The sequence below is a fragment of the Phyllostomus hastatus genome, unplaced genomic scaffold (assembly GCF_019186645.2).
Source record: "Phyllostomus hastatus isolate PE091 unplaced genomic scaffold, TTU_PhHast_1.1 phas_contig_58, whole genome shotgun sequence".
NCBI lineage: Eukaryota > Metazoa > Chordata > Mammalia > Chiroptera > Phyllostomidae > Phyllostomus > Phyllostomus hastatus.
The window spans coordinates 50,357,865-50,502,043 of NW_025333916.1; positions in this window are offsets into that span (position 1 = coordinate 50,357,865).

Consider the following 144,179-nt stretch of genomic DNA (forward strand, 5'->3'; position numbering starts at 1 on the left):
TTGTCTTCAGAAAATCCCATCAGTTGATATTACATTGATTGTTCGTTCAGTTCACTTGTCGGAAGATCAGCTGCAAATCCAAGCAAGTGGGCTCGGCTTCCACTCAGCCACCATCGTCTTGTCTCGCATATATTTCAGTTTTAAACAAGAACTGCACAGTGCAAACTCTGTATAAACTGACTTCCTTTTCAGTGGCTGTACTTCATAAATCAAGAACATTACAGTTTAGAAGAAAGCTCTGCCTTTACATTCATGTCTTTTATGTATTTCTGAGCCATTTTAAATGGTTAGAAAGCTGTCTCAACCAATTCATAGCTAGTATGTTACCCTTGTTGCATAGTTTTGAGTTGAGAAGATATTCTTCTTGAACTTGGTCAGGAAACTAAGAGAGAAATATGGTACCAAGCAAACCTCCACTCAGAAAAGGTAGACCAAAGAACTTTTTGCCCCACCCCACCTTGGTTTCCATTTCTGTCATAGATTGTTCACATAAAATCATTACGCAAATAAAAATTATTTACACTAATTTAAAACTTTGAATTGTCAGAATGTCTTTTACAGCTTTCCAAGCTGGGAAGCATTAGATATTTTATTGCCTTCAAATTTTAATATAGCAACATATGTGGTTAGGTAAAGAAAAAACATTTTATTTAAAGGATGTCACATTCATATGGACATCCCTTTTGATTACATTTTATCCAAAATGTGATGCAAATGGATTTTCTTATTAAAATATTTAATGGTATGTATAAATAATACATATTTTCCAGCTACTACAACAAAATAACAATTGAGGGTAAGTAAAGAAAATTATGGCTATCTTGTCATTTTTTAAATAAAACATTATATAGAAGGTTTAACAACTCAGACAGTAATCCTGTAGGTAAGCAAAATATAATTAATTAATTAAAGATAAATTTTATTTTTTTATTTTTTTCCATATAGTACACTATGTTTCTTTAGGAGCTAACAACTCATACAGTACTCCTGTAGGTAAGCAAAATATAATTGATTAATTGAATTAAAGATAAATTTCATTTTTAAATTATGATTTTCAATATACTAAATTATATTTCTTTAAGAGATAACAATTATTTAAGTGAGTTTAGTGTACATGTTTACATATAATAAGTTAACTCACAACTTTGTTGCTCATATTCAGTTTTATGTAATAAATAGAATAATTCCTGTCTATTAATTTTTAACATAATTCTCCTCATAACAATCTGAGATAGGCATAGTGATTATTTATTTGTCTAGTGAAATAACAGTATTGCAGATAACTCCATATTGTCAAAATATATAGGCTATAACACTGGATACAAGATGTATAACATGCATAAATCTACCTGAAAAAAATTATGTTAAAATAGTCAGTATTAACTTTAAATTCTTTAGGAGAATGGAAACATAGCATCGAATTTGATTTATCAATTATGCACAGTTTAGTATTACCTAGCCCTCTGTACTACCATTCTTTCTGTAAATGGCTATTTATGACTCAGCTGAGATATATCCACTTTCAAATAGGTTCCCAATGGAAAGAGATACAATTTTAGGAGCTTACTTAGCACATTTATGAGCAAATACCTATTATATTATTAAAATTATAGTGTGACATTCATGTTTATTATATTTTTGGCTTATCTTCTTATTTTTCTTCCCTACACAACATATTTTTTCAAAGGTCATTGTGCATTATTAAACTGGTTGGATTCTTGTTAAAAATAAACACTTCTAATTTCCATACACAGATTTTGTGATGTAGTAGGTTTGGTTAGCAGCCAAAGAATCTTCATTTTTAACAAGCATGCCAGGTAATTATTATGGATGGAACTCCTGGACGACATTGTTAGAAATACTATTTATCTTAACTACTCAGCACCACCCTTTCTCGCATTTAACTTAATTTTGACCTGTTATCTACCTCTCTCCTTCTACCTCTTTGTTTTTTTCTCTCTCTCTTTCCTTCTTCCTCATCCTCTCTCATCAACTAAATTTAGGAGGTTTGGGACAAAAAAAAGTAGAATGTTTAAATGATTTTACATATAAAATAAGTGTTGAAAACCCTTACCCTTCAAGCTTACCATCAATATGTAGCCAGAGGAAAACTTGAAAAAAAAGCCCCTATTGTGATGCCTTACAATGGCAGCAGGAGCTCAATAAATTACTTTTTAAGCACTGCAATAATAATTTTAGTCTCCCTAACCTTTTTGCTATAGTTCTCATTTAAAACTTATTATTCCAACTCTTTCATTTTACTGACCTGGGTCAATATTTTGAAAAATTACATTTTTGGTAATTTTATTTCCTATTTGTAAAGTAATGTTTTATTTGGCATAAAACCATTACTGTTGTCCATCAAATAGATGATGACATTAGTTTTGTGTATAATTAAGATGGAAGCAAATATCACCAATTAAATTATAATTCAATGTGTTTTAATTACTGCATATGATTTTCAGATACATGCAAATTAAAAAGACTACCCTGATAATCATGAACATATGATAATTCTGAAAATAAAATTGTGGCTGTTTATTAAGACAGTTATATTCTGTAACTTGCAAGCACAGCCAGTAAACATTTCATGACCAAATTCATGGATACTCAGAGCATGTGCAATTCTCTTGGAATTTTTCTCCCAAACTTTCTAAGATGTGCTTATATTCACTGAAACTCCTCTTGGCTTCCTATTCTATAGTCAATCTCCAGTAAATTATAGCTTGTTTTAGCAACTTGACAGCAGTAAATGAAGATCATTTCATTCCAAATACTTACGACTGCAAATGACAGAGCATTTGAAAGAGACTGGGCTATGCATCCATCATCATTTAGTTCCAGTTTTTTTCTTTCCCACTTAACTAGGTGTGCAACTGAATATCTGTAAAGCTCTATTGTTTTAACAGTAATTCATGCAAAATTATTTGCATCGTGTGGCTTTAAAATTGCTTTAAATATTTCATGCTGTCTTTTTCAACCAGTATATATGTGCACAAGATACATAATTTTAGAACAATATTTTTCAATACAGGTTGAATCAGAATCACCAGCTAAGCAATTTCAACCAATACATACTCATTTCAATGTCTTTTTTAAGTATATTTATGTGAGTAGTCCAGAACAGAAGGATGGGGATGTTTACTTTCAGACATTTTTTAATCCTCTATATATATGCAGTCCTAGAAGCCAGAGAATCATCATCATCCATGCTTTTTTCCCTTTCTTTAACTTGATACATATTTATGAGTTGAATTTCATGTGTTGAGCACTGTGACATTCAATGGAAATAGGACAGTGAGAGGGAAGGAAATGGACCCTAACACCATGGGAGTTTCACAAGAAGGGCGCAGTGGACATCCTGACAGAGAAGTGCGGGACTCCATAGAAAACCTTACCTGGGAACCTGCAAGTAACCACTCATGAGCACAGGTTGTGGACAATTTGGAAGGGATTATTCATGTTTTTGGAACACTGCTGACCAGTTGATCACATGTTACTTGAAATAAACCATAATGGGAATATTTAAAGCATGGAAATCAACAAACATTAACAGAAAAATATTTTTCTTGTATTTTTCTATTTCATCCCCTGAGAGTTAGGATAATGGGGGGAGAGGTGAAGGGTTTTCAGGAACAAGTATAAAGGACACATGGGCAAAACCAAGGGGGGATGGGATCAGGGGAGGAAGGTGGAGATGGCTGGGGTGGGGGGAGAGGTGAGGGGAAAAGGCAGACAACTGTACTTGAACAACAATAAAATTTAAAAAATGGAAAAAAACAGATTTTTTTGGTAACTACATAACATAATCTTCCTACAATAAACAGTTATTTGAGTAAAAAATATTTTTCCATTACACCACTCTGAAATATAAAATAAGGACAGTCTACATCCTTGGAAGTTGGAGGAAGTATCATTCATCTCTTGCATGAAGTGTTGCTCAGACTGAGGGGTAGAAGTTAAACGAAATAGATCTTGATAGAGAAGATGGACTTTCTTTGTAGATGAAACAGCATAAACTAATAAACCAAAAACTCCCACAAACATATATAGACAAGGGTATGATACTTTAAATGTAATGAAAAAAAAAAGTCTATTGTGGCTTAAGTTAGAAAATAAAGAGGACAATGGCAAAGATTTAAGAATTGAACGTGAAATAAACATGGAAAACTTTCCATGTGGAAATGAACAGGAAAATTCTCCTGGGAAATTTTCCAATAATATAAATATAACATACATTTTTTTTACTCAAAGGGAATAGGAATGTAATGCAATACAAATGAATCATATCTGCCTTTAAAACATTAATTGAGCTAGGGTTTGGAGAATGAGTTGAAGAGAAAATAAGAGTTCTCTGGAAATTGGGTAGTTGGAAATTTTTTTCTGTATTCAGAGAAAGATGTTTTTGGCTTTGGCTTGGCTGGCAGTGGCAATAGAATTGAAGTGAATTGGTTATAAAAGAGATCCATTTTGTGAAAAATTGACAGGATTTTGTCGTTTTGATTTGTGAAATAATGGCAATAAGTGGAAAAAGTTATAACCTGCAGCTTCCTTGTTTGGTCTACTCACTCTTTTAGTGAGTTCCATTTATTAGGACAGGAGACACAGGGGCAGCAGTGGAGACTAAGGGAGATTTAGCAGTACACGTCTGATATGTTGAGTTCCAAGTCCCTGTTGAAAAGGAAGTTAGAAATGAGGGTCTGCAGGGTGAAAGAAAAGTATAGTTTGATGGCATCCATTGGGAGTGATGGAAGAGAATATAATACAAGAACATAAAACGCACTTTAAGAAACTTGTATCATCGCTCTATTTCTGTGTAATAGACAACCCTAGAACTAAGTTGCTTTGAAACATTAACAACAACTTTTTGTTCTTTCAACCGTGTCAGCAATTTGGAATAAATTCAGCCTGGTTGGTTCTTTGGCTACTTTCAACTGAGCTTATACAACGCTTAGTCTGGGTCTGACTGCTTTAAAAGAACCTTACTCTTTTTACTGGCAAGTGCTGCTCGCTGATTCTCAGTTTACAACTTTTCATCAAATTTTCATCACATTGGGGATTGGCCCCAAATACGATAAAAGAGAAGACACACCTCAGTGATCATCATGTCTCAAGCATCTACTTGCACGATGTTTGCGAATATCTCACCAGCCGAAGAACGTCTCGTGGACAGTCACAGACAATGTGGGAAAACTGTGCCTGATTGTGAACACAAGATGCCGTGAGGGCTATTTCTCTGGCCGTAGCTCCAAACCTCAAAGACCAACTAGAAAATAAACTAACAAATAAATGGAGAAAGGACACTTAGCATACCGGTGAGAAAAAAATAACAAAAAGAGCATTGCAGATGATACAGGAAAATGGTAAGAATGACAGAGTATCATTGGTAACATGAGAAAAGGTGACACTTTTCATTTGCCTAGCATGTCTTGAATCTTTATTATTTCCTTCATTTATCAGTTTCATATCAGTTAGGATTGCAGTCAACAGAGTGTATTAGAAAGAAACACTTACAGTGGCCGAGTCTCAGGCATACAGACTTTTCAGACATGAAATGAGGTCCAGATGTAGGTGGGTCAGGAGGTCCCGGTGGTGTGGCTCAGCAAGCACTGACACTCTGAGGACTCCCGCTTGTCTCCTCACTTTTGTTGCAGAATGGCTGCTACTCTCCAGGCATGTGGAAGGAAGAAAGGTAAAAGTGAAGGGAAAGCATTCTTTTAATGAGGCTCTTGGGAGAACTGCTTCCAACACTTCCCATTGACAGGGTTAGACCTAATTCCACACAGATGGGAGCACTAGAGTATAACCAGCTGGGCACGAAGTCCCTGTGAGCAGAGTTAGGTTTCTCACACAGTAAGGGATTTTTTTAATATCAGGTGGAGATAAAAAACTAACATTTATTGAGAGTTTAATTCCTACCCAGCACTGTTTTAAGTAGTCATATATATTATCTTAATTAAATGCCACAACAACCCTTTACATTAAGTACTGATATTTTTATTAAATTTAAAGACACCAAATTGATCAGAGAAAATTAACTTACTCAAATTCACATAATTAATAGGCTCTTGAATTTTCTGACACAAAAGGACAAGTTTTATGTTGCTACATTGTGTAATACCACCCACAAATGTGATTAAAATATATGACAAAGACAGCCTTCTGTCTAGTATTATTGTAACCTAACATAGGATTTATAAACAAGCAATTTTTCCAGTAAAGAATTAATTTATGGTATAAAAGATTCAATTATCACTTTAAAATATTACTTCTTCATGTAGTTTTCACTTCAATCATATTTACTATATAATATAGTCTATACATCAATATTTATATATCTATTAATCTCAATATGAATGGATTTGGTGATTATATTAATTATAAGGAAAAGTTTGCTTCCATAGTATCCCAATCATATCTATTATTATGCCAACCAAATGATTTGGAATTAGATTTAATATCTAATGGGGTCTAAAATCATCTAATGGGGTCTAAAATCATATTGTATAAGAAAATCTTCAAAATTGTAGGGTATTTTTGAACATAATGGCTTTTAAAACCCTTAGACTTATTAAAATCTCAAATAAATTGATTTTATACAAAATAATGTGAAGGTTTAAGGTTTGAAGCAATAGGAGCTATTGAACTCATGACTACTATCTGACAATAGCTAAAAGTGTATTGAAACATATTTATATCACATCTACAAATGAGAAGTAATACTACCTTTTTATTGTCTTCCTTTCAAAAGATCTCAGGATCTTTGTAACAAAGATCCTGAGAAAGTCTTTCATGATAGAAAGTGTACATATAATGAAAGAGTCAACTCAGGCAAGTATTCTACATTTATTCAAACTACAAAATTGCTGGTATATAGAGAACTGGTGCTGAATCTACTTTATTTAAATGGAATATTGCAGCATATTCACAATAGAAGCCCATACATTTTCCTCTGCATGATAATGTAAGGCTTATGTTGTTCAGAAGGAAATTTCTCAGAACATTAAAGAAAGTAGAAATTCTTATTATTCAAGAAGTTGGGTAGAAGAAATGTGATGACTCCGAATTCAATAAAAGGCAAGTTTTATTCCAAACAGTGGATTCATTTTTATTAGGTATTCTACACTTTTATAGTAATTACCAGTACAGTTTGTGCAGGAAACCTGAACTATGGGCTAATATAAGTTTCATTATTTTCTATAGAAGAGAAGGTAAGGCAAGTCTATCTTTAAGACTGATACTCTGTTTTTATTTTAATTTAATTTTCTCATAATATCCAGTATATAGTCTTGAGTTGAATGATTCAGGAAAATGTAAAGTTTAATGAGTTTGCCACATTAACTTCATTTGTGTGGCCTTTAAAAGTTCTTATCTTTTGAAAATCTTTTTAAATGTTATTTTATGCTGTTTCTAACTTCTCAGTTAAGTATTTTGTATATAAATGTTTGCTACCTCTAGCTGGCTTTCTTTAAAAGTTCTATTCCACTGATAGCCTTCTCTCAAGTATTATTGTAACCTAACCACCTAACCTCTTGTATTATTGTATTATTAATAACCTATTATTGTGACCTAACCTATTGTAACCTCCATTGAGTAAACTGTATTCCTTTGAGTCAACTTGTCAAGCACCTACTATGCACCAAGCACTGTTCTTGACTGAAAAGATAAAACGACATTTGGTATCACTGCTGCTGATTAGCTTGTTGTTTAATTAATTAATCTTTCCAATATAGATATCAATGGTTATATCACTGTTTTATTCCATAGCCATATTTGTCTCTGTTTGTAACACAGGTAAGTTAAACCAAAATAATGGAAATGTATTTCCCACTTCAAAGCTATGTGACTGACATAGCCACAGATGAGCACGAGAAAGGGAGATGTGCTGAGGGATTAGGGTAGCAAATGGCTGGATCATAACATGATTCATAGGATAGATCCTATGCTGTAAGTTCAGTGTGATGGATTAGAGAGTGTAAAGAAAGGCAATAATGTGCTTTAAATTATTATGCATCTTAATCATTTAAAAGGAAGGGATGGAAAATTAGAGCATATTATAAACACTCCAGATGGGAAATATAGAGGAGAAGCAATATAAAAATATAGTATTTCAGAAATAGTGGGAAACACGGGTCCTCAGACTAAGAAAGTATAGTTGGTTTGGGGCAAGATTAATAAATATAAACATATTAGCCTGTCAATTATGTCATGATAGTACAAATATAACTGAAAAATATATAATTAGAATGGGAGATTTAAAAACCTCTCTCACAATAATAAATCAACCAGAAAAAATATTTGATAAGGATTTAGACAAATAGAACAATACAATTAATAATTATTGAAGATGCATACGGTAACCACTACATACAATGTGCAGAAATATGGATGCTTTTCAATTGCATGAGAAACATACTTCAACATGAGCTAAGCTACAAAGAAAATCTCAACAATCTTTAAAATGGCAAGAGTGTTATAGTGTAATACAAAAGTCATTGATATATCTTAATCCTTCCATTGTATAATATCTAAGAATTAAGAAAATAGGACTAAAGTATTATGTGCATTTCATGAGTAACTGAAGAAGTACAGGATACTTAGATTTATTTCAGGAATGTTTAATCTTAGTGAGTCTATATATGTATTGAATCAAATTGATCACTAAAGGAAAAATCATATTGATAAATGCCAAGATATAATTTTTAATATTCATAGTTCAATTGTTCTCTTATAATGTTATTCAATTAAACCACAGAAAGTTAATATTTTAATAAATGATGTAATTTAAACATTTTATAGGAAGAATAAATAACATTTTATTACATACTCCTCAAATAAAAAATTGAAAATATAAGAAACATTCCATTACTTTAATGATAATTAAATAATATATAAATAATTTGTATTACATGATTGAAAACATCTAAATGGAACATTAGCATTATGCAAAGAAGTGAGAAATAGACAATTTATATGATGATTGGGAGTTCACAGATACTGGCTTTTAAAGCAATATTAATTTTGTACATAGAGAGCTTGGAAAGTATATGTATCCTATGATGCATAAACTATTAAAGGTTTATATATAAGATATGTTTGGATAAATCATGTTATTGACAAAAGTTGTTTATAAATAATGTGTAATTGTTGTTGCATAGTAGATTTGTTGGTGATATTTATTACTTTTGTTTGCTTTTTAATGCTTCATATACTTTTCAATGCACATGTATAGCTCAAACGAAGGTATGTAAGTAAAAGTATTTCTAAGTTGTTTTAAAACCTGTTATTTATAAACAGATTAACTCCTGTTTCTCCAGAGACTTGTCTCACATATAAGTTGTAATAGAGTCACTACTTGACAGATAGTATGAACCAAAGTTTTATACAAGTCACAAGTCATGTAAGAAATAACATGCATAAAAGAAATGTGGTAACCATCTTAAAGTCCATTAGCAACAAAAAATTATTGTTTCAGTTTTGGAAACTAGAAGTCTGATATTCAAGTATCAACAAGGTTGCTTTTCTCTGAGGGTGGTTTGGAAGAATCTGTTCCATGCCTTTCCCCTGGCTTTGGATGGTTTGCTGGCGACCTGTGGCATTTCTGGGCATGGTGGATGCACCTCTCTGAGTTTTGCATTCATGTTGCCATAACATTACACCTGGGTGCAAGCCTTCTGTTCTTCACACAGTCTTCTTTTTATAAGGACAACACTTAAAAGGAAATATGGGCCCATTGTACTCTACTATGACCTTCCTGGACTAATTATATAACAATCCATCTTGAAATAAGGTCACACTCTAAGGTACTGGAGATTAGGACTGAGACATAGGAATTTGGGGTGGCACAATTCAACCCATAACAGACCCTAAGTTTTCACTGAAAAGGAAATATACTGTAGTTTACATTCTATGCATTGTGGTTACTTTATTGATTCCAGATACACTTTTTAAAGTTTTTTTTTAATTTTCTTCTAGTTTTATGTGTTTTTATTGAAAATGTGCCATTTTGTTATCAGAAAAACATACATCTAAAATTAAATTGAAATAAATAAACATATTGAAATATATCATACTTCAAATCTTTTCCAAGAAGTGTTCTGTGAGTAGGGCCGTTTAACCTTATTTTTACTTTCTGGAATAAAACTCTTGGCAATGATGTTATGATACACTCTGTCAAGCCAGGGTTTTAGCTTACTTTTTTTTTTTTTCAACACTTGAAGGAATATCTGTGAAAAAAATTCTGAACCAGTATACCAGAGTGAAAGCAACATTAATCACTGAGATTAGGAAAAGGTTAAGTGACTGATATGATGATAATAATATAAAGCGTGAAGGGAAAGACAGAGACATTTGAGGAGCAAAACACAAAAGAAAAAACTGACTCTTAACATTGTTGAAGCCTCATTAGAAATTTCTGCTCTTTTAGTGTGCAAAGACTCAGAAGTGCTATAAATTGGCTTCTATTAGGGTTTAGATGGTTGAAAGAAAAGGGAGGTTTTATTTCTATATTTGGATGTGTTAGGAAGGATTAAAGGCACAAATTTGACCTCATTCTTGTCTCTTTCCCCATTTCTCCTTAAAGAAAAAATCTAAGAAAAATTACCAAATGGTGGATATGAGTAGTTATTCTTTCCATGAATTTCCCTTCTTCCTAGAAACCCCCATGCTTCACACACTCTAATTCAAAGCTTTTCAGGCAAAACTGAGTTAGATGATACAGTTTAGGGATATAGTTCTAAATGAATAATTTAAACCTCAGATGCCTGAATTTCTTCGCTCAGGCACAGAAATCATACCTGACTTGACTTATTCAGTTTGAAACACCAAAGAGCAAGCTAGCCCTGATGGATATCTATAATCAAAATAGGAAAACAGTAAATAATGATCAGTCAGCTTTAGATGTTCACCTTCTTCACCACAGATTAATATTTGAAGATGTTATTAATTTTATTGTAAAAATTAGTAGGTGTCAAATTTTTACATTAGAGTACTTGATACCATGTTCAATAAACAACTCTTTGTTCATCTCTTGAAGATATTTTATTCACTCTGTTTGCTTTCATATGTACATTTGCAGTGCACCAGAAAGTTTTACGTATGTTGGGAGGAAAGAATTACTCAAAGCAAAATTCACTAGTGACTTTTAAATGGGGAGGGAATTCTCTTGTTTATAAGATATCCATAAGACTATCAGGGTGAATTTTACTATAACAACAACATAGAAACTATACAGTAGCAAAAACAAACTAATAAACCTAATACAAATAAAAAATAAAACTTTACCTGAGAAACAAAAAATAGCAAAAGAAATATGTCACAAACATGGAACTGGCACTCACAGAAACAAAATATTTTAGGATGCATCTCCCACTGTCCAGTTAGGAAACATACTAAACCTGGGGACCATGAGAAAGGTGTTTTGTCTGTCCTGGATGGTGTGGCTCAGTAGACTGAGCGCTGGCCTGTGAACCAAAGGGTCATTGTTTCCATCCCCAGTCAGGCCATATGCCTGGGTTGTAGGCCAGGTCCTCAATGGAGGGTGTATGAGAGGCAACCACACATTGATGTTTCTCTCCCTGTCTTTCTACCTCCTTTCCCCTCTGTCTAAAATAAAATCTTAAAAGAAAGAAATGTGCTTTATCCCCTTTCTGATTTTATGCTCGTCTAATGTGTTACAAAGGTGGTTTTAAGTTTTTTTCAGCAAAATTATAATAGTAGAAAAATCAAATGAATACATTGATACTGAACTAACACAATTAAAGCAAGACTGATGAAAGAGAATTAGCAAGCATATGGGTTCTCACGGGGGTCTGCAATCTAAATAGCAGGAACCAGACCAAGTACCTGGTAGGAACACTTTCCTTACTATGCCATGGGTTTAACGCACCACCATTTGATCACTCACTTTGTGAACCATTAATGATTGGAAATCAGAGATGAAGGCTTTTTTATCTAACCAAGACATTTTAGATATCTACGGTGAGAGTCGGTGGTAAGAGGCAGGCATCAGGGACTACCATTCTCTTATACTATGTAAAATAGGTAGTTGCAACAAAAGGGTATTTAGTTAATCATTTTTAAAAATAGAAAAGAGAGCCACTGTTGTGAATGGGTAATAAAAATAAATATTCTGCTACACCAAGGAAAGCTTTGATAAGTAACCCAACTTCTCAAATATTTCATTCCATGAGAATTATCAGGTAGTTGTGTTTTTTTAAAGATTTAATTTATTTATTTTCAGAGAGGGAAGGGAAGGAGAAAGAGAGAGAGAGAAACATCAATGTGCGGTTGCTGGGGGCCATGGCCTGCAACCCAGGCATGTGCCCTGACTGGGAATCGAACCTGTGATGCTTTGGTTCGCAGTCCACGCTCAATCCACTGAGCTACGCCAGCCAGGGCCACAGGTAGGTTTTTTATAAAGTCATTTGCATTCCAGTAACTGAAAATAGAAATGTGCCTTTTTTACTAATAAGCAGACTTCTAGTTTAGTCAACATTCACATCTGAAAATAATCAGTGCAGCTCAATAGTTAACATTTCTCTGGCTAATAAAAAAATCCAGTTTCTCTACTTAGATGGTTAATTTGACTGCTAGATTGTTATGAAAAAACTTATTCAAAGTGAAATTCACGGATGTGGGCTACAGAAAGGTGTGAGGATATATATTTAGTCTTAGGTCTTTATACACTTAATAAGGTACAGAAAATTGGTCTGAAAAATGAACTTATATTGAGTTAATTATTATTGTTTTCTGTCTGGGTGTATTCCTCAAGAAACAGTTTTCTTCCACTCTAAAAATGCAAACCCAAAAAACAAAATACAATGGAAAACTACATGTTTAAAAGAAAAAATAATAACATTGAAAACATAGATAAACTCAGGCAATAGACTGAAGTTTAAATGTTCTCTTAGCTAATAGTTTTATCACATCATTAGCCTTCTTATTACATATAAAATCTGTATTCAGTACTCTGTGCAAATCCATCACCCTTGGGGACAGCACTCTGATCTTCCTGACACTCCTTAAATGGGCTCTACTCTCTAAGGTGCACTGACTAATGTGGATGTTCTGAACCTGTGTTACTGTATGCTGGTCGTTTTCATAGAGGTCAGGCTTCAGATCATCAGCATTCTGCTTTTCAAATTTACTGCACGTAGACAGACTATGTCTTTCCCCTCTCTAGGGATATTGTATTCATGGAACTTTGAACTTGTAGCCTGAACTTAGAATCCACACAATCAAAGTGGATGTCAATTGCCTTGCCTACCCTAAGAGAAAGAATATTCACCACGAGAATTACAGCACTCTCATGAATGGCATCTATCATGGCAGAGCCTGCAGCCTTGAAAACTGGGTTTTTATTAAATTAATTGTATGATATTGGTTCACAGGGTCATATAGGCTTCAGGTGTACATTTCTTTGGTACAGAATCTGTGTGTTGCATTGTGTTCCCACTACCCAAAATCAAATCTTATTCCATCACCATATAATTGATGCTCTTTACCTTTTACTATGGCTCCACCCGCCTTCCCTCTAGTAACCACCATGCCTGAGCAGGCTAATGTAGCAGGTGGTACATGAACAAATGAGCAAGCAATTTGTAAGTGGGGAATCTGTGATTGTAGAATATTCTATGAGTTAAAGATTCAGGGGAAATAGCATTTCAGAAAAAGACAGATTATAAAGAGTGGTTACGGGAAATAGTGCTACTCATGAGGCAATAAAGTTCACTCAATCTGAATAGGAAAAAAAATTGGGAGATCATAACAGGGTGGGTGAAACAGAGGAAGATTAATATAAGAGAAAGGAAGAGGATTTATATTCTTAGCAAATAATCAAGGACAACAGGCATATAGCAAATATGTATTTCCCTATCCTAAATATTGCCAATAAAATTTGTGTTAGTTTTCCTCCCTCTGTGAAAACAAAAAAAAAACCATATAATTTCACTCATACATGGGATATAGAACTGAAATTCCTAGATACAGACAATAGCATGGTGGTTACCAGAGGGAACAAGATGGAAGGGTAATAAAGGGTAAAGGGGGTCAATTATACTCTTTACATACATAGTATACATTGTTGCAAACACTCAAAGATGCTCTTTTTATTAGTGTTGTTTAAAACCACTCATCTCCAAAGGTGCAAATGACCTTTTATTCCCCCCTGCAAAATGCTCCTTGTAAAAACACATCTTCTAGTCCTTTGCCCTAAAATCCTCTGAAAATTTTTTAATATTATACCTTTGTTTGAAATTAAATACCTACCCTAATTGTTTTAAAACCTGATTTATAATGGAGCCTTCCAAGGTTTAAGCATTAGCTCCTAAGAATTGTTCCGTGTTAAAGGCATGCCATGCCCCAGGCACTTTTACACTGTGACCTTTTATTTTCATTAAATGCACTAGGTATAGTCTCTGCATTAGTCCTAGCCTTCAGTGACACTAAAATCAAGAAATGAACATACTTTAAAACATAATCATTTTACTTCAGATTGTCATGGCACGTTCCTCCCATGTCCTTCCTTGTGCCTGGTTTCACCCAGCCTGACTGACACTGTAAACGATAGAGTCCAGATAGGGATACTGAGATCTCACGATACCATGTGAACCCACATAAATGCAGCATTTATCTCCCTTTTAACAAGGCATGTCAAAGTAAGGAGACCTAATTTCACAGATTAGAAGAAGAGACATTCACAGTCACTGATAAGTGATGAGGGAATGCTCATGTGAAATTAGTGTGAGGAGGGTGAACATTTTTCCAATTACCAAGCTATGAACTCTAGGGAAAATATGATAAACAGGAGAATGAATAGCCCTTGCTTCACTCTTTTCTAGACAGATGAGTATTATTAATATGCCATGGTCGCTGATGTGCCACACAAAAATGAAGCAAAGAATGACCTAAAGTTCACAGAACACAGTGAGTTATTTCCCAAACAAAAAAGGAATCTGGACTTTAAAATAGTATGTATGATAGCGACACCTCCAGTAGTCCTGATGCAATTTTCTTATTTCATTTCTATTTAATTAGAGAAATTTGTTAAGTTTTGTGTACTGCAATTAGAAGGAAAATATACTAAAATAAATAAGTTGTTATAAAATAAGAACAACATGAGAAAATTGGGGGAGAAATAACCCTAGACTATGTAAGTAAAAATAGATAAAGTTACCATTTTAAAAAGAAGCTTTAGACAGATATATTATTTTAAATGTTCACAAACACATGCAATTAAAATAAACCCATTTAATATTATTGAAATGGAAAATCTGTGTTCTATGAAATATACTGGTAAAGGAAGGAAAAAAACTAGATATAAAGACAAAATATCTGTAATCATATACCTGTCAAAGGGACTTTTGCAGGAATCTAGACTCTCAAAACTCAACACTTGAAAAAAGAAGCATAATAAAATAAAATGGCCAAAAGAATAGACACTTAGACAAAATGATAGGATCTACAAATTGGTACATGAAAGAGAAAAAATCTTTTCAACATAGTTATCTTTTAGGGAAACACAACTTAAAAACACAAAATATCTATAATGCCATACATCTCTTAAATGGAAACAAAACAAAACAACAAAACTTACAATATCAAGTGCTGAGGAGTATACAGAATAACTGGAACTCTGATACATTATATGTGGGAATGAAAAATGGCACAGTAACTCTGGAAGATAATACAGTGGCTTCCACTAAACTCTGGAAGATAATTTAGTGTATGATCCAAAAAAATTCTGCTCTTAGGAATATAAAGAATTCAGAATTATGTCCATACCAAAACCTATACACAAATATTTATAGCAGCTATATTCATAGCAACACTGAACTGGAAACAACCCAAATGCCCCACAGAGGTGATGGGATAAACAAATTGTGATGCATGCAGAAATAGAATACCGGTCTCCAATATAAAGGGGGAAACTTCATGAATGCAGGAACTTGGATGAATATCAAAAGAACTATTTTGAGTGAAAAAAAATGCAGCATCAAAAGTTTTATGCTTATGTTTGTTTTTAGGTGGCATTTTTGAAAAGAAAACACTTTGGTTTGGGGAAGAATTCAGGAGTCAGCAGGTCCTGGTGATAGAGGTAAGCAGCGGTGACTGCAAAGACATGGCACGTGGGCGCTGCTTTTGGACTGAGGGGGCTGCGGTGAGTACGCGGTTATATACATGTGTTCAAGTTTGCATGCTTGTACAGAAAACAGTCAGTCTTGTTGTAGGTTCCTAAAAAAACGAGAAAAGATATAAAATGCACTTATGTATGATTTATGCATTTTAATTTAGCACAGGTGTGTCAATATTTTGATTTAGTGACAAGACTTTCCTTTGAAAATGGATATGATGTTCAGAGTTCTGTGTTTTCTGTTTGTGAAAACATACTCATAATAATTCATGTACTATTTCTAATCCTTTTTCTGTAAAGTCAAATAATATATTTCAGACTCTTGTGAATAAATCTGAGGATAAAAATACACCCCCAAAATGGTAGAGCAAGTAATTAGAAGAATGAAGGGGAAATTACTACATTATTGCAAGTTCCCATAGCCACAAAATCTTGACTTCCTATTAAATGAAAGTTGGCATTGAAACTCAAGAAAAAAATTGTATTTTTATTTCTATAGCATTTGTGGGAATTTAAGTGCCTACAACGTTCTGGGATGGATTTCATATTATGTAATAATTATTTTTCTAATGAGACTGAAGAGAGCTAGGAAATTAGTAGTGTTTTATCAAGTATCCAGATGTTTTGTCCATTTATCTCCTTTAAATCACAATTTTATGAATTTCTATTACCTTGAATTTTCACATGTGGAAATTAAAGATCATATAGTTTAGATGTGTTCCCCAAGATCAGATAGATGATAAAAAAAGAGATGGAATAGAAACTAGGTACTGTGCTCTTTATTGCATTAATGAGTAGTACTTACATTTCAATTGCATCTAAGTTGGCAAAACAGAAAATGATAAAAAGAAGTGATGGCTTTCTAGTCTATATGCTTGAGAAGTGCAAATCTTCTTCCTCTGCGACATCAGTGAGGCAAATTGTGACATGATTACAAATTCCATTGCTTTTTTTTTCTCCTGAGACCTTTGATTGGGTCAATGACCATATAACCAAAAACTTCATATCTCAGTTATGAGTATCCATGGAATTTTGGTCTTGCCAGTAGGATGTGAGCAATAGGAATTTCTACTTCATTATTATATAAAATGGTGTTGCTAATTCTCCTTTTCTACTTTTTTGCCCTTCCTGTGTTGTAGCACAACACGTTTATAGCAATGTATAACATAGCTTCCACCACACCCACTGGGACCACACCCCAAGGTATGATGGAGGAAACTTGGACTCTGAATGATGTGTGGAGCTGAACTGCACAGTCCAGCCTGTCAGCTGAGTGTTAGATGAAGAATGGGAAGAGTGAGTAAGAAAAATGAAACAGCAAACCCTTCTGTAATTTATGTGGCTGTATTTTTGTTAACTTTGTTACAACAGTTTGTCTATACTCTACTGGATATAGCTTGTAATCTTATTATTTGAATAGAGGTGTCATGTAAAGTTTTTATAAGACAGATGAAAATAATAAATGCAGTTAGGTGTAGTGCAAGAAGTAGCTGTGTCTTCTTGTATAGTTTTGGATGATCCTGTTAAAAATACTGTGACTGATTTTATTATAAAAACAGTTTTCTCAAAATTGATGTTTTATTTAAAGGAAATATAATGGTATATCAATCATTAATAGGTCTTTAACATCTTACATGATTATTATGATCTGACATCTGACTAGACGTTAAAGCAATTCGCTATATATAGCTTACTATTATTCATTGAATTTCAGTTTATCATATTGCAGCTAATACTTTAGAAGTCTAGAGTAATACTTTAGATTATGTTGATATTGAATGAAAATACAACAATCTGCCATAGAAATAGCCTTTATTTAAAATTTAAAAAAGAGAAACATCTTTTTAAAAAATGTTAAAAAGCAAACTAAATATTCTTATGTATAGTCACAAGTACCTATACCTTGAACTGTAGTCAGAAGTAAATTATATGAATAAAATAATAAATCCTCTAGGCCCACAGAATAAAATAAAGATTAAGAAGAAAATTAGAAAGAAAAGGAAATTAGAAATCTTTTATTAGAAGAAAATTAGACTATTTGATTGGAAGTTGTTTACATTTCAAGAACAAGTGTGTTATGTTCCAGAAGTATGATTCTGTGGAGGCTTTAAAACACAAATCCTTTCACATTTTTCCACGGGATTAGTTCCCCAAGCTGTAACTACAAACTCCTCTTATCTGTAAGTCACCTGAAAAACAATGTAAGTCACATATTCTCATCTGCCCTATAATTTTAGATTCCCCAGTTGTTCTGCCTCATTACAAAGAATTGGCCTTTAACAATCTGTCTCTCCTCCACAAATACCACAGCCATGCTACATGATTAATCTAGGTTCCCACTTCTTTACCTCGTCAACTTGCCTATGACGCACTCCAGCCACCAAAACTATGGCAGCATCAGAGGTTTATCTGCCTTTCCCCAGACCATTTAACCACTGGGGATGGGTGGACAAGAGACCTCCAAGCACATCTAAATCATCTGAAATGCTTCACACACACTTACCTGGTTATTTTCACAATGCGTATACTTGTCCCTTAGGAAAACTTGCTTCCTCTGACTATCAACTATTATTTCAGCCATTATTCTTAACTCCCTTGTTTTTCCTTTTTCTTATTCTACTTTCATTCTAGGAGTATTAATTTCTACTCTGAAAAAAAGAAACCCTACATTTTGGTCACTTTATACTCATTATCAATTTTATTTAGCCTTTACTGATGCTATGCTAACCATGTTTGCCAAGGTTATGCTTTTTCTTATTCTCCACAGGGGGGTTTGGTTTCACATAAATATTTAACTTCCCTTTTGTAACTACTATATTTGTCCTTTGCATTTCCAGATGAATGTGCTTCCAATTTCAACCACCGTGATTACAAAAATGTTTGCACGCACTTTTCTTCTTCATTAATCAGAGTTGAAGCAAGAAAGCACAAACTGTTCCAAACTGTTTTTCAACTCAAAGGGAATATATCTATATCTATATCTATATCTATATCTATATCTATATCTATATCTATATCTGTATCATCATCTATATCTATATATCTATCTATATCATCTATATCTATATCTGTATATCTATATATCTGTATCTATATGTATATTAAAGTACTGATAGTATCCAGCAAATAAGAATATCAAATCAGGTATTGGCAAATTTATGGAACAGCTAGTAGAATGAAACACCGAAAAACGTTTCTTACTTTCAGAAAATGAAGAAGCTCCTACCAATGATCTCAGTCACTAATAGCACTAACATGGATAATTTTCAAGAAAATTCCCAGAATTGGGGCAAAATTTCATTTCTCTTTCTCATGATATTCCTAACCTGCTGGGAGACCATTATAGCTTTCAATTTTAATTTCTACGTACTATGCAAGTGCCTCTTGATGGTGGAATCTAACCTGGCATTATATTTTAAAGAATTATGAGAAAAAATGTTCTCAGCTCTCCAGTCCATATGAGACCAGGGAGAGCTGTGAAAGTTTATAGTGCTAAAGCTTAATTGACAATGAAAAATACGGCTCCGATCCCTCTGCTTTTCCCATAAGTGTAGTGGGAGAGATGCCTTTCTCAGGCCTAGCAGTGTATCTCCATATGTTCACTGAATTCCATTCATTTCTGTGCTTCCTACAGACATTTTTCTATTAATTATTCCTCCTATTAAGAATGTCTTCAAAATATTTCTCTTTGCTGGATACGATCAGCACTTTAATTCAGTTTTTCCTGTTTCAAGAAAAAAAAACATAAATAAAATTTCACAGAGCACATACTCTGAAATTTTGCAACTCACTTTAGTTTTCCTTCTGTAAAAGCAAATATGTTAATTTAAATAATGTTTTCTTGATATGTTTCTAAAAGTAATGTCTGTTCTTTATACTTATAATTTTTTTTTACCATTTCTGAATGCCTTTGATATTTAATGCAAAACATTTTGGATATTTAAACATATATGCAATAATTAACTAATTGCATAAACATAGTTTTAAATTATGGCCTGAGAAGGTATTATTGATTTAAAGTTATTTACCAACAAAAGCCAAGCTAATCAAGCAAATTTTATTTATAAGGTGTTGAGGAAAATTATTTCACTTACAACAAAGACTAGGAAAAGTATCTCCATGTTTGTTTATGGAAGGAATTTATCCTATTGTCTTTTAATCCAAACAGTGGTGGACAGTAATATGTGAGGAAGTCGGTCAGATTTTGTGGAAGCACAGAAATCTCTCCTATGTCACAGTTTTATGCAGAATTAGATTATAATATGGGGACTTCTCTCTCCTTCAGTGCATCTCCCCAGTGTAAAAGTTTTTTCAGTTTGGTCATGGCATCTAAGATTAAGCATGTACCTCATTTGTTGATAAACCAGTTTCCGCTCAACATTAAGTCTTTCTAAGCTAACAGAGCTGAATTCAAGTATATTCCAAACTGTAAGTCTGTGAAAACAAAAAAAAGTTTAGTTTCTTAGAAGCCTTAATGAAACATGCTGAGGAGGTCTTGGAACAATTCTAAAGTTTATTTGTTTCTGTGCTCTCTAAATAGCTAGTAATACAAAGTGTTATGTAATTTTATATAAATAAAATTGTTTGTAGACTTACCCTTATTCACATATTGATAATGTCTATGCCAATATCTTACTGTGTTAGAAAAGACTGAATATAAAATAATAAGAAAATAAAAGATAAAAGTTGTTACCACTGGCTGTTGGTAATAAGAAATTACATAAAAATTATTATAACAATAATAAGATATTGATATAAGAGTTACTCATTCAACAAAAATTCATTTACTAAGTAATAGCTAAAGACCTGAGAAAATAAAAGTTTATTAAGGAAAAAAATCTGTATCTTGTGTAAGAGAGACATTTATAGTATATTAGTTAGGGCTCCTCAGAGAAAAAGAACCAACAGAATATATTTAAGGAATCGATTCATCTGATTATGGAGGCTGACAAACCCCAGGATCTGCAGGGTGAGTCAGCAAGCCAGAGACCCAGGAGAGATGACAGTACAGTTCCAGTCTGAGTCTGTAGGTCTGAGAACCAGGGGACCTCGTGGTGTAGTTCCAGTCCAGAGGCCTGCAAGCTTGAGACCAGGAAGAGCCCATACTTCAGTTCAAGTCCAATGTCAGGATAAATCTTTCTTACTTGAGAGAGGGTCCATCAACCTCATTATTCTATTCAGGCCTTCAGTTGACTGGGTGAGGTTCATCCATGTTAGGGAAGGAAACTGCTTTACTCAGTTCACTGATTCAAATGTTAATCTCAGCAGAAACACTCTCACAGGCATACCCAGAACAGTATTCCACCAAACATCGGGGCATTTCTTGGCCCAAGTCAAGTTGACAAATAAATTTAACTATCCCAGACAATTAGAGTCCTAAATTGGTAATTACAGTTGTTCTTCAGTTAGTTAAATTATTGTTTTTAACTTCAATTCTACATATAAAAAATTAAAGTACAATTTATTAACCAACATTAAACATGACAACATCAATACTAGAGACCATATAGGTATCTCTTTGCCTTTTTTAAAGCTTTTATTCCTAACTTACCCTTTTTTCTCATGAGGCACAGGTAACATCCTCTATATCTATACATTAAGATTAAAGTCTATAATGGAATCTTTGCTTAACAAAACCCAACAATGCAGGATCTACTGCAACAGAATTGCCCAGTTCTTGTCTATGCAATTTAATCATTTCTACATTCAAGTTCAAATTATATATTAGCTTAAATTCTCAACTTGTTACTTGAGTGTAATAAAACAAGTTAGATTATGATAATAATATCCAATTTATTCTAAAGATATGGGAAATATTTGGTAAACAACTATTAAAAAATTATGAGTGGAATATTGGCAGAAGGAACAGGTGAAGTACAGTTAAAATTCTGGAGTGAAAAAGAAATGTAACATACACTGTATGACTACTATACCTCTATTTTTTTCTTCTTCTTTATAGTACCAACATGGCAAATCTTTATTTACTTGAATGGGCTTTAATGCATGTGTATTTGAAAGTTTTAATAGATGTGATTTTTTCCTTAGAATGGAGTATAAAAATATTCATATTAACCACATATTATCCTTTTGAAGGCTTTTCTCATTTTTAAAAGAGAGACTCAAAATGCATTCTGATCTATATTAAATTGTTTATTTTGTAACGACAAGCCTTATGACATTATGTCTTACAATATTATGTGTACTGATCTCCTGAGGCCTCTTGCTTTAATAAATTATCATCCAACTGGGAGGTGATTTTTCTTCTTGACATTAAAAAATTCCACTCCAAAGTAAAGTGCTGTCATGATGTGAACTTTAATTTAAATTAACTAAAGTTGAAAAGTCAGAGATTTCTAAAAGCAAAACAGAATTCTAACAACTTTAGTCATGTGAGTATTCTATAAAATTTAGTTATTTTCATTTTTGTTAAAGTTTGTGTGACAAGAAGTTAATATAAATATTGTTGGTATTATTTTATATACAAGATATTCATATTGCTAGCTCAAATGGAAATGAAAGCTCTTCTAAGCCATTTTAAACATTTAAATAACATATATTAGCCCAAGTGAGAAATCTGACAGTGACATTTTCAAGTAATGGTGTGATTCATTAACAGCAATAACCTAAATGAAATGAAAAACAGTTAAAAGACACCAGAGTGATTGAAAGAATGTTTCTATAATCTTGAGGTGCTTTGCTGACTGAATCAAGCCTCAGGTGGACAGACGCCTGTGCCCAGAAAGCCCTGCTCAATGTCCGCTAAGTGACTAGTTTAAAAAACGTGAATATTTCTGTCTTAGGTGCTTTCTTGCTAAGGTGTTTACTACTTAGCATGTGAATATATGGTTAAACTGTTGCATGTTGTTTATTTTAAATTATAGCCACTATTGCTATATGTTTTTATTTATTCAGAAACCAACATATTTTATTGCAGTATACTTTGTTAATCTTAAACTATCCTCATTTTTTTTCTTGTCCTACATTGCCAGTCACTTCTCAGTGTAACATTACATCTACAGAAATGGGCTTTGGGCAAATTGAATGAACTGTCATCTTCTGAATTCGTTTGTTTTCTTATATTTAATATTTAGTCATTAATTAATTTTTATAATTTGTAAGCTTTTGAAGACATACGCAGCCTTTTCTTTTTGTTTAAATCTTATTGAATTAACTCTTCAACAAAGGGAGTGCATCATTCAAACAGGAATTCAAACAGGAATGAGGCACTCCCTTAGAGTCTAGTATTTGGAATGTTTAGTTAGCAATGAATCAACTGTCATCTTCTATTAGTCTTTCAGTTGTAACTTCTGATGTACACACACACACACACACAGATATATATGAAAGTTTAATCTCACTCAACATGCAATAAATTTGAGACAACAGAAGATTCCATATTATACTTGTAAGCCCCATAATATTTAGTTGGACATTTAAAAAATTATGTTGAACAATGGGAAAACTATCTCTAGAAAATATTTCAGGAATATTTTCCAAATCACTCGCTTTTAGTATTGCAGAAAGGATTTCTCCTAGTCACTCAAAAAACAAAATTTAAGTAATTATAGTTAATGAGTGGCAAACATTGTTATGATTTGATTCTGTCACAAGAAAGATTTAAAAGTTGTGAATTTGACCCTATTTGGAAATAAAATATTTAATAATGGCTCAGTTAAGGTGGGGTTCTTAGGGTAGACTCTAACCCAATATGACTGCTGACCTTGTAAAAGGGTAACACCATCTACAAACCAGAGGGAGGCTGTTAGAAGCTAGGAGAGAGTCACGCATGTCTAGCATGTCCCCAGAAGGAAGTGGTTCTGCTGACACCTTGATGTGGGATTTCTCATTGTTTGAGCCAACCAGGGTGTGTCGCTTTGTTATAGCAACCTTAGCAAACTAATAGTTACTTAGCAAGTATTCAATAAACCTCACTTAAATCTATAGGTTTCAAAATACTATTTTATAAATTCAAAGTGGAAAACTTATTTATGTATTTGTGCTTTAAATTATACCAATGTGATCAAACTGAAAATGCTATCATGGGTGTTTACAGCAATTTAGAATATGGCTAAAATGTAACAATATATGTGTACTTTTGACACTGCTTATTTATCTTCTAAGTGCATGCTGCATTGATCCTGAGATGGTTCATACAATTACAGTTCAACTCTTCCCATCAAGATGAGTTGGGAAAATAAAAACAAAACAAAAAGCAGAGGTGAACTTAAAATTTAAGTGAATTAACACAGTTGTCATTGACCTACATAACTGTCTGTATTATGTGAGATTAACCCTAGATAATAAACAACAAAAAAGCTAATGATTATGACAAAGGACACAATGCAAAGATCCATTTGTTGTCTTTAATCCCTCTATCACATTGATTAACTCATTTTTGACCTAGTGTTCTTTAAGAGATAAGATACAATTATTCTGAAACTTTCCTTCCTGTGCTGTGTGTTTCCCTGCTTTTGCTATTATATGCTGGCTTTTCTTTGATGCTAGGAGCTTCAGAGCATTTTATGCATCTAGGCATAAGAGGTATAAAAGCTGTTAATCACACTAATTCCTCTAACTGTTCCTAATCTATATCTAAGTCTTTCATCTGTTCTTATTCTGACACAGCTGCTGCTCCACAAGAAAAAAGAAAATAAGACTCTTGAATTCTACTTCAACTGAACTGAACTTGGAGCTTAAATATCATAATCACTGCCTTTTCCTTTCAATGGCAATAATCTGACCACAGTGGGTACTAACACGCCTGTGGTGAGGGGTGGATGGTAGATTCTCACTGCACAGTAGCTCTCTACAGGCAAATACAGATTTCAGGGAAATTACATGAAAAACTAAACAAATCTCTATGATGCATAGGTGAAGTGTCCCCAAAAGAAATGTAGTTGGTAGTTAAGAGTAAAGTGTCCATGTTCGGGGGCTTTAGATGTATGCGGCAAATTAAAATAATAAATCACATTGTTTATAGAGGTGTTAACAGTCATGTGGAAGAGTAGGCTAAAAAGTTCTTTCTCTGAGACATAATAGAAAAACATGCCAGACACTCCTGATAAGATGAAGTATGACAATTTTTAAATGTACTTAAATGATTTAAAATGTATGCACATTCTTTAATTGATTTAGCATATTAACATTATTTTGTAGCTAGAGTATAGTGGCTATAAATAAGTAAAATGATTACAGAAAAAATCTTCTGTCTTTAAATATTTTCACACAAAATATATAAATATTCTAGAATGGTTTTGATCAAGAGATTTTTACATTGAAACTCCAATTCTCAATCTGAAGATTTTAATTAATTTTAAGAAAGATAGATGTTAATAATTTAACACTTAATTTGTATATTACATTTATTTGTTTAAAAATTATTTTCCCCTATAGGTTATTTTAAATGTGAGTCTTTAGATTAACAAACCCTTGTGAAATTTTATGCACCTATTTAAGATTATGAAAAAAGTAGTTATGCTTCAGAAAAATACACTACGATGATGATACTCATGACTATATTGAAAATGTTAATAAAAGAGATATTTGTTAAATACTTAATTAAAACTCTAATTTCTGTATCAATATATCTGTGTATCTGTAGATACATATTACTATATAAATATCTCTTTCTGTATTACTATATAAATATATCCATATATGGGTAATATATAACTCATTTTATAGAATCTCCCTAAGATTAAAATTTAATAAGAAAAAGGATTAATGTAGATAAAATAATTTACAGTTAATAGTCCAGTAATTTTAAGTAGTAAAGTCTTTGTTTTGAAAAGCATCCCTATTTAAATTTAAGCCCTAGATTTTATTAGCATTTCAAATGCATTTTTTTCACTTTCCTTTTTACTAATTTTATTTAACCTTACAACAACTATAGCTTACTTTGGCTCGAATGCATAATAATATTTTTTTGTATCAAGATTATTGGGAAAGAGGAGGCAAGAGAAAATCTTCGTGGTAACCTGTGAAATGAAACTAACTTCACTGCGTCCCCAGGGCTTCAAGTCTCACAATATCCCCAGGGGATCATAGGAGAGCCTCCTTCGAAATGAGTAAGTGGGCTTAGATAAGTAACTGGCCTGAGATGACATGACTTGTACATGACAGACCGGAGATTCAGATGCACAGTATATTCACTCCAGAGATTACATTACAAAACTCTGTGATTGATGTCCTTTAAAAGTATTTCTATTATAAAGAAAAACTTGATTAATCAGAACTAAATTAGTCTAAAACCATCACTAAACTAGATTTGTTTTAAGCACACAATAGACCTAACAGGAAATTACAATAAAAGGGTTGATTTTAAAAGTCTGTATGACTGAAGAGAATATCAACAAAAGGAAAAGGGAGCTAACCATATGGAAAAACACATTTACCAAATGGTACTTCGGACAAGGGTTTGATCTCCAAAATGTGGAAAGAACTCACACAACTCCAAAACAGGAAGATAAGCAATTCAGTTAAAAAATGGGCAAAGGACCTGAACAGACATTTGTTTCTCCAAGGAGGACATACAGAGGGTCCATAGACACATGAAAGGATGCTCAACATCATAAGCCATCAGAGATACAAATTAAAACCACAATGAGATACCACTTCGCGACAGTCAGAATGGCCATTATAACCAAGTCAACAAACAAGTGCTGGTGAAGTTGTGGAGAAAAGGGAATCCTAGTGCACTGTTGGTGGGAATGCAGACTGGTATAGCCACCACTGGAAAACAGTATGGAATTTCTTAAAAAAAAAAAAATAGGGAACTGCCTTTTGATTGTGCAATCCCACTGCTGGGATTATACTCTAAGAATCCTGAATCACCAATTCAAAAAGAGCATATGCACCCCAGTGTTCACAGCAGCATTATTTACAATGGCCAAGTATGGAAACAGCCTCAGTGTTCATCAGTAAATGAGTGGATCAAAACCTATGGTACATTTACACAATAGAATACTACAGAGCAGAAAGAAAGAAGGAGCTCCTACATTTCCCAAAAGCATGGATGGAACTGGAGAGCACTATGCTAAGTGCAATAAGCCAGAAGGTGAAAGAAAAGTACCGTATGATCTCACCTATAAGAGGAACCTAATCAATAAAACAAACAACTGAGCAAAATAGAACCAGAGATTTGGAAATAAAAAAACAAACTGATAGTAACCAGAAGGGAGGGGGGTGGGGGATAATGGGGGAAGAAGAGGAAGAGACAAACCAAGAAGTACAAATGGAAGACTCATGGACATGGAAAATGGGGGTGATTGACTGTGGGAGTGGAAGGGAATGGGGTAGGGGTGAACAATGGGGAAAAAACAGGACAACTGTAACTGAATAACAATAAATTAAAAAATAAAAACAAAAGTATGTACAAAACACCTCTTTCTTTGGAGCAATGCATTTTTATTTTTAGCATGCTTTCTATGTCTCTGAACTATAGCTATGACACCAAGAATTACATGTCAATAAATTTAATTAAAAACCTAGTGACTTTATAACTATGTTAGGAAACTCATAAGGTTAGAGTTAACTCTTGCATTTTGAAATCCCAAATAAATATATAAGAATAAGGGAGGATTCAGAAGAAAAATATATTATGTAGCAAAAGAGGAGGACATAAAAAGGTTATAGAGAAATAAGTCTAACTAAGCCTCATGAAAAGAAGAGAAAGAGCCTGAATGAGAATGAGAAACTACAGAAATTGAGAAAAATTTAGTTGGATACAGAAAGAAATGTGCAATGCTTAATGTTTTTTAAAGACTACAATGTTAGGAAGGAAGGAATGCAAGACAGAGACAACTGTACTTGAACAATTATAAAAACAAAAAAAAAAACACACATACTTTACTCAAGGTTGGAGCAAAAACACCCTACAAAGGAAAAATTACAAGTGTGGAAGGAGTTAATGAAAGTTTATACCACAAAGAATGAGGTTAAAATGTGGAATGAATATACATATTTTTTAAATTGTCTTGAGTCCTTGGGCTTAAGAGACTTGTGGTAACTGACAACACATTGCTTCTTCCAACAACTATAGTCACGGTCATGTGGGCAATAGAGCATGGCCTGTGCTTCTCTATTCCCTCAGCTAATCTGGTCAGCAACAGCTGCGGAGAAACCCAGCATCTTCTGTGGAATACCCAGAGCCTTCTCTCCTAGTTCTAAATGCAAGCTACTCTGAGATCAATGCCGCCAGGTTTCCTATTGCTTGAATTTCTCTCCTTGTTTTTAACATTTTCTGAACTGTTAAAATCAATCCAAATGTACAGAAGACTCATTTTGAATTTAATTTAATGAAACAAAGGAAAAATAATCAAGATTCCTTATACTATGTTTAAGTGATTTCATTATATCCTCTTCTCTGTTTGCCACCCTTTTTTATTTTTCTACTAAAATTTAATATTTTTTAAGATTTTATTTATTTATTTTTAGAGAGAGAATGGAGGGAGAAAGATAGAGAGAGAGAAACAGTAATGTGCGGTTGCTGGGGATCATGGCCTGCAACCCAGGCATGTGCCCTGACTGGGAATTGAACCTGCGACACTTTGGTTCGCAGCCCGCGCTCAATCCACTGAGCTATGCCAGCCAGGGCTAAAATTTAATATTTTTGATAAAATACTTTATAGATCACAAAAATATTTATTTAAAATGCCAAGGTTGCAGTGTTTCCACCAAATAACTATTACATAGAATTATTATATATTTTCATTTTTAACAACAGCAAATCATCTTAAACTGATTTGTATGTAGTTTCCTTGGATATTTAATGTTATATATCTTAAATGTGTACAGAAATATGTTTGGACTTAATGATGTATCAGATCAATAGATATTTTTCTCTGAAGGAAAAAATATAGCTATCATTAAATATTTTAAAATTGTACTGGAGGTCTGGCTGGTGTGGCTCAGTGGATTGAGCACCAGCCTGCAAACCAAAGGGTTGCTGGTTCAGTTCCCAGTCAGGGCACATGCCTGGGTTATGGGCCAGGTCCCCAGTAGGGGGTGCATGAGAGGCAACCACGCATTTTTGTTTCTCTCCCTCTTTCTACTCCTCTGCCCCTCTTCTGTCTCAAAAAATAAATAAAATATGAAAAAAAAATATTGGACCTGGATGGTGTGGCTCAGTGGATTGAGCACCAGACTGTGAAGCAAAGGGTAATAGATTCAATTCCCAGTCAGGGAGCATGCCTGGGTTGCAGGCCAGGTATCCACTGAGGGGTGTGTGAGAGGCAACCACACAATGATGTTTCTCTCATTGTCTTTCTCCCTGCCTTTCCCTCTCCCTAAAAATAAACAAATAAAGTATTTAAAAATATATATTGCAAAAAATCAGTTTATGCCTTGAGTATCATGGGGTACAAATCACCTGGATAAAAATGATAAATATACATATATATTCATTATACATAAGATTTTTGTAACTATTAGACTTTTAAAAATAATTGTATTAACATTGTCATCTAGAAAAGAGTTTCCAGGCCCTGGAGCTGACAATAGGGAAAGCTGATCAGTCACATGGCAATGGTCAGGGGGAAATTCACATATTGGCTAGTGAGCTGAAGTATATGATCCCCACTACTAATTTTAAGTCCTTTGATGTCAGGTTGATACCTAGATAAGCTTTATGAAAATACAGCATCATACATAGTGGTAGATAAACATAATGGTTTAATATATATTTTATTGCAAATTCCTAATGTTAAATGTAAGTAAAAATGACTTGAAAAGATTTAGTGTATGGTTTTATTTTGAAAGTTACCCTTAACAACGTCTGAATGCTCCATGATCCACTTTCAATAGAAAAAAAAAAGTCTGGAATCGATATAGTGGACAATCCATATGAAAATGCATAATGGTCACTCCATTATCCCATCATTTCACATTATTAAAGGAATGAAAATAGACCTGTATGCAATTGAGAAAAAAATAATAGGGGCTGTAAATACTTGATTAGAAACAGGCCTCAATTATTGTACTTACCTTATAATCTTAAACATATTTATCTGTCACTTTAATTCTTTAAACAAATATAGTTGGCTGTAATGACTAATATTAGTAGGGAACTTACAAGTTTTAATGGACTTAAATGCAAAACAAATTAGTTAGGTGTTAACCTTTTAAAATATAATTAAAACATAATTAACAAGTAATTAATATGATGAGCTTCCAAAACATGAAATTAATTTTACTATCAAAATGTAGTGGCAATGACAAACATTCTTCCTGAAGAAGAGCAGGTACAACTGTGTAGTGTCTGTGACTGTGCCACATGAGAATGAATTATTTCAGGTACATTGGAATTATTCATCTGGAAATTCTTATTAAATAAAATTGTTTCCTATGTAAGATATATTGGATTTGTAAGGATAGACATTTGAATTCATAATTTTATAGTTTTCTGCTCAAAGGAAAAAGAAAGAGTTATTTTAAGTGCAGAGCATAGGGAGGTATATTCCAAAAGCCGTGGTGTGGTGGTGTGACAACCAACCATCTCTGGAAGCGTCTTGTCTGGAACCAAGTGGTTACGTAATTCTGGCGCATGTTATAGTTGAAAGTCAGTCATCTAATACAGTTTTACCTGAGTGATTGTTGTCCTACCACTTGTTCAATGGTGGGTTGAGTAGAACATAAGTTCTGTGTGCATGCATGATTAGACTTCCAGGTATGAATAAGGTGGTAAGTCCTTTTAAATAGGAAAATTTCAAAGAATGTTACATTGAATAGTTTAAAGAGTCTAGAAAAAATCAAAGATAAAATAGTTTACAAAGGCCATGTAAATTGTTCCCTGATAATATCTCAGAAATAATTTACTTATAAAAGAAACCATTTACTCTTTAGACAATTAACCTAACTGAATAGGCAGCTCCTAGTCGGCTGCTACATTTCTTCCTCAAAGATGACCTCCTGGGCTAGTTCTGTTTCCTAAGTTGATCCATCTTACTCATAAAGTGAACTTTGAAGTTATGCTTCTTAGGAAAAAATAACACTTGAGTGATATATATTTTTGTGCATTTTAAAAAATAAAAAAAAATGACAAAGTACAGGCTTTAGCGTTTTGGATGTATAGTCCTGGGCTGAGTAGTATGAGGGAGTTGACTTGTGGAGGGAAGATTCTGATTGCCTTTGACCTTAAGAGTTGTGATTTCCACAGATATTATTGCTACACACTGGAAACATGACCTTATTTATAAATGTGTTATTTTATTGTGTATTACTCATTTTACATTTAGGAGTAATGCAAAATTATCCCTGGCAAATATTTAGTGCTCAGAACAAAAGCTTATAATTTCTTATTTCTGACTTGCACACTAAATAAAGAAAATTAAAGAACTCCAAGTAAATTTACAGAGAATTGTTGTTTAATTTCATCATTTTATTTCCCATGTTGTGTTTCTGCTCACCTTGTAAAATTGATGTGTATTATTTCCAGTTTTGTGAGTTTTAGCATTATGTTCATTTTTCTTATATTTTAATTTCATGCTAAGTTTTCTTTTTTGTTTTTTCTCCTGAGCCCTCTTTCAATTTTACATAATCAGAGTGAAGAAAATTACTAGCTACAACAGAATCTTTGGGAGGCTTAATTTCATTTTTAAAAGTCAACCCCTCTAAAATTACTTTTTGGCATTTTTTTTCAATTATAAAGACAGCAAAAATATAAACAAAAACCCTCTATAAGAGTTTTTACTGACTTAACAGAATGATGGTAGAGATGGAGAAAAGTAAATCTGAATATAAAGTAAATATATCTTTTCAATAGACATTTAATGAAGTTGTTTAGTGTAAGTTAGTCATCGGGTCAACAAGATGACCAGAAAATTTACAAGGACAACTTCATACATGTTTGAACCTCAGTAAGTGGGATGCAATAGAAGTCAATTGTATACTGACTTCATCCAGTTTAGTTTACCATTCTTTAAAAAATAACATTTTCAAATGTTTAGAATAATGTAATATTAGTTTATAATTAATCACTACTCATTTAGCTAAAATCATTTGCTATCTCCATGCTAATCTGTGTCGCTGAGAGAGGTCATCATTCCAAATGGAAAATCAATGCTATTTCCTTTCTTCAGTGCAGTGACAGAGAGAAAGACATGCTGAATGCAAGCTTTAAGCTATTAAACGTTTACTGTTGTCATTTATTATTCCAGTGAATTGGAGTGCCAGCAGTTCAGCTTAGTCTGCATTGTTCCCAGGTTTCCTACACCAGGGTTTTGCTTAAAGGTGACCTGCAGTGGCAGGCATGGCCCTGGTGCCACAGAGTATTGTCAAATTTAGCTAACTCACCACATTAAAATATCGTAAAAATGCTAGATTAGGGCTACCATTTATACAATATCAAAGCTCAATTGCTTTAATATAATTTATTACCTACATTTTTATCACTGGAAACAATCATATTGAAACAACTTTTATTTGTGTGCAACTTCTAAAACTCATTATCACTTATATTAAATGGATACTCCAACTAACTGAATATCTTAAAGTCCCTCGGGCTTATTTCCAGAATGTGTTCACAGTCTACGTTCTTCCCCTGGGTTATAGAATTGTATCTACAGTATAGGTTCTATACTCAATAAATCACCATTCTTACACATTCAGAGAAAACATGTCCCCATAAGTCCAAGCTTGTATACCACACTGTGTATGTATTATTGACTATTTGATAACTCTATTATATAAATATAATATGTAAAATGATAACATTTAGAAGCTTCTTATACCTTCTATACCTCTTATCTTTACATTCTCTAAAATCTGAATAGTTACCAAACCCAGGGATAGAAGACTTTCTTTTTTCTTTTCCCTTTATTTTCCCCCTTCCTTCCTTCCTTCATTCCTTCGTTCCTTCCTTCCTTCCTTCCTTCCTTCTCTCTCTCTCTTTCTTTCTTTCTTTCTTTCTTTCTTTCTTTCTTTCTTTCTTTCTTTCTTTCTTTTTCTTTCTTTCTTTCTTTCTCTTTCTTCTTTCTACCATTGAATCTAATTTATCAAAAATTCTCTTGGTCATCACTTCAAATACAAATATTCACATTTTATAATGTATGTTCATCTCATTCTCTTCCTCCCCGCCTCAACTTGTCTCAGGCTTTCCATTATGACATGCAAGTCTATGATATGTTTACATCTTAGGAAACATCTGTGATGGCCTCCTCCTTGTGAAGGTCACTCTGCATATACAGGTCTTCTGAATAACTCTAGAAAATTGCATGAAGTTTATATTAGGTTTTTCCATCTATGAAATAACTGTTTTAGGAGAATAAATGTTTTACCACTTTGAATATTCTTTAAAGTGGATACATATCCCTTTAATTCTGTGCTTTCAAAACAAAAGTTATATCCCAGGTTATCTTTTTGAAAGGAATTATGATTTTTAATATGAAATTTAAAAGGCTCTATGGCAATAATAGTAAAAACAGAATAATAGCATTGATTGGAAAATGAACATAACTCTTGCTCCTGTGAAAGGATCCTACAAAATTATGCAGTATGCAGGGTATTAAAACATAGGGAAACTCAAGGAAAATATCATTATATTTTTATTTAGATGATGAATATCTGCATGCATTAAATCCCCTGATGCAGTGGTTTAATCTTGATTTCTAAAAAACATAAGAGGTGCTATCATGCCTCACACAGGTTATCACAGGTACATGGCCTTTACATTGTGCAAAAGGGCTGGCACACTGAATGCATAACCCTCATAGAACTCGAATTATGTTCAGAACACAGTGAATGTCTTTTCCCTTTATAAAGGTGCATTGTTGTTCTACAAGTTCAAAGGTAAATATAATGATTTTGCTTGATAGTTACTTTTGCAAAAGCAAGGAGTTTGGATAGGCAATAAAACAGATTCTTAACTTCAATTTATTTGGTAGATAAGGTTAATGTCTTCCATATCTCTAAGGGGCATGATTTTGAAAAATCAATTTAATGCAGGAAAAATCATTAATCTCAGAGTGAATAGTATGCATACTAAGAGAGTCACATGGATTGTAGGCACAAGTTATCCCTGGTTGTCAGGACAACTATAGTTTTATTTTCTGTACTAAACAAGCTTCTCCCTTTCCCTGGGTTGTACCTTGGATGTTAAGTAACTTGCCATGTCCTCCTGCAAAGAATTTTAGGATGCTGTTCTCCTGAGAGCTAATCAATACATGAGATTTCCCATGATGATAAGCCAGACAGATACACCATGACCTAATTTTCTTTTCATCTATCCAGTAAATCAACTGTGAAAATCAGAACTGACCCATGTACTTGGGGGTTAAAAGTAATCGCAGCAGACCTAATCAAGATTAAGAAGTCACCTATGTTAAAAAAAGAAAAAAAAAACAAACCAGGAAGAAGTTAATGATACTTTAATGAACTCTACTTAAATTTTGCATTCACTTGCTATAGGTGAATATAGATTGCAGAGGTGAGAGGGAGGGACTTCTTATATAGGCTAATTATTTGCAAGATAGAATTAAGATACAAAGGCAATGATAATATAAATTTAATAGACTCTATCAAAGCTAAAAAGTCTAATACTTTATTATATTTTCATTTTTGCTCTAAACAATTTCTGACACCTTTTCTTTTGATATCCTTAAAAATAATGCAAATTATTTTTATTTTCACTATATTCTAACCACTATGCTATTTGTATGCGCTTTAGTCAAATCTTGAGCAGTCTGAAGAGTTTAAAGTTAAGAAGGTTATATGAGCTGCAAAAACTTACTAAGAAAAAAGAGCATGGAAAAAAGCATTAGACTAGAGTGCTCAGTATTTGAAGTTTCCCTTCAAAGGGAGATTGATAATATCCACATTTCAGAATAAACATAAGAATTAGTAAGATAGTAAAAACAGTGTAGCACTTTACACAGTAAATAATAAACATTTTCCCTTTATTTTTTTCTTGTCATATTTTAGTAATTCAAATGAAATGATTTCACTGGAAGGTGATGGTCAAAGAAAATGTTTTATGGGCAGTGAATCTGGATTGACACTTTTTAAAAGCTATAGACTTTGGATAATTTGAACACCTGCTGGTTATGGTGATCAATATGAGAGAAAGTACATACCAATAAGCTTAAGTTAATTGATTAGAATGAAAATAAGCATAGGGTATCCTGAAGGGAAACGGCTTAACTCACCACTGATTTTGTGGAGTAGCAACCAGGCATTGGGAGATGTAAAAATGTATGGTCTTTCTGTGTGAAGTTTAAACTTCCAAGTAAAAGTGAGGCTGCCTTGCTGGCATGCAATGATGTTGAGTTTTATAGCTATGAATTCAAAATTTCAATTTTGAAATAGTACATTTGTATCTCCATACATAAGGTGCAAGGAAAATTAAAAACCATTGTCTAGAAGATAGTGTTGATCAAAAAATACAAACACTTTCAAGGGCACTTAAATAATTTATGAAATTTTCCTCATGAAGGGCCCAAGGTGGTGGAACATAACTCCACTATCACTCCTTAGATTCTTTGAAGGAATTAAAAATAGCATGTGTGGAAATATAAATACATAAGCCACTGATTGTGGAAAAAGGAAAGCAGTATTACTGAAGCTATGTCACATGTGAGAGGACATCTCAGAAGCAGGCTAATGGCAGAAAAACAGTGTCCCTAATAATACAAATAGGTACTTGTTCCTTAAGGAACATTTTATATTCATGAGAACATTCCTTTAGGTGAGAAAATGGTGCTGTCAGGGACACTTTTTCTCTGATGATGTAGCATATTTACATTATCGACTCATCCCTGCTTATATTCAAATGAAGGATTGCATGAATGGATTTAAATTCATGAATGTGCTTCTTAAATCTAAATATTTCAAAAAGTGTGTGCTGCATATATATTTCAATGATGTCTTTTTTACAGATACCACACTATAATTCAGATCTCATGAGAGCTGTGGTAAAAACAAGGATCAGATAAGAGAATATTTTGAGGGAGAATAGTTCACGTTGAAAGTACCACAGATATTCATCTCAAGATTTAAAATAAGAAGTTTTGAAACTGAGAAATAAAGGTGCATTTCAGAAGAGGAGCAAAGGCAACACAGGGAGTCCCTGTGTGTGCTGCACTCAGTTTTCTTTAATGTTAAAATCTTATAATGTGTCCTGGTAGGTTCTTTGGAATTACCTCATGTGTTTCCTTCAACATTCTGATTTTTATAGACTCATTCACTCTTTCCACTACCAAAACTTAATAACTAACTAACTTTTGTACAAAGGACACTAGTAGCTAAATTATAGAATATATTTATTTCCCTAGTTTTTCTATTATTGTCTTTTGTTTTTTCATTCCAGGATACAATCCAGTGTATTAATTTGCATTTAGACATCAGCTTTCCTTAGCTTCCTTAATCTGTGACAATTTCTTTCCTTGTGTTTTATGATCTAGATACTTGTGAAGGATACCAGCCAAATAACCCCAAAACCTCTATCTTACCTGGATATGTCTGAATACTACACAGGTGGTGTCCTTCTCATCCCATTGTATCAGGAGAAACATAATATCCACATGACTCATTCCCAGCCATAACCTTGATCATTTGGTTAATATGGTATTTGCCAGGTTTCTGTATCATAAAGCTACTGCTTTTCCTTTTCCAAACTGTATTTCATAGAAGCTAGTCACTAAGATCAGCCCACACTCCAGAGGAAGGAAATCAACCTTCATTTCTGGGTATTTATGAAAATCACCACAGTAATTAAATATCTTCAGGAAGATACTTTGAAGCTGTGCAAATATTCTATATTTCCAAAAGATTTTTGACCACAAATTCTAACATCCATGAGTCCACAGGGATGACTGTGGTTCTCTAATGTGCAGTTTCTAACTGTTAAAAATATTCAGGACACTTATTGAAGATGATAAGGAAGACTTTATTCAAAAGGGAGTACTTCTGTAGGGTGGAGAGATCAGGCACAACTCCAAATACAACAAGGGAAAGAGGGGATTTATAGCCAAGGAATAAAGTGTGGGAGGGGTGGGAGGGATGGGAGAAGGGTCAATGGATGCAAAGTACAAAGAGGAAACAGGAAGGGTAAGAGTGGACTCTGACTAAACAAACATGACAGGACTCTTGCTATAGGTAGGCCAGGTGATTGGGTATCCCATGGAGGACTGTAGGAGATGATAATCTGACCAGATGTCAAGGGTTCTAGCTATACTGACTTAGTAAGATTCTTGACCTTGAGGATGAGGTCTGAGGATGTGGCCTCATCAAAAAAGAGCGTAGAGGAGCCTGACGGAAGTTCAGCTAAGAAGCGTTCTTGTCATTACTGTATTTCTTTTACTTTTATAAGTCAGAAAGTTTCTGTAAAGATCTGAATCTTCTCTTCAATTTATTAATTCAATGCTTTGTGTTAACTTGATTTCATGGGTATTTGTTTTAGGGTAGGTTGCATTGGCAGCACGTTCTCAGTTTAAATTTTGTGAGGTTTTCTTGAATACTACTTCATTCCTGAAGGAACTTTTCTTTTCTGGATTTAAGATTCTGGAAGTCCTATTCTCTTAGCACTTGAAAAATAATGTGGTGTTTACTTTTCACTTGTACGGTTTCTGATACAAAATCTGTTCTCATTTCAATTGTTTTATGCCCTGTAGGTGAGTATCATTTCTGCTGGTTTCAAGATTTTTTTCCTTTATTTTTATTTTTTAACAGTTCGATTATGAAGATCCATGGCATGCACTTAATTAGATTTATCCTGTCTGGTGTTCACTTAACTATTTTTTTTTTGCAGATTTATATACTTTCATCAAATTTCAGAAAATTTAGCCTATTACTTTTTCATATACTTTTTCTTTAGTTCACTCTTTTTCTCTTCTTCTTTTATAATTCCAGTGATACAAATGTTAGATTCTTCATTATGATCCTCCAGGTTTCTGAGGTTTTGTTCACTGTTTTCAGCCTATTTTCTCTCTTTAGATTGAGCAGTTTCTAAAATTCTACTTTTTGCTCACTGATTCTGTTATTTTCTCAGTTTGGCTCTTGAGTGTACTCAGTATTTATTTCTTTCACTCCCACCCCCGCCACTCATTCCCAGCCAGGACTAGAGTTTCCCCCACTATTTCTGTCCTCCTCTTCTTGCTGCAGTGAGTTTCCACTGATGCCCACAGACTACGTTCTTCTTATCCATGTATATTAAGAGGTATCTATATAAATGTATATATACTCTACTAAACTATAATATAATATGGTATAATAATATACAGTAATTGCCTCTTACCTGTGGTTTTGCTTTCCCTGGTTTCAGTTATGCACTGTCAACTGTGGTCTAAAAACATTAAATAAAACATTTTAGAAATAAACAATATCTAAGTTTAAATTGTACATTGTTCTGAGCAGGGTGCTGAAATCTCACAGGGTCCCATCCCATTCCATTCAGGACATGAATCTTCCCTTTGTCCAGTGTGTCCAGTGTATATATACTACCCACCCCTTATCACTTTTTAGCTGTCTCATTATCACATGGCTTCTCACAGAAAAAGAAAGAAGAGACATCACATTAACATTGTGGGGAGGCTCCGCCCACAGGGCCCCCCCATCTGCCACAAATGAGAATAAGTCTACCAAGACATGATCTGCTTGGGGAGGAAAGGTAGCCAATCTCTCAAAGGAGAAGGACTGGGAGCCTTTTCTTCAATGGCTTTTATTGAGTTCATTTGCACAAGAATTCAGGTAAAGCTCATTAATCATTGCCAGGAAGTAAGGATCAAATAATAGGTAACAAAGAAATCTGATGGCCTATTTTGAGTCAGGGTCAGATAGCTAAAGAGCTATAAAACTTGGAGGAAGAAACTTACTTCTTGCTTGGACCTTTATCACTTAATTGAGAGCATTCTAAACAAAGCAGATTTCACAGGATTTTGCATATTCTTTCTTAGGCCTGATCACCTGGGGAACCTGCCCTTTCCAGCACAGGTCTGAACCACCCCCATCATTGTTTCAGGCTTAGGTGGAGCAAGGGAAGTAAGGCAGCCAAGAGATTAGATTTCTTGCAGACAATGAGGACTCGGGCTTTGTCAAAGTAGAGGGGTGAGGATCCATCACCCCCTTTTGCTATAACCCCCAAAGTCCTTCTTTGGGGGCCTCCCACGTAATTGTGCTTGTCTTAGGTTGTTTCCCCCTTGGGGAATCTTACCCATCATTGGCTAACTGACCAAGCATTGGAGGCCAGTTATGGATTAAGTAAAAGGAGCAGAAGTGTTGCTCCTGCCAGGGAGATAAGCTTTTGTCTCCTTGGTGGCTTACGGTCCAAGGTCGTTCCCTCAGCCTTAGCCTTGGTGGGGGTTACAGCTTCTGATATCAAGCAGGGTGGTTCCCAATATAACATAACTTTTATCACAGTATATTATTGCAGTTTTACTTTATTATTATTTAGTTATCATTATTTTCTTACTGTGACTAATATATAAATTAAAATTTATCAAGTAAAATATGTATAAGAAAAAATTGTGTATATGTTTTGGTACTCTCCCTGGTTTTAGTTGTCAACTGGGGGTTTTAGAATATATCTCCTATGGATAAGGAGTGACTAATTTATATATAATTATGAGATCATCCTGGATGGATTTGTAAAGTACATTCTGCCCCCCAACAAGTAAGTATCATATGGGAAAACTTTCCAAGTATTTTCTGAACTTCCAAGTGAGCACCTGATGGAGTTCCAGGAGAAACAGCCTATACATACATGTAAATTTCCCTTTGTTTCTGGTCTGCTAGAACTTTACACTTTCATGCTATCCCGTATTCAGTCTTAGCAACTTATTTAAATTTTCTAGTTGAATCTACTCATGAGATAATATGACCAGGTATCTGTCCCAGATAAAAAAAAAAACGCTTAAATTTCATTTACACTTTCAGTTATCTATATTTGTTTAGATTTCAGGTAAGCATTCAATCTTCAGTTCTCCAATCTTTTCAAGAAAAGTCCTTAATTTGCACTTGGTGTAACTTTTAATTTTGTTCTAAGGGTGTGAGAAGCATTCTTTCCAGCTCTGTCAAACCTTGATTGAGAGCAGAAATGTGGTGCTTCTTTGAGGTCAGTGTCTGCAAAAGCTGGAAAGAGTGCTGTTGCTACCCTTAGAACCACACAGACTACAGCAGAGCAGTTATGAAGTGGAAACATGAAAACCAGAAATCTACCTCTTATCACTTCTAGAAGACATCTTACTAATACTTTATAAGTTAAATATATTAATCAAAGAGTCAAATTTTGTTTTACATAAAATCCTGAAATATGAATGACCATGTTAAGGAGAATTTGTGAGGAAGCTTCAATTAGTTTAAGTAAAATGATACAGTACAGAATTCTTTTTTTTTTTTCCAGCTACAATAAAGCATTTGAGTAGATGGATAAAAATAGTAGGATTGTAATTGATATTACTTTCTGCAGATGGGGAAAATAGTAAAATGCATATCAAGGTAATTGAGTAATTCTCTCTATAGGTAATGCTATATATACCTTCAAAATTTAGCAGTACACTTCCTTGTAACTCTCCAATTACACTCAATTAGAGAAATCAAAATTAATTTAATCATATTTTATTTGATTGTAATTTAATATTTAAGTATGTTTTATAACATGTTTATGAATATGATGAAATACAAAGCAGTATATGAAATACTGATCTGCTTAACTTCACTAATGCTATCTTCCTGAGCAACTGTAGAATTGTTTTCACTCTTTATCAAACACATTTTTCCTCAAATACAATATTGCAATTACAAGCCATGCATAAAAATGTCTGTGCATTGTACTAGTGCCAATGAGTAATCTCCTGTTCAGGGCTATAAACGTTTCAGTTCAGCTGTTCAGTGTATGCTTATATACGCTCATATCATCCCACTCAACAAAATTTCTAAAAGAGCACATCTCAATGAAAAATTGAAGAAGGAGTGATGAGTGGAAAACAAGTCTATTCTTAACAAGCTATAATCAAATCATTGTATGAAGTTCTATTCTTTATTCTGCATTTGGTACCATAGCCCTTCAAGCAAAAGAAAAAGAATAGGGGAAAAAAGTTGACAACTAATCTTACAATTCTAATTGAAGTTCTATATGTCTTAAGAAATATATGCTGAACCACAAAAAAGGAAGATTATTAACTTTATTTTTCAAATGGCTCTGTAAGAAATGTTGTTTCCATGTACAAGTTATGTATGGAATATTGCCATTCAAGTTAGGTGCCAAACATTGAAAATAACAGAATTTTATTTAGTTGCTTATACAATGCCAAGATTTCTAAACCTAATCTTCAAGAACCAAAAAAGTTGGGTTGAATGTTAAGAGAAAACAGTGTGAACTAAAAATATAGTCAACTCCCTAAAACTCACTGATTTTGATGGATATTTGAGCCATTTATACCTCTACATTATGGTTTTGTACATTTGCAGGAAATGGATGGTCAGAGGTAACATGCCTGCTTTGCTTTTAGTGAAATAGTATATTACAGTGCAAAGCAGAAATCTTTCATTAATTTCTACAGCTGATGGAAGATTGAAATGATCTCAAGTCTGCCCCCATCCCACAGATGGACAGAGGTACAGTGGGCCAAAGCAGGTGTCTAAGTTCATTTGTGAGCTTCAGTGCTCAGCTTAGTGGAAATTCGATCAATCTAAATCCAATCTAACCCTGCTTCCTGGAGTTTTTATAAGACAGTGGTTTTAAATATTTTTATTTTATATCTAATCGTTTAAATACATTTGAACATTTATCCCAAATACATGTTCTAGTATTAATTAATAACAAGATACATAAGACAATTATAAAATATTTTCTGTTATAAAATATGCAGATGAAAATAAATTTAAATATATAAGATAAAGATAAATCTTATTGAGTTATCTGTTACAAATAAACTACTGTTAAAACTGTTACTATTTTAGTGAAAGCAATGAAATTGTACATTTTTTTTAAATTTAGTTGAATAGAATACCTTGTTTAAACTTCTATTTATTTTAATACTTGGTTTTAATAGTTGTCACCACTAAAAAATACCTCCCAAAGATATATGACTTACATTCACCATTGGCTGTCCATACTAAACTATGATTCTTACTTTTAAATATGGTCATTATTTACACAAGCATACATATTTGTATAATCTATACATTCATATGTGCATATATGATGTGTATGGTGGTTTTAAAAGATGGCTACAAATTATTGACCCTTGTGTCATTAGGAAATGGAAAATTGTAGGAGACCATTCTGCATGGCATGGGCCCAGCTCCCACTTGGAGATGCACAGGACCCACACCCACGGATAGGTTCTCCCATGGGGAATCAGGCCTGCAATGTGCCTAGGCCACTTTGAGTCTTGCTCTTGCTAAAAAACTCCCTCACCCTGAATTGAGGACATTTACTGCAAAGTAACTTCCTGAAATCCATGCTAAACCTTCCAAGGATCAGTGTAACCGGTTCAACCACTTTTGCCTTTTCATTTGCAAATATCCCTCTTCTGTGATGTGATTAGCAGCATTGGCTCCTTTGTTTTCTGTAAAAGGTAACCACCTAAATTGAACCTGTGCATAGTAAATGAGGACCATCATGTAATGTGCTGAGAAACTCAATAAAGGCTGGTCATGGCAGAGGCCAGGGCTTTTGCTCCCCTTGAAAGGAAAAGCCATGCCGTCCCTTTTCTTCCACTGGACTTGGTAGTCCATGTGAATGTTTCATTTCATCCATAATGATGCAGACACTGGCCCACAGAAAATTGTGTTTTTTCTCTTTTGATTAAAAAAACGTTTGACTACTTTATTCAAAGGAGTATTGCAGAAATTATGTTCTATGACTTCTGAAGCTAAATTATAAAAAACAATCCATCATCTTTCTTTTCATGGTCATTGGACATCTCAGTATTAGAACCTTGAAGTGAAACGCAAGAAGTCCAGTTGTCCCTTAACCAACCTGCTGTGAGGAAGGGAGCCCTGCCCACTCAGTGAGGCTTCCTGGAGCTGCTCTGAAATACCACCCTAGTCTTCAAGTCACACTAGCCAAAATGTGAAAAATGCAAGTGATATAAGCCTTCAGGCGATTCTAGGACCCAGCCATGAGGGGACTCCAAGTATTCAAGTCTTCCCAGTTGGGGCTCTAGATAACACATAACAAGGGCAAGATGTCCCTTTGTTTGTTTTTTTTTATCAGAATTTCTGGACATAGAATTTGCAAACATAGTAAGATGGTGTTTCAAGATGCAAAATTGTGCAGTGATTTGTTATGCATTAATGACAAATGGAATGGTGCACGATGAATCATGTTAAGTATCATTATACACGAAGAAATGCAATACACTGTCCTTGATAGAAACATAACTATTCTGGTTTCCTAAATTACTTGGCCATTGAAACCTCATTAATCTTTCCTCTGGTAGCTAATAACCTGGTTGAAAATAATATATATTTAAAATAATCAATAGAACATAGAAAAAGTTCAGTGTAAATTACTATTTTTATTATGGAAGAAATATTGATGAAAGAATCAAGTTTCAACAGATAGATACGTGAGAGGACTTCTCTTACATTTTAAATGTTTCAAAGCATCATTATTATAATACATTTGAAAAAAAATTGCTTATACCATTGCAGTAACAATTAAGAATTTGCCATTTTTTGTGGAGAAATGAACACATTTATATAAACCATTATTATTTATAAGCTCTACATATTTGTAATTCAAATGATATGACTTTGTGAAGTAGTTATTATCAGTGTTTTTAAAAATGAAGAAAAGAACCATATAGTTGCGAAAATCATACAAACAGAAGGTGCACGCTTGGCTGGAACTTACACACAGATATGTCAAATCCACATCTAAATATCTTATTGTTGGGGTGGATATTTGATTACAGAAACAATAAAATATTAATCTGTGCTTTGCTTCAAATTATCTTGTTCTACACATTGTGGATTGCTAAATTCATTTCTGATGTTCACGTTTGAAAGGTTAAACTTTTCACTTGTTTCTATGCTGTGAAAATATGTGCCAATGACATTGCTATTTAGCAGGAGAATAAGATGTCGCCTGCAACATTAACTGAATTCCATTTTAATGGGGGAGTCTTTGACCATATATTGTTTATTTAATAACAGATACCATGTTTGGCTTTACTCTCTTCAAAACTGTTACTTTGCCAATTGTAACATTAATCTAAATAAATTTCCCTTATACAAGAGAATGATAAATTATTTTTAAGGCCTTCGGTTTCACTAAAAGTCACCAATGGACATACTATATTAACCAATTGTAACTGCTTAAATACATATACAGTTATGTCTTTGAACAAGAAATAATTGCTTCGTTTAAAAAAATCCGTGATCTAATTGTTATAATAACTCAGAAAGTTCTTCACATTATTCCTCATTAAACTTAAAATGGTTCATTCATTCATTCTATAAAAAAGAGTCCTGGATTTCTTTTGGTAGACTCAACACTTTTAAGGTTGTCCTAATTCATATAGGAGCAGGGGAACCAAAAAAACAGGATTTATTTATTTAAAAAATAGCTATTTGTTCATACATGTTTCAACTTCAGTCATTTTCAAATACCCTCCATTTGATGCAAGACCCCTATCGAGATGTTTTTTTGAACTCATAGATTTTTATGCTTTTTAGTGCTTCTGCTGCTTTTTGTTTCACCTCTTCCACATCAGTAAAGTATTTCCCTTTGAGGATGTCACTCACCTAGTAGGGGAAGCCTATAATACAAGGGGTGCACTCTCCAGAAGGTAATCTCATTTTCTGGGGTTCTGCCCTTGTGCATTGACCCAATTAAAAATCAGTATTATAAAAGTATATTCATGAACAATGGTGTGGTGATTGCTGGAAGGAGGGTGGTATAAGGGGAATAAAAGGTAATGTATAAAAACAATAAAGATTAAATTAAAAAGTATATTCTTCCAACTAGTTGAGATATTTAAAATTCAAAATTAAAGTATGTACGATATTTCAGCTCTTTTTACTTAATATTTTCAGGTCCTCTCTTACTTTTATAGAAATAACTATAAATATTTTCTTCTTTGAAATATTTGTTGTTAATAACTGCAATTCACTAGAAGCGTCAAATGCTTTGTTTGCTAACTACTTTAACTGTGGAATATTTTACTAAATATTCCTAAATGATATTAAGCTAAGTATATATATCCACTACTGTTACAGCTTGTAGATTGATTCACAGCATAGTTCTTCAAGATTTCAAAGATTTTTAAAACGTAATTGGCAATGGGCAGTAAAAAGAAGAGAGGAAATTACATTTGAAATAAGTTTAAAGAGAAATCTAGAGTTCTGCTTAAGGAGGCATCCCGCTGTCTCCTATCATACCATCTTGCATATGTACAAAGAAAGCTTGCAACAGAATATGAGTGAAGTCAACTTTAGAACAATAGCCATTTGATCTAAATGAAAAGCGAGGCTTCAAAAAGCAATATGTACAGGCATTTAATACAGACATCTGTGATCATTCTTTTTCCTAGGAGATAGTATTAAAATAACTGAGTTATCATTCTCTCTACAATTTTGTTTTGTAGGAATTTCATATGAGCAAGGCCATTCCTACAGCTTCCATAATGGACATAATTGTTAACATGTCAATCAAGTTACAATTTTTTTGAGATATTGAAAAAAGTATTTAAGTTTCATTAAAGTCATTAAAAGCTTTTTTTCCTTGGAAGAGATATGTTTACAGTGTTTCATCTGGAAAGGTTTGAGGAAGGAAAAAATGTCTTGATATTTGTGTAGCCTGAGTATCCTTACTTGGTTTATCAAAAGCATAATAATAGAGTCCCGTTACCTTTTGGTAATAATTGTGCACATAAAATAGAGTTTAAAATACATTTTTTCCAGTTGTGATAATTCCAAACATTAGACAAAATTCAAAATCAAAAGGAAATGAAAGTGTAGACTGAGTTTAAGGGCATCCCTGAACCCTTTTAGATTTAAAGGTTTATTACTCATATTCATTTCTTATCTTTAAAATATTTTATTTATTTATTTTTAGAGAGGGAGAAAGAGGAGGAGAGAAACATCAATACATGGTTGTCTCACTCGCACCCCCTACTGGGGACCTGGCCTGCAACCCAGGCATGCGTCCCTGCTGGGAATGGAACCAATGACCCTTTGGTTCACAGGCCTGTGCTCAAGCCACTGAACTACAACAACCAGGGTCATGTTCATTTCTGTACCTCAGATATATTGCCAACACAGAGAAACAGTCCTACTTTTTAAACTCATTTTTATAAAAATATCTAAAAACAAGGGTTTAAAGTTGTAATATTATAGGTGTTCATATGAAAACAATGATTACTTTAATTGATCATAATACTTAGTGTTTTAGATTTTAAAAAACATTAGATATTAAAATGTACAGAACTAATGAAAACTATTTGACCTGGAGCCTGACAAGTTGTCATACATACATTTAAAGAAACCATTATGAAAACATAATCTAGACGTCACCTCCATGTTTAGTTATTTGAGGAGTGTCATCGCATATACCTCCACAGAGCACCAGGAGAGTATGAAATACTAAACATTTGATAAGCAGCCAAAATTATCCTAATCAATTTATACCCTTCTCCAAAACAGCTTTTTAGCTAAGAAAGACACTAAGCTTTTAACTAAGACACTAACAGCTTTTTAACTAAGTTTAAGACACTTTTAATACATTGCAGAAAAATTAAAATAAATAAAAAATATTTTTAATACTTTAACAGAAAAAATAATATTACTTTTCATAATTACTATGTGATATTGTTAAAACTTCAGTTATTCTGTACATGAAATATTGACTGTAAAATGTCAAAATGCCATGATATATAGGTAAAAAAAATACCTGAACAATATTTCATTCCAAAATATAAGTACTTATTGAATAGTGTTAAAGGCTAAAGTTATAAAATTTATAATAGTGTAACTTAAAGGTAATTTACTATTGACTCTCCTCCTTATATCCCCCTCTTCACTTCGCTTTGCATTTCTATATTTTACAATAAGGTCATTTTCACTGGTACAAAGAGACACAAACTTGTCCTCTCTACAATAACAACTTTGCTTGTTGCTCTGCCCTCCTACCTTCCCAGCGGCATTTGCCAAGGCTTGCCACGGAGATTTTTCTATTTGTAGATCTGCCCTTCACAGAAAAGAAACCATGTGTGGCAACCTCAGATCAAAAGCCTCCATGACTGGAGGTAGAAACATTTGCTGATTATAATTGATCTTCTTTCTTCCCGGGCACTGCACAACCCCCTCCCTCAGTCAGGAAGAACTTTACATTTCAAAGAATGAGATAAATTGCAAAGTTGAGGGAGGGGTTTCTCCCATATTTCAGCATGCCCCCAAATCTGTCAACTGGGCTATTTGCATCTTTAAGTTATATGCATATAGTTTTTACTATTCTTCTGATTTGACTGAAACCTTCATAGTTCTTCTATGATGATACTGACTTTTATTATATTTTCCAGTCACATGGGCATTTTTCTTAATGATTGACTTTCTGTGAACACTTCATAATTCTTTTATTTTCTTTGTGTTCATTTTTCTGCATTGAAATATACACAAACATTATACTTAGAAGAAATGTTATTTCCTTTTATTGAAATATTTATCAATAATTATTTTACTGCATTCATCTTCATTTATGTGTACTCTACTTTGCATTTCAGACAATTAAAATGCAGCACATTTCAAAGGCTAATATCAAACCATGAAAACACCACCAAAACAAACCAATTATAATTTGGTCAAATTATATCCACAGTCATATTTTTATGAACATTAAAATAATAACAAACTCACAAGTATCAACAACTGAATCTAAAAAACAAAAAGAAACTAAGCAAACAACTAGAACAGGAACAGAATCACAGATATAGAGATTATTTGAAGGGTTATCAGCACAGAGGGAGAACAGGGAAACTGAAGAGAATGGGGGGAAAGGTACAGGGATTAAGAAGCATAATTGGTAAGTACAAAATAGACAGGGGTAGGGGGTTAGGAATAGTATAGGAAATGGAGAAGCCAAAGAACTTATATGAACAACCCATGGACATGAACTAAAGGGGAGGATTGCTGGAAGGGAGGATGATACCAGGCTGAGGAGGGTAAAGGGAGGAAAATTGGAACATCCGTAAGAGCATAATAAAAAAACATATACTTAAAAATATAAAATTGTAAGTAAAGCTGAAATATCCTAGGGGACCTACCCAGAGAGGGAGAGACAAATAATATAATACATTATTTAAATAAGGCAATAACTTCATATGTATCGTGATAGGCAGTATAATGCCACTCAAAGATGTTCATGCAGTATCCCGGGAACACGTGGATATGTTATGTTACCTGATCAAGTAGAATTACGGGAGAAGATGCAAATACATTTGTAAATTATCTGATCATCTTATAATAGGGAGATTATATTTGGATGATTTTAGTGGGCTCAACGTAATCACAAATGTCATTTAAGCGGGCAAGTGAGACAAGAAGAAGTGTAGAATAAGAGAGAGATTAGAAGATGCCATGCAGCTGGTTTTAAAGATAAAGAAACAACCATAAGCAGGAAAGCAGGGAGGCTTTAAAAGCTTGAAAAGGCAAATAAATGCATTCTCTCCTAAAATCTTTTGAAAAGGAATGCTACTCTGTCAAAACCTTGATTTTAGGATGAGACTTCTAACTCAAATAATAAATTCATCTTCTTTTAATCCTTCAACTTTGTGGAAATTTCTTATAACAACACTAGAAAACTAAACCTAATACATATACCAGGGACATTGAACTCATTTTCATTCGGGGCCATATTAGCTTCACGGTTGCCTTCAAAGGACCGAATGTAATATTAGGACTGTATAAATGTAACTACTCCTTAACAGTTAAGTGAGAGCTTGGTGCTGCTGCTGGGCAGAAACAAGGTCCTGGGCCAGATCAAACAAGGTGGAGGCCTGAATTTGGCCTGTAGGCCTTGCCTTTGCCACCTGTGACATATACACTGTGGATCTATGTATTCAAAAATCAACAATGACATTGCTTTGTATATAAGTATATTTTACAGTACCTTTGTCCTTACCTACAGATCACACTTTGACTCTATACCTAGCTCCCCTGCCTTTAGTTATTTCCATGAGACTGACTATGTCCAGTAAGATGTCACCTATACCACCTCAAAGCAAAGCCTACTGAACATTACAGAAAATCCTCTACACTCTTCTCTACCATTAGCAGTCTGAATAGAGAGAAACAGGAGACCCTAAAAGCTGTAGAATCCCATGATCTAAGGAACTGTGACCAGCAAGTGACTGTGTGGAACCAAGATCCACCCTTTGCTACTGCTGACATGCATGCAACTATAAAGGACCTAAAAACCACTATGATATAGCACTGATAGTTGGGGTTCTTTAACTTGTTACTCTTGCCTCCTACCTTCTTAAAGACAACTTCCTAATCAGCACAACTTCGAAAGTATCAAATTTAATTTTAACTTAACTTTTGAAATATTTCCCAGACAGCACTATATTTGTGACCTAGTGATTAGAGCACACAAAATTTAATCAGTTATTTCAATTACTAAAGAGTTTTTATCATTAGATTAAATTATATTTGTTCATTTTAGTAGCATTTTGGGATATATATGTATAAGTATGAAAATGAACATATATATGAATATGTATAATTGTAGTTTAAAAATAAGTATATTTTAGAGAACAACTATGCAAAATTTTAAAGTTTTATAGTATGCCCAAATTTATCACAAAACTAGTAAAGTGGATAAATGATTAAAAGCAAAGTTGGTTATAGCATAACATTTCGGAGATTTTGCCAAGTTGAACTGCAGTTCATTCTTTAGCACAATCAGTTGAAATCATTACCATCAATATAAAATAGCTCATGTTGTACCAATCTTTTATTGTCAGATTTTAAAGAAATGCAATGTGAGTCTAAAGTAGCATCCATTAACATTTTATGTTTATTTTCCCTGGTTATTAGAATATTAGAAACTTTTTTGTAACTTGCTATTCTGTGTCTCGTTTCTTTATATCAGTTGTTAGAATTTTGTTCATACACTTATTGGCTATCTTTAATGATCTTTTACTGGTGTGAACATAGTCATATGGCCATAACCAGACTCAGGGTGAGAAAAACACATTTTAGCTTTGTTTTTCTTGCCTTAAATAAAACCTGGGGTGTACTACTGAAAAGAAAGGATAATTAACTGAAGCTTGGATGGGTAGTAGGAGTCTCTATCTTCACTGAATTTTTTATTTTTAAGATGCCTATAATTTAAATATTTTAAGAGATACATATACATGAAAAATTCAATTACAAATTCATGTCTTTTAATCCATAATCTTTGCTTTCTTCTGATTTAAGATCCCCTTCTCTAATTAAAAATGTATTATATATTTTAATTAAAATAACTTTTATTTCTCATATTTAAGAATGAATTTAACTTGGAATGTTTATTACTTAAATGAGGTATCTACCTCTTTTATTAATAGCTATGGATATCACATTATTAAATTACAATTTATTCTATAACCCAGTACATCTCAGTTTATTTTTTTATGATTTACCAGATACTATCTCCATTTGGGTATAAAAATTAATGATTTTATGTGTCAATTAGGGGTTACATGAATTTTGGGAGTCTTAGGGGAGAAGACTTTGGGGAAGACGAACAGAAAACAAAGGAAGTTGCAGCAAGTTAAGGTAAGAGATACTGAAGACCTTGCCGTAAAGCTCCATAGTTGTAGCTTTCCCAACTTCACTAGGTGTCTGCACCAGTTTTCAAGAGTCTTTAAGAGAGTTAGAAAACATCAACAAAATGAAAAGAGAAACAACCATATGGGAACACATATTTTCCAATGATATCTCGGACAAGGGTTTGACCTCCAAAATATATAGATCTCACAGACTCAACACCAGGAAGACAAACAACCCAATTAAAAGATGGGCAAAGGACCTGAACAGACACTTCTCCAAGGAGGACAAACAGAGGGCCAATAGACACATGAAAAAATGCTCAGCATCATTAGCCATCAGAAACTTGCAAATTAAAACCACAATGAGATATCACTTCACACTGGTCAGAATGTCCATCCTTAACAAATCCACAAACAAGAAGTGCTGATGAAGTTGTGGAGGAAAGGGAACCCTAGTATACTGTTGGTGGGAATGCAGACTGGTGCAGTCACTGTGGAGAGCAGTATGGAATTTCCACCAAAACCTAAAAATGGAACTAGCTTTTGATCCAGTGATTCCACTGCTGGGATTATACCCTAAGAATCCCAAAACACCAATCCAAAAGAACCTATGCACCCCAATGTTCATAGCAGTGTTATTCACAATAGCCAAGTGCTAGAAACAGCCTAAGTGCCCATCAGTAAATGAATGTATCAAAAAAATATGGTACATTTACACAATAGAATACTATGCAGCAGAAAGAAAGAAGGAACCCTTACCCTTGATGAGAACATGGATGGAACTGGAAAGCATTATGCTAAGTGAAATATGCCAGGTGGTGAAAGACAAATACCATATGATCTCACCAATAAGTAGAACCCAATCAACAGAACAAACAAGTGAGCAAAATAGAACGAGAAACATGGAAATAAAGAACAAACTGACAGTAACCAGAGGGGAGGTGGGAGCGATAACGGAGGACACTAAGGGAAGGGGCAAGTCATGGAACATGATAAATGACTCATGGGCATGGACAACAGGGTGGGGGTTGAATGTTGGGGGAGATAGGTGGGGAAATGGAAAGCAGCAGGGGAAATGCTGGACAACTATAATTGAAGAACAGTGAAATGAGAGAGAATTTCCACCAACTATCTCTGAATAAATCTTCAAAGCGATTTTTATTTCATTACCAATAAGCTACCATGAATCACGTGGACCTTATTTTTTGTTAGGCCACATTGTTGAGCTTCCATACACATTCTAATAATAATACAAAAAATTGAGACACTCTGTGTAGACCAATACTTCTTCAGTAAATAGTAATATTTGATATTTTAATTTCAAACGTAATACATACTTAAAATTATACTCTAGAATGCCCAAGGAATTCAAAATAGAATCATTAAGGAGTGCATAGGCTTTTATGGGAAGATCTTTACGTGGATAAAAAATCATGTATCATTAATATCATTTAAAAATATTTTATAATTTCTTCTTTAATCTTCTACTGTGGTAAATAAGATATGCCATTTTTATACTTGGAATATTGGGGATAAAAACAATTGTCACTGATTGTTATTGTATGCATATATCAGAACATTACTTATATTTAATAGAAACACATAAATCTGTTATTTTATTATGTACTAGCACATGTAAGTAAAAAATATGATTTTATAATTATTTTATTTTACCAATAAACAATTGTAAGAAATATATTGTCATTTAATAAATTATTTTTGTATTTATTTTTTATATCACCCATCCTCCAAACCCCATCTATTTGTCAAATATCAACTTGTTTCCTATGTCAATGGTCTGTTTTTATTTTTATTTTTATTTTACTTTTTAAATAATTTGTTATCTTTTTTTAGATTGCACATGTAAAGGAGATCATATTATATTTATCTTTCCCTGTCTGACTTATTTCATCATAATACTAAGTTCATCCATGTAGTTGGAAATGACAAGATTTCACTCTATTTTATTGCTAAGTAATATTACATTACATGTTGTGTTATATATATGTTATATATATGTTATATAGTATGCATGTAGTACTATATATGTATGCAGTGTAGTGTATAGTATATGTATAGTATATGTATAGTGTGTATGCATATAGTACTATGTATGTATGCAGTACTATATACATATACACTATAGTATATATGCAGTACTATAGTACTATATATAGTATAACATATATAACATATATACAACACATATATAGTATGTCCAGAAGGTATCCAGTCATGTAATATGTAAAATAGAGACCTTTATTTAAAAAAACAAAAGATACAAGAAACTTTGTACATAAGTCAATGATGCCTCAGTCCCCTTCAAAGTAGGCACTTTGAGACCTCACACAGTTCTTCCAATTGCCATCAACTGCCATGTCATATTTTCTTGAATTTCACTTATGGTCTGAAATCTCTTCCCTTTCAAAGGTGATTATGGTTTTGGCAAAAGCCAGAAGTTGCAGGGCCCCAAATCTGGGATGCAAGGGGGCTGAGTCACCTGGGTGATTTGATGTTTCACCAAAAAATTCTGCATTAGATGTGATGTGTGAGCCAGCACATTGTTGTGATGAAGCTGCCAATCACCAGTTGCACTCATTTCATTGTCCCCAATAGCCTTCTGAATTCTCCAAATAGGTTCCTCAGAAGAATGTTCATGCTTAAAGCAAATATTGATGTAGACTTATTGCTCTACTTAAGTCATTTTGAATACTAAGGCCACACACAGTACATGCTTACTTGATGGCTTCTACCACCCCTACTGACTAGTACAGTGAAGTCATCGTTGTTCACACATGTGCATTCCCGTCCACTCTCCTTGGCTGCCAGGTTACAATGATGTCAGTCAAACCCTTCTCCTTATAATTACAATGGCTGGACTTTTTCCAGACAGAGCTCTGTATACATACGTATCTTCTTTTTCCTTTCATCTAGTGATGGACACCTAGGTTGCTTCCATATCTTGGCTATTGTGAGTAGTGCTTCAATGAACATGTGGTAAATATATCTTTTCAAATAGGACTTTTGTTTTCTTCAGATAAATACTCAGAAGTGGAATCCATGGGTTGTATGGCAGTTCTAAATTTAAATTTTTTTGTGGAATAGTCATGTTATCTTTCATTGTGGTTGCCCCAATTTTCAATTCTGTTAACAGTTTATGAGTGTGAACTTTTTCCCACATCTTTACCAGTACTTGTTATTTGATTGTTTTTTGATGATAGACATTTTGGAAGGTATGAGGTATTATGTCATTATGTTTTTGATTTGCATTTCCCTAATGATTAGTGATGTTGAACATCTTTTCATATGTGTATTAGCCATCTGTATGTCCTCTTTGGAGAAATGACTATTCAGAAATTCTGATCATTTTTATGAATTGGGTTGCTTGGGATTTTTGATGTTCAGATTTTTCCCTCTGTTTAAATTTTCTTTTCAAAAATGAATTGTATAAAGCTCCATAAAAACATTTATTTGTTTTATTTTCCTTCTCTTTCACCACTGTCTATATATACTCTCAGAATCATTCAGTATAATTTAAATGGGGTGAGATTATTAGATTACTTAACATTCAACTATTAATTTGCATTTTTTGAAAAGATTCAGGCAAAACACATATAAAATCAGCAGTAGCTGTATTTCTTCAATATCACAGAAAGCCCTAAAATCAAAATCATGACAGAAGACTCTGATGATTAGAGTTCCACATATACACATTTCATTATTATACATAAAGAGAAGAGTTCCACATATACACATTTCATTAGTATACATAAAGAGTTATACATAACTCTCCAAGGGTGATTCTTATATGAATTCTGTTCATTAGGTCTAACAATGCAGATTTGCTTTTTAGCTTATGGACACCACTGTGCACTCCATTCTGGCACACTAGTAACCGGAAGAACTGTCCTAAGCTCTGGGAGGACAGTTTTGTTATTATCATCTTGAAAAACAAACTTAAAGCCTAGATGGAAGGAAATGTACTTTCACATCAATCTCAATTCAAAATTCATTTCTAAAAGTAGTGAATAGAATCTCAAAAGAAATTGTATTAATGAGACAACAAAACCACCAAAGTAGTACTTTTATTGCCTAGTGTACCGTACTTTTTGACTTAACATACATAATGCTTTCAAGCCTACCACTTTGAAATAGCTGTACAGGGTACTTCAGTATTAATTTTTATCATTCACAGTTAGAAATAAAATATCAGATGGTCTTAATTATTTACTGTATTTAAATATGTTTTGTTTTTAGTAACCTAGACCATGGCTAACAGAGCACATTTGATTTAATATAAAGTCAGTTAGCATCGAGACAGTCTTCCCTTTGATTGAAGAATTTTGTAGTACATTGAAAGCTGATGGAGTCATTCTCTATGATGGCTTTGCATATTAAGTAAGCGATGTGAATTCTCACCAATAGTATTTATGCCACTTTAGTATTTCTGATAAATTATAACTCAAACATATATATGTATATGTATAAAGCTTTGATGGTGCAACTTGAGTTAATGTTTTCTTGTATAGTCTATGAAATATTATCATTATCTATTTTATCAAGACACAGAAATAACCCAAAATTCATATGATGATAGTTCATATAGGAACAAGTAAGCAAGTTAGTATATAAATATATCAATTTATTATTAATATATAGACAAATTAATATATAAAATACATACAGAAAAATTAATATATAAAACATATATAAATACAGTGATATATAAAATAATAGAAACCAGAATAGATATATCTCACAACAGTAATAAAATTCTTAGAATGTATTAGTTTCAGAAATAATCTTGATGACCTCCCCAGAGGTCATGATTTTTAGGATGAATTTGCCCTCAATGCTTTGTTATACATTGAATGAGGTACTCTTGGTCTTTTGGGCCTGATAGAGCATTCTTTCTACACTTATACGTTTCCTTGTAATATTGCCAATTATCAAAAATGTGCTTTAAATTCAAAGGAACCATAATCATTTTAAAGAAATAAATCCTGGGCATAGACCTAATCATACACTGGATATTTTTTTCAAAAGCAATACATCTCAGATTGTCTTTCCTCATTGAATCTGCCATGGGTCTATTCCTGTGTTCAGGGCAGGAGAAGCATCTAATTTTTCCTGATCCTAGGAGAGGACCAAAGTGAACCAAATATATCAAAACTGCAAATTTAAAATTTTGGGTATACAGATATAATTCAATGTTTTCCCAAAACTTTTATAGGCAAAACTGTGGTTTCCAAAATCACTGTGGCCAGAGATTCCTATGCATGTAAATTAGAATCGATGTTCTCTCTGATGAGTGAGTGGAAGGCTTGTGGTCCTGGGTTAATGAGGGTCTGCTCTCTGAATAAGTAAAATTCCAGCTGAATGTGTTACAGAAGACAGAACTGTGGAATGGAAAAGATGCAGGGATTAGTTTGCTCTAAATGTCAAGGACAATTTAAGTAAAGGAACAAAGAGGTATAAGAGGGCAGAATATGGGAAATGAATGAAAATTAAGTTTGCATAGTTATGCAGTGCAGGCAAGAAGTCTTAGAATCCAGCTGTTCTATGAGAGTAGAAAAAAAGTTGCAAAGATTTGTTATTGACCTTGAAGAGATACAACACACATCTGCATATTTTAAGAAATAATGAATTTATATTCATGACAATAATTCACACAGTGTTTTTAAATTTCCAAAATTTCCAAACATAGAATCTCATTTAACTATGATATAGTGAACAATTCTATACTATACAAAAGTCATATATTTTGAAATTCAGTTTTTTTTAAGATTTTATTTATTTATTTTTAGAGAGGGAAGGGAGGGAGAAAAAGAGAAAGAAACATCAATGTGAGGTTGCTGAGGGCCATGACCTGTAACCCAAGCATGTGCCCTGACTGGGAATCGAACCTGTGATACTTTGGTTCGCAGCCCACACTCAATCCACTGAGCTACGCCAGCCAGGGCTGAAATTCAGTTTTTGTATTCATTTTATTAGGTCTAATATTTACTGAATGTCTCTAAACCATGCCTTACTTTATGTTCTGGAAGTAAGAATGTAAATGAGGCACCTCTCTTCTTTAAAAACACAGTAGAATAAAAAAAAATTCTTTGGGGAAAGAGGAAGACATAGAAACAATTAATTACCTGTGTTGTAAGAGCCAAATATATTTTGTTGACTCCATGAATAAATGAACTAATGATTTTTTAAATTTTATCTTCACCATTTTTAATTAACATTCTATAATTCAACCACACTCAACACATAATATTCAAATAATTTCATATTTATCTCATAAGTGATGGAGATATCTCAAAATATGTAGCACACCCTGTCTACATGAATGACTTTCATATTTTAACTCTGCACATGGTCATATCTTTCCTCTCTTAAGGAAAGGCTTGATGTTTGAGAATTCTTTATTTTGACTCCTGGAGGGTAATATATTACCTTGCACAGAGTAAACTTAAATTATTTATTGAATTTGACAGATGTCTTTGTCAGTGATTTATTGAAAGGTGCTATTTAAATAACACCATTTCACATTCTATTGTCATTTAAGATAGAAAAATAAAAACAATAAGCACATTGGAAACTACTTAGACAAGAGAAAACTAATTTTCCTTGAATCAATATTCATTTAAAAATGGGAAAATAGAGAAATTAGCTATGGATACACACTGATTGGATATTTAAGAAGAAACATATTAACTATACATATTAGACTGTTCATATTAGACAATTGTTTTTTAATGTTTTTTAAATTTACACTTTTATTCAATTCCAGAATTATAAAAAGATGTTTCTGTATTTTAATTAGGTCTCAAATCCATTATTTCTCAATAGCAGGAAAATTTACATATAAGGAAAAAGGTTTGCAAAATTGGGAATGGGTAGAATTCTTTAGATCTGGAGTTATATTATAATATAAAGTAATATATATGTATACTTTGTGCAACATAATGCTTTCAGAAGTCATACTAAGAGCTTATGAAATCTTAATTATTTTCTTGATTTTTTTAATATACTAAAATTTCAAGACCTGTGGCATAGGATTCAGTAACTCAGATGATTCAATGTTAGGCTTACTTTTCAGTGAAGGTATAGCCATTAGAACAGCTGCTGGGTAATACACTTTATCAAATTAAATAGAACACATGCATGGTCCCAGATATTTCTCCCACTTAGTCTCCAAGCAAAAAGTGCATATGTCAAGAAAATCACCATTTAGCCCTAGATTTTTATCTTTTCTCTGAACACTGTGAATTAGACTAGGTTATTTAAATAGTTTTCAAGATTTATAGTCCTTAATCCATAAGAAGCTAAGAAGCCAGCCCCAAGCCCATTTTACCTTCCACCTAGTGTTTCACTTAAGTTCTAAAACTGAATAGTTAGCAAACATGAAGAGGATAACCCTGACCCTGACCCTGCTCTCTTGGAACAGGAGAAAAGGAAGAGGGTTAGGGAACAGTCTTAAAACAATATGATACTAAAAATAACGCAAGTCCTTGTCAGCATGAACACATTGAACAATCTTTATTATATGCCTGTCGAGTTATTTGCTTTATGTGCATTCCATCATTTTTAGTTTACATCTCTTTATTATACAGATCTTCACAAAAACATGTATTTTGATATTTTTATAGAAAATACATTTTATATAGAAAAATGTATATATGTATGTACACACACCTCCATATAATAATATCCCATTTTTAAAGATGAGGAAGCCTAAGCTTGCGAAGCTCAAGTGCAGCCCAAGGTCACAATTAGTGTAAGTGACAAAAACTTTAGAAAAGTCTTGCTGAAGTTCCTAGTGCACTACAAGAGGAAAAATAGAACATATTATCCATTTAAACTATATCCAAACTGTATATTTAATTAAGATTATTTTCTAATATTTATATGTTTTTTTTCTTCCATTACAATGGTTAACCCTATCACTTTGCTCATCTGATACTTTTAATAAATGTCAGAATTTCTCCATCATGGATATAATGAAGTTTGGAGACTATTTTTACTTTTAAGCTTTAGGAAACACCTAAACTTTTTAGGAAGGCTACAAAACCACACTCTGAAGCCTATAAGAAACTTATGATATGTGTAAACACAATTACCCCCTTAAATATAAATATGATTTTCCTTAAATATATATATAATTATTAATCTTCACTATATATATATATATATATATAAAACACCATGGATATAAGTTCAGTTTTGTCAAGGATCACAGATTGAAGTGAGCTATAGACATGAAGTTTATTAAAACTTCAGCATTTTCCATATGTTGCTGTGTGTAATGAGCACGAAAATATGGGTGTGCATTATACACAGGGTTATCATACCCACTGCTATTACACCCATGGTATGTAATCATTATACCCATGTATGATGTACATCCTTATTTCTCCCTCAAAGACTTGGGCAAAAAAAGTGTGCATTAAACATGGCAAAATACATACTCTTTTCACTTTTGCTTTGAGATCCTCTATGTAAGCCACATTAGAAATAAGTAACATGTCACCATTTTTAAATCCCTTCAATAAAAAGAATTGTTCCCATTATTTATTGCCAATATACCATTGCATGCATTTTATCATTCAGTCTAAATGCAAGAGCTACTAATTAGGTACATTAATAAGTGATTAAAAATAAAAAATGTCAAAAAATATTATAAGACTGATATGATTTGGGGTAGAGACCTCAGAACTGTGCCTTTATTTGTATCTTGTCGAACATTTATTCAGTAACTTGGAAGAGCATATAGAGAGAAAGCTCATATGTTCATTAAATTTGTGGGTCACTGGAAGATTGAATGTTTAGTGGATACAGTGCAGGACAATTACGATCCAGAAATAATCTCTATAACCTGTAATGATGGGCTGAATTGAGCAAATGGAAAATAATAGAGATGCACACATGGAAGATGCCATACTTAGATTCAAATTGCAAATGATGTAAGACTGAGATAATATCGGCATGTGACAAAAACGTTTAAGTGATCCACAGCACAGTAAATTCAATGTGAGTTAGCCTATGATGTAGCTTTCAAAAAAAGCTAATCACTCAAGCTCAGCCCGAAATAAAACACAGCTTATTTGAGTATGTGTTATTTCTGTTCAGATATTTCTGTTCAAGATAATACTTGGGTGTTGCACTGAATTTTTACTACTACCTTTAAAAATGATAATGGGAAATGTTATGATATTCTATTTAGGACAGTCAATAAAATAATTTAAATAATAACTGCATAGAGATGATTTAAAGGACTAAATGGGTATTGCTTTTGAGGAAAACAATTTTATTTGGGGGAAAATAGAGGAAGAGTGGAAGCATTGCATCGCTTAGGTAGGCAGCACAAGGTGTGGAAATAATACATTCCAATTATTTTGAGAAACACTTGTTTAGAAAGGGAATGCATGTGATCTTATTTTATTTGTTTTGGGTGTTAAAAGTATTCTTAGAGGAAGATTTTCTCTTTGCCCAAGTTCACTGTGGGAATTTCACTAGCCAATAGCATGCAAGATGAAGCTTCTTAATAAGCCAATAAAGAAATAACATACTCCAAAGCAATGATGGATTCGTTACAATACTGTTCCAGGCTAGGGAAGACAAAAGGAATAAAGTCAAAACTGAAATGAGGTATACCATTTTATATAAGCAGGTAATTGGGAGGGACAGTGTTAACCAACCAGAAGCTGACTTTCATCTGGCAGCACTGAAAAAACAAAAGTACCTTGTTGCTAGGGTAGGTTTCTAGGTAACAAAGACAAGTACCCCCCACCCTCACTCCATGTTGGCAGGCGGGCTACTCTGCTCCAAGGGTAATCATTCCACTGACCATTGCAAGACTCACACCAGTGCCAAAAAGGAATGCCTCACAGAGGCAGGAACAGATGTCTCTCTTCTTGTTGAGACTGGTACATGGTTTACTGCCACTCTGACCAAAGAGCTGCCTTGGCCACAGCAAGAGGAAATGTGTTAGGATCTTTGGAGAGCTATTTAGATCAGCCAAGTGTTGTCTCGTCCAGATGGAAACTCTTGACTAATCCCTGCAAACTCTCAGTATTTAGAGTCTAAATGCCCTGTCCCCTTGCCATTGCTGCTTCTTTCCATGTTCTTATTGATATATCCTCAGTAGTGCCCCTCAGTAGCTGAACTAGTAAGTGATTATTATCAAGGACAACAGATGAGATGATGACAACTGGGTGCAACTTACATTATTCTTATAGTAAAACAACTCTACTTCTAAAAACAACCTTTTTGGCTTTATCATAAACAAGTGGATACAAAAGTCATTAAGTCATAAACAAGTGATTCGAAATCGTGTTAAATCAATACACAACGGATATGCAGAGTTTGAAGGGTTAACACAAGAACCGGGGGATGGAAAACAAAGGAAGCCATTTAGCTTTTAGTTGTTTGCTTAACACGGTGAGTGCCTCATACTCACTTTTCTAGTGACTGAAGATGGATATGTAGACACCCTCCTGAACAAAAAAGATCACGCAAATTAGCATCTCAATATAATAAATTGTTTTTAATAAACACCACTTAAAGATCCCTTCTAATTTTGACATTCTATGACTCTTTTATTTATAATTTCATAATCTTAGCAATTATAATCATTTATGTAATGATATAAAATTTGAAATACCAATATCCCTTAATGAGTGCAGATCAGCATCTAATTATTTGCCTTATGAGAAAAAAACAATTCTTAATTGACCAACAGTGCAACTAAAAACATCACTATCCTTGAAGCAATAGACAGATTTCTTCGATAACCCAGGCCAGTCCCGCTGTTATGAAGAGGTTCTATTAAAAAATGCTCAGGTCTCACTGAAAAGATTTGAGCATGTAGTTTGTCTCAGCCAGAATGTGAGCACAAAAGACCCTACTCAGGAGGAACACACACTCTTACCCTTTAAAGTACCTGACAGAAGCCACCCCCCAAAAGACCAACTTTTACATATACTTCCATAGCCTGACCTTTATGGAGGAAAAACACCACATCAGACAGAAGAGCAGCAATAGTTGATGTAATTGCTCAGCAGTACGGGACAGAGCACAGACCGTCTTAGATGCCCTGTTCCGCCAAGGCCAAAGGCAGAAGGGGTTTCAAGGGCTGGGATGGAATTGGGTAGGTGGAATCAATCCTAGGCCATTTGTTTTCTAATGAGCCTTACTCAAAGGAAATATATTTTCAATATCTTCATTTCACAATTTGTAACAACATATCCCACAGAATTTATGTTTCTACTCTCCTATAGAGATTAGGAAATTTAAATCACAAAGAAGCAGAAAAAAGGTGACAAGTTTTCTAAAGGAAGTGCTCTAAGAACAGGGAGTTCAGTTGATCAGAGTCAGAAGAAGCCAGCCTAAGGTTTGGTCAAGCAGTTGGGGATCTCAGTGGTTTGGGTTGTCTTTTAAGTCCACAGAGCCTTCTGAAGCGGACCAAGTCAGTCAGTGTCAGACTCTCACAAGAAAAAGCCTTCACAAATGCTGAGACCTTTCTCAAAATGAAAGCTTGCTCAGCTTTCCTTTGAATAATAGATTTAATATCCAAAAGAAATATGCAAATTTATATTATATATATATATTTCCTTTGATATTTTATTACTGAAAAATTTTTTGGTTCTGACACTTTTATCCATTGATGTGGGTGTAGATATTTTTACAAGAGAGATGATGCTGCTGTTGGTACTTAGCTAGACAAAGGAGAGCAAAGAGGACTAGATACTGATTTGAATACACCGAGAAGCAGAAGCATATTTGCTTCACCAGGAAGTTGAAGTTTCATACCACAGGGAATCATAGCATTGTTCCCCTAAGGGAATTAACACTCCATCCTTCCCCGCTCCAGTGCTGGATTGTTGGGAGACACAGGAGAGGTGCTGGATCAAAGACGCCAGTCAGTCTAACTAGGGGGTGCAAACCCAAAGCCAGCAAAAATTTGGGAAATTGATTTGTTCTTTTGAAAAAGCATCTGGTTTGTCCCACTCCCAAGCTTAATATAAACCCAAGGGGAAAAATATCTCTTTTGTTTGTGCCCTGCACTGGAATATTGCACGCACCTATTCCCTCCATGGCCTCCAGGAGAGAGCCTGAGTACCACTGAACTGCAGCTGGAAACACACACTAAGCTAAGCTGACTGGTGGACTGGACTGGACTTTAATATCGAGAAGAAACTCTGGCAGTGGCTTTCAACCTGTCCCTACTGAAGACAACACTGGACATTTTTCATAGCGAGATAGACGGAGATGGGCATTAGGAAGTCAGTAGGGGGACACCCTTAATCGTACATCATTGATAAACCATACCACAGAGACACATCCTATCCTGTGAGTCTCAGGAAATGCTTTTTTTCTTTAGACACTGCAAGATCCCCACTTCCACCAGTAACACTAAGAACCCAAGACAGGAGAGAGGATGCTTGTTTTTCCTGGTGTAAGTTGTTGACCTCAATTTTGGAGAAAATATCTGTAAAATCAAAAGTTTTCATTGGAAAAGTGAGCAGTTCTTTTTTTGTTTGTTTGTTTTGTCTTGCTTTGTTTATAAGGAGAAGAAAGGTTTAGAGAGTTAAGGGCAAAGTTTTTACTATCAATCTTAGAGTAAGAAACAGGACAAGAGGTAAAGTTGATCTGCCGCTTGGGAAGGGAAAATCACATTCTCAACCCTGGGGATGGGGTGAGGCCTGGAGGACCAAGCAGAGATGTGAACAGAGCAAAAATTCTAAATAATCTAAGAGACATTCTGCTTAGAATTCTAACTAGACTCTACACTAAAGCATCCTCCACACAGAACTTGGGAGTCCACAATCATGTTAAATCATGTCATGGTATGTTTAGGTTGTGAGAAGTGTCAGGATTTGACTACTTGTCTTCCATGGCCTAAAATTATTGAAGTGAAAATGTACCTCCATGCATTTCAAAAGGAGAATTGCCTAAGTGTTTGGAAGGTGTTTGGAGGTGCTGGAAGGGAAGAGACCTGGGTCAAATGAACAGGATACAAAGAGTGTGGAACTTCGAGCAGAGAACTTGCCAAGAACCACAGTTTTCAGCAGCAAATGCCAGCCCATGATGCAAAACCAGGCAGGGTCAGTTTGTCAGTGTGGATAGAACGTGTCCCTTGGAAAACAGTTCTGAGACTCAGCACAGGAAGTTCACTGAGGACAGTCACAGAAGCATCTCCTGTGAAGAAGTAAGGATGCCGGGACTGGGCAGAAGGAGACGTGGAGCTGTGATGGAGCTCTAAAACTCAGCCCTTCAGAGATGCACTCACTGCAGCCAGAGCTTCAATCAGGTTTTTGTGAGTAGGCTGCTGTGTAACTCAGGGGTGGCCCCTTCCCCTTTCTGTCATCCAGGGAAATTCCTAGAGAGGGGCCAGCACTGTGCCCTCAGCATGCAACACCCTTTTGGGAGGTTGGGGAATAAGTGCCTTGGTCCTGAGATTTGTACAGTACAGCCTCTGGAGTCCACATTTTCTGGGACATCTCAGCAGAATTCCCTTTGTTGACAAGACATTACACAATATTTCCCCAGCCTGCAGATTCCTCTAATGGAGAAGAAGGAAAAAAGGGTTCACAGGTTTGTGTTTGCTTACCCGGATTCTGGTGCCACTATTGGCCAGAGCTGCATTAAACAGAACTCTCATTTTGAGTTCTTTTGGATAATGAAGATAATGAGAATTTGAGCTGCACAACTGTGAAGAGGTCAGATGGTAATTATGTTTTCATGCAGTCTTTCTCTCCCGTTCATCTCTGGGTCAAGCCTTATCTCACGCATACCCATGTATGTGTATGTGTGTATGTAGTTTATTCTTCGTTCACCATTAACTTTAGATTGAAACATTTATGTGTTCCAGGGCCATTGGGAATAAACTTTTTCTTAGTTGCCCAATTATAGACAAATCACAGATCCTTAACTCTTTCGCTTACATCATGAGAGGTCTTGATATATAAGCTCACGTTCCCTATAAACAGGATGTGCTCTCAGGGAATGTTTTTCCTGCTTCTTCTCACCTTTATGTATTTTTGATCAATCAGCTTTTAATATCATGTCAGTTCTTTAAGATATTAAAGGCTATTTTAAAAATACAGGATGTGCAAAAGTAGATTTACAGTTGTTTGTGTGGAAAATAATACAATAGTGCCCTGGCTGGCATACCTCAGTGGATTGAGCACGGCTGTGAACCAAAGTGTCTCGGGTTCAATTCCCAGTCAGGGTACATGCCTAGGTTGCAGGCCATGACCCCCAGCAACCGTACATTGATGTTTCTCTCTCTTTCTCTTTCTCCCTCCCTTCCCTCTCTAAAAATAAATAAATAAAATATTTAAAAAAAGCAAATAATACAATAGTTAATAATAATACAAGAAAAAGTTGTTCTGTGTACTCACAACTGTACATCCTACTTTTGCCCTACTTGGTATACTATCCAATTTTTTGTTTTTTTGGTTTTTGTTGAGAGAGTTGGTCCAAATTTCTAGTAATCCCAATAAACAGAATATCAGCACTATTTTTTAAACTACATTTAGACAGAGATTAAACTAACAAAAATATTTTGGAAAAAGGTAACATTTTTAGTTAACTTTAAAAAAGTATAGAGCATTATTTGAAATATAATATGTATTAAAATTATATGTTTAATATTTTATATATGAAAAGATTAAAAAGGGACATCCATGTCTCACCTAGCTTATTTTTCATTCATACTTTACTATTTAAATAAGGTGAGGTTAAATTATAGGTATGGTAGAGCATAGAGTATGACTTTCAGAAATGTTACTGTGTCCATCCATAGATGAGTGGATAAAACAACTACGGTACATTTACACAATGGAATACTTCTTAGCCATAAAAAAAAGAAGGAAGTTTTATCCTTTGTGGCAGTATGGATGGACCTGGGGAACATTATTCTAAGTGAAATCGGTCAGTCAGAGAAAGACAAATCCCATATGTTTTCACTCATATAGGGACTCTAATGAACAAAGTGAACTAACAAAGAAAATGCAGACAGACCCATAGACAGAGAACAGATGACAGCTAGTGGGGGAGAGGTTAAGGGATGGAGGGATCAAGCAAAAAGGAAAAAGGACTCATGGACATGGACAATGGTGTGGTGATTGCTGTGGGGATGGGAGAATAAGGCTATCAAAAGGCAATGTAAAAAAAAACCGCAATGAAGATTAAATTTAAAAAAAAATGTTACTTTCTTACAAAACCAGATAATTTCTCTGAATATAATGCTTTGTCATTATTAAATATACCTATGCACTGTATGTGACTCTCTTATGCTTTCTTGTGAGTCATCTTAGGGTTTTATGCTGAACACTATTTAATTTTCTGAGGGTTTTTATTTATTTTTTACTGATGATCTAGTAGAATTAATTTTTAAATCAAAATATTTGTAACATCCATTCCCCACAAACAGTAACTTATAATTATAGTCAGAACAGAACTTATTAAAATAAATATATTATTTGTACTTTCTGGTTAAACTATTTCAACAGGATAGAAAATTATAAATAATAATGATAAGAACCCATATTTATTGAGGACAGGCATAAGCAAGTCTAAGCACCCAACTGTTGTGTACACACCAGCTTCTCACAGCCTGTGCACATCTGCCCCTGAGTGGTCTTTCCTGTTGTGATGGAGAAAGGTCCTTTTATCTATCTCCCTGTGCAGAAATCTGGGTTACATGTTAGGACCACTGGGCTTGGCAAATTCCTCCAGTTAAAATATATTGAATATACACTTACTGAACTTCCCTCAACAAGAGCAAATGAATAGAACTGTGTTCTTTAAAAAAATGTTTGATGTTGCAACAACTCAGGTATGTTGTCGCACATGATTGTGTTTGAGGAAGGAACTACGTGTACAATGTCTTAAATTCTTCCACTGACAAGATGCCTTACCTTGGAAACGTCACTTAGTCTTTCTAGAAATCAGTTCCCTTATAAGTGTGGCAGATAATGTATTGAAACTCTTGTAGAAATTTGTAGTGATTAAATGATACATTCCAGGTTAAACTCACAATATATTGCCTGCTGCCTAGTATCAGCTCGGTGAATGTTAACCATTATCATGTTTATATTATTGCTGTTATGGTCATTCTTAAATTTAAAGCCATTCAGATCTGCACCCATTAACAGGAATCAAAAGAACTTTAAAATTTTAACACAGGTGGATTATTTCACTGAGAGTGTTTAACACACCAGCAAAAATATGTCAGTTTTGAATTTCTTCCTCTAGTTTGCTAACACTGCATGTCGTTAACACAGTTTAATGTTAACTTATGGCATGGGAAAGAAAGCAAATAACATTTAAATTATTCAAATTTTTGAGTAAGCTGGCATAATAATTCAAACTTCCTGATCAGTAACTGAAAATAAAAGGGACAGAATTGCAGCACTCGCTGAATATTTTATAATCCATTTACATAAATATTGGTGAAGTAAATGATATATTTTTAAAAGCACGGAACTCTACATCTAATAAAATATGCTACTCTCATTATTATCCACAGGACAGGTTTGGAAACTGTTGGCAGATCTATATAGCTTGGTTAGTAGGATTCAGTCACTCACTTTTATGCTTACATAAATATATCAAAGATGGAAATACGTATTTGTGGATATGGTATAGTTTATTTTTAAAGCACCTATTGAGACAAGATGTGATTTCTGCACAGTGACAAAAACACAGAAAAGAAAGTATATGTTCACATTACATGAATATATAATTTATTATGAACACATGAAAATTAGATTAAATTCTACTTCAAAACCCTAAGCTAATTGTTTTGGTTGGATGCAGTGATAATAGTACACCATTCCCATTCTCAGCAGTATACTATTAATGGCTCACAAGAAACTGTAAATTTTAAAATTCTCAGGACTAGCACACACTCTAAGTCTAATGTTCATGGCTACAGGAAAACAGATCTGGTGAATTTAGCAAGACCATTATTAAAGTTGTAGTGGAATTACCAAATTGAATTTGATTAAATTATAAAAACCATCTGTCATTCTATTTAAACAGGTAGATTTGATGTCTACAAAGATTTTTACAGTTATTTTTAAATTAGTATGTGATAAGCCACTTCTGAGTCCCAGATGGATTAGAAAGCTTAAGTGAGGAAACAATAAAGACGTGAAAGCAAAAGGAACGGTAAATTAACACAGAGGTTGCTGTCACTTATCATAACCTAGAAAAATTCTCCCCTCAGAATTTAGCGGTCCGTCTTCTTCAGGGATCGCCTTTGCAGGGCTGAATGCTGGTGGCTGCTTCTTTTCAGAGCGGCCACATCAATCTCCTCCTAAAGATTTCTAGTCAGCGAAGTTAATAAGTATTGTGCCCATCACTTTATGATTTAGGAGAGGGGAAAGAGGAACTTCTGGTAGAGCCTCCAGAGACATTATGAGGGAATTAATGTTTTGAGGAAAATTTCAGAAAAAGTTACACAAATCCTCTTGATAACTTCTGACTGACATATCAGTTACTGCTTTTAGATATAAAGTATTAGGAACTGGTTATGTGTGTTTGAGCTGAGGCTACTTCAGAAGAGTGGAAATGTTTACAGTATGTAAATTTTGCTGAATAAAGCTATTTGGAAACTTTTAATATATATATTTTTAAAGATTTATTTATTTATTTTTAGAGTGAGGGGAAGGGAAAGAGAAAGAGAGGGAATGAAACATCAGTGGGTGGTTGCCTCTCACATCCCCTACTGGGGACCTGGCCCACAGCCAGGCATGTGCCCTCACTGGGAATTGAACCAGTGACCCTTTGGTTCTCAGGCCCACACTCAATCCACTGCACTACACCAGTCAGGCCAGTATTTGGTAACTTTAACAGTTCATTATTTTAAAATAATTACCTGCCTAGTATCTGTTATATTTATTGGAATACAAACAAGAACATATAGAGTATTTTGCATAAACACACTAAACAAATGTCATAGTACATTAAACTCCACAATATATTCCTACATCTATGTAAAGTTCTAGTACATTTTTGTACTCATAGAGCTCCAGCTCTCAAAGATAAAAAACACCATAAAAGTGGATGATCTTTATGAAAGAAATAAAAGATGATAAAACTAAAAATTCATTTACATCTAGAAATGATGTTAATTATCAAGACATATGATTATAATTTATCTAATGAATGGTATAATATTATAAAATATGTGTATACTTAAAAAACTTAAGGATACTAAATTATACTCAAATATTAAGTATATAGAAGGAATTTGTGGTTTAAATAAAATACAAATGTTAGTATATAAAGGTAACCGTAACTGAAAAATGTATTCTTTTGTAAATGGATGGTGTACTACAGCACCAAGTACCGAAAAGACAGTGCCATCATGGAGCAGCTTGACCTATAATAAGTAAATACACAAATATGTAACCATACAAATAAACATAGATACACAAAATAAATAAAAATGAATCATTTCTTGCATACCAGCATCAAGTTATTTCTGTATAATTTGTTGAAAAAATATCCGTTCTCCATTGAATTGCCTTTGTACCTTGTCAAATGCCAGTAAACTATGTCATTGACTGTATGAGTGTATTTCTGGGCTTTTCATTTCTCTGATATTTAATAACTTTGCATTTTATACATTTCTTAACTCTTTAGAAATATTCATTTGTGGAATGCCTGTCCAAGACTATTGTCCATTTCTTAATTAGATGATATCATGCCTTTAAAATATATTTTCTTTAATTTTATGGTTTTCTAGGAGTCTTATTTCATGTGAACATCTACACTTTTTGGAAACTGATGTTAACTCTTTTTAACATATATTTACAAATTAAATCTTTATCTATTTTTTAGTTTTGTCTAGTTTATTTTGTTGTACTTTATATTTTTTACTTTCTTGACATAAATGATATGTTCATTTATTTTCACTGTTATTATGCTATGGAGTTTTCTCTGAGTATAATTGTCTTCTATCTCTACCACATTTTCTATGTTCCACCCAGTATTCACAGGTTTAACCGGTGTGTCCCGACTTGTCCATTCACTTCTGTTTTCACTGTTGTCATGCCTCTCCCTGTTACCTTTACATTTTGGCACATTCTTGAAGTTGTTTTTGCATCTCTAATCCATGCAGATTTTTTTTTCTCCTTTGAAGTTTTAGTTTCCTCAAAATATATCTTTATCTGAATTTCTTTCAACACAGTTTCTTTTCAAATACATATCAGCTGTTTCTCCCTTATGTTCAAATATTTTGTTTCCAGAGACTCATGCATCTTTAAAATGTACTGACAACTAAAGTCTGGTGTATAATCTACCTTTCTCGGTATTTTTTTGGTTGTGCGGCAATTAGTGATGAATACAGCACTATAGGTTTATGTGGCTTTCTTCAACCACTCAAAGAGCTTTTAGGGCAAAAACTATGGTTTGTCTTTCTACTACCAGAATATAGTAGAGTTTTGTCATATAAATTTAGGTATATATGTATCTATCAATCAGTCTATCCATCTACCTTTCAATTGACAAATCTATCTACAGAGGAATATTTATTTATTAATGCATTTGTTCCATGATGTTTTCCCACTCTCTCAACAACTCATTTACAAAAGCTTATTTTGGGGGAGCTCATGTTGTTGTTATTTTTTCCTCTTTAAAAATAAAATATATTACATTTTATCTGAACTGTTTCCAACATTCTGTGTACATATATTACATATGCCCTCCTTTCTAATCTTTTGGTTATTAACAGAATATATTAATGTGTTCTTTCTCTTGTTATTTCCTAATGAGACAGGCCCTTAATGTAAGTGCTAAACAAGATGTGTACCAACCCAACACACACAGAACCGAAACCTTCTTCACTCACTGCATTTCCTGGATTTATTTGGCATTGTAAATTCTAAGCATTGGGTGGTATCTCTCTGATCTTGGCCGTGGCAAATATTGTATGTATTCTTGGTTGTGATATATCAAACCAATAATCACTAAAATAAATACTTTTAAAGATTTTATTTATTTTTAGAGAGAGGAGAAAGGAGGGCGAAAGAGAAAGAAACATTAATGCGTGGTTGCCTCATGTGCACCCCCAACTGAGGACCTGGTTGGCAACTCAGGCATGTGGCCTGACTGGGAATTGGACCAACGACCTTTTGTTTCACAAGCTGGTACTCAATCCACTGAGCTACACCAGCCAGGGCTAAAATAAATAATTTAACATTTTGTTAATAGCATATTTGCAAGAATATTTTTAATACAGGTAAATGTTTTCTGCTTCTGAAAGCCTTGAAGTCCTGGTTAGGTAAACCTTCTGTATGAATAAAGAGCATTGGTGACTACTTTTTGATCCCCCAGATATATGATCCAAGGGGGAATGAACTCTTTGGAATCTGGGTTTAGAGTAGCTTTGAAAAATGAGAGGAGAGACTCAGCTTACTGAAGGTTTTTTCCCTAATTTTTAATGTCCTTAAAATTATATATTAGTTTTTCAGCATTAAGGGCTATAAGCCTTCTCACTACAACTGGAATATCAGACAGTCACATTGCTTGTTTGCTTGTATAAGAGTGTTCCCACACCCTTCAAATGTATTTATCTATTTTGCTTGAAGGTAGATTAAGAACTCATTAGAGTGACAACAAAAAATCATCATGAAATAAAATAATTTACTAATGAATTGTGTCCTTATAAACTTAGCTTATACTTATCCCTGGCCTTGTTCAGTCCACTATCTCAACTTCTCATTTTCTCTCTAATTACCACCAATAACAAATAAAATACACTGAAATAATGCAATTAACTTATGAAATGAAACTGTAAGATTTACAGAAGATGTAGAATGTCTTAGAAATCATGATAAATTTCTCAGATCTCACACAAAGCTTATGACATGTAAGGAGGTGGCAACATTTGATTAATTACTATGAAAGTAGGAAAAACTGGAAATGCATATGATTTTATGTCTTCACTAGAGAATGAATTAAATACCAAAAGAGATCAATGCTGCTCTGAAATACTCTTTGAAAAAATGATCCACTTTAGGTTTAGTGAAAAAGACAAATATGTAATATATGCTTTCATGTGGTTTCTCCTTAAGAAAATCAATATTTTATATCTTTCCTTCAGAAAACATATGGGATGATATAATTTTACTAAATATAAATTGAAATAAAATATATTAAAAGTTTTTTTAAGGGTAAGGCATTAAATTGAAGTGCTCATAAGTGACAAGTCCCTCTACCCTTACCTGATAATTGAGTGTTTTATATGAGACAAAGAGAAACTTGTAACATTCTAGAGAGGTTACAGTGTGTGCATGGCAGAGTTTCTCCATCCAATTTTTTTAATCCAATAGCATTGACTTTTATTCATTCATGTTAAATCACCTGAAAAGATATCTGCTGCATTTAAATACTCATTAAAGTAAATGGCTGAACAAATCCATTTTAATGGATACTCAGTATCCCACAGAGTTAAATGTTACTTCAACACAGCCTCATGACAACTCCCACACCAAAGTAGTACTTTATTTTGTAAATTTAAACCCGTTATTACTCCCATGTTACATATTTTTATCTGTGAAGTGTACATGGTAAAGAAAAAAATAATTCTGATGGGGGTTGTACCTGGAAAATAAATTTGCTACCCTCCATATACATGTCAAAACTGCTGGGTCCCAAGTTCATCTACAAATTCCAGGGTTACGGGTATAAGGTGCATCAAACTAAGGCTACACTATCCAAATAGCTTATTAATTCTGCATAAATCAGGTCAATCTGGAAAGTAATTAGAAGAGAACGGTTGCCCAAGATTCAGAATTTTTTTTAAATGGGGCATTTGTATTTTGTGGCCAATGTCCTCTCTCTAAGGTGGTTATGAGATGAAACCATTCCTCACTGCTCTAACATGCTGAAAAAATCATCTCATGGGGAGGGACATGGATGCTCAGCTGTCGCATCAAATGAAGCAGCATTGTTCTAGCAGCATCCATTCTTGTTGAAGCTTCCACTGTTAGACATCTGAGGCCTCATGACACACTTTCTGATCATAACTGATGTGGCTGGAGAATATGGTATTGAATTTATAGAATCAACAGAACAGAAAATATGATGTATTTTATGCATGTCAAGGAAGGAATGGCCTGTTCTTGTTCTACAAAGAATAGAAATGGGAAGTCAAACACCCTTTGTATTCTAAAATAGGGTCTCAAGCATTTTTTAAATTTTCACTTAAATTGTTAGGAGGCTTGGAGCTCTTAGTTCATCTATCTTCCATTCAATGTTTTACAGGCACCCTGCTTTTAGAGAGAGTGGTCCAAGCGAGCTTGATTCTGTAGACATCAAGTACCACCCAGCACTGACACCTTAGTAACTAATGGTGTTGGGAACCTTTTATTGACTTTATGGGAATGTCCAATAGGTAAAGGATGACTCATAACTCCTCTGGATAGGCATGCTAAACATTGTGATTGCCATGTTTCTCTGATTGACATTAACTGAAGTTTTTCATTGACTGACTCATGTCCTTATCAGTTCATTACCCCACCTTTGTCTATCATATCTACAGATCTTAACCAGTTTTAAACCCTGTCTTTCCATCTGCCTCTGTGATTTCCTACTTATGAAAGTGTAGTTTTCCATGTTTTGTTTATGATGGTTTATTAAAACAGAAACCAGATCAGTAGTATATTAAAATGTACTTCATTTTATAAGCCTTTATGGAGGAAAGAGTGGTTATTCACATAGTTAAATATTTCATAATTTTTGCAAATTACATGCATAAACTCATTGTTCTCATAAATGCTTGCCAATTGACTCTTCAAAAACAAAAGACATTATTTGTAACCTTTGCAAATTCCTACTATGGGTAGGAATGTAAAAACTTCTACCATGGCAAATTCTAAGCCACCTGTGTTCATTTTAATTCTCTGGGGCTTTGTTTTATATATCTATATCTATATCTATCTATATTTATATCTATAGATATAAATATATACATATATACATATATTTGTATATATGCATATATGTTATGCATAAGCATATATGTATATATATTTGCATATATAACCAATTTCCTTTTAATTAATTTATTAAATTTTACTATGTATCACTATATATTAATATTTGACAATGACTACATGTAACAACTAACTCAGAAAGTCCTCAGAATTAAAAATAGGCTCATGAGAGCAAAGGTGAGCCAGTCAAACCACATATAATCTTCAATGGTAAGTGCAAACATAAATTCTAGGCCTCTACGTCCATTTGATTTCCACCTTCTCTCAGATCACTCATTCGATAAACACTAAAAAATGTTCAGCCCTGTTCCTTCCACTCAATTTTGCCACAAACCCAAAGCTGCTATATAAATGACTTTATTTTAAAAATTCACTATCTTCTTATGCATGTTGATTTTTATGAATAGCTTGCATAGCTTGCAGGTGTGCTGATGGTAATTTTTAGCTAACATTTGTTTGAATCAATATTCTTCTATGCAGCTGGGCTGAATTCTCCTGTTTGAAACTAGTGAATTTATTCACACTCAATGAAATTTGTATCTTACACTAGAATATGGACTAGAAAACTGGTACAAAAATTTTAAATTCTAGTATTTATATTTAAAAACATTTCTGTATTACTATTACTATGATTTTTAAATTTTGTATATTTTTAAAAACAATGTAAGTTAGAGATATCTATATAAAATTCACATGTTCATACATAACTACACTTATGCATATAATTTCAAGATTATAGGTAATCCAAAACCAATTTTAAGAGACAGCCATGAATGCCTTTAAAGAACATTTAATGTAATTTAAGCAGGAAATAAAAGCCATCTAATAATATTTTCTCTTGAAGATTACACTTAGAGATTCACCTTTTCATGAAACAAACTTGTTATATATTATATTTTTAGGAAATTATTGGAACATAACTAAAATCCAAATACTATTTTAATAACTATTTGCTTTATGAATTATAATTAGAGTTATACTTTTATATTATACAGTGCAATGATGTTGTTACCACTTAAAAACTTCATAGAATTAACACTTCGGGTGTTGATTATGAATAAAGAATATTTTCTTGTTACCGATTTTTTGTTAGCTATAAAAATATCAACATATATTGCAACTGCAGATTTCATTTTATGATCTAAATTAAAATATTAAAAATAGAATGATTCAAACATTTTTAATCAGCATAAAGTAAGTAGGTAGCCATTTTTATTTTGTGAATTCACTATTTATACGATGTGAATACTAACCTTTAGTCGTGATGTATATATGACATAAATAACAGTCTACTTTTGAAAATACATGGGCACTTCTATTTATTTCTACCACCTAATCAGTGAAACTATAGATTCTCTTCCTTCTAGTTTCCATAGCATATTTCCATATAATGCCTTGCTGCTTTTCTATCAGCCACCTAGAATTTACTCCACTACATCTACCACTTGGACTAGTGAAACACTCTCTCACCAGAAGCAATTGCCTCGTGCAGGCCTTGCTCCAATGCACCATAAAATCCTCTTTCAAACTAATCTCTTTAAGTTGCTCATATGACCACATAACTGCCCTGCTCAAAAGCCTCCAGTGGACTCCCAATTGCCTGTCTCTTTAGTAAAAGCCCTGAATTAGCTGTTAAAAGCCCGATGAAAATGTGACACAAAAATATCTATGGAGACATTTATTCAGCAGCGATTTACTGAGAGCTTATTTCACAACATAGCATACCCGGCTTTTTGGAATACAAAGATGACAAAACGAGATCTCATTTTAAAGGGGGCACAGTCTAAGGATACACACCACACGATAAGTGGACAGAAATTAATGAGATAAAGAGGAGTATCGGTGTGCTAACAGTACTGTAAATGTAAATAAACTATCTAGAAGCTTAAAGAATATATTTTTTTTTCCTTCATGACTTCCTTATGTCAGATATTTCTTCACAAGTCCTGGCTGAATTTAGTGGAGAATGGTATTTCAAAATTAAGTCTGGGAGCTAACTGAGCTCATGTTTCTCCATATCAGTATCCATGCATGGCTTTGGTTTTACAAATCTTATTTCTTATATTGCAATTTTGCAGTTTTATTAAACAGCTTTTAGTATTTCATGCAAAAGATATTCCCTAACTGTTTTTTTTCTATCATTAATGAAAAGTGTTTTTCATGTTTAGTTATTGTCATATATATGTTTCTATTATATATTTAGATTTAATAAAGTACCAAATTCTTATTAATTACAATTTTATTATATATTCAAAATGTTACTTTTTTAAAAGATTTTATTTATTTATTTTTAGAGAGGGAAGGGAGGGAGATAGAGAGAGAGAGAGAGAAACATCAATGTGCGGTTGCTGGGGGTCATGGCCTGCAACCCAGGCATGCTCCCTGACTGGGAATCGAACCTGCCACACTTTGGTTTTCAGCCCGTGCTCAATCCACTGAGCTGCTCCAGCCAGGGCTCAAAATGTTACTTTAAATAGTAAGTTTTGTATTCATTGCATTAGTTATGACTCATGATACTATTTCCTGTCTTAAGGAGTCTATAAGTAAATTGGACATTGAGCATTAACTCTATTAGTGTTCCAATTAACATTTATATAAATAAATTGGATATTATGCTGATAATAAATTTAATATGATTTCTTTATAGGTTTCTGTTACCAAAGATATTCTCTTGGTAATATTTACTTTTTCAATATTTTATCATCCTCATGTGACCTGAAATTTTCTGTAGCAAAATGTCACAGTTATTCCACCCAACATACTTCTTAGATATTAGTAATTAAGCAAGCAACTAAAATAAAAAAATCTGCATTAAGTAAAGTCAAACAACGTCTGTACAGCGTCTCATCAGAGCCATAAAATTCTAATGTGCACTATGGTCCTATGGGTTTTGTATTCGGTATAAGGATACTTATTGACCTTGAAATATTTTGTTCCGCTCTTCTACTCTTAACAGCTCCCTGGTGCTCTGTAGAACATCCTTTGGAAAAGAGTGTGCTCTGGCTGGGCTTTTCTGTCTTCTTGTAATACAAAATTTTGTGCATAACTTTTTCCATTGCCTTTTTAAAGATCTTTTTGTATTTAAAAAGCATTATGTTTCACTGATTTTACTAACATAAATCTTTAAGATTAGCACAAATTTTTTATTGATATATAACTACTCTCTGACAGACACATGCACTTATAATGATTTAGAATCAAAGATAAACATACAGCTATGCTTAATATAACTAAAAAATGCTAGATGGGGAATGCTGTATTAAGAGTGTTGATCTGACCAGGTAACATTTCGAAGTTAAGCCTGTCTTTAAAACACTTTATATATTTATAATGTTATACATTTATGCATATGAGTAATATATAAACTAAATTGGCATTTAATATTTTACATCCTTGAAGGGCATTATGCTTAGTTTGATAGACCTTTGAAATACTATGAGATAATTTATAACCAAAATATATATAATAATTTTATAATTTTTTACCAATGGAAGCAATATTAGTGATTAATCCTGCCACTTCCTTATTTGAATCGATTAATTGTACTGACTATAAATGTACCCATGCTTGTAAATTTCTATGAACTACTTCTAAATTCAATTTTAAATTATCTTATCTATTACCATGTCCCAAGTATAGTTTTATGATAATGTGAGAATTTTCTTCAAAACAGACAGGCTCTACTCTGTAAACTGCGACCTTAACAGCTTGACACTGGCATCATTTGGATAATGCTAATAATAAAAATATCTACTGCTTTTGTGACTATTTTTGGTTTTCTTTCTTGTAGAAAAATAAAGGAAAAATCATTTCCCCTCTCTATCAAATTTTTATATCTAACCACACAAGGCATTCGTTACGTTCCTTGGCCATGAGAGCATCTGGCACCTGTTCTGCTTGGATGACCCTGGGAATTGGAACTTTTCAGCAGCCAATGAGTTTGAAGACCTCTAGGACTTGGTGCATAGGATTTTAATGAAAATCCATTTTAATTTGTATACATGAAATCTCATTTAAAAGATACTGAACTTCTTTTTCTTTCTTTTTTTAATGATGTTTTTACTTATTTTTAGAGAGAGGGGAAGAGAGGGAGAAAGGGAGGGATAAAAGCATTGACTGGTTGCCTCAACAAGGACAAAGCATGCAACCCAGACATGTGCCCTGACTCAGGGATCAAACCAATGGCCTTTCACCTTCTGGAAGCCTGCCTGACCAACTGAGTTATACTAGTGAGGGCCTGGACTTCTTTAAAGCACCACTGTCTTAGATTTTGAGGCAATCATTGCATGGTGCCAAATCAGTCCTTTAAAAATTGTAAAAATATATTTTAGGATTTATTTTCATATTTACTGCAATTGGTAAGACTAGTTAAATGTGTTCTATTATTTAGATGCATTCTGATTCATTTCAAATGAATAACTCCAGAGTATTCATCTTTTACTTTGCATCTCTCTCTCTTTTGCCTTACCTTGCAGTGTATCAGTGTATCAACAGCGGGAAAGAGTTTTAAAATGGGTTAGAGAGAGCGTCAAGGTTTTTTTGTTTTTATCTTTGCACTGTCACAAAATACTAATGTTTAGAAGATACTAAAAAAAAGCCCTCAGTAGTTTGTGAAAAATTTTGGTAAAATGAATGGTATATATTTTTCTGTTTCTCTATTTCTTTCTGCAGCCTTTGTATTGCTTAATCCAAATTTATTATTTCCATTTACTTTTCAGCATTTAATTTTGCTTTTTCTCATCTTTACTGTTTTATAGTCAGATTTGTAAAACTTTTGGCATAGGTGGTTTTGTACATCTCAAAATTCAATAGTAATTATTCTCAAGGAAATATTTTTTTCCTAACTGAATGCTTTGGTTTGATTACTTTGATGTTTTTCTCACCACTGTAGTTAGAGATCAATACATGCAAAATATGGCACTGTAAACAAAGATAAGATTGCTTTCTCTTACTCCATGTTTCATTTCTGTGAGGATCATTCTCTCCTATTTTAAGTTGGAGTATTTTCTAATACTCATAGTTAACTTCTAGGCAATTATTTAGTTTATTCAGGACCTGGGATGTGAGTGAGGTTTTTTTTTTAATTTTTTATTGTTCAAGTACACTTGTCTCCATTTTTCCCCCATCACTCACGCCCCCACCCCTTCACACACATTTCTATTTTGGCTAAACAAATTACAATTTTGCATTAAGGCAACTTCATTCTGGGTGTCATGGTTATTAAAATGCACCTAAACCCTTGCTTTTCCCCTCTGCTGAGATTATAAACCCATTTAAATTTAGCTGTTCCTTAACTGTTCAACTTATAATCTTGCTGCCTGCTGGCCTTAATATATGATGTTTTGTTCCTGGATAACTGGAAACAATAAATCAATAGTTTAGCTTTTATCAGTGATAGTTAATTGTTAACTTACTTCTCAGCAACACTGATACCAAAGTTTTCCCTACTGCTTACTTAAAAATAATACAGATTATACTCAGTATGTATATATTATATGTCTTGTGTATATATATATATATATTTATATGCCTATTTATTTATATATACAATTTACTAGTTGTTTCTGAAATTTTATAGTTTTTTCTTTATTTTTATTGTTTATACTATTACAAATGTCCCCCTTTTCACACCACACCTTTGTCTACCTACCTTCCCAATCTCCCTGCCCCTGTTTTAGCCCCACATTCCCTCTGACCATCACTGCACAAAAAGATAAAGGAAGCAAATTCATTGACTGCTTTAGATTCCTGTCATTTAAAAAAAAATGCCTGGAAGGTCACTTTCACTAAACATTAATGCCATTCTTCTGTCATTTATTTGTTATCACAATGTAGTTTCATATTTATCTTAAATTCACTGAAAAACATCATATGGGCCTCAACATTTTAGAGGGTGTTTAAGCTAGAAATACACCCCCAAACTTTAGTCACAGTATTATGGGACAACAAAAAAGGATCTTTGTGTTTTTCTTCTTCAAGATGTCTTTCCTTTAAGAAATTATTTAGAATGAAATTCCACCCCTTCATCAGATATGCTAATCTGAATGTTCATTACAGGATATTGTTTATGTACTTTGAAAACTACTTGGGAAGCATTACATGACAGCTGTCTTCTTAATACCTTCTCAGAAATTAGTTGTTCTATTTTGGGAAATTTTCCCAGTGATCCCAACACAGCTCTATAAATAAATATGCAAATTTATTTCAGAATTATCCACAGACTGTATATTATAGATGTCTGTGATTCAAAGTACTTGCTTGCTAAAATATGTACCTATATACAATGATAATATGCAAATGGATTTAACTTGATATAATTAAAGCAATTAAAACTAATGATGCAATAAAAATAAGAGACAGGTAGATAGTCATACATGAAAAACTTACTCAGAGTAATAACCATTCTGCAATTAAATTTTCCTCAATAAAGTTAACACTTTCCATTAAAAAACTCCATTCAATTCACTAATTTAAATATTTATGTTATAAAATAAATATGTGCTTGTAATAAAGTTCATTTTTACCATTTTAATTCTAGTCAAATGAGAAAATTTGTACCTGCAATGAATAAAATGAAAATAAGGAGAAATATTAAGAATAATACAATTACCAATTTAGATAATGGGCTGAGAAAATTATTATGTTAAAATAACCAGTTGTGTAAACAAAAATGTTGCAATAAATGTACAAACACTCCATTTTAATATAATTTTCTTATTAAATAACAATATTATTTATAAAACACTCATTGAAACCACTAATTAACAATTTCTATTGATGTGGATAAAGAATATCTTAAGTCAGTGTTTTATGGCTTTCTGTCATAACTGATTGGTATACATAGTGCTAACACTTCATAAAGTATATATTATATATATATCAATAAATTCATATGTCACTGGAAAATTACTATATCTGATTATACCTATATATAAATTAAAGTAAAACTTTTGCTTCCTGGTTAAAGGTACATTTATGTGAAATCTAAAATAGATGAACTTATGAAAGACATTTAAAAATTGACATTCTTATGTTACTTTCATACTGTTCTGTTTTTTCTTTTGTGAATTAAATTTTCCCATACTAGCAAAAATAATGTTGCTTAAATTAACTTATTCACATCTCCAAGTTGTGGTCTACTTTATATTTTTATCTTATAATACAATTTAGTGACATGAGTGTTTTAAAACTATATTTTGTGTATTAAGGTATAATTAATGTACAATAATTATTAAGATACTGTGTCAATAAAAACAGTCTTTTAAATGAGTGAATAACATTAGGAACAGTTACAATCAGTTAAGCAAAATTCATAAATTAAAAATGTGTCTATTAGAGGGAAAGCATGATTTACAATTGTACATAATTATTACTTATGATAACTAAATGTGATTAATTATTACATTGATGGAGTCTATAGAATTTTCTATGTACACCATTATGTCATCTGCAAACAATGACAGTTTTGTTTCCTCCTTTCCGATTTGGATGCCTTTTATTTCCTTTTCTTATCTGATCACTGTGGCTAAAACTTCCAATACTATATTGAATAGAAGTGGTGAAAGTGGACAACCTTGTCTTGTTTCTGATCTTAGTGGAAAAGATTTTAGTTTTTGCCCATTGAGTATGATGTTGGCTGTAGGTTTCTCATATATGGCCTTTATGATATTGAGGTGTGCTCCCTCTGTTCCCACTCTGCTGAGTGTTTTTAATCATAAATGGGTGCTGTGTCTTATCAAATGCTTTTTCCTCATCTATTTATATGATCATGTGATTTTTGTTTATGTGATGTATTACATTTATTAAATTGCGTATATTGTACCATTCTTGTATCCCTGGCATGAATCCCACTTGGTCATGGTGTATGATCTTTCTAATGTACTGTTGGATGTGGTTTGCCAATATTTAGTTGAGGATTTTAGTGTCTATGTTCATCAGCAATATTGGCCTGAAGTTTTCTTTCTTTGTTGTGTCTTTATCTGTTTTGAGGATTAGGATGATTCTGGCCTCATAAAAAGTGTTTGGGAGTCTTCCATCATTTTGGATTTTTGGGAATAGTCTGTGAAGGATAAGGGTTAGCTCTTTCTTAAATCCTTTGTAGAATTCTCCTGTAAAACCATCTGGACCTGGGATTTTGTGTGTCAGGAGGAGTTTGCTCAACCTAATAAACGAATTTGGCAAAACAGCGGATACAAAGTCAATATCCAGAAATCAAAGGCATTTTTGTATATCAACAATGAAACAGCAGAAACAGAAATCAAGAGAAAAAATCCCATTCAATATAGCAAAAAGAAAAATAAAATACCTAGGAATAGACCTAACCAAACAGGTAATAGACCTGTATGCAGAAAACTACACAACACTGAAGAAAAAAATCAAGGAAAACTCAAACAAATGAAAACATATACTGTGTTCATGGATTGAAGAATTAACATCATCAAAATGCCCATACTACCCAAAGCAATTTACACATTCAATGCAATACCTATTGAAGTACCAATGGCATATTTCACAGACATAGAAAAAACACTTCAAAATTTTATATGGAACCATAAACAATCCCAAATAGCTGCTGCAATTTTGAGAAAGAAGAGCAAAGTAGGAGGGATCACAATATCTGACACCAAACTGTATTACAAGGCCACTGTAATCAAAACAGCCTGGTACTGGCATAAAAACAGGCATATGGTTCAATGAAACATAACAGAGAGCCCAGAAATAAATCCAAGTCTCTACAGTCAATTAATATTTGACAAAGGGGACAGCAACATAAAATGGAGTAACAATAGCCTCTTCAAGAAATGGTGTTGGGAGAATTGGACAGTTATGTGCAAAAAAATGAAATTCGAGCACCAACTTATACCATACAGAAAAATAAATTCAAGGTGGATAAAAGATTTAAATATAAGCCATGACACCATTAAATTTCTAGAAGAGAACATAGGCAGGAAAATCTCAGATATTTCACACAGCAACGTTTTTACAGATATGTCCCCTAGAGCAAGGGACATAAAGGAAAGAATAAACAAATGGGACCTCATCAAAATAAAAAGCTTCTGCATGGCTAGAGAACACAGTATTAAAATAAAAAGAGAACCAAATGTATGGGAAAACATATTTGCCAATGATACCTCAGACAAGGGTTTAGCGTCCAAAATAGATGAACTTACAAGACTCCATTCTAAGAAGACAAGGAACCCAATTAAAAAATGGTCAAAGGACTTGAACAGATACTTCTCCAAGGAGGACATGCAGACCACCCAGAGACATATGAAGGAATGCTCAGCATCACTAGCCATTAGAGAGATGCAAATTAAAACCACAATGAGATACTACTTCTCACTGCTCAGAATGGCCATCATAAAAATGCACTAAGAAACAAGTGTGGGAGAGGTTGTGGAGAAAAGGGGACCTAGTGCACTGTTGGTGGCACTGCAGACTGGTACAACCTTTATGGAAAACAGTATGGAATTTTCAAAGAAAACTGAAAATGGATCTGCCTTTTGACCCAGCAATTCCACTGCTAAGATTATATCCTAAGAACCCTGAAACACCAATCCAAAAGAACCTATGCACCCCAATGTTCATAGCAGCACAATTTACAATAGCCAAGTGCTGGAAGCAACCTAGGTGACCATCAGTAAATGAATGGATCAAAAAACTATGGTACATTTACACAATGGAATTCTATGCAGCAGAAAAAATGAAGGAGCTCCTACCCTTTGCAACAGCATGGATGGAACTGGAAAGCATTATGCTAAGCGAAATAATCAAGGCAGTGAAAGACAAATACCATATGATCTCACCTTTAACAGGAACCTAAACAACAAAACAAACAAGCAAAATATAACCAAAGACACTGAAATAGAGAACAGGCTGACAGTGACCAGAGGGGAGAGGGGGGGGAATTTCAGGGGAAGGGGGAAGGGTTTACAGGAAGAAGTATAAAGGACACATGAACAAAAACTAGGGGGGTGGAAATTGGAGGGAGGTGGGAAGGACTGCGGGGTGGGCTGGGATGGGGGTAAAAAACATAAAACTGTGCATGAGCAACAATTAAAATACAATTAAAAATAAAAAATTATTACATTGAATTGTCAATTACAAGGTTCTGCAAAAGAGTTTTTAGAAGCACAAGTGGTGCAATAGTACAGATATATTGTGAAGCATTGCTTTGAACTTTCAGGTAAATAAGTCAGCATACTTTTAGTGGTATGGTAGAAAACAACTTTCTTATATCAAATTAGAAAGAAACAATTCCCACATTCTACAGACAAAACCATTCAGAAATAGGAGAAAATATTTTTATGTAATTTAGAGTAAATTTCAGTGTTCAATCAATCTTTGTAAATCTTACTATATCATTGGTTTTTAAAATCATTAAAAAACAAATAGATGCTTTTTAATCAATAAGCTTTTGTAAAAAGGTATATTATAATATATTTGATATTTTATATAAAATGCCAATCATTAATTAAATCAAAGTATATCCAAGTTTTCTAGAAGCAAACAATGCACTTAGAAGAAAAGTGAAGAATTCTGTAAAGACACACCGGAATATTACCGAAATATTTTACCTAATCCATCTATTTCATAGAAGGATGACATATGTCACATCAAATGAATTCTGATGTTGTCTTTATTGATGTTTAATTAATTTGCATAATATATTACTTTAGTTTTTCAAAGTTAATATACAAATAGGAGAAAAGATACTAGGTAATGAAATTATCATATAATACATTATGTACCATATTTATTCATTGAATTTTCTAATGTTAATAAAACTTTAAGGTGTTAAAATCTTGTCAGATACCATGTATATGTTTTTTAGTATCTTAAAATGTTTTCTCCCCTGGCTGGCATAGCTCAGTGGATTGAGCACAGGCTGGGAACCAAAGTGTCCAGGGTTCGATTCCCAGCCAGGGTACATTCCTGGGTTGCAGGCCATAACTCCCAGCAACCGCACATTGATGTTTCTCTCTCTCTCTGTCTCTCTCTCTCTCTGTCTCTCTCCCTCCCTTCCCTCTCTAAAAAAATAAATAAATAAAATCTTAAAAAAAATGTTTTCTCATTGACAATGTACTATATTTCTTGAAGAGACTATCAAAAATAGAAAGGTATGAATAAATCACTAGTAGCAATGACCTCACAAAGTAAGCACTGTAAATTGTATCCTTTGCTTTTTATGTTCTGTGTTTATTCCACACATTATTCCATTCCATTCATTACATCAAAAGTAAAATCTTATAGCCCTGGCTGGCGTAGCTCAGTGGATTGAGTGCAGGCTGGGAACCAAAGTGTCCCAGGTTCGATTCCCAGCCAGGGTACATGCCTGGGTTGCAGGCCATAACCCCCACCAACCGCACATTGACATTTCTCTCTCTCTCTCTATCTCCATCTCCCTCCCTTCCCTCTCTAAAAATAAGTAAATAAAATCTTTTTTAAAAAGTAAAATCTTAATATAACTGGCTTTAACAAAAAAGTAAGGATATATTTTATGATCAATTATTTTTATAATAATCTTTAATTATTTTATATACCAATCTTTTATTTCAAGATCTACTTGGTTTTTCAAGAATATAATCTTTCTAATAAATAACTTGATGAAAAGTATTTTAATAAGAGTAAAAGTATTTTTACTATTTCACAACTACCCACTTATTTTATGTAACTTCTTGCTAAAAATTAATATTCATGATATTTCCTTATATTTTTACACAGACAAAACTATTAAATATGCAATATACATCATTAAATATGCAATGAACGTAAACCTCCATTATTTCTTCAGCAGTGGGAAATGCATGATACTCAAATGTAGAAATCATAAGAAAGAAAGTATTTTTTATTCACTAAAATATATAATTAATCCAATATTCTTTCTTGACCATGTGGCTTTTTTCAGGAGCTATTAGCATATCATTTACATGCCATCTTACATTTGCAGTTTTGGAAGCAAACTCATATTAAATGGATCATAAAGTCAAAAATCTCTTTTATCTGTGGTCTATACAAATTTGGGGAAACTGCTTTGAAATTGCTACTTTTTTACAATATGTTTCATATGTTTTAGAATTTTGAATGGAACCTCTGATGAATTCATGTTATCTGGAAACTTTAAGTTCCAGATAAATTAAAGAGAGTAATTTTGGTAATTCCCATTGTAATAAGAATCTGACTTTTCTCTCAGTAAAATGGTGTGAATATTTTGTGGCTAATATGGTTTTATTCACATATTTTGACTTAGGGGACTTTTTCTTTCTGTCACTGCAATTGTAACTACAGAATGTATTTAGAGCATCTTCATCTGCCCAACATAATCTATATACACAAGGTCAACACTTTTTAGATTATAATTTGCATGTAAATTACTTAAGAATTTTGTTCAATTGCAGACTGTATAAGTCTAGGGTGGGGTCTGAGATACATTTCTAAAAGCTTCCAGGACCCCCAAAATGATTATTAACATAAATACTTTCAGGAAATAATTCTTCAATTGTCAGTTCTGGTAAGTCTATATTTTTCATAATAAATGTGTCTATAGACATTCTGTTTATGTTCTTAAAGAAAATTTTTAAACTAGACTCTAAAGACAATTAAAATATTTGCCTCTTTAAGTGCTGTCATTTTGCTGTCTGTAGACGGTGTGGGGCCTGCCGCTCAGTCTCTACCCATTTTAACAGGTTGACAAGTCATCCTCACTATAGAGTCTCCTATTTTTTCACTCTTAGGCCATGCCCTATAGCTAAATGCAAAATGAAAATTGAGAGGAAGAAAGCTTTAGATTTGAATTTTTGTGTTTCCGCGTCTCACTTTTGTGTGAAAAGATTTGTGAGTCTACAAATGAATTTTTGTTAAATATTATATAATTGCCTGCTGTTTAAAAATGGACATGATCTTGCCATTTTCTTACATTAACATTCCCTTTCCCTTAACTTACAGCAGATACAGTCAGAAAGTATCTGAAATAACATTCTTTCATTGTAGTATGAACCATGTTATGGGGTAAAACTTACTTTCTGAGAACCAAATGAACAGACCTAAGTTAAAATGATAAGAAAAATTTATTCAAAGGGTGATCGCATTTCCTCCATCTGCTGCATTATATAATAAACCTGCTTAATTTGCTTTTCAAATGTTAGCTAACAGCTTGTCTAAAGGTTTTTATATTATCTTTTCATACTCCAAAATTGTATGTTGCCTTTTAAAACACAGTCTTTGTCTGAAATAATAAAAATAAAGCCATTCCATGATTATCTATATTATAAATTATATTGAAAATAAGTGTTAAATTTTAAGATTTTCCTGTTTGAATACTATAAAAAGTGAACATATTGTATTTCCATGTAAGGTCTAAATAAAACTAGAAAGAAAAACATATGTAATTGCCATATAATGTATATCTTTCAAAAATTTGCCATCATCAAAGTTAGTATCACTATTTCAAGCTTTACAAAGATTTGACAAAGGCATTATTGTGTGGATTTAAGAATTGTTTTTAGGATTTCTTTTTCTTCAACAATCATACATGAAAGAAAATAATTATTTTTAAATAATTTTACATTTTTAAGCCTCTGTTCTTTGGCAAATAATTTTAAGAGTATAAAATTTCCATATCTATTATGTATTTTAGACATTTGTTAGAAATGACTTTCTAAGCCCTGGCTAGCATAGCTCAGTGGATTGAGCGTGGGCTGCGAACCAAAGTGTGGCAGGTTCGATTCCCAGTCAGGGAGCATGCCTGGGTTGCAGGCCATGACCCCCAGAAATCGCACATTGATGTTTCTCTCTCTCTCTTTCTCCCTCCCTTCCCTCTCTAAAAATAAATAAATAAAATCTTTAAAAAAAAAGGAAATGACTTTCTATACATATAAACAATACTTTTTAAAAACATGCTAGTTATTTGGAAGCTGAGCAGATGTTATGCTACTAAGACCTTTAAAGGTTAAAACATTAGAACACAAGACAATTAAATGCACCCAATATTAACAATTTATATAATTCAGAAGTAGATTTTCCTAGCTCCCTGGGCTACAGTTTTAACTGCATTGGTAGGTATTTGAATCAAATGTTTTTCTGTGCTTCCTATTTGCGTTTTCCAGTTCTGGCATTTCAGAGAAGAGATTCAGCCTCAGTCAATATGCTTTAATAATAGAGATTTGTAAGTCCTAAACTGACATAAGATTTTAACTCCACTGTCATAAGACTCTTTTTTACTCAATCATTTTGATAAATAAGAGAAACTCACTGAGAAGGTATTCTAAGAAGCTGGGACCAGTAAAGAGCTCCTGTAAAAAAAAGTATTTATAGCACTAAGATTATCTGGGTATCTGGATTTCAAGGAAGAGATCATAGGGCTAGTGGCATATCTAGGAAAAAAAAACATATCTATATAAATTATGTGTATATAAGTTTATTTGTGTTGAATTATTATTGATACTAACTTTGATATATATATATATATATCTCAAATGTATATATTATATATATATATATGGTAAAAGTTTAGATTATTACAAAATGAGACTTTAAGTCTCCAAAAAAACTGATATGACTTTGAACTGAGGTGAAGATAACTACATCTACTTGAAATTTTAATTTTCCTATTAAGGTACACTATGGTTTCAACCTGAGATTATGAGGTGTTGAAAATCATGCCACAAATAATTCCGATAAATCATACAGAAATCAGTTGAAGTGTCATGTCTTTCAGAAAAAAATTGTCTTAACCCAACAGTTAAGATTGGCTTATGTTTGTCTATCATTTACTTCCATTGAACATTGTTTATATTATAACTATTATTACAACTATCTTCTATCAGTTTGTTGCCTGGCATAATAGGCACTCAATAAATATCTCAACAATTACATATAGAATGAATGCATAAATACACCGGTGTCATTAAAGTTAAGGAAGAAATAGTTGAAGTAAAAATAAATGGATAAAGTATTACATCTTGTAAAATGAAGTATCTGATTAGATTCTTCAAATATTAAGATTAGCTAATCTTAATAAAAACAATTTTAATAAAGTGGAGAAGGCACAATGTAAATTTCAATGAGTTGAAAGTGATGAGATGGGGCAAGCTTGGGAAATGAGCACAGGCTATTCTTTTCAAAGACAAGTATATGGGAACAAAGAAAGTTAAGTAATAATTAGGGAAGGATGTTGTATGGATCAAAGAAAAAGTTCAGAGAAAAGGAAATGTTAATGAAGTAAACGTAATTGGAAATTGATTAATTCCTGTAGAATGCAAAAGAGGACATGATACTAAGAGCAGGGGATGGTTATCATTGGCTTTTGGTTTAGATCAGGTTCCCTGGAAGTAGAATTTAAGATGCAGACCTATGTACACATGGTTTATTTGGGAAACAGGTATAGGAGCAAAAGAAATAAAATAGAGAAAAAGTCAAAGCTGTGATTTCAAGTGTAGTCCCGGCATTATTTTGATTCCTCAGGAACATCTGAAAGAAAAATGGCAACTCGGGATTTTACCCTACTTCAGGAAGCAGAGCTGGACTCTCATAAGTCTTTGGTTAAAGGTGACCCTGAGTATACATCAACTCTGAGGGGAAAGTATTTCTAGTAGTTCAAAGTTTTCAGAAGGCCATGTTCGGAGCAAAGCTTTTGGAAAAGCTCTTGGGTCAAGAAGACACAAAGGCAAAGAGAATCTGAGAGAAACATTTGTGTGGAAGACTGACAGTGACAAGTTTAGATTTGGGCAGCAGTTTGAAATATATATATATATATTTTTTTTTCATTTCCTCCAGGAGACAAAGGTAGAGTTTGGCAGTGCTAGAGCTTAATGCAGTGAGTTTCTGATGCCTTCTACTTTCTTAAGGAGGCTGCATGTGACTTCATTGATGGACCAATACTGACTTAAGTGTTTTAAGAATATCAGAGAATGAGTCAAGCATTGGTAAAATATTCAAGAAGTATGGTTCTTGGTATTAACTATATATGGTGATATTTTTCAGTAAAATTATAAAAATCCAGGGCTGAATTCTTTCAATAAAAATAATAAGAAGTAAGGACTTCATAAGGCAGCATTTTCTTCAGACCGATGTCACACTGAACTTAGGAGATAGATTTACATAGGTGCAGATTCAAATCTGTTAATTTTTAATAAAAAACATAAGTACCACATGGAAAATATATATATTTTTAGTCAGTATATGTATTGTACTTTCTCTTTTTTCCCACATATTTGAGGAGGCCAAATCATAATTAGAAGGGTTTAAATCAGTTAGATGGCCTTGCAGATGGGTTTAGAATACTTGTGGTACTTGGGTGGATTTTAGAGATGGTTGTACCTGATATTCTTCTTTTACTCTTCTTCCATGGGTAACCAACCCTTTCTGAACTTCCAGTTGGTACTCCTTACTGACATTTAGTTTTTCATTCAATTATATTTTACTGATGTCCAAAAGTGCAGGTGACATTCTGTCTCTTCAAAATGACTTTTGAATAACTGCATTCCTACTTACTAGTGCAGATTTGTAACTTTAATGTGATGACAATAATTAAAAGAAAGGAGAGAATTAAGGGAAAAGAAAGCATTAATAAAGTGAGAAATGATTACTATAGTATTGTTACAAGAGATAATTAGAGACAGAACACACAGTTGGATAGCTCATTGTCTTTTTGTATTTGCAGGGTATTTCATAGGACTAACAGATTTCTTACATGATGAACATCATTTTAAATGTAAAAACTGTGGGCAATGTCATTTGATAAGTGTAACAGAAACAAATGCAATCTTGACATTGTCTTTCTGGGGAATGCAAACATCTGTCTAGGAAATGTGCAAGGATTATAAACTGAGTAAAATTAAGGATTTTACTAAGGAGTGTGCTGGAGGACATTACTGAGCAAATTTTGAATATTGGACAAGGCAAGAAAAGTAATTACACCTGGAATAAGTCACATGAAATGTAGAAAACCAGCTGGATAGGCAAATTTATTACCTTATAGAAACAAAAATGGACATAAAACAGAATAACATTTATGAGACTAGAATTTGCAATATAAGTGAAGTTCTTATATGAGAGCAGGTGGGATGAGGTTGATGAATAAGAGATAATGATGAGAGCAAAAAGTATTTGAACTTAAGATTTCAAAGCTCTTAAAAGTATGAGCAAGGCTGTGTATTAATGATTACTTGAATGGATTAGAGAGTAAAATGGTTTTTAAAGGTTAATGTTGACATATACATACCATGGACTATACTCAGCAATAAAAAGGAAAGAACTACTAATACATGTAGAATGCTGGATAAGTCTCTACAAAATTATACTGAGTGAAAAAACTCAATACTTTAATATTATATAATATATGATTCTATTATGTAATATTCAATGACATTCTTGAAATGACACAATTCAAAAAAACAGAACAGAACCCTTGATGCTGGGGAATGAGGACAAAAGTAAGGAGTAGGGAACCTTGAAGGAAATGGATCTGGCTTAAAAAGAGAAACATGAAGATCCTTATGATGAGGGATCCTGGTCTTACCTGTAACAATGTTTCTATCCAGTTTGTGATATTGGACTAAAATTTTGCAAGATGCATTTTTTGGGTGAAAATGAGTATAGAGAGTATATGGGATTGCTATTATACTTGCCACTGTTTGGAAATCTTTAATGGTCTCAAACACTGATAAAATGGTTTTGGGAGGCTTTCTCTATCCACATTAACAAGAAGTTTAAAATGCTTAGTAAAAAGAATGTGAGTGTCAAGTAAACAATTCTCTGAGCACAGGCAGGCACCAGATTTGGGAGATGAGCATAACTAAGCAAATGAAACATTAGTGCTTGGAGAAATTCAACTGTATACAAAAATAATTAGTTTTCAATGCACAGAGATAAACTAGAAGTATACTAACCACTTCCTTGGTCTTATTACCTGGAAGGAAAATTACAGAAAAAAAGAATATCTTTTACTCATCAATGCTTCAAAGAAACCCATGTTATACTAAGAGAGCTAGGGGTCTGTAAAGAACTAGTTGGATGTCGCACTCACTGATAAAACAAAGTGGTTGTTTTATCACTGTGAAGTCAAAATGACAGATCAGAGGAGTTTAAGAAATAAAGTAGTGATAACAATTTCATGGTAAAAGAGAAGGGACTGAGAGAGATTGACTGTAAAAAAAAAACAAACGTGTATCTGGGCATTTTATCAGCAACATCTGATTGCATCAGACTAATCCCTACAGAGATCTCTAGCTTCTGCCAAACTTGCAAGATGAAGAAAACTGACTGATTGAGATAAGTGAGAGTTATAGTAAAAACAGTATTATAATCAGAGATTAGTACAGAGTTTCTTATGATGTAAAATGAATCATCAAAATGCTAGGTAATTAGAGGATTGGTATGTAGATTATAGGGCCATCTGCTGAAAAATATACGTTTATTTTCTTTATCATGAATGCACTGTTTGAAATGTGTCATTCCCATACATCTAAAACGTGTATGACTGAATGCACACACACACATTTTCAGGTCATGAAAATGCCTTTGTACTTAAAATGAAATATCTTCAGCCTTAAGAACTAATGAATGATTCATCAGTTTGTAAAACAGCATGTGTGAGACAGTTTCAATCATTAAGATGGCCAAGATGTAAAAGCTGATGAAAATAGTTGGGTAACAGTAAAAGAGCAAACATTTTAATAATGGACATATTAAACTGTACTTCATCATACAAGATTCTTGTCTATATGTGTGTAAGCTAGTAAGCATTATGCAAACACACACATTTCAAACTGACCTACAAAAGTGGATATGCACATGAATTATTTTTTCAATTTCAGTCTTTGAAATTGACTAAATTTCTGTGCAAATGTGGAAACAAAAACATCATCATTCAAGAAAAGCAGGCATGCACCCAACATAGGAGCACCCAAATAACATGAAGAAAATTTTGGAGGACTTCAAGAAAGATATTGATAGCAATACCATTCTAGTAGGGGATTTTAACAACCCACTGTCAAAAATGGACAGATCTTCCAAACAAAATATCAACAAAGATATTGTGACATTGAACAATACCCTAGATCAAATGGATTTAATAGATATATAGAGAGAGAGCCTTTCATCCTAAAGAAGCAAAAATACACATTCTTTTCAAATGCAAATGGAACATTTTCAGAGATAGACCACATGATAGGACACAAAACAAGCCTCAGCAAATTCAAGAAAATTGAAATCATATCAAGCATTTTCTCTGACCACAAAGGACTGAAACTAGAAACCAATTTAAGAAAAAAACATCAAAACAGTCAAACTCATGGAGATTGCAGAGCATGCTATTAAACAACGAATGGGTCAAGAATGAAATTAGGGAAGAAATCAAAAAGTTTCTGGAAACAAATGAAAATGAACTCACAGCAACCCAAAACTTATGGGATACAGCAAAACCAGTCCTCAGAGGGAAGTTCATAGCAATACAGGCCTGCCTAAAAAAGATAGAAACATTTCAAATCAACAACCTAACCCTATGCATACAAGAACTCGAGGAGCAACAACAAAGACAGCCCAGAGCAAGATGAAGGAAGGAAATAACCAAGATCAGAGCAGAATTAAGTGGCATAGAGACTAAAAGCACAATTATAAGGATCAATGAATACAGGAGCTGGTTCTTTGAAAAGATAAACAAAATCGACAATCCTGTAAGCAGACTCATTAGGAAAAAAAGAAGACCCAAATAAACACATTGAGAAATGAAAGAGGAGAGATTACAACTGCTACCACAGAAATACAAAGGATAAAAATCTAGATGAAATGGACAAATTTATAGAAAAATATAATCTTCCAAAACTGAATGAAGAAGAAGCAGAAAACCTGAACAGACCAAAAATAGCTAATGAAATTGAAACAGTAATCAAAAAGGTTCTGACACACAAAAGCCCTGACACACAATTTCATAAAATTTTGCAAAGCACTTAAGGAAGAGCTAACCCTTATCTTTCACAGATCATTCCAAAAAGTTCAAGAAGATGGAAGACTCTCAAACCCTTTTTATGAAACCAGCATCATCCTATTCCAAAACCAGATAAAGACATAAAAAAGAAAGAAAATGTCAGGCCAATATCGCTGATGAACATAGATGATAAAATCCTCAACAAAGTATTGGCAAACCGCATCCAACAATAAATTAAAAAGACCATACACCATGATCAAGTGGGATTCACCCAGGGATGCAAGGATGGCACAACATTCACAAATCAATAAATGTAATGCATCACATAAACAAAATGAAAGACAAAAATTACATAATCATATCAATAGATGCGAAAAAAGCATTTGATAAGATACAGCACCCATTTATGACGAAAACATTCAGCAAAGTGGGAATAGAGGGAACATTCTTCAACATAACAAAGGCCATATATGAGAGACCTGCAGCCAACATCATACTCAATGTGCAAAAACTTAGAGCTTTCCCACTAAGATCAGGAACAAGACAAGGATGCCTGCTTTCACCACTCTTAATCAACATAGTATTGGAAGTCCTAGCCACAGCAATCAGACAAGAAAAAAAAAATAAAAGGCATCCAAATTGGAAAAGAGAAAGCAAAACTGTCATTGTTTGCAGATGACATGATAGTGTACATAGAAAATCCTGTAGACTCCACCAAAAAGCTACTTGACTTAATAAGTGAATCTGGCAAAACAGTGGGATACAAAGTCAATATTCAGAAATCAAAGGCATTTTTGTATAACAATAATGAAATGTAGAGAAACAGAAATCAGGAAAAAATCCCATTTGATATAGCAACAAGAAAATTAAAGTACCTAGGAATGACCTAACCAAGGAGGTAAAACACTTGTTCAGAAAACTATACAACACTAAAGAAGTTAAGGAAGACACAAAGAAATGGAGGCATGTACAATGTTTCTGGAAGAATTAACATAATCCAAATCTTCATACTACCCGAAGTGATTTATAGATTCAACACAATCCCTATTAAAGTACCAATGACATATTTCACAGATATAGAACAAACATTTCAGAAATTTATATGAAACCATAAACAACCCTGAATAGCTGCAGCAATTTTGAGAAAAAAGAACAAAGTAGGAGGGATCATAATACCTGATATCAAACTGTATTATAAGGCCACTGTAATCAAAACAGTCTGGTACTGGCATAAAAACAGGCACATACCCTAATGGAACAGAATAGAGAGCCCAAGTATGAACCCAAGTCTCTATGGTCAACTAATATTTGACAAAGGGGGAAGAAGCATAAAATTGAGCAAAAATAGCCTCTTCAACAAATGATGTTGGAAGATCTGGACAACTTCATGCCAAAAAATGAAACTCGATTGCCAACATACACCATACACAAAAATAAATTCAAGATGGATAAAAGATTTAAATATACCTCATGACAACATAAAAGTCCTAGAGGAAAACTGGCAGGAAAATCTCAGACATTCCATGAAGCAACGTCTTTACCAATATGTCCCCTAAAGCAAGGGACAAATGAAAGAATAAACAAATAGACCCTCATTAAATTAAAAAGCTACTGTATGGCTAAAGAAAACAGTATTAAAATGAAAAGAGAACCAACTATATGAGAAAACATATTTGCCAATGATACTTTGGACAATAGCTTGATTGCCACAATATATAAAGAACTCATACAACTCTACTCCAGGAAGACAAAAAACCCAATTAAAAAATGGGCAAAGGACTTGAATAGACACTTCTCCAAGGTGGACATGCAGAGCACCCAGAGACATATGAAGGAATGCTCAGCATCACTAGCCATTAGAGAGATGCAAATTAAAACCACAATAAAATACCACTTCTCACTGGTCAAAATGGCCATCATAAACAAATCAACAAACTACAAGTGTTGGAGAGGTTGTGGAGAAAAGGGAATCCTAGTGCACTATTGCTGGGAATGCAGACTGGTGCAGCCACTGTGGAAAACAGTATGGAATTTCCTCAGAACACTAAAATGGAATTGCCTTTTGACCCAGCAATTCCATGCTGGGATTATACCCTAAGAGCCCTGAAACACCAATCCAAAAGAATCTATGCACCCCAGTGTTCACAGCAGCACAATTTACTATAGTCAAGTGCTGGAAGCAAACTAAGTGCCCGTCAGTAAATGAGTGGACCAAAAAACTATGGTACATTTACACAATGGAATTCTATGCAGCAGAGAGAAAAAAAGAGCTCATACCTTTTGTGACAGCATGGATGGAACTGGAGAACATTGTGCTAAGTGAAATAAGCCAGGTGATGAGGGACAAATACCATATGGTGTCACCTTTAACTGAAACATAATCAACAAAAGGAAAAAGCAAACAAAATGTAACCAGAGACAGTGAAATTAGGAACAATCTGACAGTAACCAGAGGGGAGGGGAAGCGGAAAGCGTTTTCAGGAATTACTATAAAGGACAAATGGACAACACCAAGGGGATGATGGAAGCAAGGGAGGGAGGTGGGTTTGACTGGGATGGGGGTGGGGAGTGGTGGGGTGAAATGCAAACTACTGCAATTGAATAAAAATAAAATATTTTTTAAACATAACAAAATTAATGTACATAATAAAATTTCCTCTTGTATTTGAATCTCTAGCCCCAGAAAGAGTACTCTGAAATAAAATTGAAGCAATTCTTAACAAAGACGAAAGAAAGAAGAAAGAAAGAAAGAAAGGAGAAAGAGAAAGAAAGAAAGAAAGAAAGAAAGAAAGAAAGAAAGAAAGAAAGAAAGAAAGAAAGAAAGAAAGAAAGAAAGAAAGGAAGGAAGAAAGAAAGGAAGGGAAGGAGGGAGGGAAGGAAAGAAGGGAGGAAGGAAGGAAGGGAGGAAGGAAGGAAGGAAGGAAGGAAGGAAGGAAGGAAGGAAGGAAGGAAGGAAGGAAAGAGAGGGAGGGAGGGAGGGAGGGAGGAAGGAAGGAAGGAAGGAAGGAAGGAAGGAAGGAAGGAAGGAAGGAAGGAAGGAAGGAAGGAAAAGACAGGCAGATTAGCTTTTCTATCACAGATTTCTACAACTCCCTTCACTGTGTGTCCAATAGTTACATAAAATGATTTCCTCATTCCAAAAGACTGGTCCTGTTTGCTTCCTTCTTGTTGCTGGAGTGGAAACTCAAGTGTGATACCTTTGAGGCCCACCAGTTCCTTTATTGTTACAATATTGCTGCTTCAGGCAATGCTTAGATAGATGCCTGATACAGACACCTGAGCAGTCTGAGGTTTTGCCTTTCTTTTCTGCCTGCCCCCCACTTCTGGTGCTTGAAGTTTCTGTTATTGCTCAAGCAGCAAGCTACTCTAGAATGAGTATTCCTGGCCAGAGTTACTATTTGAGATTACAGCGTTTTCCATTCACTTAGTTCATTTACATGACTTCTGGATGTGTAAGTAAATTATTGTAAAAAAAAAAAAAAGTCACTGGAATTTCAAAGGATTGAGTGAAAACCTGTTTTCTGCACTTAGAAGGGGTGAACAATATTTTTTGCCAACCTGTTCCTTTGTTGTTAAACAAGTTTTCCTCAAAAGGAGTTAAAGTTGTAAACCTATTTATCTCAGGACAGACGTGAATATGGTTTTCTTGCTCCAAGGAGGGAAACATCTGCTCTACCTAAGTCATACATATGTAGGAAAGGACCTCAACATTTAGGATTATATTGATGAGGAGCAGTATCTACCTAAACAACTGGTACTGCTGTGTTTAATCAGTTGTAGTAAATCTCTAAATCATCAAGGTTTAGTTATTTTTTTCTAAAAATATTAAATTAAGTTTAATAAAACATGTAATGCTGACCTAAAGTATGGAAAATTATAAGAACAGATATTTGAAGATTACAAAGAGAGCAACTTTTTAAAAAATTATCATCCAAGGACTTTCTTTTCATTGGTTATATAGAGAGAGAAACATCGATTGGCTGCCTCCAGTGTGCGCCCAAACAAGGTATCACACACACATGAAACCAGGGATAAGCCCTGTAACCTAGGCATGTGCCCGGACTAGGAATCAAACTGGTCTTCTTTGGTTATGGAATGATGCTCTAACCAATTGAGCCACACCAGCCGTGGCATAACTTTTGAATATATAATTTTGATAGAATATATTTGTTGTAGAAAGCAAAGCAGAAATGCAAATGTGTCTTTTCGTGCCTGTTATTTCCATCCCATTTTGTGCTTCACCTTCATTTGATTGCTTTTGTCACCCTTTTGTTTTCAATCTCTAGAGAAAAATATTTAGCACACAATAGTAATTATTTTTATTTTCCCTTCATGCATCACAATTTCCTTGACCATTTACATTTTTCCATCCTAAAAACTGAAGTTCTTGATGGACTAACTCAAAATATTTTAGTGAATATTTTGGTTACTTAGTAAGGATAGTGACTCAAGGTAATATTGAATTTCAAATATAAAATTTAGTTAATAATATTTTATAGAAAACCTAAACATGTAATTCAAATTTCATCTTTAAGAACTATTTATATTAATTTTATTGAAACTTCTTTTTCTCTGAACATTAATTTTACATGGTAAAACTACATTAAAAAACAAATAAACTAATATTATGCAATGCTTATGCTTATTTAATAATGATACGATAAACATTGTTGAAAACTATGGGTCAAAAGTAAATTTTGATTGCTTTAATGCTAGTTCTATGTCTTAGAATATTAAGTGTAATCATAAAAAAGTTGCATTGTGCATCCACAATAGCAGATAATCATATCACATCAATTGTGTTTTCCTCAGCATGTTATTAAGCCACAAATTGTTTTTTTTTAAAACCTCACCCATGGACATTTTTTTATTATTGATCCTGTAAGGAAAGGAAGAGGGGAGAGAGAGAGAAACATCAATGTGAGAGAAAAACATTGACTAGTTGCCTTCTGCATGTGCCTTGAACTAGGATTGAATTTGCAACCTAGGTATGTGCCCTTACTGGGAATCGAACCTGCTAACTTCTGATGTATAGGGCAACAGTCCAAATAACTGAATTTCCTTGCCAAGACAAGCCACAGATGGTTTTCATTTCTTAAATTACTATGTATGTATATTTTTTGTTTTGTTGAACAATATGCTACTGTACAAGATAAAAATGTCTATCTACAGAAATATTTTTTAAAAGATCATAGGATATGTACAGTTAAAGAATTTAAAAAGAAAAATGAGAAAAATTATTATATCAATAATTATTAGTTGTCATTTTCCTGTGTGTTCATTTAACCAATTGTTCACTCACCTTTCAGGCATACAGTGTAGTATTTTAATTCCTCTGTGCTGCATACCACTTAATTTTAGATAAATCAGGTGTAAGTGAAAAATCCATGAAAATCAATGTTGAGCTAAAATTGTTTCTAGTAATGTAATAAGAAATCCATAAAATAAAAGATTAGTTTTTATTAATGTCCTTTAAATGGATGTGTTTCAATCTTGAATCTATCACCAGCAGTTGGGCTCACAGAAGTCACACCATCTGCCTCAGGTTATTCCCTCATTTGTAAAATAATGAAGCAGCACTATTGTGAAGATCTGATTGTATAATTTATGTGAATCTCTTGGTATAGTTCCTAATATATATGGTAAAAATAATGATAGATATTTTGTAACTAACACAATTGTAATTATTTGGCATGTTATACACAGAACCGAAAAATATTAAACTGGATTTTTCAATATAAATATCAATAAGCATGGTATTATAAATATATAAATATCAATAGGCATTATATTATATTTAATATATTTATCCCATCTTTTAAAAGTATCAAACTGTACCATGGTTAAGATACCCAAGAAAGATGAAATGGGCTTGAAATTATGATCCTGGACAAATTACTTAACTTCTATACCTTAGGTTTTTGACTCATGTCAAGTAGAAACATTATAGCTGTGGTATTTGTTATGAAGAATTATTTATTTCATATACATATATTTATGGTATAATTTTATCCTACATGCTATTTCTCTGGACTTGACTCTTCTTGATCAATCAGAAGAGTCTTTTCTAGAGAAATGTGAAGTGAAAATGTGATGTGAATTATTGTCTTTTTAAAACAAACTAACTACCCTTGATAAACATAAATCTTGAGAATAGACATTGAAACAGCAAATGGATATACTGCTGTTTTTGCTACAAATGGATCAAGGAAAAGATCTTGCAGAATAACACTCAGCAGAAGAGTTTCTAGCAAGTATATATAAATTCCCTTCAGCATTTCTGTTGTCAGCGTGAAGTCTGCTCAAGTGCACAATTTCATGGTTGACTAGTCATTGTCCTTGGTTGAATTTATTTTCAGTGATGGTAAAAAAAAAAAAATCATTGGTTTTCTACTCGCTACTCAGCAGTCATAAATCTATATGGAAAATAGTTATTCCAGGGAGGTCTTAACCTTTAGATTACATATGTATCTTTAACTCAAGAACTCAACAAACCTAAGTGCATCAATACTGCATAACTGAATTTGACAATTAGTTGCTCTGTCTGTAAGGAAATACCGATCCTGTTTCAATGACTTTTTAAAAAAATAAAATATTTAAATCTGCACACAACAGAAATGAACATTATGAAATGAAAATTAATTCCCTCCCAATGAAGTTATAAAATTTGTTTTAAATGAAGAAGGTTAAATGATCTTTCTTTTATTGCTTTCAGAGTTAGCCATTTGATCATTTCTTGCCCTTTTGGCTAAAACCAAGGGCATAGTTAACTATTTTACAAAAGGCATTATTAATGTTCTCATTAATAATAATCAAGATTATTACACATCTTGATTCTGATATGGTACTATGAGAACAAAAAAAATCAAATATTAATAGAGTATATCAAGTTGAAAGAAATCAAAATGTCCAGATTAGTTTTCATTTTTATGTTAGAGAAAGCCTATGTTTGAGGTCATGTTACAGAACAAATAAGGGGGGCCTGGGACAATATACTATTATTGAAAGAAACCCCCAGGTCCGTTATGTCCACCGCCAGAGGAAAGACGTCTCTCAATGCCAGAGATTCATGAAAAGGAAAGGAAATGTTTATTTAATGCTCTACAAACTTAAAGTAGTGACCTAATGTCTTTATCAAAAACCCCAAAGTCCCTTAAAACACCTACAAACAGACACGGTCCTTCCTTCCTTCCCCCTTTGCCCAGTCCAGAGTACTGTATCTCAGGAAAGGAAATAGAAGCCCATGGCTCAGGCAGTCCTCTGGTTCTTCCCAGTTAGTACTCCATCTCTACTGGGAGACCTCCCTGGGTTCCCGGCACCCTCAGCTGAGTCGCCGGGATCTCTGCTAAAACCAGGTGCTGGTTCCCCCTTCTAAAGCTTCGGGGGTCCCCACTCTGGCAAAGGCATGTGGTCCTCTCTCCCCAGGCCATGGGAGTCCCCACTCTGCCAGAGCCGCGTGGTTCTCTACCTCAGGGCTGCGGGAGTCTCCACTCTGTCAAGGCCGCGTGGTTCTCCCTCCAATGGCTGTGATCCTCTCTGCACTTCCATAGCTGCAGGGTTCTCCCTCCCTCAGGGCCGTGGGAGTCTTCACTCTGCTAAAGCTGTGTGGTTCTCTCCCCAGTGGCTGCTGCATCTGGGTTTAAATCCCTGCACCAATCTTCCTCTGCAGCCCCATTTCCGACTCCTCCTACACTCGGCCTCACTTGCCAGAACTCATACCCTTCCAGCTTTACTGGACTGCCATCATGAGTCTGGGCAGGTGTGGCCCCATGTCATGGAGCCAATCATCTCTAAGCTCCCATGCAGGTGCTGTAACTCGGGGGACCTGCCCCCCAGTTACACATTGGTGGGGTCGTTACTTCCATTCCCCTGGCTCAGAGCCTGGCCACAGCTATTTAACATATCTAAGCGACCAGCCAAAGGCTATAGATATGTTAAATGACCATGCCAGAGGTTAACTGCAAGGCTGTTGCTATGCAAAGCAGCTCTCAGTGGCCCTGCTCCATTTGTCCCTTCCCCCAACCCACAGCCTTGTGGGGGGGTGAAGACATCCTAAAATCTTCTAGACACCTTGAGTTCTGGACCCCATTTTAAATGCCCTTTTGGGGTCCCCCCTCTTGGCTGCACCCTGTAACAGTCAGAGTTAAAAATGAGCTCTTTGGCGCTGGGTGGTGGCTCAGTGGGTTGAGTGCCAGCCTGCGAACCAAAGGGTCACCTGTTCCATTCTCAGCCAGGATACATGCCTGGGTTTTGGGCCAGGTCCCCAGCTGGGGGCATGCGAGAGGCAACCATACATTGATGTTTCCCTCCTTCTCTTTCTGCCCTAACCTTTCTCCCCTCTAAAAATACATACATACATACATACATACATACATACATACATACATACAAGCTTAAAAAGAAAATGAGTTTTTTGTACCCCACTGTGAATTATATTTCTTCTTAAAATTTGGTGTGGTTAACTTCATTAAGAAAATGTACTTCGTGTGTATTTATGCAAATAACTAATCTTTTATTGTTTACCTCTGAAAAATATACAGATAAGCATTTGACTTGGAATTTTAATCTTTCGTGTTTTTTGTCAGCAAATAAAGTCAGTAAGTGACTTGATCACTGGCCAGCAGTGACCTCGGAACTTTGTGGATGGCTCATCAACACGTGAGAAAAACATACACAGAAACAACCAAGTCCTGTGGGGAAGTAGGAACGGAATGACCACTCTCTCTGGTGGAGAGAGCACCCAGTTCCCCCGCCAGAGAGGTTTTTTATTGGTTTCATTTGAATAAAAATTCAGGTAAAGCTCATTACTCATTGCTAGAAAGTAAGGATCAAACAATAGCTAACAAGGAAGTCTGAGGGCCTATTTTTGAGTCAGGATCAAAGACCTGTAAAAAACTTTAAGGAACAAACTTACTTCTTCCCTGGACCCTCATCATTCAACTGAGAACATTCTAAACAAAGCAGGTTTCACAGGATTTTACATATTCTTTCTTAGGTCTGATCACCTGGGGAACCCGTCCTTTTCAGCACAGAGCTGCACCACCCTGTCATTGTTTCAGGCTTAGGTGGATCAAGGGAACTAAGACAACCAAGAGATAAGGAGATTTTCTCCCAGATGCTGGGAACTCAGGCTATGTCAAAGCCAAGGGGCGAGGGTCCATCACCCCCTTTTGCTGTAGCCCCCAAAGTCCTTTCTTGGGGACCTCCCGTGTGATCATGCCTGTCTTAGGTCGTTCCCCCCTTGGGGAATCTTACCCATCATTGGCTAACTGACCAAGCACTGGGGGTCAGTTATGAATGAAGCAGCAGAAGTGGTGCTCCTGCCAGGGAGATAAGCTTTTGTCTCCTAGCTGGTTTACGGTCCAAGGTCACTCCCTCAGCCTTAGCCTTGGTGGGGGTTACAGCTTCTGATACCAGGCAGGGCAAGAATTGCCCTTATTGTCTCTTAACATATGTAAGATACATGATTTGAAGCAAAGCATATATTACTTTGAGAGATACAAATCAATTATAAAGAATCTACATGAGATAATAGTCTTTTCCAGGGTGTAAGATAAAGAAGCCTATTCATTGCTACTTCACTAGTGTTTGGAAAACCCAGCTGAGACTCACGTCTGAATTGGTGTATTGATTATCTATTGCTGCATAACAAATTACCTCAAAACTTAGTGTCTCAAAATAATATGCATGTATTATCTCATAGTTTCAGTAGGTCTGGATTCTGGATGTGGCTAAGATGGGTGGTTCTATCTCAAGGTATTTTATATGATTATATTTAAGATGTTGACAGGAACTACAGTTAAATAGAAATATAAATATGGTTCACTCACATGGATCTAGGCTCTAGGCTTTAGGCATCATTAATTTTTAATTAATGAGGATGACAATATTGTAGCCTTGTCAGGATCTATCTTTATAGGGAATTCCTAATTATGATTTTTCCATAAGCCTGATTCGAGATAAACTAGTTTTGTACTGGACAAACATGTATACTTTTCTGGTCCTCTGTACTCCCCTCTATTTTCATCCTCAGATTATTCTTGATTAATTTAGAAAAGATATAAGAAACTAGGAAAATTTCTTGGCAAGTAGAGTAGGGAAACTGAGAAAGACAGCTGAACATAATAGCTGAGCAATTTATAGCACATTCAAAAGGTCACGTCCCTAGAGATAACATCTAGGCTTCAGTTGTAGTTCAGGTCCAGGCCCAGAAAAGCAGCAAAACTAGGTGGGTAATGCCAGAAACAGCTGCGATGACTAAATACCCCTGTCAAGAGAGAAAAAGCCTCAAGAGAAATGACCCAGCATGTGAGCTCTCCCTCTGGAGAGCAGGCAGTGCCATTTTCATTTCCCTTCTCCTCCCCAACTTCTCTGTTTACAGGCACACATCTCCTAAACTCTAAGGCAATGGGCAGCTGGCAGCTTGTCCCAGGCTAATCGCCTGACCCCATCCCGAAGGCCCCTTTTCTCTGACTTCCCTGTGAGCTAAGGCAACCAAGTCTAGGCTCTCCTGTTGACTCCTCTAGCTAAGCCTTTCTCGCCACTCTCTGCAAGCCTGTTCTCTCCCTTGAGGGCATATTCATAAAACTTACTCATCCACTTTCCACTCACTGATCTGTTATTCTCCACTGCACCAGTGAGATGAACTGAGCTTCCAGTAACACAATTTTCTACTAACCTTCCACCAGCTATTCTCTCACCTCTTTCTATCTTCAGTGTATTCCTTGAAATTCCTGCCCCATTTAAAATAAAACACTTCTTGTGTAAATTATACTTAACCTTTATGCTGAGGACACCTCTTGAGTGAAGATTTCTCTTTATTTCACTAACGTTGTAACAGTGATCAGGAGAATGCTTATCTTCTAGTTTTTCATCTCTGACTCCAAGTTTCCTTCTGTATGAAACATCTATTTCAAAAACCACACTTTATCCCCCTTTTTCCCCCAAGGTCCACGGTTTTGTGATTATTTTGAAACTACATTGAAGATTTCCTGTAATAAAGGACATACTGTCAAAGCAGCTGAACTGTAACATTGAGACTAATTTTTTAGACTACGAAAAAAAATCGCTCAACTCTTTTTTTCTTATTATATACTCAAGAAGTAAACAAGGAACTACAGAAGAGATTTCATACACAACAACCAGTTAAAATTTGGCCATGACTCTAACTTTCTTCATTCCAGCCAGGTCAGTATTTGTTGTGCTCCAGTACCCAACAGTCAGCCAGTCCCTTCATTTTATTTCAAATAACTTGTCAAAATCTTCAATCTTTCTGAGTTCTGAAAGTCATTCAATTCTTTAACTCCTTAGCCTCAGGTGAATTGAATTTTACAGGTACTATTCTCATTGCTTCAGTAATACATTGATAAATGGCCATCTCTTCTCAGCATCCACTTAAAATGTTTGAAATAATTTTCACCAAATAACTATCCCATTACAAAATGGGTAGCTGAGGAATTACTATAAACCAACCATTCACAATGTAGTTCTCGGTTAAAGCTATGGCCTAGACCATGGCTTCAGTATATTTCAGGAGAAAATAAATAAAACCTTTAAGCAGTGAAACAGCCTAAAGGAGAAGGAATTGTACCATAGATAAGTGACCAAGGGGCAAGTGTTTGGCCAAAAGACCATTACAGTCACCTAAAATGTATATTAATTATCTGCATTTTGAGTATTCTAACCCCAGGCCAGGCTCTGGTCATGCAAATTTCTTCTATGCACTTCAGATAACGTAAAATATGAGTCAGGGTCAGCTGATATATCCAAGCAAACACCGGAACAAGGGGCACAGAGTCCATCTCCATAATAAGGATGCCATCCAACCTATCTTGCCAGGTTCCTGGGCTTGTTCTTGAAACTATATTTATACAATTTGGAGCTAAAAATTACCACGCAACACCCAGTCACACAACATATCTCTGCTTTCTTCATGGACCCTTGTGCTTTTGTCAGTAACTCATTGATGTTGTTGACATATTTTATAATTTCTTCATATTAATAAAACATTTTTTTCAATTTAAGTGTTATTCAGTCCTCAAACCTTCTTCACCTACATCTGTGTGATCTTCTCTTTTTATGTCTCTGTTAAGGCTACTTCAGTTACTGTTATGAATTTTTCTTTACCAAGTTAGCTAACATGTTGTATAATGTATTATATAATGCATGGGCAGAGGGTATAGGTTCTACAACATTGGAACTGTTTTTGTATAATACTACATATATATGCTCCCAATTGCTAATTGTATGTAATTGATAAATCATTATTTTTATAAACAATAAAAAAATCAACAAAGCAAAGCTTGTGAATTAAAAAATATATTAGTCACTGAAAAATCTTTCTATAAACTATCAAACAAAACATAGTTTAGGCTGTCATAAAGAATAAAAGACATTTATTTGAGCGGAGAATGGCACTTCGGGAGGCACAGACAGGTGCAGCAGCCCGTGTTGTGGTCTGAAGACAACGAAGAAAGGGAGGATTTATAAAGGTGAAAACCACAAGAGTTGTTTCTCCTTAGAGCCTCCGTGTGAATGAAGGATTCTGGCCAGGTTAACAGGGATTGATTAGGTCTATTATGTAAATGAAGGGTGCAAGCTGGTGAAGGATTGGCTCTTTTCAAGATGAAGAATGTACACAATCAGGTTACCATGGTAAGGAGGAAAAAATGTCAAAGGTCTGACTTCAGGGTCGACTTAAAAGTTCATAGCTTCTTGGGTGTGATGTGCCTAAGAGATTTCCTCATGCAGTTCTGGTTCCATTCTGTTCCCTTGACATGAATGACTATGTCTTAGCAGTTTTCATGCACAAACCTTTTAAACACTTAATAAAAATTATAGGTCTTATCTATCAGTTAGGAAAAATATGCTTTAAATACTGCACAATAATTGATGTATCATAGAAAGATATTTGGTCTTTGTCTTTGGTTCCCAGCACAGAGATAGTAAAACTCCACAAATTTTCTGGTGATAAGTGTGATAGAAGCTTCTTTTGTTCTGACGAGGAAACTTTTAGAGGACCCTAGCTATCCTCAGGGTGGGGACTGGTTGCCACATGGACCAAGCCTTGATTAGAAGCTTGGATATTTCAGTCTGGCCCCTCAACTTCTGTGGAGAGAGAGAGGCTGGAGATTAAGCTGACTGACTGAACCTGCTTATGCAATGAAACTTCCATAAAGGCCCCTAAACGATGGCAGTTCGGAGAGCTTCCAAGCTGGTGAGTGTATCTATATGCACTTCATGTGATAGATGCCCCCATGCTCAGAATCTTTCCAGACATCACTCCATGTTCTCTTCATCAGCCTATTCATTGTATCCTTTAAATTATTCTTTATAATTAGCTGGTAAACATAAGTAACATATGTTCTTGAATTCTGTGAGTCATTCTAGCAAATTATCAAAACTATGGAGGTAGGGTAGGAACTCCTGAATTGTAGCCAGTCAAAAGCACAAGAGGTATGGGGTCTGAGACGACCCTCTGAAGCTGGGAGAGGCAGTCTTGTGCAACTGAGCCTTTACGCTGTGGGGTCTGTGTTAACTCCAGGTAGTTAGTGTCAAAATCAAGTTAAGTTGTTGAAAACCCACTTGGAGAATCAGAATACTGGTTATTAGTGTTGGAAAATACCACAGAATGAAGTACACATAAACTGTCAAAGTGATTACAAAGGTAGAATTACTATTACGTCTAAACCTCTTTTAAACATGAACATGAATTTAACTTAATTCTGTACTCTGTATTCTAGTTCTGTTTTTTAAATTATTTCATTGTTTAACTACAGCTGTCTGTATTTACCTCCCACCACTCCCCGCAACCCCAGCCAAACCCACCTCCTTCCCTTGCTTCCACCCCCGCTCCCTGACCTTGGTTTTGTCCATGTGTCCTTTACAGGTCTTTTACAGTTGATCCTGAAAACCTTTCCCCTCATTACCCCCTCCCACACCCCCTCTGGTTACTCTCAGATTGTTCTTAATTTCAGTGTCTCTGGTTATTTTTGCTTGCTTTTTTGTTGTTGTTGATAAGACTATATTTTGAGGGATCGTTTCTATAGTTCGTTTCTCATTCTACTTTTAAACTTCAAAGAGTTTTCTATCTTTACCTTCCTAAGGTTCCTATAGTCCTAACATCCTGAGCTAAAACAGGGAGACAACAAAGAGATCAGCCACGGGTTGCTGCAGGACTCAGGTGCTGGACAATCTGTTTCTGTCTAGCGTGATGTCTCGTTTCACAGTCTACTGTATATAAACTTGATGCATTACACTGAGAGCATTTTATTTTTACACTTATCATGTGTTAATATCTTATAATTTGTGGATTGTGTTTATGATTACATAGATTGTATTTTTTTTTAATTTAGTGTATTTTACAGACCTCAGGTAATTTTTTATTTCCTTATAGCTAGCATCACCTCACCAATTGTTCTGTCATTTTGCACATTAACTTGGGGTGTTGGTATTATAGAAAAGCTGATAAACAGAAATGTATATAATATGAGAAACAAATATGTAGATGTGTATACATACATATGCATGTTCATATGGAAAATAATACAATACTTAATAAATATAATAAAAGAAAAAACTTTGAGTTTTGTTCACTTTACAATTGTAAACCTACTTTTGCCCCACCCTGTATATAAATACATTTGTTGCATTTGCTTGAAATAAATATACTCTACTTTTTATTACATTTTTATACGTATCATATTATTTGCCCTTGAAAATTTCCAAGGGGAAAATCTCATTAATAAACACCTCACTTATAAATATCAACATAGTCTCAACATATTCTAATTAATGATATTATGAATATTTTTCACTCTTGGTTCTCCTGCTCCTAGTTGTTGCATTTCCTTATCTTAAATTTTAGTAATTCTATTGGGAAAATCACATATTCAAGACACATATTTTACTTACATACTTATACAGATTTGTAAGAACCACTTTAACTCAATTTAAACATATACTTTTAAAAAATCTAGTTACTTCTCACTACTCTGTTTTTTCTTACTTTATCAGAGTTACTATTTATTTGTTGTTGTTAATGTATTTCTTCTATTATTTAAATAAGCTCTAAAAAGCAACAGTTTGAAAGCATTGTGTATTTGGCTTAATGCTTGGTACTAACAATTACAAAGTCATTCTTTAAGAAAAATGCATGCTTAAGCCACCAGGAAATTTCTGAGAGACTGTTCCAAAACCACCAAACTTTTTAAAGGTATGGGCTACAAAATTCAGATATGTAATGTGAAAACTTTCGTACACATGATTTCTGGAGAAATTTGTGTTACATGTGATTTGTCATTAGACAGTAAATTCCCCAAACGATGACACCTTAAAATGGAAATATAATACCATCACAATGGTTACCTTATTTGGGGGGAATCTGACTTAATCTTCCTGTATCTCCATTTCTTGCATATTTTATAAATTAAAGATAATATTAAAATACTCTCAATGTAAGAATAACATTTTCAAAATAAATAAATTGCATATGTGTCACATTTCATATATGTTTAAAGGGGTTATTTGGTAGTTAGTGTAAACTCCAATTATTATAGTCAAATATGAAACCACTTCCTTATATGTAAATTAATATGTCAAGGATTGGGCAGATAAGCTACCTACAAAGTTCAGCAACAAAATTATAAAAGTTCTGCATTTGTTAGAATATAATTTAGTGGCAACAGCTTTCTTTTTCATAAGGGATTTAGAAAAATATTCACATTTCAGTTCTTTGAACTGTCAGTCTGAACTTGCAAATCAGAAGAAATTCTGAAAGAAGAGTTTGATTGTCTAAAACCAAGTATTCTAAGTTATGGAAATGTACCTCAAAAGAAATGAGGGAGAAATCATAATGAAGCTGCTTTCTCTTTTGAATATATTCTTCTGAAATATTGCAAAACTGAAGTTATTAATATCTTAAAATATTCTTTTTTAAAGTTGAAAAATTCTGCCTCCTCAAATAATCAGAAAACTTTATATTAACTTTTCACATAGTAGACTTTTCAATACAATTTCTTAAAGTTTATCTAGACCCCAAACTGTAAAATATGACAAAGTACCTCATAAGCAGGGATAATTTTATGATGTTTTTCTCAAAATAGTTTAACCATACTTTGATGCTTATGATGAATGTGAGAGAGGTTGACATTTCCAATGAAATTGGCCTTCAGTTATAAAACATATGAATGGAATCCAAAGGTTAGAGATTGTAAATTACCTGGAAGCAACTAGCAACCACTGCTCTATTTTATCCCAATTATTTAAAAAAATAAGTAAGAAAAATAAGAATAGTGAAAGCTAATGATCAAGATAGCCATTTACCAAAATCTCAAGGATATGGGAGAATTTCTGCATCAACTGCATTAACACTGAGGGTGCTATTACTTCTGGATTGTGCATGCTATGCTATTTATTCTGAAAATGCACATAGATTGATATAAAGGATCAGGATAACTATTTTGCTCAATTCCACATTCTTCCCTAATGGGAGCTATGGGGGCTAAATTAATGAGGAAATAGATAGTGATCTTTGATGATATTATTGGAAATAGAATCCCTCAACTTTCCTCCCTACCCGTTCCCCAGCTACAGTAAACCTCAATCAGTCCTAATATTTGCATACCCATTTCAAAGCTACAACTTCTATTATTTAAAACAAGCATGTTTAAAGATGGTGATACAGTCTGTTGGGAGATACACAGTGATCTCCAGTAAATTATTTAGGTAACAGGCCAAAATATCGATTAGACTAAAAAAACGTAATGTCATTAATCATGTACTATACTTATACTAGTAACTACAGATGGTACATAACACTATTTGGTAGTTAAGATAATATGAAAAATAGCTATCACACAAGGAAGGAGATCACTAAGACTCCTTGAATTATGTTCAGCTACAATTAAAGGTTGTTAAAGCATCCCTAAATTTAAAACTACCATGCAATATGTATAATAGTATTTCAGTTACACATTATTTGAAAGTTTAGGTAGGAAAAGAAAAGTCTTAAAAGTAGGAGGCCTGTCAGCAAGTTAATTTTATTTAAATGACATAAAAGCTAATATAAGTAAAAGTATTAAAAATATATATTATATATTCATTTCCAAAAAGCTTTCATTCATTCCACATATCTTTGGAGAATAACACACATGCACACATGAACATGCACACACATACAAAGACATATATGTGTTATACTTGTATTCTAATAAATTAATAGAGGGAGGAAATTTAAATTATTGTATACTTCTTCAACAAATCTTCCCAAACACAGAAAAATGTACCTCAATTTATTTGGATTTATTTATTTTTATCAGCAGTATTTTATATTTTTTAGTATAACATAAGTTATATATTTTGTAATTTTCTAATTATTTTGTTTCTAGATGTTATGAAGATTAATTGTTGTATTTTACAATAGGTAGTTGCTATGAATGTAGTGTTATGAATGCAGATGAACTTCTAATCTGACTAAAATGAGGAATAGGATTTAGATTTATGCTCCCAACTAGAACTTTTTAAAATTTAACAATATACTTGAAATAACAGTTTCCAAGTAACTTTACATCAGGCAATGCCGGAGAGGGGAAGAAAAAAAGTGAGCCCTGCGGTTGCTCCTGTCTTGAGTGTTTCCAGGTCACAACACGTGGAAAGAGAACACAAGCAAACACTCAGATCCCCTGCCATTAAGGTGATGAGTTGACATTCCAGATAGATGAAAGAAGGGGTCTGTAGGATGGAGTACTGTAGAGAAGGGAGCTGGATTTACTTAATAATCTAGGGAGACTCTCATTATTTTCCCTGCATCTGTATTTCTAACTCCATCTCACGCAATACTCTCCTTTGTTTACTATGCTCTTCTCACAGTATACCCATCCTCACACTGCTGTGCACTCGAACGTGCAACTCGAGACATTTGCAGTTTTTCATCTTCACCCTGAAGGCACTCCTGTTAGAAAGTCATATAATTAACTTTCTCATCTCTGTCATATCTCTCCTTAAATTTCCCACTGTCAAATGCATCTTTTCTGAGTACTTTATCAAAAGAAAGAATGCCCTGTCTCTACCACCATTCTCCATTCCCTCACTATGCTTTAACTTACTTCATATCCATTATCTCTACTTGAAATTATGCTAAGTATTTTCTTCCTGTATTCCTCTTTTAAGACAACCATGCAAACTCTATTCATGGCATCACCATAGTGAGTGACATTTAGAAGGCAGTCAGTAGATGGTTTTCAATACTAAATAAATGAATAGAAGTAGCATTAATATTAATATGACTAATATATGTTTATATAATTGTATTTATTGTTCTATACATACACACATATTATATATATATATGTATATGTATATCTATGTGAGTATATATATTTGTATTGAAAACATATTATTTTATCCTTACCCAAAGACAGGATCACTGATTTTAGAGAGAGGGGAAGGGTAGAAGACAGAGAAAGAGAGATACCTCAATATGACAGAGAAACATCAGTTGCCTTTCTCTCACACCTGGTCCGATCAGAGACCAAACCCTCAACCCAGGCACATGTCCTAGCTGGAAATCCATCTATCCATGACCTTTCAGTTTATATGGAAGGATGCTGCAACCAAATGAGCAACACCAACCAGGGATATTTTGAAGATGATTTGAAAACATATTTCAATTCTGCATTGTAAAACATGCCTTGTAAATAAAAAGTAGCATAACTTAGGCAAATTACTCATCTCGGACATATAAAGATTAAAACATTATTTTAAGTATGAAATGTAGACTTAGTCTGCTATTTGTCTAACATTGCAAGAAATAAATTTATTTATATTGTATTGGATTTACACTGCATTCCCAATATATAAAAATATTCTGTTGCAATATAGAATATATACAACATGTACATTTTTTTTAAAGATTTTATTTATTTATTTTTAGAGAGGGAAGGGAGGGAGGGGGGGGGAGAGAGAGAGAGAGAGAGAGAGAGAGAGAGGGAGAGAAACACCAATGTGCAGTTGCTGGGGGTTATGGCCTGCAACCCAGGAATGTACCCTGGCTGGGAATCGAACCTGGGACACTTTGGTTCCCAGCCCGCGCTCAATCCACTGAGCTACACCAGCTAGGGCTCAAAATTATCCTTGCTCTTGCCTTTCTTTTAAGAAGATAAAATGTTGAAATTTAATTCAATGTCTTTTTTTAAAAAAGGTTTATTTATTTATTTATTTTTAGAGAGGAATGGGAGGGAGATAGAGAGAGAGAGAAACATCAATGTGCGGTTGCTGGGGGTTATGGCCTGCAACCCAGGCATGTACCCTGACTGGGAATTGAACCTGAGACACTTTGGTTCGCAGCCCGAGCTCAATCCACTGAGCTACGCCAGCCAGGTCAATTCAATGTCTTAAAAGCAAACAAAATATATCTCAACCAATTAAATGTATGTATGATTAGGTTGAATAGACTAATCTTTTTTTCAACTTTTTGTTGTTGTTGTTCAAGTATGATTGTCTCCATGTTCACCCCACCACTCCCCCTACCCCAGCCATTCCCACTTCCCACACTTGAACCTTTCCCCCTTTGGTTTTGTCCATTGTGCCCTTTATAGATCTTCCTGAAAATTCTTCCCCTTCCCTTCCATTATCCCCTCCCACCTCCATTCTGGCAACTGTCAGATTGTTCTTAATTTCAATGTCTCTGGTTATATTTTGCTTGCTTTTTTGTTTTGTTGATTAGGTTATATTTCAATGAGGAGACTGATAATGGTGTCTACTGACGCATTATGTCCTTGGAATTGCTGCAGTGCTAGAATGTGTGTGACAGCTGCCTGAAACTAGGCCCATCATTATACTATAAATAACAAATTTGTATTTGGTAGGCTCTACTCATCACTGTTTTTAATTTTTTTTTTTTTGCATTTATTACTTACGTTGTTTTTTGAAGTGTGCAATGAGATATGTTTGTATCACCTTTTTTTATGAAGATTATTGTTACCATTGGCCAATATTCTAGTTTTATAAGTCCTGACAACCACTTCATTCATCTTTTCAATCATGCACAAGACTCAGCTGTACCAGTATCTTTTAATTGCTTGGCAAAAAGTAGCAAACATCTGCTCATACACAAGGTGGTTTGAATTAGTAATCAAAATAAATAATGATAGAACACACAAAATTTGGAATAATGGGCACTCACTCCAAAACATCACAATAAATAGTGTTTGTGGTGAATTTACTCACAAAGTGATGGATTTTTATCATCTGCCTTGAACAACTATTTGCACAGGTTCTTTGAAACACCAAGTCGTATTTTACTTTTATGGCTAAGCCTTTTCCTGTTTATAACTGCATGAGTTTCCTGTGGCTGTTGTAACAAAATACACTTGGACCCTAAAACTAACAGAAATATACTCACTTACAAAGGCTAGAAGTCCAGAAGCCTCCCTCTGGGGGCTCAGGGAGAGAATTCATCGCATGTCTCGTCCAGTGTTTGGAGGCTGGCACGTTGGTGTTTCTTGAATTGTGGCCGCGTCACTCCAGTCTCTGCCTTCATCTTCCCTTTGCTTTCTCCTGTTTGCGTCTGTCTCCAAAAGTCCTCTGTCTCTGTCTTATGAGAATAGGTGTGTTCGCATTTAGGGCCCTTCTAATGATATGGAAAGGCTGCTTCTCTCCAGTTCTTTAATTTAATCTCAATCTTTGTCTTATAAAGTAACATTTACTTGTTTGTCATATTAAGTAGTATTCCCAGGTTCTGGGACAGAGCATAGGTCTATCCTTCGAGCCACAGTTTAGCCTATGACAACCACCGATTTCATTTTTTCAAGATGGATTTGGGGGACATTATTCAGAATACTCCATTTCAGGACCTACTACCCTCATGAACAGATAAAATGAATCAAATGTACTAATCAAATATATTAAAAAGTTACTCCATTATTGAATTTATAATCAACAAAATTTGTATACAATTACAAACACAGAAATCACTAATTTACTCCATAATAACAACATTACACAATGTGTATAACTTCCACCCTCACTACATTCTACACTATTGGTACAGGAGGGGTCTGGCCAGATTTCTGGGCAGAGAGGCAGGACCCCAGAGGCGGGTCAGGAAGTTCCAGCAGCCACGGGATTCAAACTGCAGCTGATGTGTGATAGATTTCCATATCCTAAAGTAAGGGTAAACAAAGTAGGGGCTTTATGCAAAGCAGGGGGAGGCTTGCACAGAGTATGAGTGGGCTGAAAAGGTCACAACACTTGTGTAATGTGGATGTTTACATGGGAGCAGGAGAAGAGACAGAGAGTTGGAGCAGGCTGATGAGCATATTGAACATGAGCCTGGATCGCCTGGGCATTTGGACTCTTCCACTGCACATGGGATTTTGGGCCTGGACTTTTTAAATGGAGGGCATGTAGCGATTTGCCACTCTGGTTTTCCTCACTTACCTGGTTGGGGGATGGAGCATTCCTGGGCCTGCTGGCCCTAGAGACCAAGGGGTAGCATTCCTGGGCCTTTCCCCATGCCAGAGGTGGTGGCAGCCCAAGTAACTAGTGTTATGCTGCATAGTCCTGACCAGCTGGGTGCATGGAAGCACTGGCAAGCCAACGGCCAGAGGGTCCTGATGCAATCACTGGATAGCAGTCAGTGTGCGGAAGAAAGGGCATCACACAGCAAATAGGATGCCAGCAGGCACAGACCCCAAAAGATGCCTGAAGCTGGGTTGTGACTAGGAACAAGCTAAACCACCTGGATTATTGTACTGCAACCACTTGTGTTTCCTAAAGGACAAAATTTTTAAATGGGAAGAGGGACTTCAGGCAGAGCCTAAAGCTGGTCTGGCCGGGCCAAGGGTGGCATGGTTATTTTCTATGGGGGATTTAAAGAGAATGAGCTCTAAGGCAGAAGTCTGTCACTCTTCCAAAATTATGTAGCTTTTGAATACACAGCCCCTTTCCTTTTTCACCAAACCTCTGCCTCCAGAGTTTGCCCATTGGGCAGCAGGCAGTAAAAATCCAATTGTTTCAGTAACACTATGAGAAAACTTCACCTTCTCAGTGGCCAAATGCAGCATCTACAGGGTATGATGAGGAAATGTGTTAGTTTTCTGTGGCTGTCATAACAAATTAATCGCAACCTTGGTGCTTTAAAACAACAGGAGTTTATTTCCACAGTTTTGGAGATCTGATTTTGGCAAAGTTCATGCCAGCATCTACGAAATCATGGCAAAATCAAGGTGTTGGCAAGGCCATGCTTCCACAGCAAGCTGTGGGGGACAATCTGTCCTTTGTCTCTTTCTTCCGGTGCTGCTGATGTGCTTGAGCTTACGTTTGCTGGTAGCCATATCACTTGCCTCTGTGTCTCTATGACCACATTTGAATGTCCCTGATTCTCTCTTATGAGGACAATTGTACTTAGATATAGGGATCACCAGGATAACCCATAATAATCTTATCAAAATTCTTAATTTGACTACTTCGCTAAAATGCTTACCAAATTAGATAAAATTCAGTTTCCAGGTATTAGCCTATAGAATCTTTGGAAGCTATTATCACACCACAGTGTAATCAAAGAGCATGCTCACAAGCATTAGCCCTAAGGGGGCAACTTGTATTTAAGTACTTCTTCTGAAACGAATCTACTGTCTTGCTGCTCCCCAGCCTACCCACGCTTAAAAATTCACAACTTGTTTTCACCTCAGATTTATTGTTGACCTTTGAATTTACCAAGCTTTCAGTTCTTCCGAGGTCTTCTGTTGGTTGAATTTCCACTTCATGAGGCATATTTTGAATTGGCCTGTTATTTTTAATATTGCATCTAATGTAGAAATTTCTACAAATATAGTCCTGTTCTTTATCACCCAATCATTGATACAGGACAGTTAACCAAGGTTATTGGTGTGTGCATACTGGTAGAGTATTAAGGAAGAGTTGGAGATTTTGACATTATTTGTATAACTGAAAACTACAAACAACACTGAGGATATCACATATTGGATCAAGATACTTGTGTTTTTAAGAGGTAATGATTGAATCAGAAATTCTATAATTATACTCTGAAGTGGGACATTCTGGGCAGAAATTTTGCTGCTTACTTTGGCCAGTAAACTATTATCATAAAGCTTTTCTCCTCATCTAAATAATGTGCTGATATCTATCATACCTACAGAAAAGTGGCAGTTATGAGGACTTGTTGAATGAACAAGGGCAATGCTGAGAAAGTGCACATACTAGACCTAGCAGATCAACATTTATCTGAAGACAAGAGCAGCAGCCTGTTGCACCAAAAGGCTGCAAAAAGGGATTCAGGAGAGCCAGGTACTAGGATATGAGAAGTGTCCCAGATATTTTAAGAAAAAGAGAGTATCTGAAACATAAAATTTTATGGTCTATATTTTATATGTATATATGCACATATGTATACATGTGTATATGTATATATACATATGTACATAAATATGCACATTCAAGTCATACCATTCAAATAAAGTAGTGTAAAATTAGGTATCTGTAACTGGAAGAGATTTTTGAAATTGAAGATAAATTTGAAATTTATTTCTTTATTATGAGCACAAAAATGAAATCTAACTATTAAATTATTAATTATACTGGCTTTATGATATGAGAAAGGCTTCCCTTACCCACAATAAATAAATGTAGATATGCTCGATAGAAAGCTCACCCATGCCACTTTTATGGAATCCACGTTTTAGTTAAATGACTTGGCTTGTCTGTTTTTGGCTACATTGTCTGCTCAGTCATTTCTTTAATCCAAAATGGTTCCAAACTTGCCTGTTTCTTCTCTGAAATGATTGAGTGATTATGGCCTCCACCATATTATTACCAACTTTGTATTCTGTTGGTGCAACAAGTTAAATTAAATTTGAGGATATATCCCAACAGGCAGAAATGTGATTCAAGACCTTTCTAAACAACAAAGTATAGTTCAGTTTTAGAGAAATGGCCAGGAATCAGAGATAAAATATTTGGTAGTATATGGAATTAGGTAGAATATACCTTGAAAAAGTGTGTAACATAAAGAGAGTGAATTTAATGTCTTTGCAAAATTAGAAGAGATATACTCCTAGCTGAGGGAAAAGGCAAATGGCTGTATGTGGAAAAGAAATCCTATCCTGGCTTATCATCCAGACCAAACACATAAAAACTCATTCTAAGGTTTGGTTGCATTTCTTCACAGAAGACCTGATTGACCTAGTGAGTTGTGGTAGAGTTGCTGAAACACTTTGAAGCATAAACTCACAATTCAAGAACAAAAATGTGGTGCTAATCTCTAGTTACCTAAACATTTCACTTGTGTTTTGATAAGTTTGGATCTACTTATTGGAGTTTGCACATATTTAAAAGGAGGGAATAAGTTATTTCACCTTGAATTATGAAATTGAGTAAAAATTCTCCTCTATTCAATAATCATGTATCTAGACAGGGAAAAAATATACTTCACCTTTTATTTGAGTGACCTCAACTCATTTGACTACCAAATAAGATAAAGAATGATTTTGCATAACTTTAAGTAAAATGACAGAGAGCAGGATAATCAACTATTCAAAATTTAATGTTTTCCCTAGCTGTTTGAAAATTCTCAATTCATTCAGCAATTTACCTCTAAAGCTAAGAGCACTGATATTTTAATGTACTTTTTAATGCATGAATCTTGCACACTTTATTTTGAGTTTGTATAGCACATAATTATGATGCATATTTAATATTTTTCTATGACACTGAATGCTATTGACATACCATCCATCTCTTCCAGTTCACTCCATCACAGTGTCCTCTGGCTTCTTCCACTGCAAAGTGACTATTTTCTCCTTTGTGATTCATAAGTATTTTGGAGGAGACAATTTGAGATGATATGTCTTGAGTCATGTCAAATTTTTATTCTTCAACAGTTATGAGAGTGGTGTAGCAGTATCCTGTTCTCCTTTATTCCTTTCACATTGAATAGAAAAATCTTCCATCAGAGAGAGCTGTTGCTTCTCTGGGTATTTATTTACTCAATCATTTATTGATCACAGCATGGTTGTATGTAAATTTATTTTATTTAATGGCTTATATGCCAGTGTTATTGCTATGCACTTTGCTGTTCAAATCATCTTAGCTTTGAGCACTGGGGGCTTTTAGTTTGGTCCTTTTATACTTATGACATTCCTTGCTTTGTTTTGAGGGCTTCTTTTCTTTCTGCTCCCATTTTATTTCATATCTTCTTCCTGGACTGGAATCAATTGCTTCTCCAAGGCATCTTGAGAAATGCTCTTCCATAATCTCTGCATTTAATAAACACCTCCAAATACACCTAGGCATGTGACTTTTCCCTTTAGGTTTGTCCTCTTCCGATGAGAGAGTACATGAGTCTTCATTATTAGAGATTTTAAAAATTCTTAAACACAGGATTTTTTTCGTGTCCCTGTCTTATTTATCTTCTTTCCTTCTTTATGTAACTTCTTTTGGATTGGATCAATTATTTATGCGTTTTATTTTCTCTTATGAAAAAATCTGTTTGATATTCTGCACTAACATTTGATAATTTGCCATTGTTAGATTCTTTCCTCAAGAATGTTTTTTTTAGAAGGTGAACTTTTCATTTCAGTTCATCTTCTATATATTTCTTGGTAGTCATCATTTTAGTTTCAAAGACATCTGGCCTCTATTTTCTGATAATGGCTTAATTTTGTTTTTACATGAGACATTATTGTTAGTTGTTTTGAAGGTATTAATTTTATTTACATAAAACTTATGATACTTTCCCAGCATTCTTTGTTTTCTCCTTGAAATTCTGTTATATCTATTTTTCCTTCATGCTACTGGTTTTTCTTAACTGTCAGTTTTATCTGTAGTTGTCTGCCAATATTTATAAATAGGGGCTACTACTGAGACATATTGTTTGCTCTTATATACTCATATGTTCTTAGTATAAGAAGCACTTTTTTTCATCTTTGGCTATGATTATAGAGTTCTCCTAATAGTGAGTTAGTGGTGTGTACATATAGGGTGTCTTAAGGAAATGTGAAAAAAGCATCTCTTTAGAGTGGGAATAGCCCTTTTTCTTCTGTCTGTGAGATGTCCAAGTTTTTTGCTTAGGCCCTAAGTTCTACTCTGGGTGTCTCCAGAAGCCTATCCTCTGATTTAGATAGGTATGGGCCTAGTTTTACATGAGAGGAAAATGAAGAAAAAAGCTAAGTGAAACATGTGACAAATGCAGCTGTTCCATAGCCTTTTAAACACTCACCCTGTCTAGAGTCCTAACCACTTCCAAAATACAAAAAAAAAAAAAAAAAAAGGAAAGAAAGAAAGATCTACTGCTTCTCTGACTCTCATTTTGAAGCTAATCCAAGCATGATCTGAAAATGAAAAGATCTTTTTTTTTTTTTCATTTTGATGGGCTGGTGAGGACAATAAGGAGCTTGAGAGAGTTCTTTTGCTTGTGGAGAATAGCAGGTTTCTTGCTCCACTGAATTTAACTATCTCTGTAGTAAGTGTATACATTATATTTCAAAAAATACCTGCTTATGTAGGTAGGATGTACCCTTTATGATTTTTCAACAATGGGATTTGTACTGATTCTTTTAAAAATATTTATATTGTGATTTTAAAGGGATTGCAGTAGGAAGAGTGATAATCATCCATGTAAAGTCAACCATTTCTGAACTAGGAATACCCACTGAATTTTAAAGGTAATGAAATCTAAAAAAACAATTTACCATAAAAATAAAGAAAATTATGTTACTTTTTAGATTTGTCTAAATGAACTTTGTTAGCTTTTAATGAGATTTTGTATTGCAAAATTATTTTCAATTTTACTTAATTGTTTTGTTTTGTTCAAAGAAAAACAGCTCCTTTTTTATGGCTTTGGATTTATGATTTTATTACTTGCATAAACAAGCACAGAGATATGGAGTTTTGGTCTAACTTGTTATTGATTTGTTTGGTGACGTGAAGTCACAATTCTAAGGAAAAATATATATAGCTCTTGAGCTATATTTAATGAGCAAATATGCTTGTTTCACTCATAAGTTTTTGTGCTTTAACTTTTTCATATTTTAATATTGTAGGCAATACTTCATATCTAGATTTTCAGCTTATTTTAAGTGAAGTCAACAGTCCTGGCAAGTGGTAAAATGCAATTATCACATGGGAAAATTAGCTGGGGCTAACAAAGATTATACTTTTAAAACAATGTCAGCTTCCAATTTGCAGCAGACTTAAGCACTCCTCATCGAAGGCCCAACACATATTTGCACAGTAAAAGATAACCCATTTCTATTCATTATATTGCATATTTAACTTTATTAGGTATTTGACTTTGCAACTTTCCATAATGAAACAAGATGAAGGAAATCACTTTACATTTAAATATGATATATAATAAGCATGTTATTTATAATGTATGCATGATGCAGCATATGTATTTAATATGTGTATTTATTTATGGTGTATTATAGATTACATGTGTCACTTATATAATGTAATATTATATTTTTAAGGGGTAAGAGAAAGGAGAAGATGAGACTTATAAGTAGAAGAAATACTTTGCTGTAAAGTACTGTGTTAATTCATATTATATTCAAATATTGCTATATAGAGCAGCAATAACATTAGCAAAATGACACTGTTCTCTATTATTTTTTAGTATTACTGAAAATTACTTTTTTGTGGCATTGGCTGTCAATTAGTAACCACCAGATGAGAACCATCTTCTTAGTTTTTGATTTTTACTGGAGATAATTCTCATCTAATGCTGCTCCTTTAAAAATCACCTTTACCACACAAGACACACATAAAAGTAATTAAATTTAATAGTCTCATTGCTTTTAAGAAAAGCCATATGGTGTACTTAGATTGCAAATTGTAATTGAAGTCAATGAGATTTTTTGTAGAAAAGACTTTGAAAATGTAGCTGTGTAATTGAATATATATATATATATATATATACATATATATATACACACACACATACACATATATATATACCACTTTGTCTTGACAGAAGCTTCACCCAATACCTTTTTTTATTATCTTTTTCATGCAGACTTAAAAGCATTATAGCTTGACCATGTCTTGCCATTAAAAGGAAAAAAAAACCCTCTAAAATTAATGATGATAGAGGCTTGTGTATGCTCAATGCATCCTTTCCATTACCTCTACCTAAATTTTAATATTGCAATCATCCCTTGTCTAACTTTTAATTTCAAGATCATCCCTAGAACTGTCTTGGATTACAACAGCAGTATGCAGTTGAGGCATGGCCCAGTCCATTCACACATATTTGTTCCATTATACTCTATGAAATGAAAGTGCCATTAAAAAGGCTATAAATGCAGTGGAAAAACAAGAACAGAACAAAACATAGAAATAGCCATAGCTTTACTGGTTTCTCTTATTTAGAATAAATGTTCACAGAGTTTTACATTCCAAACATGTATGAATGAGAGAATGAGAGAGAGAGAGAGAGTGAGAAAGAGGAATTCACCAGGGCATGCAAATTACAGGGATGACAGAAGGAGCAAAATAATGCATCCTTCTCACCTCTGGACTCTTACATTCAGTTTGGAAAACAACAGGCTCAGGTGCTGTTTTTGGCCTTCTTCTGCTGAAGGATCACTGTGGTAGGGCCACGTTAGATTTCAGTGTGGAGGCAGAAGTGTAGAGAGAGGAGAAAGGCAGTATCTATTCAGCAAAGGCTCACGAAACCCTCCATGGGTTGAGATTCTGGTGTTTAAGAATAGTTAGGTGCTCCTCATAGGGCTGAAATCATAGGACATTATTACTGAGTTATAAACCTTGCTAAAAGGCTTATAATTAATGACAAGATCCTGAAGATGAGGGAAATAACTAAAGTATCCCAAAAGGGTTGTTTTGCCAATTCTAATTGCCTAATAGCCTAAGGATGACCATGTGTGTTGAATGCCTTTGCCAAGAAAAATTTAATCCTCACTACATATAAAGAATACATTATTCCTGAAAAATATGTGATATTGTATTTACTAAAAAGAAAATTTATGTTTATATATCATAAAATGTTATTGCATTAAAATGGAATATTCAAAATTATAAAACTTTTTATTTCACTAATAACAAAACTGATTTTCTACACACATTTGGCAATTATGTTGGTGTACATGAAGATGTGGTATATACACATGTACATGCATACAAAAAGCACATTGGTCACACATGTAAAATACATAATTCAATATATTTTCTGTAGTGTGTATATAAAAATGATAAACCAAGGCACACCATAATTACATTACCCAAGATTAAAATGAAGGAGAGAATCCTAGAAGCAGCAAGAGATAAGGAGACAGTTACTTACAAAGGAGTTCCCATCAGACTGTCAGCTGATTTCTCAAAAGAGACCTTCCAGGCAAGAAGGGGCTGACAAGAAGCATTCCAAGTCATGAAAGGCAAGGACCTACATCCAAGATTGCTCTATCCAGCAAAGCTTTCATTTAGAATGGAAGAGCAGGTAAAGTGTTTCTCAGATAAGGTCAAGTTAAAAGAGTTCATCATGACCAAGCTCCTATTATATGAAAGATTAAAGGGACATATCTAAGAAAAAGAAGATAAAAAACATGTATAGTCAACTGACAGCAAACTCATAATTATCAACAACCACACCTAAAACAAAAACAAAAACAAAAACTAAGCAAACAACTAGAACAGGAATAGAACCACAGAAATGGAAATCACATGGAGGGTTAGCAACAGGGGAGTGGAGGGAGGAGAGAGGGGGAAAAGGTACGGAGAATAAGTAGCATAGATGGTAGGCAGAAAAGAGACAGGAGGAGGGCAAGAATAGCATGGGAAATGTAGAAGCTAAAGAACTTATGACACATGGACATGAACAAAAGGGAAAATGTGGGTGGGAGAGGGTGTGCAGGGTGGAGGGGAATGAAGAGGGACAACTATAATAGCATAATCAATAAAATATATTAAAAATGATAACTATTGTAAGAAACTCTCAAATATTAAAATACTAACTTGCCTCAGAGTGTTCTATTACGTGGATGTTCATTGATTTATTGACTCTCCATTTAATCTGTTTGTGCTCTTACATGTTTTAAAATAAACTTTTAATTTTATAAATATAAGGCTTTTAGTTGTATTGAAAAATTGCAAAGATGATACAGTTCCATAAAGCCCACACCCAGTTTATTTATTGTTAACAATTTATACTGGTATGTACATTTGTCAAAACCAATGAAAAAAATATCAATACCTTATTATTATTAATTAAACTTCATTCATATTCATGTAGTTTTAACCTAGTATCGTTTTTCTACCTTATGATCTCATGTAGGATATATTACATTTAGACATCATGTCTACTTAAAGTGTTCTTAACTATGACAGCTTTTTAGGGTTTTGACTGTTTGTTTAACAACCTTGACAGATTTAAGGAACATTTTACAGAATGCCTGTCATTTGGAATATGTCCTGATGGTTTTTCTCATGAGTGCATATGGCCTATGTAGTTTTGAGAAGGAGATCATAGAAATAAAATGCCACTCATCATATCATATCAAGCTCACATGCCATCAACATGACTTACCACTGTTGTTAATGTGTTAATCTTGACCACCTGAGTGAGGTGGTATTTTCAGGTTTCTTAATTGTAAAGTGCCATCCCTTTTCATACTGTACCTTTTGAAGGAAATCACTGTGTGCAATGCATACTTAAGTAATAGAGAGTTATTCTTCATGTCCTGCAAACAAAGTTTCTATATAAAATATTTGAAATTCTTCTGTGCAAGAGATTGTTTCTTTACATTTATCCATGTATTTAATCATCGATATCACTATAAGCTTGTGAATAATTTATTCTTTGGTTTATAATGTAACACACCTTTGTTTATTTTGACCTTTGGCCTTTCTAAGATCTTTTAGTAGGCTCCTTGTTTCTTTAACTCCGTGAGTGTGTGTGTCTGTGTGTGCCTGAACACTGTCTCACTTCCTATTCCTATGAGAAGCTCCAGGCTTACTTTGCATCTCCCCTTTCCCAACTTCAGAGTCAGCCATTACTCCAAGGGGTGCTCGCTCCCCTAATACTGGAGAATCATATTAGACACTAAGATTTGGGTGTCTGATATGCTCATTGCTCCTGCGTGCCCCTGCTGCTAGATCCACACCGATGACAAATGAGGGAAAATATATTTATATTTATCCTTGCATTGTCCCATATTTATTTACATATGCACATTCTATATCCAAATACCTGCATTTATGTTTAGTTTAATGTACTTTTACACTGATGTTTCCAACTCTGCTCCGTTACCACATATGTTATTCCAACCTCCTCCTCTGCTTGTCTGTTATCTCATCCCCCAGTCATGAGAAACCCGGCTCTTGCCACTGCCCTGAATTTACTTCATTGTTCAAGACTAGTGTTTATGTCCAGTGGTGTAAGAAGTGTTAAGCTGTATCTCTGATTATATGTGCTTTAAAAATGTTAAAGGTATTATTGAAATGTTTGTGAGACTAGATAAAAATAAACACATACATATCCAACATACTCTATGCAGCTGTTTGTGTTAGACTGTGTAAAAGATATAGCTATCTTACAGCAATATACTTCACTACAGGCATGCCTGTGAGTCTGCTGGTTTCTTCTGGGCAAATAAGAATGAAATGTTATTGCTTGCAACATGTATTAAAGTTTTAAACTCCCCTAGCCACGCCTGAAGCCAGGCGTGTTCTATTATTTAGGCGTGTGTAGACTGATGGCTTATGTTTGCTTTGAAGGGCTACACAGCCTGCTTGACTCTGTAACCAGTGAGACATAAAAAGACACTGCTGGAACCTTTTGCTTAAGCTCTTCAGAAACTAAGATTTGCACATATCTTGCTGTTTATAATCCAGATAAGTGCATCCTGGGGAACTGTGTGTGCAGTCTTTTAGTCCCCACAGCTTATCTGTGTTTGTTTTTTCCTCCTGCTGTCTTATATCCTTTGATACTTGCGAGTATACTCATATCCTTTACCTTTAAGAAGGACATATATGAATATACACTCAGGTCTTGATATTCAATCATATGACCCTGTGACAGGGACTCCCTTGGCTATCTGAGGAAGGATTTATTATAATAATCTACTTTCATACAGAATTCTGGCATTATATTATAACTGGGATTTAGGAGAAAATAAAGTTATGAGAGTGATGGCCATAGTGATTTCCTACCCTTATATAGACTCTCTTCCTAATTATGCATCTGATATGTCTTTCTCTTTTTAAAGATGGCCATTCTCTGATTCTTTAGTATGTTTCATAAGAGAAAAAGGAAAAACACTGTATCTTAACTTGTTGGTAAATTTCCCTTGGAAAAGTTCTTATTCAGGTTCATTGACCTTTCATAAACACAAACCATCTCTCAACAAAACACTGTGTCCAGGTGGACAGGAGTAAGAAATGAATTGACATTGACCTGATCAGGGTCAAGTGATCAAAACCAATCAACTCTGTCCAAGAACAAAATTGAATTATTTTCACTGGGAAGCCCCAACTTCCACTCTGTGACTAAAACAGATTTTACTTTTAGAAATGAGGAAAGGGTCAAATAACCTCAAGTAGTATGCTCCATAATTCAGTGGCATGGGAAATATCATTTTTCTTATGCTTTTCACTTATAATTCATATAAATTCTGAGGTTGTTCATGTTTTGGGACTATCTTTAACTTCTGCTTTAATTAGCATCACCCTCCCCCAAATTAAATTAAAATATTGGCTGTAAAATTAAACAAACATGTGACCTAGGGTATGTTTTGCATGTTTTATTTGTATGTTGCAAAAAATTTATCTGCTTTTTTATTTCTGGCCATTTTCCACTTAAGTTACATTTAGAGAGTCACTTAAATCCCAACTTGGTTAACCTTTATTTTCTTTTGGTTCATATTTAATAACTTTTAAATTTAGAATGTTTAAATTGCTAATTTCAGAGTTTGTCACTAATACGTGTTTCCTTTCTTTTTTCTTTTTCTTTCTTCTTTTTAGAAGAGAAGGAAGGGAGAGAGGGAGAGAAACATCAATGTGTGGTTGTGTCTCATGCACCTGCTACTGGGGACCTGGCCCACAACCCAAACATGTGCCCTGAACCCAGACATGTGCCCTGACTGGGAATCGAACCAGCAGCCCCTTGCTTCACAGGCTAGGACCTAATCCTGTGAGCCACATCAGCCAGAGTTCCTTTGAGTTTTTTATGAAATTGTAAAATTTCTCCATCTTTCTTTTGTATAAATTCATATGAGGTTTCTATTTATTTCTTAATTCAATATAATAGTAAATTGAGTGATATTTTGTTTTTTACTTTGACAAGTAAAAAGTTGAATTTGTTCTTTGGAAGAAGCTTGTTTCTTTTCTTTAATGCTTTTTCAAACATTCTATAGGTATTCCTAAAATATCTGTGTTATATTTTTTTGCAAGAGTGACCTACTAAAAATAGAGTTGAGAAAGAACATTTTATCTTTTACACACCAAAGGAAAACTTTCTATCAGTCCTAAATATGCTGGATTACTAATTAATGGATCCATGCTATAGTAAATATAGCATCAAACCTGCATGAAAGGTCTGAAGTTTTCTGGATTGAGGTGAATGCAACTGAGAGGTATGGCATTTGATTTATGGCGAATAGATGAAAGGAAAGTGTTATTGACTTAGTGTGCTATTTCCCCAAAATTACAGGATGAAGTTCTAGTCTCCAATGCCATGGTGTTCAGAGATGGGGACCTTGGCAGGTAATTAGGTTTAGATGAAGTTATGGGTATGTCATCCTCATGATGAGATTAGTGAAATCGAGATCAGAGAGCTAAGCTATCTATCATATACCTATCTTTCATCAACTGTCTATCATGTCTATCTATCTTGTGAGTACACAGGAAGAAGGCAGCCCTCTGCAAACAAGGAGAAGTCCCTTATCAAGAACCCAGTTAGGCTGGAACCCTCATTTCAAACAGTCTCCAGATCTGTCAGAAATAAATGTGATGTTGTTTAAGCCACCTAGTCTATGCCTGTGCTAAGACAGAAACTGGTACCATAAGGGGAATGCACCTGTAATGATATCTAAAACTGTGCATGTGGCTTTGGAACTGGGTAATGGGTAGAAAGTGGAAGTGTTTCAAGGGTCATGTGAGAGAAACCTGAGATTATGATGCAGGAACTATTAAAGGGAATTCTGTTAAGAACTCAGAATGAAAAGAGGAAAAGTAGAGAAAGCTTTCATTATCTTAGAGAACACATAAATAATCCTGGACAGCATGTTAAGAGAAATGTGGACAGTAATGGCCATTCTGGAGAAGTTTCAGATGGAAACAAGTTATTGGAAACTGAAGGAAAGGTTATCCATTTAACAAAGTGGCAAAAATGTGGCTGAATTATGCTCTAGTTTCTGTGTAAGGAAAAACTTGCTAGTGATGAGATTGGATAATGAGATGAGGATATTTCGAAGCAAAGTGTTGAAGCAACAGCAAGGTTTCTCTTGAGTGCCTACAGTAAAATGCAGCAGGAGAGATGTAAGTAGAAGATGGAACTTTAAATTCCTTAAGCCAAAAGGAATCAGCATGTTCATATTGCAAAAATGGGAACATTTGTTTGGAAGAAACTAAGTATATGACTAAGAAATGATTTGATCATGAGATCATGGAGATGACTCATGGACCTAATCAACTATTTTTGCAGGAAATAAAAATACAGATGGGATTATACCAACAAAGATGATGCCAGTTATCAAACTAAAATGGACATATAAGGTCCAACAGAATGAATGAAGTCTGTTAGATATTTTGAATTCTATACGACAAGACATAGGGCTATTCTGTTGTGATCAGGCACTTGTCCTCAAGAAAAAGGCAAGGATTATGTAAAAGGCAATTCAAAGATTATTAGGCCGCCCCCTCTGACCATAGATACAGGGGATAAGGTTAGTTCCTCCTCAGTTTCAAATTTGTGGCTGCCTCATTGGTTTCAGTGGGCCTGTTGTAACCTCAGTAGGCTTGAAGGGAGTAGGCAAGGAAGATTAGTCTTGTTCCTTAAGATTTAATGGGATTTTCCTTGCTAGCTTTTGAACTTGCTCAGGATCCATGACCCCACTTTCTTTCTTATTTCTCCATTTTAGAAAGGGAATGTCTATCCTTTACATTTCCAAACATCGTGTTTTGGAAACACATAATTCTTCTGATTTCCAAGGTTTGTGTTGAAGAATTTTGCTTCAAGATGAAATACACCTTGAGTCTCACCCAGATCTCATTTAGAAAATATCTATAGATTTGTGGACTTTAGATATTCTAGTGGAGGGTGGGAGAAGTTAAGACTTTGGAAACTGTTGACATGGAATGTATGCATTTTATATGTGAGAAGGACATGAGTTTTGGGAGCTTGGGGTGGAAAGCTATGGACTGCATTGTGTTCTGCAATCTGCATGTTGAAGTCCTAACCTCCATTCAGATGGTCTTTGGAAATGGAACATTTGAGAAGCACAGTTAGATGATGTCATGAGGTTGAGGCACTCATAATGAGTTTCATACACTTATAAGAAGAGACCAGAACATCCCCCCCTCTCTCCCCTCTCCCCTGATCATGGTAGAATACAGCAAGAATACACTCTTTTGTAAGCCAAGAAAAGGGCTCTTGCCAGAACCCGATCATGCTGGCATCCTGATGTCAGACTTTCTGCCTCCAGAACTTTGAGAAGTAAATGTTGTATAAACCATTCAGTCTATGGCATTTTGTTACAATAGTCTGAGAAAACTAATATGCAAGGGTATCATCATGCTTCAGATGAAAGTTTGTAATATCAGGAAGGATTGGTAACTGTGTTTTACTTTCTTGTATTTCTTTGCTGTAATTTAAAATACAAATCCAATGTTTGCTGTGCCTGTTTTTCTCTCTATTTATGAAGAAGCTATTTCTATGCCTCCAAATGTGGTGTTGTGCAGTGCCAAGCATCGTAGTCACTATCTTCTAAACCACTGCAAGTTTTTTTTCCAACCTATTAAGAGCAGTTAATAACTGCAATGAATGGTTGTATAAGCTTTTGTTTCTCTCCCTGACCCCATACCCTCAATGCCCTTTCCAATGTGCAGTATGCATTCCTCTAGTCCGACTGCTCTATCTTATTTGTTTCAGAATGTTTTATAACTTATCTTCAATACTTATCACCACTTTTTCTGTCTCCTTGGATTTTTTTGGTGTCCTGGAGATGCTCTTATTTTATGATACTTTATCAAATACTCTCATCAAGAAAATTGGGTACACATGGGAGGAGAACACAGTACCCTCTTCTAGAACAATGCAGATATAAACGAGGCTATGAAAAAAGTCAAGGTGTTTGTATCCAGTGTTTCCCTCTATGACATGAATTTTAGTTGGACAGAAGATTTCATGTTGAGCTCATGTTTGTTCATAACTCAAAGTGTAATGAACTGATGAAAAAAATCACCTCATTTTCCATTGTGTTACTTGCTGCTTGCAAACATATGTAATGCATTACAGAAACTGTTGTGTTAAGATTAGAACAACATCTGTAGTTCTATAGAAAAAAATTGAATCAAAATTTCTGTATTTCCAACTGAACATACCTCTATAATTTTAACCAGAGGACAATAAATGAATAAAACCCCCAAACTTAACAATACAATCATAATTTTGCAATTTAAAAAGATTTAGGTGATTATGATTATTTATTACAATAATAATATTTATTAATTAAAATTACAGCTATTTGGCTATATAATTGTACATTATATGTATCTAATATGGGCACTATATGCTTTATATTCTATGAAGCAATCCTGTAGGGCACTCTAGAGTAAGACTCAAGAAATGATCCATCTACAAAAGTTCACCTTAATTTAAAGTATTTGTAGAGATAATTAGAATACTGGAGCTGTTCATTAACATTTCAAATCTCATTTAAATGTAAATGGTAATAGTCTCTCTTTCTGCAACACTAAGTAGTTAGTGTCTTTCATGAGTAATAAGTAATTTGTTTCCCATTAGCTACAAGAATGAATAAAGAGATAAATCAAAATCTGATAAGAGTCACAGTTCAAATGGTAACCTATGTGGAAAGGAGAGTATACAGAACATTGTTTTCACTATTATCTCATTATTAAAAATACAACCAATTTACATTTCAACAGATTTGGTATTAATTGGCCTTTGTTGTGTTCTCTAATAAATATATGTAATTATGAAAATATTTTTGTAAGATTATATAAAAGTAAACTTAATTTTGAAACACATTTTATTCTATCTCAGATTTTAATAATCTAAAATATTCATTGCTTATAAATAGATTATAAGAAAAGGAAAAATCATTGAAAATGTGAGTAATACAAATCACATACAAAATGTTCTCATAATAAATTACTGTAGAAATATATTTTAGGAATTTGTGAGGATGAGAACATTATTAATTTTTAGTGAACTGTCCTCTTTATTTATCAGCCTACCTCACTTCTACCCACTTCATTGTTTAAGTAACTGGTAATTGTTTTTTGCAATGCTTTTTAAAAAACAACAGTTTCTTACTCAATTCACACATCATTCCTGCTGATTTTCATAAAATTATCTTTATGTTTGTATATGTATATGTTAGAATGTGTGTGAGAAAGTGTATACATTTAATGTAATATGAAACTATTCATAAAATACCACTATTCTATTAATACTTTCTTGGTTATAAAATACCAACATCGTCTCCAATATCCAATTCTCAATAGGGGATCACTGCCCTACCTACTAAGTTTTTGGAGAAGGCAACACAGTGCCATGGTAATGAGTATGAACTCCATAGACAGACGGATCATGTTCAAATATGAGCTAAGTGACTTGGTTTGCTATTCATCTTCTCTGCGCTTTAGTTCTGTCAGCAGAAAAAAATAGGGGTACTGATCTATCTGTCTTAGGGAGTGGTTGGAATGACCAATTGAATGCATATAAATTACTTGGAATGTGTTAAGGGTATATGTTATTTTTATAATGTTGTAATAACTTTTAATATTATTTAAAATAGGTAAACTGTATGTATAAATATTCTCTCTACTTTCCTTTTAAGGGTAGGTCATTATCATGTGAGATTTTAGGTTTATTTATTACTTTCCTCAGAGATCTCGATCTTAGGATGGCTGATTATCAACTTTATTCATACCACCTTCATGCTAGGATCCCTCCCAGTCTCGACTCACCATTCAAAAATAAGAGTTCCAAGCACAGATATTGGTCAAAGGGTACTAACTTGCAGTTAGAAGATGATGAAGTTTTGGAAATATGATGCATAGCATTGTGATCACAGTCAACAAAACTGGATTATGTAATTCCAAGTTGCTCCAAGACTAGATCCTAAGTGTTCTGAACATAGAAAGAAATGATAACTGTGATGTGATAGAAGTGTTAAGTAACACTGTGTGGTAATCACACTGCACTATATGAATGTATCAAATCCACATGTTGCATACCTTAAATTTACACAATGTTGTAGGTCCATTGTTTCTCAATTAAAAAAAAAAGAAGTGGAGTAAGGTGGGAAGATTTTTCACTATCAAATTGGAAAAATAATTAATGGTAGTATGTTAAAGACATGGGGGAAAAGCATTTTCTAACACTACCTATGGATGCTACTTGGTGGAATTTTTCTGAATTGTAATGTTTATTCAGAGTCTTTAAAACATGTATATACTTTTTGAGCAATTTTGCTCTCAGCCATTTATCATTAGATTTCACTTCTAAATTTTTAAATATAAATTTGTTTCTATTAGGGAAAAATTGTGAGGAAACTATATATATCCTTTAAAGTTCCAGGAGTGGGTATTTGGTTAAATAAATCATGGTTTACTCAAACTTCAAAATATCAGGGAGCTCTTAAACTCAATGCTGTGAATGTTTATGGACATGAGGAAATATTCAACAATATAACAAGTAGGAAAATTAGTCACGGACCCATATGTTGAGTATAATTTGGTTATTAATGAGTATTAATTGAAATTCTATGAGAACTGCAAAACGGTATAAATAAGGGTTCTTTTTTGGCAATGGATGGTGAGGATGCCCGTGGGTGGGGGAATCAGGTTACCTGTGGTCTCTAATTCTGCCTTCAGGTGATGCCCACCTTTCTAATTCCAGACATTGAAAAACCCAGATAAAAACCACAATAATCCCCAAATTCCTTTGTAGGTCAGTAACCTCAGTAAATTATAGTTTTAAAAATATTTTTATGGACTGAATTTTGTATTCTGCCTCCAAATTTGCAAGTTGAAGCCTTAACTCCCAATGTATGGTACTTGGGGATGGGATCTTGGGAGGTAATTAGGTTTAGATGAAGTCATGAGTGTGGGGTCTTCCTGATGAGATTAGTGCCCTTATAAGAACAGACGCCAGACAGCTTACTCTCACCTCTTTGACACACAGTGAAAAGATGGCCTTCTGCAAGCCAGAGAGTTCCTACCAAGAAGTAAATTAGCCACTACCTTAATATTGGACTTTCTAGTGTAGAGAACTCTGAGAAACAAATGTTTGTTGTTTAAGCCAAAACAAAAATAGCAACATCAAAAATAAAACAGAAATTTCTCCAGATCACTTCTATTTTTAGTTAGCATCTAAGACAACCTAGGAATAAAACACAAGTTAGAAAAACACATTATGAAAAGATAATCACAGCATCCCCTTACCCAAAGCTCTGTCCTAAGCATGGTGACTAAATTGGCTGAATCTAAAGACAATGCCATTAGTAGTTTAGTTGTATTCTGCTCACCCTACTGAAGATAAAATGTCATTTGGAGAAGCTATTAGCTTAAATTATGTGACTAGCATTTTATGTTTGCTCTATTTGTTATATTCTATGTGCTATGTGCTATTTTTGAAAGACTTCAATGTGCTGATGATTTTACAGCATACCAATTTATAAAGCACATACAAAGTGCTTTATAATAGACTGTGTCATGCTTCTATGGAAATTAATAAACATAAACTTTATAATCTTGTTAATATTAAAATGGTATTTTAATTTTATATTTTCATATTTCCTCATTTAATCTAGCAACATGATAGGCTAGTGATAGATAGGTAATAAATTTGTACTGACCTTCATGACATAATTTATTATTTCTATTAACCCTATGTATTTGAGACATGTTCATCTGAAAATAATTTGTAGATGATGGACCATATTTTTTATATTTTGTGATCACTATTACATCAAATTCTGTTTGTCTTTGTTTTTGTTTTCTATTCCATTTTAAAAATTGCACCAGGGATACTTAATATCATGACCATTGATCTTTCTTCTTGCCAACAATGCTCTGCAAAATGTTTAAAAAAACTGATATAAAGATGGAACATTTAAATTTTACTTGGTTATTGGAATTAATTATTCTGAACCTTCTACTTGATGATGTGAAGCTGCAGAAAGAAAAGTTTACCTCAGTATGTACTTACAGATGGGTTATATAATAAACACAGCACAAAAATAGGTAGTGACTTGAAGGGATAGGGTCCCTAATTTGAAATCGTTCCCATCTCCTCATTCAGCTTATCTCTTACAATCAATTGTTCACCATGCTGTTGAGGACCCTAGAAGCTTCACATGAAATATTGTTATGTAAACTTTCAGGTTAAGTGTCTTTTGGAGAATTCTGTGAATTTCTGAATGCAGAACTAAATGATACTGACTCTGTGAACACGTAGCACATGCATTGATAACAGTGGTGAGATTGATGCAAAGACACCCTCTAATAACTAGGAAAAAGGTTTATTTGTATTTAACAGATAAAGAAGAATGTACTTAACAATATTTTTAAGCTGGAAGAGTTGCCAACTCAGCTGAGTTTTAAATTAATGAAAATTTTGTGGCATGTGATATACAATATCAAAGGGATTTAGATTTTTCATAAAATCCTTTTGTAAATGGCTAAATTAGAAGACAGAGAAAACCGGAGTGACAGTGAAAAGACAAATGACACTATCCCATTGCTGTTATAGAAAACCTTGGCAAAAATGAAACCAATAACCAGGGAGGAAGACCCTAATCATATTACTTCAAACTTAGTATTAGAAACAAGAACTGGCTCACATTGCCATCCCCAAGCTTTCATGAGACTTGAAAAATATAATAATCACAGAGTAATCCCAGGAGACATTTAGTGATGAAATTTACAGCTATCCAGGCTCAGTGTAAGGAATAAAGCATTATCTATGAAACTAAGTACTACAGTATAATAATTAAGAAGTATACAGAAAAATAGCAGAAGATGCCTGAAGAATATTTACTATTTTGAATGCTCAAATTAAAAGATTAGGTGACTAATAACTTCATAGGAGATACTCCATTACCAAGGGTTTATTTGATAAGTACTGAATGATCAGTAATTAGATGTGTATTCAGTATTCACTGAACGTTAGTTTGTATTCTTTCCTAACACATTACCACACATTTAGTGTTTAAAACAAAACATGTTTATTACCTCACACTTTCTGTGGGTTGAAAATCTGGCAATGGCTGACCTGGATCTACATAACAATCTCTCATAAAGCAGCAACCGAGATGTCACAGGCTGGGGCTCATCTGAAAGCTCAACTTCCAAGGTTTTGTGGCTCTTCATAGAATTTAGTCATCAAGGGCTGTGGAACAGAATCCCCCAGTTCTTTGTTGGTTGTTGGCTGGAGGCCACTTCACTTATTTTTGACACATGAGCCTCTTCCAAGTTTCATCAAAGGGTGTAAGTAGAAAAGGCAACACAGACAATAGTCTAGCAAAGCAATAGACACAACTTCCTATAACTTAATCACATTACTGATATATCATCATCTTTGCCATACTATATTCATTGGAATTTAGTCTCCAAGCTGAGTCCAGGGGTTAAGAAGAGTGTGAAGGATATGGGCATTATTAAGAGCTATATTAGAAGGTACTGTTTTCAAGTAATAATTTAAATATAATAGTTTTGCCCCTCTTCAAGTATGTAAAAGGCAGTTAGAAAGTCAAAACAAAAAAATAGGAGATTGTGCCCTTCCCTGTACCATAACAGAACACACTTGCTAACCTGGTTAGAAATGCCATAAACATCAGCTATGTTAGATTGGTGATATAATAATAATGACACTTCCTGAATCACTTTACTGGAAATACTGTGAAGGATGAACTCCTTTCAAACTGATGCTTCTCATGTGGCCCTCATTCTGCAGAGAGGGAGGGAAAACAGCATATTTATGACAGCAGTAGTATAATTTCTCATGTACCTGACATTGGATATGTGAATGGGCAAACACTCTGAAAATTTCTGGAGAAAGAACATGGAAATAAGGAAAGGAAAATAAGGAAATATTTGACCTTTGTGTAACGGTGTGAAAGGAAGGCTAAATTGTATAGATTTTTTCTGTCCATGGAGAAGGCTTAAAAACACACACGGGAAATTCGGGCTTAGGTGGGTAGCCCCAACACACTAAGTCACGGCATGGAGTCCGGAGGGCCTGTGAAGGTGTGCACACACTCCATGAGTACAAGGTCTAAGGGACTGTGACATGGAAACAGCAAGTACAGAACACTATGACAGACCAAGAGAGTGAGATGTAATCAGAGGTAAGATGTTTACCTACATATGGGGAAAAAAAAGAAAGCCCTGAATTTTTATTTTATGCTGGGCCCCACAATTTGTTTGGCTAGGTTTAGATAGGATGTTTACCAAGAATGGTTATGGTTATTCATGTAACATATAGAGACGTATGTTGACTAACAAATTCTGCAACAGCTAAATTCCAAGGCCAGTTATTACTATGGAATTTTAGGAAATTACTGTGTGATATTCCCAAGCACTGGAAAACAAATCACTGTGTTTGGAGGATCCCACAAAAAAGAAGGAAGCACAGCATTTAGTGGGTGTATTTGTGTTCTGAGAGGTACACAATTTTCATTTGGTGTATATATATATATATATATATATATATATGCACACACATATATGTGTGTGTATGTTATATTCCATAAAGTGACCAGGAAAGAGCCAAGCCAACCCAAATGGAGACTTGGGAGCCATCAGGAATTGTGAGTCTTATAAAAGGCTGTTATTTGGAAAAGGCAATTGACCCATACAATTTTGCACACTTGATATTGGAAGTGTCTGTTATGCTGTATGCCAGAACATTCTCTACATCTTTGAATATGTCAAAAGCAAGTGAGTTTGGATGCCACCAAAGGGCAGTAGGGAGGCTCTAGTGGTAACAAGGATAACTAACATAAGGGTGAAAAAGTGTTGTCTCTACACAGGATTTCCAGGAGGGCTCATTGTGGAAGGTCTTATAACAAATACAAACTGATATGTTTGTAATAGTAGCATAGGTGTGATATTTATACCTTCACCCAACTGCAATGAAGTGGAAAATGAATAATGATTCTTTAATCATTTAAACCACCCACAGCTAGCAGCAAACTAAACATCATAGTTGAGTTTAAGTTGGTATCTCTGGGAGGAAAGTCAGGAGGGTAGATATCTTGTAATTGGCAAATCTCTCGTTACAGGCATTGCATAGACAAATACTCTGCACCTGATAAGGGATTTTATTTACACTCTTGAGACTATAGAATTATTTCTGTTTATAAGAACTGCATAATGTCAACTAGCTTAGCTGAAGATGATCTTTTTGCCAATATTATGTTCATATCTTAATAATTGGGGTTAAACTTTATTTTTAATGTACAACACATTTTTCCATTTATTATATATTCTGCAACACATACCCTATAGATAGTCTGTGTTTTCAACAGAATAATGCTTTAATTAATGGAATCCTTCTCTTGACCCACATTTTTGGAAACAATATTTTATGTTTGTAAGTTAGTATAAGTTAAGATACTGGGGTATTTAGTTCCTAAGCAGAATATGTGCAATGGGAGATATGTATGCTTTAAAAACATTATTTTTGGAAAGTGTGGCATAAATTATTAGGAATGGATTAGCATAGAATAAATCTTTAACTATGATGCAGAACATTCAATGAGGAACTCAAGAGTGGGAAAATTTTAGTAAGTCTAGTAGTTAATGCATGTAAAAAGCTATTGTTTCAGGAACTGTAGGTACGGCCCACCATGACTCCAGGAGACCATAAGCAGTTCCATCTTTGTGCCTCAAGGTGGTATCTGAGCCATTGTGTTCCTGGGGAGACAGACAACTGCGTGGGACACAGGTAAGCTCCAAGAGTGAGAATGCTGCAGGTTTTTTACATCTAATTTTCCCTGTAAGATGGACTGTTGGGGTACACCCCCTCCCTCTTCTCAGATCCCTGGCCATCTGAATAAAGTGCCCATATAGATTCGATCCCTGTCTCTGCTTATTGGGTCTTGTATGTGACAGGCTGGCTTTTCTTGCATGAAGGCCAGTTGGCTTTTCTGGTTTTATATTGTATTTCTTTTTAGCTTTATATGATGGTAGTCCCATAAGATAATAATGTAGCTGAAAAATTCCTATCACCTAGTGACATTATAACTATCATAATATTCTAGTACAATGCATTACACATGTGTTTGTGGTAATGCTGGTATAAACAAGCCAAAGACTTGCCCAGTCAGTTAAAAGTATAGCACATATAATTACTTAAAGCACATAATATTTGTTATTAAATGACTATGTTGCTGGTTTGTGTATTTACTACACTCTCTTTTATCATTATTTTAGAGTATACTCTCTCGGCTTTGAAAAAAAGTTTGCTGTCAGACAGTATGCTCTGTTACACTGGCAGCAGCCTCATCCATCTTGTGTTTACTGCATCTCTGGACTGCATCATTTTCACTTGTGCTTCAACCTCATGCTGTTTTGTTTTGTTCATTGTGGCCACCAAGCACACAAAACTCACTAACAAAAGTGATTAAATACTATGAAGTGACGAATCAGTGACAGTTATTGTTTGCCAGTCAGGCAAGTCCCATCCCACCATAGCTACATCCTTGAAGAACAAAATGTCAGAAGCTGTTAAAGAATCTGCTTCAAGGAAAGCAGTAGGACTAACACATATCTGAGAAAGGCCAGCATCACTTATGAAGTAACTTCTAATGACCTAAGATGAAGACCAGGTGCAGAAATGTATGCTTATCAGCACCATGAAGATCACAACTAAAGCAAAAGTGTTTTGTGATGCTGGAAGAAAAGCCAGGACCCCACTGTGATGTTGAACTTACTTCTAGCTCTGGGTGGTTAAAATGTTTTAAGAATCATTATTCATCACATAATACAAAAGTGAGCAGCAAGTCTGCCAGCACTGATGTGAAGGCCAGCTGAAGTCATTTTGGAAGCTCTAGATAAACTGATTTTGGAGGAAGATTACTTGCCAGTGCAAATATCTGATATAGATGAAATTTCTGTATTCCAGAAATGGGTGCCTGAAAGGACAAGATAATGGTCTTGTTATGGGGCAATGTTGTTTGGTACAAATAAAAGTCCTTTGTGATCTGGCGCCATGAGAACCCCTGGGCCCTCAAGAATATCAGTTAGCACATGCCGCCAGTGCCCTGAAGGAGCCGTAAGTTACTACTGACCCAGGCCCTCTTCCTAGGCATCCTCCTAAAATTTTATGCCAGCAAAATGGAGAAGTGTTGTTTGAAGAATATTACTGATAATGCTCCCGGACATTCTCCTTATACTGGTGATCTTTATCTCATTTTTAAAGTGGCATTTCTCCCTCCAAATACCACCCCTTTGCTTCAAATAATGGATGAAGGAATTACAACCGCTTTTAAGGCCTACTACTTGAAAAAGACCTTTGCCTAAACTATTGCTGCAGCTAAGGAAGACAATGATGCAATTCTGGAAGGTTTATAATATCTATAACTGAATCAAGAATTTTGCTTGGTCTTATGGCTATGTTAAGAAGAAGCATATGAGTAACATCTGAAAGTAAGCACTCAAGAAATTCATCCATAATTTCAAAGGATTTGCCAAGGTTGAGGAGGTTGCAAAAATCAACCAGGCTATGCTTGAGATGGAAAAAAAACTTTAATGTGGGTGTGGATGAGGATGACATTGAGGAGACCTTAGGAACTGACTAATGAGGAGTAGTTGGAACTGCAACAGAAATGCATAGATAAAGAAAAGGCAAGAGAAAAGAAAACTGCAGGAGAAGAAAAAGAAGACCCCCCGCAGGAAAATTCACAGTAAAGCGTTTAACAGAATGTTTTGCAGATCTCAACAAGCAAGCTAAAATGTACGGCAACATGGATCCTAACATCAAAAAGTTTGTATTAATAGAGAATAAAGTTCATGGTACATCATCAGATTGCTAACAAATCTATGATGAAGAAGAAAAACAAATCATTGAAAAAAATAGCAAGTCACCTTGAAAATATTTCTGAAACTAGTGACACCTCCTAAAGAAGAGCTCAGGCAGGTCAGGGAATATTCCAGAAAAAAGCATTCTTCTCAGAGGAGAATAAGGCTCCAAGCGTGATACTGCTCCTGAAGACTTTCTGGGGCAGAGAAAATGGGGAGGTGGGTCCTGGCCCTCTGTAAGTGTAGGCTAATGTGTGTATTTGTGTCTTAACAGTCAACAAATAATATTTTTAAACCTAAAACATTTTTAAAATTTCTGTAGAGAAAAGCTTATTGAATATACAAAGAAAATTATTTTTGTACAGCTGTACACATGTGTTTGTGTTTTAAACTGAGAGTTATTAGAAAAAAGTCCAAGAGTTAAAAAAAATTACAATGTTTAATAAACAAAGTTAGAGTAAGGTGAAGTTAACTTTTTGATGAAGTTAATTTACTGTTGGAGAAAGAAGTTATTTATAAATTTAGCATAGCCTAAGCGTGCAGTGTTTATGAAGTCCACAGCAGCATACAGTGATGTCTTAGGCCTTCCAGTTCACTCACCGCCCACTCACCAACTCACCCAGAGCAAGACCTAGTTCTGCAGACTCCATTCATAGTAAGCACTCTATGCAAATACCATTATTCATCTTTTATAACGATATTTTTACTGTACCTTTCTCATTTTTAGGTATGTTTATGTACACAAATACTTTCAATTGTGTTACAGTTGCCAACAACATACAGTACAGTAATATGCTGTGCAGGTTTGTAGTCTGGGAGTGATAGGCAGTACCATATAGCCTAGGTGTATAATAGTCTATATTGTCTATGTGTAGGTAAGTGTACTCTGTGATGCTCACACAACGATGAAATTACTTATGTGAACTTTTTTCATTATTAATCAGGGAACTACAAATCAAAAACACATTGAGATATCACCTCACATCTGTTAGAATAGGTAGTATCAAATGACAAAGGAAACATATGTTAATGAGTTTGTGAAGGAAAGGGAATATTTGTACATTGTTGGCAGGAATTTAAATTGGTATAGCCATTCGGGAAAAGGGAACGCTGTGCTTTAGTGACGTTCTGTCATTAATGAACTGTGTGCCCTTGTGCATGTCATTTGTGCCTCGCCCCATTTTTTACACTTAAAGAAGGACTGAGTGGTTTGCACTGTCATTTTCAAAAACGTTCTATTCCTATATAAACAGTCCAAATATAAACTTGACATAGTGATTGAAATGATACCTATTTTTGATACCTATTTTTCACTTATTCCTCTTAACTAAATTTTAAAAACAATGGGAAAATCCCCTTTAGACTTCAAGTACATGAGTATATATAAACATCACAACTGCTAAGTGTTTTACAAAAAAAACATAACACCATATTATCTGGATAATTTAAACTCAAATAATATTTACATATGAAGAGAGGTTTGTCAGTTCATATTTAAGAATTTACTCTTACACTTTGAACATCTAATATGCAGCCATAGGAAGATAGAATGATCTGTTCCACCATCTGTTAGGAAATAGACTGTAAGTGTGATACTGGTCATTACTGGAAACAACAGTGTATGAGCATACCTGTGAGTTCATAGTGTGTAATAATCATGAAAGTATACTGATCCTTTGATTTTTTTTCATTTTCAGAAGTTATCACAAAAATGCTGGTTTTGCATTTGGATACACATTTTTTTATACCCACACTAATTTTAATATTTTTTTCTTCCAGAAAGTCTCAAAAGAAATGAAAAAAATTTTCCAATAAAAGAAAGGTTATTATATATCAATACAATAAATAACAGAGCTATACTTATAAGATTTCTTTTGCAACTTTGGCATGGTTATGATACCCAATATAAAGCTTAGGCTCTTGAGGGATAACCATTTTGTATTCAATACCCATGAAAGCATAGTGGAAGAGTGTTATCTGGCCCCAGGAAAAGAGATTTGTACATTTGCCAATGAAATGATCTGTAAGTTGAGACAGAAGGATCTCTGAATTGACATATTTAATAGAAAGTAAATTATTTCCACTTTATTAAATAAACTAATGAGTTAAAGATAGTAATTCTCTGGTGAAAAACTATTTTCATAAGCAAGTCTTTCTATATAGGTCAGTGCTTTATGTTGAGCTCCTCAAACTGATATGCTGCTTCTTGGATTCTGTACCAATTAAAAATCCATATTTTTTCAAATGTTAATGAAGTCTAGTCACTTCTGTGAATTTTGCTTTCACTACGTGCCAGGAATTTTATTCTAAATTTCCCCAAATCTTGTGAACCATCAAATTCATTGATTTTGAACTTGCTCTCATTGTAATTATCCTTGAATTTAAAAAGGAACCATCTGTGTTTTAGAACTATCACACAAAAATGACTGATTCCACTACACTTTTGTTTTCCCACCTTGGTGTTTATGTTAGGGTTCAGGTTTTGTAGTTTCTAAACTAAAACTTCCATAGTAGGATGTTATTCATTTTCCTATTGATGTCTCTGACAGTTATAGTTAAACATCTGCATCTTTCTTGACTAAGTACCATTAGTTGCTAACTTTTTCCCCAAATGACCATTTCTTATTTGCCTTGTTTTCTTGTATATTAGTAGTCTTTCAGTAGCCAATTCTACCTATCAATATGTAGTCATATTTTCAGATGCCCAGTAAAAGTAATGTATGCAAATTGAAGCAGATTCCAAGGGCTTTTTTTTAGGTTGAGATGTTAGTTGACTATTCTTGGGTATAATAATATGAAACTAATTATCCTTTGTAAATTTTTATTAATATCATATTTTATTCCTAATATCTGAGTTACTCACATGAAACAATAAAATATTTGGTTGATTATGGAAGAGTTTACCAAATAGCCTAAATTATGATTGTGTGCACCTATTCTCCATGATAAAAGGCATCAAGTATAATTATTCCACTCCTAGGGAGCTGTCTGATTCCTTTTAACACTGTAATATTCATGGAATGTGACACACCCAGAGTTATGTGTTAGCCTCTCTAGTGGTGGGCATCCGACAGTGATGACAATCAGGTGAGTATTGGTGAGTGGAAGTGTAACCGAACATTAAAAAAAAAAAAATGGACGTTTTCAGCTGCCTGTCTCCACAAAAGATAAACTTGTGAGGCAGATAATGGTGAAAAAGGAAAGAGGTTTCACTCTGGTGCTGCACAATCTGGGAAAATGGCAGACTCTCGTCTCAAAGCCCATCTCCCCAGCAAGACCAGGATAAAAGCCAGTGTCTAGAATTCCTGCTCTAATTTAAGGTTTAGTCCTTCAGAGACCACAGTCATCTACTAAGCAGTCGTAGTCTCTGTCCAGGTAGCTTATCTTGTCCTTAGCTGCTGTTCATATCAGGCTCTCTCCTGGAGTCTGATTGTGGAGCCCTAATGGCCAGAGGCCACACAGGTAGGTAGAATAGGCAAATGCACCAGGCAAGTGCACATTACTAGCTAGCGAGCCACGAGGTAGTTAGCATCTTTCTTACTCTGCGGTTATAATAGCTTGGGAATGGGATTGGCTAGTGCTTTCTCAAAATGACCAACTTCCCAAACATTTGTGCATTTAGGATGGGTCCATCTCCCAACCAATCTTTTATTTCCCCGGCTACACTAATAGATCTCTTTGGTTTAGCACCTTCCCATGTGCCATTTTGAATTCTATGGCACGCGTGTCTTCCTTTCTCTGGCCCCACCCCCATGTGGTATCAGAAGCAACCAAGGAGAGAAGGTCTTTTTTTTCTATCTAGTTATCTTGCTAGCTTTTTGTGCTAGGGCCCTATCCACTGATATTTCTAGCCTTCCATGATCAGTCTAAGATCCTCCCCTTGCCACCATCTTGGCCAATGAGGGAGACTCCCTGGTGCTCCAGACAGACTGTCTACTGGACAGAAGGAAGATCATAATGCTGAGTCCAGCATTGACCTTGGTCCTAGAAATTGTGGCCTCTTAGTACATAGGCTCATTAAGCACAGAAAGGAGCTGACTGACATTGAAAAGATAGGCTTTAACATTTGCATTATCATTTAGATCTTCTTCTATAAATGCATATGTTCTGCTTTTCAACATAACCTTTTCAGATCTGTGAACTCCAAGCCAAAATATGGACCTCTGCCCAGTTACTAT